Source organism: Oncorhynchus nerka, linkage group LG24 (genome assembly GCF_034236695.1).
Source record: "Oncorhynchus nerka isolate Pitt River linkage group LG24, Oner_Uvic_2.0, whole genome shotgun sequence".
NCBI classification, from domain to species: domain Eukaryota; kingdom Metazoa; phylum Chordata; class Actinopteri; order Salmoniformes; family Salmonidae; genus Oncorhynchus; species Oncorhynchus nerka.
In genome coordinates, this window is record NC_088419.1 from 16,571,464 (window position 1) to 16,715,642 (window position 144,179).

At 43.9% G+C, this 144,179-nt stretch overlaps 6 protein-coding genes across 6 annotated transcripts in view; 2 read left to right on the forward strand and 4 right to left on the reverse strand.

Moving 5' to 3' along the window:
* Positions 1-6,959: 6,959 nt before the first annotated feature.
* On the reverse strand, positions 6,960-17,763 carry slc30a1a (solute carrier family 30 member 1a). The gene is made up of 2 exons (XM_029631004.2): positions 15,636-17,763; positions 6,960-9,622 (listed from the first exon to the last, which is right to left on the reverse strand). Exons 1-2 carry the CDS (start codon positions 16,225-16,227, stop codon positions 8,715-8,717), a joined length of 1,500 nt encoding a protein of 499 aa, XP_029486864.1. The 5' UTR covers positions 16,228-17,763; the 3' UTR covers positions 6,960-8,714.
* Positions 17,764-18,539: 776 nt separating this feature from the next.
* Positions 18,540-25,013, reverse strand: nek2 (NIMA-related kinase 2). The gene is made up of 9 exons (XM_029631005.2): positions 24,626-25,013; positions 23,927-24,144; positions 22,270-22,510; positions 21,360-21,442; positions 21,135-21,261; positions 20,678-20,909; positions 20,310-20,364; positions 20,022-20,098; positions 18,540-19,570 (listed from the first exon to the last, which is right to left on the reverse strand). Exons 1-9 carry the CDS (start codon positions 24,719-24,721, stop codon positions 19,359-19,361), a joined length of 1,341 nt encoding a protein of 446 aa, XP_029486865.1. The 5' UTR covers positions 24,722-25,013; the 3' UTR covers positions 18,540-19,358.
* A 4,681-nt stretch (positions 25,014-29,694) lies between these two features.
* On the reverse strand, positions 29,695-118,117 carry lpgat1 (lysophosphatidylglycerol acyltransferase 1). The gene is made up of 8 exons (XM_029631006.2): positions 117,569-118,117; positions 115,626-115,877; positions 85,462-85,580; positions 68,186-68,281; positions 61,183-61,468; positions 46,861-46,987; positions 32,690-32,796; positions 29,695-32,516 (listed from the first exon to the last, which is right to left on the reverse strand). The coding sequence occupies exons 2-8, from the start codon at positions 115,861-115,863 to the stop codon at positions 32,365-32,367; spliced, it is 1,125 nt and encodes a 374-aa protein (XP_029486866.1). The 5' UTR covers positions 115,864-115,877; positions 117,569-118,117; the 3' UTR covers positions 29,695-32,364.
* A 1,848-nt stretch (positions 118,118-119,965) lies between these two features.
* ints7 (integrator complex subunit 7) lies at positions 119,966-126,093 on the reverse strand. Its single transcript, XM_065008475.1, is given in 13 exon segments — positions 119,966-120,306; positions 120,308-120,409; positions 120,610-120,830; positions 121,021-121,119; positions 121,165-121,393; positions 121,809-121,922; positions 123,010-123,147; positions 123,203-123,306; positions 123,520-123,617; positions 123,988-124,122; positions 124,431-124,653; positions 125,186-125,435; positions 126,086-126,093. Coding segments are annotated over 13 exon segments (1,809 nt in total). The 3' UTR covers positions 119,966-120,218.
* Positions 126,094-128,341: 2,248 nt separating this feature from the next.
* Positions 128,342-135,818, forward strand: dtl (denticleless E3 ubiquitin protein ligase homolog (Drosophila)). The gene is given in 15 exon segments (XM_029631007.2): positions 128,342-128,601; positions 129,033-129,137; positions 129,255-129,347; positions 129,616-129,677; positions 129,788-129,908; positions 130,279-130,344; positions 130,756-130,871; positions 130,975-131,048; positions 131,293-131,396; positions 131,672-131,776; positions 133,709-133,821; positions 133,959-134,048; positions 134,364-134,502; positions 134,776-135,360; positions 135,363-135,818. Coding segments are annotated over 15 exon segments (1,926 nt in total). The 5' UTR covers positions 128,342-128,549; the 3' UTR covers positions 135,464-135,818.
* Positions 135,819-137,064: 1,246 nt separating this feature from the next.
* Positions 137,065-144,179, forward strand: part of ppp2r5a (protein phosphatase 2, regulatory subunit B', alpha isoform) — a 76,538-nt gene continuing 69,423 nt past the window's right edge. Inside the window, exon 1 of the mRNA XM_029631010.2 lies at positions 137,065-138,191. Within this exon, the coding sequence (XP_029486870.1) occupies positions 138,047-138,191 (145 nt within the window). The 5' untranslated portion in view covers positions 137,065-138,046. The remainder of the gene's footprint in view (positions 138,192-144,179) is intronic.

A 144,179-nucleotide genomic window follows, 5' to 3' on the forward strand; every position in this document is an offset into this window, starting at 1 on the left:
CAAAAAAAAGTAAGATATAAGAAAAACAAATAATTAAAGAGCAGCAGTAAATAACAATAGCGGGGCTATATACAGGGGGTACCAGTACACAGTCAATGTGCGGAGGCACCGGTGTCGAGGTAATTGAGGTAATATGTACATGTAGGTAGAGTTATTAAAGTAACTATGCATAGATAATAACAGAGAGTAGCAGCAGAGTAGAAGAGGGTGGGGGGAGGGCAATGCAAGTAGACTGGTTAGCCATTTGATTATCTGTTCAGGAGTCTTATGACTTGGGGGTAGAAGCTGTTTAGAAGCCTCTTCGACCTAGATTTGGCGCTCCGGTACCGCTTGCCGTGCGATAGCAGAGAGACCAGTCTATGACTAGGGTGGCTGGAGTCTTTGACAATTATTAGGGCCTTCCTCTGACACCGCCTGGTATAGAGATCCTGGATGGCAGGAAGCTTGGCCCCGGTGATGTACTGGGCCATAAGCACTACCCTCTGTAGTGCCTTGCGGTCAGAGGCCGAGCAGTTGCCATACCAGGCAGTGATGCAACCCATCAAGATACTCTCAAGGTTGCAGCTGTAAAACCTTTTGAGGATCTGAGGACCCATGTCAAATAGGTTTTGTCATGCCCTCTTCAAGACTGTCTTGGTGTGCTTGGACCATGTTAGTTTGTTGGTGATGTGGACACCAATGAACTTGAAGCTCCAACCTGCTCCACTACAGCCCGTCAATGAGGATGGGGGTGTGCTCGGTCCTTCTTTTCCTGTAGTCCACAATTATCTCCTTTGTCTTGATCATGTTGAGGGAGAGGTTGTCTCATCGTTGCCGGTGATCAGGCCTACCACTGTTGTATCATCAGCAAACTTAATGATGGTGTTGGAGTCGTGCCTGGCCGTGCAGTCATGAGTGAACAGGGAGTACAGGAGGGGACTGAGCATGCACCCCTGAGGGGCCCCCGTGTTAAGGATCAGCATGGCGGATGTGTTGTCACCTACCCTGACCACCTGAGGGCGGCATGTCAGGAAGTCCAGGATCCAGTTGCAGAGGGCGGTGTTTAGTCCCAATGTCCTTAGCTTAGTGATGAGCTTTGAGGGCACTATGGTGTTGAACGCTGAGCTGTAGTCAATAAATAGCATTCTCACATAGGTGTTCCTTTTGTCCAGGTGTGAAAGGGCAGTGTGGAGTGCAATAGTGATTGCATCTGTTGGTGCGGTATGCAAATTGGTGTGGGTCTAGGGTTTCTGGGATGATGGTGTTGATGTGAGCCATGACCAGCCTTTCAAAGCCTTTCATGGCTACAGACGTGAGTGCTACAGGTCGGCAGTCATTTAGGCAGGTTACCATAGTGTTCTTGGGCACAGGGACTATGGTGGTCTGCTTGATACATGTTGGTATTACAGACTCAGACAGGGAGAGGTTGAGGTTCAGAGAGGTTCAGTGTTACTTGCCTCGAAGCGAGCATAGACGTTATTTAGCTCATCTGGTAGGCTCGTGTCACTGGGCAGCTCTCAGCTGTGCTTCCCTTTGTATTCTGCAATAGTTTCCAAGCCCTGCCACATCCAATGAGCATCAGAGCCGGTGTAGTACTATTCGATCTTAGTCCTGTATTGACGCTTTGGAGGGCATAGCGAGATTTCTTATAAGCTTCCGGGTTAGAGTCCCGCTCCATGAAAGCAGCAGCTCTACCTTTTAGTTCAGTGCGAATGTTGCCTGTAATCCATGGCTTCTGGTTGGGGTATGTACAGTACGTACAGTCACTGTGGGGACGACGTCCTCGAGGCACTTATTGATAAAGCCAGTGACTGAGGTGGTGTACTCTTCAATGACATCAGAAGAATCCCAGAACATATTCCAGTCTGTGCTAGCAAAACAATCCTGTGGTTTAGCATCTGCTTCATCTGACCACTTTTTTATAGACCGAGTCACTGGTGCTTCCTGCTTTCATTTTTGCTTGTAAGCAGGAATCAGGAGGATAGAATTATGGCCAGAGTTGCCAAATGGAGGGTGAGGGAGAGCTTTGAACCTGTCTCTGTGTGGAGTAAAGGTGGTCTAGAATTTGTTTTCCCTCTGGTTGCACATTTAACATGCTGATAGAAATGAGGTAAAACTGATTTTAAGTTTCCCTGTATTAAAGTCCCTGGCCACTATGAGCACCGCCTCTGGATGAGCATTTTCCTATTTGCTTATGGTGGTATACAGCTCATTGAGTGCAATTTTAGTACCAGCATCGATCTGTGGTGGTATGTAGACAGCTATGAAAAATACAGCTGAAAACTCTCTAGGTAGATGGTGTCGTCTATAGCTTATCATGAGATACTCTACCTCAGGCGAGTAAACCCTTGAGACCTCCTTAGATATTGTGCACCGGCTGTTGTTTACATTTAAGCATAGGCCCCCGTCCCGTTTCTTACCAGAGGCTGCTGTTCTATAGAGTGTATAACCCGTCAGCTGTATGTTCTTACTGTCATTGTTCAGCCACGACTCGGTGAAACATAAGATATTACAGTTTTTAATGTCCCGTTGGTATTTTAAATATGCTTTCAGTTCATCCCATTTATTTTCCAGCAACATTAGCTAGCATGACGGAAGGCAAAGGCAGATTAGCCACTTGTCGCCTGATCCTCATAAGGCACCCTGATCTTTTTCAGCAAAATCTCTGTTTCCTTCTCCAGCGAATGCTGGGGATCTGGTCGGGTATCTGTTTCATATCCCTCCCGTCCGACTCATTGAAGAAAAACTCTTTCTCTAATCTGAGGTGAGTAATTGCAGTTCTGATGTCCAAAATATATTTTCGGTCATAAGAGACGGTAGTAGCAACATTATGTACAAAACAAGTTACGAACAACGCGAAAAAACAAACAAAATAGCATGGTTGGTTAAGAGCCAATAAGACGGCAAAAATCCCCCCAGCGCCATCATCAGATACTCCAGAGTGATATGTTGCAATTTGTGTCTATGACATTTCAGATTTACATAAGATAATTTTTCAAAATAGTTTGGATGCAGTGAACTACTTTTTCATAATAACTTTAGTGAAGTAAACTATATTTTTCTTTAGGGTAGCTTTAGTGTGGCTTAAGTTCTTCCAGTGTGAAGTAATTGGTAGTTTGGTAAACTATGTTTTCAGAGTAGCTTCCCCAACACTGCCAACAGATGTTGACTCTACTTTTGATCATGCTAGTCGAAGGGCCAGAACTCAAGTCAACTGAAGAGATAACAGTACACACACAGTTATTATAACAACAACATCAACATGTCTATAAGTAGTTGATAACCGTGCATGTCTTTCACATGGGCCAATTGATCTAGAGCCATGAGATGTTAGTTTAAGGTGTTGTGCTAAATGCTTTATCTATTGATTACACAATAAAGAGGGCGAGTATTACACCTGGGTCATGTTGATGTCGTTGGCAGTTGGTTTATCAGTGAGACGTTCATTATTGCAGGTTGAACCCACTCAACTCAACTATGATCAAAGTCTGAGAAAATGCTGAGTGAGGCATGAGGCATACAGTATACTCAGCCCTGGGGGAACATTAACCCATTCCTTCCTTTACTTTTCTCCCCCTCGTTTCTTCTCTCCTTCCTTCTTTCACTCCCTTCCTTCAAAATGGTGTCTGTTCTGTGAAGCAGTAGAAGAGACCTGCCTTGAGTAAAATACAATTATTTGCATTGAATGAACTGTGTGGGTCTGTCACAAAAAAGTATAGTTTTCACACATATCGTATTTCCAGGTGCATAGAGAACATTACATGTTTTGTGGAGAATCTAAGATCTCCAGTGTTGGAGTTTATTCCATTTTATTGTAACTACCCAAAACATTTTATTTCAAAAAGTGAGACAAAACATAAAACGTGAGTGACAGAAAAAATGTCTTTCAGCAGAGAGAGTTTTGAGCTAAGAGTGTCAACTTGGTATTGTGTCACTGTTGGCCACCATGTGTTCACCACTGTTGGCCACTTCGTACCTGGGTGAGCATCATCATCATTTTACATGTAACATTACAACATTCCCTAATCTCCCAGGGATGGGACAGGTCTTTTCTCAGTAGGACTGTGTCCCAAATGACACCCTATTCCATATATAGTGCTCAACTAGGGGCCCTGTTCAAAAGTAGTGCACTACATAGGGAATAGAGTGCCATTTGGGACAGATCCTATACACAGTTGATTCATGTGATTCGACTTCGAGGAAGGGGCTGTGGGGGAGGGGTGGGGCATTGTGGTATAATCCATTTTGGCAGTTATTTTCTCTTTCTAATCCTTTGGTGTTGACCCTCCTATAGGGCTCCCGAGTGGTGCAATGGTCTAAGGCACTGTATCTCTGTGCTAGAGGCATCAATACAGACCCTGGTTCAATTCCAGGCTGTATCACAAATGGCCATGATTGGGAGTCCCATAGGGCAGCACACAATTGGCCCAGGGGTGTCTGGGCTAGGCTGTCATTGTAAATAAGAATTTGTTCTTAACTGACTAGTTCAATAAAAATATGTAGTTGAGTGGTTAGTTCCCCACTATGCTGATCTCTGTCTATATCCCCCTTGCCTAGATCATTCCCATTACAGAGTATTCTTACGAGCTTGGCAATATCACTGACATTCTCAATGGTTCTTCCTCATTCCCCTTCAAACTGGCTGAATCATCACTCCAAGTCAGACTGGCTGCAGACAATCATTTCTCCCAAATCCTGATTCACCCTGATGCAGCAGTGTCCTACACCGTGGACATTATTATTACAAATGTAGAGAGTAATTCATTACTAATAGTTTGATTTTGGTTACTTAATTTATTTATAGGAAATGATGGGTGTTTGTACTGGTAGGGCCACATTCAGGGTTGTCTGTGTGATCTGATGTGTCTTGAAAAAACTTCTGATTCAGAACCAACTTTCAATGACCTCAACTTGGTAGTTTCGGTACCCTTATTATTTTGTTTTTTCTGTGGAGAAAGCAGACGTGAAACTGGCCTGTCAGCAGTGTATTATGTAACTATTTAACTATCTCTTGCCCTTAAAGTCGCAGTGTGCCAAGCCCATTGAACTGACTGACCACTGGGTTCTGCCTCACAGGGCCTCACTGACTGACCACTGGGTTCTGCCTCACAGCCTCACTGACTGACCACTGGGTTCTGCCTCACAGGGCCTCACTGACTGACCACTGGGTTCTGCCTCAGAGCCTCACTGACTGACCACTGGGTTCTGCCTCACAGCCTCACTGACTGACCACTGGGTTCTGCCTCACAGGGCCTCACTGACTGACCACTGGGTTCTGCCTCACTGACTGACCACTGGGTTCTGCCTCACAGGGCCTCACAGTTGCACTGACTGAACAGTGGGTTCTGCCTCAGAGCCTCACTGACTGACCACTTGTTTATGCCTCACAGAGCCTCGACTGACCAGTGGGTTCTGCCTCACAGCGCCTCACTGACTGACCACTGGGTTCTGCCTCACAGAGCCTCACTGACTGACCACTGGTTTATGCCTCACAGGGTCTCACTGCAGCACTGGGTTGCTCCACCCAGCGGTCTATGGGGGAAGCATGGTAGGACTGGTCATTATGTCCGTGGAGGACCAGACCATCTGTCTCACTGGCCTTGTTCACTGGAGTCCAGCCAGGTTGTGTGATGAGTGGGTGGGGTGATGGTTGTTTGAAAAGGGGGTTTGGGGATGGTTGAGGGGGGGACACAGGGCTGAATTTAATGCTCTCTAAAAAAGGCTAGAGCAGGTGGACCAAAGCTCACAGGTTAAAAAGGTCTAGCTGAAGCTAAAATGATTCCTCCTAGCCAGCACATTTGTAAGCACAGGCTACATCATCAATGTACGCAACAAAAGCTAAACGAATAGGTAGTTAACAGAAAACTATATCTATTAAAAATCAGATCAGGGAAACATCCTCGGAAAGGTGTCTGGACAGATTAAACCAGCAAGTCATCAGCACTAGGGTTCCCGAGTGGCGCAGCTGTCTAAGGCACATCTCAGTGCTAGAGACGTCACTACAGGCCCTTGTTCAATTCCAGGCTATATCACATCCGGTCGTGATTGGGAGTCCCATAGCGCACCATTGGCCCAGCATCGTCTGGGGTAGGCCGTCCTTGTAAATAAGAATTTGTTCTTAACAGACTTGCATAGTTAAAGGAAGGAAAAAAATATATACTAAAATGTTATGTAAGCTTTCAGCGATGGTTGATGGCCAGAGGGAACATACTATTGCTAGAATTCTGTCTATAGAACATGCATCCCAATTCAAGTTAATATTCTGACAATGGCTTCTGTCAAATTGCCACCTGATCAGCTTTATTCTTTCTAGAGACTATTTCAATACATACAAAATCCCATTCTAAATGGTGTTACAGAGGAAAAAAACTTTAAACCCAGACAATAGAGACCGACCACATGCCGACCCCCACCTCCCTGAACCATTTGGCCACATTTTCCAATCACTATGGGTAGCAGCCTGGGACTCGAATGTAAATAAAGTGAAACAACAGTGAGTGCAGTGTTCAGTCTGGCCTGGTAAAAGCCAGGTAAATGTGGGCAGAGGCAGCAGGACGCTGGAATGCTGTATAGACTACTAGAGCAGTTTGGCTTTGTGGAATGCTCCCGCAGGGCTACTTACATAAGACCACCTGCCTCAGGGCTGTTCACTGGGCTACAGAGCTAGGCCAGGGGCTAATATGGCATACTGCACTGCCTGGAGATGGACGCTAATTCTCAGTCACGAATGACTTTTGTTCCCACTGTAGATTCCCTTTCAAACGTACTGTAGATTCACTTTCAATGTAGATTTATTGTGGAAAATGGCTAAGAAGCAGTATGGTTACATGTATTTTGAGGCCTTCAAGTGGCTTTAATAGTCTTACTTCTAGACCAGTCTGATGGATCGGTATCATTGCAGATATTAACTGAGTGTGACTTAAGTGTAGACCTAATGTCCAAAGAAACAGTATGTAAATACAGACACAAAACAGCTTAACAACTGTACCAAACAAGCATGTTTAATTTTCACAATGACACATTGACAGGTACTGTAATATATCAAAAACACATATCTAAAATCCAAAAAACGACAACTCAATTTGCACAGAGAGATCGAGTCTCAAAGACACCGAATAATAGTAACCAGACATTTTCAAAACAAAGGAACGTGTCAAAATGCATTTCCCAATACAATGCTTCTATACTGCATATACATTAACTTTGAGTGGATATCTGAAATGCATCCTTGAATCATCATATAAAATGATATCTTTGTGATGTTGATAATAAATGATACTGGATGAGGAATGATCAGATTTCCTTCTATTAAAAAAGGCCACTAAGATTACTGTAAAATCGGCACATGAAGCCTAACAAACTCATTCACTACAAAGAAAGGAGAAGCTTAGGCCCAAGTGACATTTCGATAAAAGTTATTCTTGCTATCTGAGAAAACGAGGAAGTAGGCTACTGTTTTGCAGCACTGTTAGCTTGTTTTGAAGCTCTGTGATTCACAGAACACTTCAGTTTGGTCATGCAACGTCGCAGCAGAAGGACTAGAAACTAAAAACCTTCAGCATGGATTTTGACTAGGTCCCTTCCTCAACATATTCATGAGGAATATTAGTATGAATTTCAACAACCCATCTGAATGTCCTCCAGCATAGATTTAAAACAATATAGTTGTTGACATTTTGTAGTACACATTTATTTCAGTGATAGACGCACAGGCTTGCAAGGCCGATTTGATGTTTGTCGAAGTGTGCCAATACAAGCTAGGCTAACCTCCAGTACTTATTCCAACTGTACTCAGTGCCATTTAAAATCAGTTTGAAATAAAGGCGAGGTGTGAATTTAATTTTTTAAACACAGCATCTGCTTTCAACTCACAACAGCCATTAAAACAGAGTCAAGGCCAGAAAAGTCATAATTAAAAGTAAAATGCACAATTTCAACAACAAAAAAAGTCTACAGCATAGATGGTTGGTCAAATATTCAAGTGGCAGAACAATTACAAAAAATGTAATCCATCATCCAAACTAAATATTATGAAAGCATTGACAGAGAGAAATAGATCATTACTAAACTTAAATACATAAATATTTTTGTTGTAATATAATCATTTTCCATTGGGCGCCCAAGGCTAATAAAATAGAGATGTTCAAAGCCTATCCAACAGAAATGTAACAACACATGAAAGGTTCAGAGATCGATTTTAAAAACCTGCGGAGTAGACAGGTGTGCGTTGCCTTGCATATGTAGTATTTTCTCTCTGTCCTTGTTGGAGTCTCCCCTTGTCCCTTCTGCCCTGCATTGAGAAGCTTTGGCACAGAGACACCATGGAGGGACAGGACCACACACACATCACAACATGGTGCTAATGAGGGTAGGCCACACATGCAGCAGGCCAGACCAGGCTGAACCCCAGCCTGGGTGAGAGGTGAAGTCACAAGTATCATCAATGTGCTGCTCTCTGTGACACTCAGAGAGTGGGTCAGGGGTGAGGGGGTCAGGGATAAGGGGGTCAGGGCTAAGGGGGTAAAGGTGGCCAGGTGTAGGTTGTGGAGGTGGGGTAGGCAGTGGGAGGGTTAGGGGCTCAGAACAGAGGGTGTCATCAAACCAGACCGCGGCGGAGCCATTTTTCAACCCATCTCCAGAAACCGAGAGCGCTGTACAAACGACAACCCGTCGGCAAGTTTAGCCCGCACTTGAAAAGAAAAAAAAACTCCTCCGACTGTCTGATCTGGTCTCTCTCACAGAGAAGACTCCACCTCTCGGGTGATGACGACCTCGGGCTCCGGATGAGGAACCACCTGGACAACTGCAGTGGCCGCCTGCTCCAGGACTGCTGCTCCCTGTGGGGTCTCGTTGATTACATCTATGGCCGAGGCCGCCAGCGCATTCCCCTCACCACTCAGGATCTTCTCCGAGCCTACCGGACCAGCACCAGCCACGCCCAGCTTGTCAGCAGCGCCACAACACAGCTTAGGTGCGCACTGTGTCCGGCAGGAGAGCTCGCAGAGGGAGGCACTTGACTCGGAGTTGATGGTAACAAACTCAGGCTGAATGGTGGTGGCGTGGATGCCCTCATCATGGAAGAAGTCCTTGATGCGCTTGGCCACGTCCATGTAGGACGTGGGGTCGTGACACTTTATGTGCGCCGTGGCGATGATGCGTGAGCCCGCCAGTTGCCAGATGTGCAGTTCGTGGATGGCCAGCACGCCGTCCAGCAAGAGCAGCCGCTCGTTGAGGCGATGCATGTCGATCTGCTTGGGCACCGTCTGCAGGAGGATCAGTGCAGACTCCTTGAGCAGTGGGTAGGTGGTGTAGAGCAGGATACCCACCATGATGATGCACAGCGTGGGGTCCAGGTACAGCACCCAGCACGGTCCCACCACGGTCCGTTGAAAGCTAGAACTGTTGCCGTCGGTGGAGTGGCTGTCGATGCATGGGTTGAAGCATGTCTCGCCGGGCGGGCACGGCCGCCATACGAAGGTGAAGATGAGGGCGTTGACCACCACGATGACAGAGCCCAGGGCGTCGCCCAGCACGTGTAGGAAGACGCCGCGCATGTTGAGCGAGGCCTCGTCGTGGCTGTAGTCCAGCTCCTCGTAGGGAGCGCTGCCGTTCATCTGCATCTCACTGTCGTTACAAACGATCTCTGAAGGAAGAAGACAGAGACGAGGGGTTAAAGTACAAGGGAGGCAAAAGCACAGCCCTGTCACAAATACATCCTTCCTTCCTTCTTAGCTACCTTGAAATAAGCATCAACCTATAAGTGATTAGATAGGTGAAAGCAGAGTGACCACTATCCCCAATGACAGGCAATTCAGATAGGTAGGAAGGATGCATTTTTACAGAGCCCACATATTTGAGGACAGAAGGAGGAATGTCAGAGAAAATGGTGGGGACTCTTCCAAGGGATGGAGAAAAGAAAATTGAGGTTTTTTTCAAAGACGAGGAATGACTAATACATAAATCGTGAATGACTCACGTGTCCAGCTGCAATTTATCAGTTGACTGGTCCAACTACTGACCCAAACAGAGCATAATGATTGATGACTGCGTCTGGGGTTTTGGAGGACATGGTTGAGGTACCGTAAGTTACGGCTGCCCCAGGTGATAAACACCATCATATGAAGCCAAGTCGTGTTAGACATGAAACCCATTTACTTTGACGTGGGAAAGAAAATAGGCCATAATACATCACCTGAGGCCGGCCTCCAGTTCTAGACATGAACTACAACCAGTGTGGTGGTGGAAGCCAGTAAATTAACCAACCAGTTCTAGACATGAACTACAACCAGTGTGGTGGTGGAAGCCAGTAAATTAACCAACCAGTTCTAGACATGAACTACAACCAGTGTGGTGGTGGAAGCCAGTAAATTAACCAACCCCAACCGACTCATCTGCTTAACACCTCGAGGATCTTCAAATTGTCTGCAGACAAGTGAGACGGCCTAGCACTACGCTACAGCTCATACAGTTACATAATGGCCAATGGCACCAGAACTAGTGCTAGACTAATAGCCTCTGGCTTGGCACACAGCGACGTAGGGGAAATTCATCGGGCTTATAATCTGGGTGTGGGTCACTGCCTTCGATGATGTATGGCTGGGTGGCAGCGACCAGTGCACGGAGAAGGGAGAGATGGGCAGAGCCTGACAGGCCTAGGGTAGGGGGCAAATGACAGTCTCCTGGTTCTACCCTTTTCTGTACCAACAGGAAGCAAGGCAAAGGGCAGCACTCAGTTCCCACATCTTAGTATCAGCAAGAAGATGGTCAAACAGTGTTTTACCTGAAACTGGAGGATCACCAAGTCTAAATCATGATATCCTGTTAATTGATAAAACAATAGAGGACATGAATCCCTGAAGGCATGTGACAGTGACTTAACACAATTATAAACAGAAAGAAAAATGGCTTATAAACACATGGGTTTTGTGAAGCCAACTTCCTGTTATGGGTGTAGCAGCACCAGTAGTGACAATAGAGATCACGTGTCTTCATAAAAAGGTCACGATTTGAATGTGTAACAGTTCAAATTCATAAAATTTACCCAATGCAATTGGAGTAACCAAATCAGGATGGTGGAACTCCCACCAGTTTGGTTTTGTAACAAGTCATGACTCGTCTGCCACCATGTAAAACACGTCATACTCATTCCACACAGGGCCAAGTGTCTGCGGGTGTTTGCTCCATCTCTTGTACCTGATTGATGAATTAAGGTCACTAATTAGTAAGGAACTCCCCTCAGCTGGTTGTATAGGTCTTACTTGAAAGGAAAAAACAAAAAGCTGCAGACACTCGGCCCTCCGTGGAATGAGTTAGACACCCCTGATGCAAGACATCTGCAGGCTGAGTGGGGGCTAGATACTTCCGATAACAAAGATCAACTCAAAACAAACTTATGTTACAGTGAGGGTGAAGGAACCATTAGGTATTTCACTGACAACCTCAGCGGTCATAATTATCCAGTTATTGCCTGATAACTGGACATAAAACATGGTTTCCTAAAGAGATGAAAATAATGAATGAGTTACAAGGTCTGTCTTGCACTCTCATTAACTCTGCTACTTCAAAATGGACACAGCCATGGACCACGTTGTTCTGTATCAAGTCACTGCTGATACCAGTCGCTGAAATGTATGAATATAACAGCCCTGTCCCGGTTCCTGTTCAAAACTTAAAAATCGACTGGCTGGATTTCATCATGACGCTGCCAATACGGCTTTGACTGGTCTGGTAAAAAGGCTCCTACAGCTTACAGGGAAACAGATGATACTGATGATACCCAAGCCAGGAGACACACATCATCCCAGTTACACCTTTGAGATTGTAGTGGATATTGATCCATCTACAATACTACAGAAGAAACCCAGCCAAGACCATGTGAGACTGGTATCATGATCAACAGGGCAGTTGTGTTGAACGTCTCTCCCCAAAGGCAGAAATATCAACAGGTTTTAAGGTCATTTCCATGTAAAAGGACCCATGAGGACCAACATGTGAAGTCCATATAAGCATGTCAAATTGGGTGTCAAATGAAAGTGAAGAGTCCATTTTTGAGAAATTACCACACATATGTACAGTACCAGTCAAAAGTTTGGACACTCTTACTCATTCAATGGTTTTTCTTTATTTGTAGTATTCTTTGCATTGTAGAATAATAGTGAAAACATCAAAACTATGAAATAACACATATGGAATCATGTAGTAAGACAAAAAAAAAGTGTTAAACAAATCTAAGTAGCCACCCTTTGCCTTGATGACAGTGTTGCACACTCTTGGCATTCTCTCAACCAGCTTCGGAGGTAGTCACCTGGAATGCATTTCAAATAACAGGTGTACCTTGGAAAGAAATTCCACATATGAACTTTTAGCTTCTTAATGCGTTTGAGCCAATCAGTTGTGTTGTGACAAGGTAGGGGTGGTATACATAAGATGGCCCTATTTGGTAAAAGACCAAGTCCATATTATGACAAGAACAGCTCAAATAAGCAAAGAGAAAACAGTCCATCATTACTTTAAGACAGGAAGGTCAGTCCGGAACATTTCAAGAACTTTTCAAGTTTAACCAAGTGCAGTTGCAAAAATTAAGCGCTATGATGAAACTGGCTCTCATGAGGACCGCCACAGGAAAGGAAGACTCAAAGTTAGCTCTGCTGCAAAAGATATTTTCATTAGCGTTAACTGCACCTAAGATTGCAGCCCAAATAAATGCTTCACAGAGTTCCAAGTAACAGACACATCAACATTAACTGTTTAGAGGAGACTGCTTGAAAATCAGGCCTTCATGGCCAAATTGCTGCAAAGAAACCACTACTAAAGGACACCAATAATAAGAGACTTGCTTGGGCCAAGAAACACGAGCAATGGACATTAGATCAGTGGAAATCGGTCTTTGGTCTGATGTGTCCAAATGTTAGATTCTTGGTTTCAACCTCTGTCTTTGTTAGACGCAGAGTAGGTGAACAGATGAGCTCCACATGTGTGGCTCCCACCGTGAAGCATGGAGGAGGTGTGATGGTGACACTGATTTATTTAGAATTCAAGGCACACTCAACCAGCATGGCTACGACAGCATTCTGCAGTGATACGCCATCCAATCTGGTTTGAGCTTAGTGGGACTATCATTTGTTTTTCAACAGGACAATGACCCAAAATACACCTCCAGGCTGTGTAAGGGCAATTTGACCAAAAAGGACAGTGATATGGAGTGCTGCATCAAATGGCCTGGCCTCCACAATCACCCAACCTCAACCCAATTGAGATGGTTTGGGATGAGTTGGACCGCAGAGTGAAGGAAAAGCAGCCAACAAGTGCTCAGCATATGTGGGAACTCCTTCAAGACCGTTGGAAAACCATTCCTCATGAAGCTGGTTGAGAGAATGCCAAGAGTGTGCAAAGTTGTCATCAAGGCAAAGGATGGCTACTTTGAAGAATCTAAAATATGTTTTGACTTGTTTAACACTCCTGGTTACTACATGATTCCATGTGTTATTGCATAGTTTGTCTTCACCATTATTCTACAATGTAGAAAATAGTAAAAATAAAGAAAAACCCTTGAATAAGTAGGTGTCCAAACTTTTGACTGGTACTGTATATACACGCACATTTTTTTTTGACAATCATTTTCCATCCTAAAAAGTATGAATAGGCTTTGATAAAAAAAGGGATTAGAAACAACAAAAACAAATGTTGAAGTAAACACCCCTGCCAACTAATAAACACATATTTAGTTTAGGATCATTTTCAGCCTTTTGTAAGTTTAAGAAACCTGAGCTCGTGCCTTGAAATTCCATTGCCAAAAACCCACATATCTTCAAGATATTTTCTAATTTCTCTCACTCATGGAGGGAGGATAATGACATTTCACAGAAGTAACAAGGTAGACCTATCAATTAGTTAAATTATGAAGTGATTAAAACTAATTTGTTACCAAATCAGTAACAGACTTCCTGAAATTGTATTGGCTACAATGGGAAATCATAGTAGTCACAAACCACAATTGGGTCGACTGTACTGTTAGGCTTTTGTTCAGATGAAATTTGGTCAGTCCGCCCTGACCTTAATTTCAACGCCCATAGACGTCTGGACTGACCTTCATTTGGTCCAAACATGGCCATCCATGATTGGTACAGTACATTCAATACATCAAAGAGTGTAGTACAGTAAAGAAAAGTAGAGTAAAGTTCAGTAGAGTACACAATAATTTACTGTACTATACTCTTTATGTGCGGAGCTTTAATGTCAACTCTTGTGAAACATAGGTGTCTATGGTTGGCTCAGATTTGGTCCGGTCCAACCAAATTGGATCTTGTTTGATGACGGAGCTCAATAAAATAATAGCCAGTGTGTAGAATAATACCCAAATATAAAAACGGAGGATATTGCATGTTTATACATTTGTGTACCCATTTATGATAAGTCACCATGATGACAATGACATTCATATAAACAATTATGCATTTCTGTGTAGTACAGTTCAGGGACACATGATAATATTCCGTTACTGCAATTCTGTTCCCGGATGTAAATCCACTTATTTATTTTTTACCTACGGTGTTATGTCATAGCTGACACCCCATTCTTTCTGCAAACAAAGTTCAATCTGAATTTGCAATATCATTACATTTTGATGACAGAATACCTCATTTTAAAATCAAAATACATTTGACAATGTTTCTACTAGATAAGATACATTACATTTGATTTGAATGGTAAATCTCTTGACTAACTGGGTAAATTAAGATGGCATACGCCTACTTACAATACAGGTGAATGCATATTCAAACTTCCATTTGGGACTTATATTAGCTTACTGATCAACAACATTTGCATAGAAGCATCACTCCAGCATGCCACACCTGTATGGAAGGACATAATATAGGCACTGCCTTTAGTTTGAGAATATAAAAGGACATATATTAAATGAAAATCGGTCCACGTAATGTCATGTTTTGGGATCAGGGATGATTATGAAACTATTATTTTTTGTCAATTTCCATGATCTGGATTTAATTTTAGACGCCAGGACGCATCTCTAAACAACTCCACATGAGCCCTATTATTGGTAAATTAACTAAACTAATATTTGCAACAGGAGTTCGATTTAGGACACTGTCAACTCATCCATTTCTCTCAATACTTCACCTATCTGTTGGAGAACGAGCTAGCACGCTGCTGATTTTCCCTGCTGGACATTCCTAGGCATTGTGCAGTACTCCTGGCTCAGGCAGTGATTGGCAGCTTGCATAGCAGCATTTTTGCGATGATCGAGAAGTACGAACAGACTACAAAAGGTTCATATCGACCCCACCGATTATCCGTAGTTCTCAAAAAAAAAAATCAATGGTTTTTGTTTTGCATATATTTAATTGAGTCTCGGGGCAATTCCATCCTTAACAAGAACACCACAGAGATAGCTTAGTTTGGACTAAAGATCGCTACATCTACGTTATTTAGTCAGCAAAATCCCAGAAGTTTCAGTTATTTTAATAAATTCCCTGTCTGTGTGAGATTATGTGAGTGTGTGCTCCGTCTGCCCCCACTCCCCAATAAAATATCTTATTTTAAATCGATGACACCACATAGCTAGCCAAGTACAGTGGTTACAGCATGTTGACAGTATAGCTAGCTACTGTAATTGACAAATGATTAACATAACTTACCATGTCTACGTCTCTCGGTGTTCACGCCATTAGGGGGGCTGTTGTGGCTTCCTACCAGGTTGTTGGTCTCCTCTCCTGATGATCCATTCGGTCTTTCTGACTTGCATAGTTTACCCCTCTTGTTTTTCTTATTTCCATGAGAATGGCCTCCTCCTCCGTGGGAGTGCCCGTGTCCACCACCTGCGTGTCCGTGGAACAAGCACAGCCCGAGGAGGTTGACCAGGAGCCCGGCGGCCCCCACACCGATAACTACATGGGGTTTCTCGATTTCATGTGGGTTGGTGAATCGCTCGACGGCCTCCAATATTATGGTAAAACAGAGAGCTGTGAGGAACACTGCGTTGACCAGAGCCCCCATCACCTCAGCCCGGATCCATCCGAAGGTGTTTTTATTTGTCGATTGTGTTTTCTGAGCGAAGCGCACGGCCACCAAAGCCACAAGCAGCGCTATGACATCCGATAGCATATGAAAGGAGTCCGAAAGCATTGCTAAAGATGCAGTGATCCGACTGACTACAACCTCCACGATAAAAAAGCCAAAAGTCAATGAAAGCATGCATATTAGCCGCACACGATTAGGTTCACAAGCCATTTCTCTCCGCTGATCACTTGTTAACGTTAACTGTTAGTTAGCTAGCTAACGATATGCACGTACGATGTTACGGTATACTAGCTGTAACGTTAGCTACAACATGCGAGCCAATCGATAGGCATATGATGCGATTCCACCACGTCTTGTAAATATTTATACGGTCGCTAACAATTCGTCATTGTCGTACGATTACCACCGACTCCAATTCCAGATACAGCTAAGACCGATGTTGGTTCCTCAAAAGCAGACAATTGGGAACATTCAAAGACAAGGGCATATTCCAGAAACGTTGACCGTAGACTCCGATTTGCAGACGGCTGAAACTTTGCACCCGAGCCGGTAAAGTTTCCACACGGAATAAGGCGACTGAGGGGCACGCCCTGGTCTTTTGCTATTGGTTGTTAGGGATAAAGTAGAATTTGGTTGGTCAATTTATACAACCATTTCACGTGGACGGAGCCCGTCGTTGCTATGTAGCCACGTTGAGTAATGCAAACATTTAGACGTTGCGGACTCCTCCAACATTCTGACTCATCATTTTTAGGATGGTGTGTAGCATCGGCACACGGCCCCTTGTCTTATTTCTGTGGTTAACAAAATGTTATCCATCCGAAATACATTAGGTTAGACTACGTTTCAAACACCCAACTGAAAAGATGACTAGTCCTACTAGACTATAGGTCTAAATAAAAATCGACGTATTATTTCGCAATCTGTTCAAACACTTTTGAGAGGTTAAATGTCCTGGCAATACTTCAATAGAATAAACAACTTTGAATGCATCTAGGACTGGGCCCTCACATTCACAGGATTCACGTTGGTGGAAGCGCTTTCCCTGCAGATTTCTCCAAAGCCACTATCGAAACATCTTTCAACCTTTCCAACATGAAGAGAAAATATAAGGATAAACGACGACATCATGTGGGAGATACTGATAACTACAACCCTTCAGATACACAATAGCCTACATACATCACCGGGCTGTACATTTAGTTTCCCATTCCATTGTTTGAAGTGAAACAAGCCAGTCAATCACCAGATAAACTCTTTACGAGGTGTGCATGGAGATCAATGCATGCAACAGAAACCTTCCATGTAGAAAAATAGATAATGTAGATATACATTCTGCGACAGTAATCACTCTGATTACATCGGGGCATTAAATGTTTACAAGAGGCCATTCACTACATGTTATGTTCCCACATAATTTACATGACCAAATTTAAATGCAAACTTATGTAAAAATGTAAATTACGTTTAGAAACATACATACCAAGAGTTGAACTTCATGCAACCAAAATAATGTACATGATGCCAATTTGAGATGAAAAACAGGAGACAATTCAAGGGTAAAGGTCAATCAGTTGACAGTTCAACAGAAAGTAATGCCATGTTCCTGTCTTGTCGGAAACTCAGAAATGTTCGACTTGCTTGCTCGTTGTAGAACAATTATACCGAGTTAACCATTTGGGAAGTATCAGAATCAAACAATAAGAAGCTCTAGGCAAATAACTTATGTTAATTTTAAATCGGAGATTCTGAATTTCCGACATTATGTGAACGCAGCATGGAACTTTGCACCCGAGCTGCTTAAGTTTCCACTTTCCACACATAACTAGAGGAAAGCCCTGGTATTTTGCTATTGGTTGTTAGAGATAAAGTACAATTTGGTTGGTCAATTTTTACAACCGTTTCACGTGGGCGGAGCCCAGCGTTGCTATGTAGCCACGTTACGTAATGCAAACGTTTCAACGTCATCGTTTGGAATGCGCTGCGAACTCATCCAAAATTCTGACTCATATTTTTAGGATAGTGTGCAGCATCTCCACACGGACCCCTTGTCTTATTTCTGTGTGGTAACAAAATAGTATAAATCCATAATACATTAGGTTAGACTGCATGTCAAGCATGATTACAAACTGAAAAGACTTGGCCTACTAGATTATCATTATAAATAAAAAAATTGTATTTTTTCACCCCCTGTTCAAACATCTTCGAGGGTTAAAATGCCTACTTAAATAAACTGAACTTTGAATGCATCTAAGGCTGGGCCATCACATTCACATGATTCACTTTGTTGGAGGTGCTTTGAAGAGAAAAGGACATCTACATCATGTGGGAGATACTAATAACTACAAACCTTTAAATGTACAGTACATCAACAGGCTGCAAGTGTTTCCCTTTACATTGTTTCAAGTGAAGCTAGTCAATCACCAGATAAACTCTTTACTTGGTGTGAATGGAGCTCAACACATGCAACAGAAACCTTTCATTTAGAAGAGATAATGTAGGTCTACATTCTGCAACAGTAATCACTGATTAAGTCTGCCTTTAATGTTCACAAGAGGATACTCACTACTTATGTTCCCACATCATTTTCATGGCCAAACCTCTATGCAAACTGCTTATGTTTAGAAAACAAAAACATGTAAATTAAGTTTAGAAACACATTTACCAAGAACTGAACTTCATCATGCAACCAAAATAAAGTACATGATGCCCCTTTGAAATGAATAGGAGACCATTCAAGGGCAAAGGTAGACTAAAGCATTAATGACAAAGGTCAATCAGTTGACAGTTATTCAGAAAGTGGACCTGTCTGAAACAGACTTTGTTGAAGTTCAACAGTGCTTGTTTTTTGCCAACCCATCCCAATATCATATTTGCAAAACATTGACATATTTCCAGAACAGAAGTGTATGCGGGAGTGTACACCTAATTATACATCTTCAGATAATGTACTAACATTGCCCTTAAAATATATTTTAATGCCACCATACAGTATGTACATAGTAGTTATAAATCACATATTCACAAATCAGAACTTGAGTGCAATTCTGTGCATCAACAACACATTTTAAATGTCAAGGTTGAAAAAACACCACTAAAAATATATCTGGCACCCAATATTTTGGCAATTTCACCATAGTATAAACCAATCACCATGATACAAATAAATTAAAAGCTACATAATTTCCCAATGGACCACTAGGTTTCAATAGCTCTGAAACTAATGTTAGTCAGGAAAACTAAAGCAGAGACCTGATACTTCTGGGTCACACCTCTGACAACCATATATTCATCCATCCACATGACACTGATAGTGAGGCCCTAAGCAGCAGACTGTGGGGCTAGCGGATGCCTAGGATCTGCCAGCTCTTGAGCTGATAGAGCCTCTCCACCTCCCCCAGGGCCTGGGCCCGCATGTTGGCTGCCTGTAGCCTCTTCTTCAGCCCCAGCTCCTGGCTCTTCACACTCTGCTTCTGATCTGGCCTCTGGTTCTCTTTGCTTTCTCCGGCAAAATGGACCTTCTTTCCAGGTGAAACGTTCTCCTCTCCCTCATCTAAGGGGCCAAGACGGCAAAGAGTTATACAATTTTATTGAACTATACAAAAAACAGCTTAGATAAAGACCCTCCTTTGTAGAATGCCTCTGGGATTTTTCAGACTACCCAGAAATGTTAAAATTCACAACTTAACTCAACAATCAAATATGCTTCCCCCTTGTATTTAATTTAAAAACATGGTTACCCCATGGCTACTGTATATTATATTGAACTTCAATTACAAAGCAAAACAAGTATCCCTCATTTACCTCCTGGTTCCCACCCCATGTTTGTTGCAGGTTTTATTGCAGTAAAAAATATATATATACATTCACAAGGTTAAAATTAATAAATACACTAAAATACAGTAAAATGCTAAAATTTCCCCAATTACAGAAGTGAACACAATGCAATGCTCAGTTCTTCTCAATGTTCAGGGGGTCCAGAGGCCTTCGCTTGACTCCCATACCCATTTCATTGGAATAGAGCAGTGGCAGGGCCTTCTGCTGTTTCACCAAGTTGTAGCTCTTCAACAAACTCTCCGCTCTAAAACCAAAAGCAAACATTGTTGGGAGTCAAAATGGATTATACCTGCTTGCAGTTTTATAGCAAGCAATGAGATTATAACACCAAAGCAGGAAGCAAAAGTAGCATTAGCACAGCTTGGAGGAGGATTAAAGCCTTAGGATTTAGTCTGACAAACAGCCGTTTGCTGCATTTCAAGTAAATTAAGTGATCCAAGAGAGCACCTTTTTACCTGGCAAGCTTCTCATTTGATAGTCTCTCGCGAACACAAAGCTCCTGCTCCCGCTCTGTAGGAGGAACACATTCACCAGATTTAAATTAAACATACCACAGGTTACAAACAAGTCAGTCTGTGTATACTCCATAGCATAGCCAGTGACATATTGACCTCCTTTACAACCAATCATTTCAACAAGACTGACCCCCAAAAACATGCACGTTCCAACACCACAGGGTCTCACTGTGACTAGGACATTATAGGGTCCAGTGTTGAATACATTGTCAATTCAGGACATTAATTGAAATGGACATTCACTTCCTGAATTGGCTGAGCTAAAACCAGAATTGAGCCCGACCCTGATAAGGGCAAATGACACTCACGCTCCAGCCTCTCCTCTCGCTCCTTCAGGGCCTTCTCCCTGTGCCGCAGCACCTGCTCCTTCAGCCTTAGCGCCGCAATAGTAGGGGTGGTTGAAGACTCTGCAGGCTTTGGTTTCTCTGGATCAGCCGACCTCCTCCGGTGTCTTGCCTGCGCCCGCCTAAGTTCATCGGCGACCAGGTCCGCCAACAGGCTGCTCTGGAGAATGGACTCAACTGAGGGCCTCAGGTAGTCCTGGCAACAAGGCACAACAGTCAAATCGACAAAGCAAACTGGCAGTTTGAGTACAAGGGAGTGAGGGATTCAAATCTCTTGACGTTGAAATTGTATATAGAGCAAAATTACATGCTTGGTGATTCAGACAAACAATCATCTCAACAGAAGTGCAGCAGTGAGGAGTTGCTCACAAGATGCCCTGAATTTCATATGGAGATCAGTGCTGTGAAACACGTTCCAAACCTTTAAATGGAGCATTCTGGACAGGAGTGTATTCAGCTCCTCTGAATACCGGTAGGGGATTCTCCTAAACTTTCCCTCTCGGATCTTCTCTGCCAGCTCTTTTTGGTTATAAGCTGTGAAAGGAGGCCTACATGGAAGAAACGCATGCGTCAGACTTTAATCTCATCTAATACATTGACTGGGGGATATTGAGTAAGAATATAGATGACAGGCAAGGTTACTCACGATAAGGCACAGAGTTCATACAACAAGCACCCCAAGGACCAGATATCTGATTTCTCATTGTAGGACATGCGATTTATTTGTTCCTGTAAAATATGAAAAAGTGTCCACACATTGAAAAACTGATTAGAGAAGCTGAGTATTTCTCTAAAATCACAATGAAAAAAATATACTTTTAAACCATAATCATAGTTTGAGTCGGTATTGAAACACAGGGGAGTACAGACCGCCAGCAAAAAAGGCCTCTATAGAAACTTTGCTTAGGAGTGCATTTCACACTACTTTTGGATTCTAAATTGGATTGTAAGGCTCGTATGAATGTCCTGCGTAATATAATGTGTGTCATTGTAGCCAATCAACTGCATAATACTTAAAAACACTTCAAATCAGTTAAAATTCCCTTTGGCTAACTTTGCCACAACCTATATCATTGACCATTAGTATTCTAGCTCAGTGGTTCCCAACCTTTCTCGGATACTATACCATCAAATACATTTTTCTCTGCCCGGAGTAACCCTGAAGTACCCCCTCATGTGAATTTTATCAGTAGGCCTCTGATCTCATGAATCTTCTCTTCAACCCCTTGTGGATAGGCCAAGTACCCCCCAGGCGTCCTAGTAACCCAGGTTGGGAAGCACTGTTCTAGTGAACTACTGCATCAAAAATAGGTATTCTAAGATCACAATCAAATGTAATCTCACCGAATGTTAAAGCAATAATCAAAACATTGGAAGAGATTGAGAACCCATCTCCCAAAGACCGCAGTAAATCTAGGCTGTTGAAAGGGCGCAGATGGCGAACGGCAGTTATCCCCCACGGTGGCCGTTGTTCACAGGGCTACTTGTTCATGACATGAATAGCGACCTGGAGTATAGGATTCACAATTATATGATTGCCTTTGCTATGGACTCACAGGAGACATGTAGTATGGGGTCCCGACGAAAGTCTTTGCGAAACTGGTGTCATGGTTCAGGATACGTGCGAGACCAAAGTCGCCAAGCTTGACATTCTGCTTGACATCCAGGAAGATATTGGCAGGCTTAAGATCTCTGTGCAGCACTGTGGCCCCACCATTGCTCCGGCGATGGCAGTCCTTCAGGGCGAGAGTGAGCTGTGCCATGACTCGCATGATGAATTCCTCCTCCAAGTAACGCCTGGACACCAGGAACACAACATAAAAGTTTCATTAGTCACATGTAAGGGATACACATGGACGATGTCTAACAAAATGCTTTCTTGCAGGTTTCTTCTCAACAATGCAACAATAAATAATAAAAATGCGAACATAAAGTAAATGGCTCAATAGAATAAACATTTTAGCATAAGTATAATACAGGAACACGCAATTTATAGTCCAAAATACACACGTGTATGGGGGGGTATAAACTGGGCAATATAATAAGTGTCTGGTAGCAGCAGTTGTGATGTGTATGTAGCATGAATGTGTGTGTGTGTGTATACAGTGCATTTGGAAAGAATTCAGACCTCGACTTCCACATTGTTATGTTACAGCCTTATTTTAAAATTAAATTGTTTTTATCCCCCCTCATCAATCTACACAATACCCCATAATGACAACGCACACAGGTTGACATTTTTGCAAATGTATAAATAAATGAAAGAATACATTTACATAAGTATTCTGACCCTTGACTCAGTCTTTGTTGAAGTACCATTGGCAGCGATTACAGCCACGAGTCTTCTTGGGTATGATGCTACAAGCTTGGCACGCCGAAATTTGGGGAGTTTCTCCCATTCTTCTCTGCAGATCCTTTCAAGCACTGTTAGGTTGGATGGAGAGCATTGCTGCACTGCTCTTTGTCGGGGTTCAAGTCCGGGCCACTCAACGACATTCAGGAGACTTGTCCCGAAGCCATTCTTGCATTGTCTTGGCTGTGTGCTTATGGTTGTTGTTCTGTTGGAAGGTGAACCTTTGACCCAGTTCGAGGCTCTGGAGCAAGTTATCAAGGATCTCTGTACTTCGCTCCGTTCATCTTTCCCTCAATCCTGACTAGCCTCCCATCCCCTGCCGCTGAAAAACATCCTCACATCATGATGCTGCCACTACCATAGGGATGGTGCCAGGTTCTCTCCAGACATGACACTTTGCATCCAGGCCAAAGGGTTCAATCTTGGTTTCATCAGACCAGAGAATCCATTGGGTGCCTTTTGGCAAACTCCAAGCAGGCTGTCATGTGCCTTTTACTGAAGAGTGACTTCTGTCTGGCCACTCAACCATAACCATCCTACAGGGTGGCAGGTAGCCTAGTGGTTAGAGCGTTGGGCCAGTAACTGAAAGGTTGCTAGGTCAAATTCCGAGCTGACAAGGTAAGAATCTGTCGTTCTGCCCCTGAACAAGGCAGTTAACCCACTGTTCCTAGGCCGTCATTGTAAATAAGAATTTGTTCTTAACCGACTTGCCTAGTTAAATAAAATAAAAAAATAAAAACTCAAAGGGTGTTGCACTGTCGCAGTTCACCACCTGGTGTCAGAGTGGGATGGCCATCAGAGAGGTGTATACATGACATGATGGACAAGGGAACCAAGGTCAGCACAAAACACACACACACCTTTCTTTGATGCATCTAGTGATGAGGCTGGAGAGGTCACCGCCTTCACAGTGCTCCATAACGATGTACAGTGTGGTGTTGGTCCGGTCAATGATACGGTCATAATATCTCACAATGTTTGGATGCTTCAGTTCACGCAGGAGATTGACTTCGGACACCAGCATCTGCTTCTCGCTCTCAGCCATTGTGCCGTAGTCCAACTCCTTCCAAACTAGAATCTATGACGAAACCCAGACAACAGAACTAAACATGTATTGATTGGCCAAAGCTTGTTGATGTTGGGAAACATTTTAAAGATAAACATACATAGTGTACTTGCTAGCTACCTGTTGGTTTTACGTCAAATCCTGGTTTAGCTAAATGTTAGCAGTGTGGTTCATATGTATAGTTAGCTATATAAACACGAGCCATATCATAAAACCACACAGTTCCTCACAGTTGTAGGCAAACATGGCAAATGCTTTAGTATTGTTGATGTGGGGAGTCCTGGTGTTGTTCCCCGCTTAATGTCCAATGAGGTAATTTCTAAAATAAAATATGTCCGGGGACACCTTTTGTCTCGTCTCAAGAGCATCCCCCAGAGGCAAACGTTACGCACTGGCTCTGGTTACCTTGACAGGTGCAATGAGAGCATGCAACGCAAACATAGCTAGCTAACGTTGGTCGAACAACGCCTTACTAAACGGCGGAAACACTTACCTTGGCATCAGATTTCCTCCGTATTTTCTGACATTTTCCGTAAGACCCTGACCCTATGGTATACAACACCTCATAATCTTCAACACGAGATGGCATTTTGTCGTAGCGAACGTTAACGTTACTAGTATAGAACTAGTTAGCTAAATGCAGAATGCAATGCAAGGTAGCTAACGCAGCTATCGAAAGCAATAACGACTATTCTGGACGTTTTCTTTCTTAAAATATCGTTAGCAAACGTAAATGCTGACTATATCTCTCCGATAACGTATTGATAAAATTGCTTGCTAACTACTCGTCAAAACAACGTGTTTTATGTTGATAACACAAGCGACGAAAAGGAAACAGGGATTCCTTGCGGTGGTTTCAAATTGGTGCCAGAATTCTTCAATGTGATTGGTCCGTCTACTACGTATAGAATACTCTGATTGGCTGTAATGAAGACACAAGCTGCTGGTTGCTAGGCATCTGAAACCCGCGAGATTTGGCGCGGTTGTTTAAAGGGGAATACATATTTTGCCGACGGGAACCGTTCTGATGATACCTCAGTGACGGAAACGTTCTATCAAAGACAGTACGATTACGTGGGAAATAGATTTGCATACCGCATTTGTCCAAATTAAAATGTAGTAATGTAATAAGTACACAGAACCCCACATGTCATGTAGGAGACGCGCTTAACCCAGAGCGATTTACAGGAGAAATTACGGGGTAAGTGCCTTGCTCAAGGGCACATCGGCAGATTTTTTCGCCTAGTCAGCTCGTGGATTCGAGTCAGTGACCTTTCAGTTAGCGACCTTTCAGTTACTGGCCCAACGCACTTAAACGCGAGGCTACCTGCCACTACGTGTGTATCTCACCACAAGGTGGCAGAAAAAGCTAACTCTACTTTTATCCTGCCCCATGAAACTGAAAACTGAAGGTGGCCACTGTCCATGCAAGTTAGAATAGAATAGCTTCGAGTGATTGTCTAGTACTTCCACACATCTATCTGATAACTTATCAAAGTACATTAGGTCCATCTATGCCAGAATATAATAAAACAAAATATAATAAAAGAGAATAGAATATCCAGTGTAAATAAAAAAACATTATTTTCGTGAACTCTACAATTCCACTCAGATTCTAGTGGATATCAAGATACAGACAGCCCAGAGCACTCTTGGGTGTTTAAAAAAATATTTTTTACATATGCCTCATTGACTTTATAATCATTTTCTGCTGCTTAGCTTGTCATTGTGAGAACATGTGGCAGCCAGGCTGAGTTCTCTGTCTGTCCCACAGTCCCAGAGCAATGATGAATATGATTATCAGTCTGCATCATAAATCACTGTGTTAGACATTGTTAGCAGTTGACCTCACATAGCAAGTGCCACATTTTTGTGATCAACTGATCTACCCTCATCACAGAGAAAGTGATACCCTACAACACAACACTGCTCATTGATTTACTGCCTCCATTGACAGGGCGGTTGTTTGGCGTTTGTTCTAAGGTTGAGTGGGCCAGCTAGGCTAGATGATAGGCACCCATGAAATCTGCAGAGCGTATTGATTACTGTGAGGTACGTTGAAACTCGAAACAGAGACCTCACACTCCATCCGGGGATATCAATAGCCCTTTACCTGGGTCATATTCATTCATGCAACACCATCGCAAAACATTTTACAACATAAAACAAAAAATTAGCATTTCTCATTGGACACGTGCAGGTATTCCTTCCGTTTCAGTCCACTTTCTTCTGTTTAGTGCCTAATGTGCATGACCCTGAACTTGTTAGTGTGAAATGATCTCGTCGTTGTCATCATATCACCAAGCATCTTCCCTGTTGTGATGCACTCTGTGAAAGACAGGGGCCCATGTAGACAGGCTAGTTTGCGACAACAATATCTAATTCCAATTATACCTGTGCACTTATTAATTGCCCCAAAAAGGTCATTGCCACTAGGGCTGTTTCCATGGCGCCCTCTCATGCACACAGGGGAGGCTATCGGGAATCAAGATCCAGCAAAACACGGTATCAATCCTCAGCAGCGGTGTCATGTAATTAACAAGGCCACCTGCAGAGTCCCTCTAGGGGCATACCGTGGTGACAGGCAACTTCGAATTACCCCCGTGTCACTCGTCTCTCTCTCCTGCCGTCACACTGCGTCGTACACACACACACGTCAGGAGGACATGGCAGGGCTCACGGTGCGATGTAAAAGTGTCTGTCTGTCAACACAAAGGTCATTTCCTACAGAGGGGCTGTTATGGTACCAGCGTCCCTCTTTCTGTAAGCAAGTCAGGAAAGTTGGGGTGCTTAATGTGGATCTGACAACCAAAACAACAATGACTGCCGGGGGCGACTAGGGCCCCTTGGGGGGCCACGCTAGATGTTACCCATCTCTCTGAGGGCCAAGAGCTAGGAGGGAGAGACAGTGGACCCCGTTTGAATGGCACACGATCACAACAGGGGTGTCAGTCAGTTTTCTTGTCTATATCCTTTCGTCTTTTTATATACCGTGTGTGTCAATGTGTATATGCTTGTGTACTGCGTATGTGTGTTTATGTATCTGCATGTGTGTGTGTACCGGACATGCCCCTATCCGAGGAGTTGGTGGGTCTTTGGTGTCACTGGGCATGGAAGGTGGCGGAGCTGGTGGCTGCAGCTGGCCTTCCCCCCGCAGATCACCCTGGCCTCCCCCGCAGATCACCCCCCCGCAGATCACCCCCCGCAGATCACCCTGGCCTTCCCCCCCGCAGATCACCCTGCCCCCACCTTTTCCAAGTTTTAGTGTTTGCTGACTCAAGGGGAGCAGCCACGAACCACAACATTTATCAACCAGACCAGAGCAGTCGAGCATGAAGACATGGTACCCTGTGGAGCTATGCTTGTGATGCATTTAGTGTACCTGTCACTGCAGGCATTCTGGGGGCGATGCTATAGCCTAGCTTACCTGCGGCTGGGCATGGTGGAGTCTGTGTGCAGTTAAGAACATACCGGTACGTGTTTGTTTCTACACTGATGTGTTCACATTGGCTCCGGGGTGAAGTTTCCCTCAAGGGACAGATCTAGGATAAGCTTCCTCTCCCCTAATCCTAACCATCAGTGGGGGAAATGCAAAACTGAACCTAGATCAGCATCTAGGGCGGGGATCGGCAACTTTGATGAGGGAGGGGGCCACAAAAAAAAACATTATTCATCACGAGGGACCACAGTGGCTCATGGTTCTGCGTACCCACATCATATATATACATATACACAAGGGTGGCCGGCTGCCAGTTGCCCATCCCTGGTCTAGCGGCAACTTCATCCTACACCTTTCACATGTGTAAAACAGAAAATTACTAGGCCTTCAGAGAAGAATATGTATGGGGTTGTTGTAAATGTAGATTATTAATATTAATTCTGTAGTCTCTGGCTTACGCTGGCCATGAAAATGCACAGCTCTGACACGTTGTGAAGAAAGGAGATCCCTGGTCTGACTTTGGTCCTCCCTCAGTCGTTTGGTATGGAGATGACGCTCTGGTGTGAATCCCAGATTAGTCGTTTTGCAGGTCAGCAGGGTCCTTATAGTCTCTCCTGTGCATCTTTAATCCCATTTTCCAGCTCACTTCCCAGTGCCTAGGCCCTGGCTACCCATTGGCTGCCTGCAGCCATGTGGCTCTCGCAGAGACCCGGCCCCCCTCCTCCTCCCTTCCCCCATCACTCCAGCTGCTATGGCGATGACAAGCCAGGCCGCCCTTGCTCTAGTTCCTCGTTTATCATCCTATACATGATGTAACATTTTACTACATCTGCCAGTCAGGCGGCTTAGTTTAACAAGTGACCACAAGGCCTCTCATTCATGACCTCGCCCCATAGTGGTTTATGCCTACCTGGCAACAAATAAATGCAACAATCTTAGTAATTCAGTCCTGTGCCAAATGATAAGCCTAGAAGGATAAAGAAAAGTCTGCAGTGACAGATACTCTGTGTAGATAGAGCAAGTGTCTGTTCAGAAAGGGTGCGAAATGTGACATTTTCAGATAGAGATGTATTTTGTAGAACAGGCACGATATTCTGTCATGCAGAATTGGACATAAAATTGTAATTAATAAAGCTGACACTATCTGCAATGTTCTATAATGTTAATACACACCAGGAAGAAACGTGGTGGCATTCACTCACTTCCTCTAATATGGGCTCTGTTCAGAATGGCACAGCATAGCAAAACGTTTTGGAATGGGAAATTAAAATCTATGAAGGAATTTAGTTGTGCTTCCTCGGTTTGAAGGGTTTTCTATCCTAAGGACGACCCGTTTCAGAGCTGAAAGAGGATCTGTAATGTAAACCGTTGGGTCCCTGTGGCCAAATGACAGATGCCACGGTTAAACAAAGAGCAGAGACCAAAAGCAAGGACAGGCTTTAGTTACCTGGAGACCGCCCTGCGGCAACGGCATCACTATCAGTGCCTATATCAATAGAAAATGAGGAAATAAGCCTGACAATAAACCTGACAGATGCAATCAGAGCACCATAAATCACTATTTATTGTGCTGGGTTTCGGTGTGGGAGACAGGGGTTTGCTTACTCATACCACTCCAAGACATAGAAAAAAATACAAATACATTGTGAAAGAGTTTGATTCACTAATGTTACGCTCTCCTGTTGTTATTTTTTAGTTCTTTCCTCACCTTGAGACATGGCTGAGCTGCAATTGTTTTTTTTTCTTCTTCAAATGAAGGAGTAGGCCTTCATTAAAAATGCCTCATGCACCGCAGTCTAAGTTCAATCAGGTCTCAATAGCTCACTAGTATATCACACATTCTATGAGAGTGACATACTGTAATTCACCCTCTCTACACATTCTCAGTATATTAGTGAGATAATGGCTCCTAATAAAATGTATATAAATATATTTAAAAATTTATTTACATAAAACTCCAACAGAAGTTAGTGTGCCATCTGAAAAGGGGTGCGTCAGACACTTCAAAAACCAACATCAAATACTGAGTATGAGGCAAAGAGAATGAGGCAGAGAGAACATGAGGCAGAGAGAATATGAGGCAGAGAGAATGAGGCAGAGGAAAAAACAGACAAGCTATCAGGATCTTTATGACCATCACTTTTATTCCAGCACAAGTTCTTTGTGTTGTAAAATGGCTGTGTAGCTAGGAAGAAAGGGAGGAGTACAAAATGGAAAATTACAGAGTTTCTACTGTCGTTTGTTAAAATTCTTAACGTTGTCATTGTTTTTCTTTCCTAAAACCATATCTAGAAAATATGATTTCCCCCTGCCTTTCTTTGGAGACAGTTAAAAAAAAAAAAAAAAAAAAAGATGAAGCTTCATTTTGTGTCACTCTCTCACATTGAAAAGCAATCTCACGGGACCGGCACAAAGATGACCGCTAAAAATGTACGAACCAGCCAGCCTTCTACCTTTCATACACAGCCTGTTACTGGACAGTATTATCCACAGTTTAAGAGGTAAGTCATGACTAAAATGCATTCCATTTGCATTCCTTAGACATCATGATTGTAGCTGTTCATCTAAAGCATAATACCTCTTAGGTGTGTTTATATAGATGTTTTGATTTTTTTTTAAAACATGGTATTATTAAAACAACTTTTGGGAGAGAATTGGTGCATAATTGCTGGGCCGTGTCTGAATTCCCCTCCAATGTGAAGAGTGATTTCTTACTGGATGGTCTAGTTTCAAATCAAAACATAATACCCTACCAATCGACAGCTTCTTGGTACCCCCCTAAGACCTAAAAGGACTGGATAGAGATCAGTAAATTGGCAATATCTTTAATAGGCTAGGTGGGAGATTTGCCATATACTGCACACATCAATCAAGTCCTTTTAACATCTCCAAGTGGGAATCATTCAGTGCCTAGGGGGGAGGGGCCTATGTCCCTGTCCCATTACTTCCACCAATCCAACCACTTCAGAGCTGTGATTATGTCAAGAAAGATAGAAAGGAAAGGATGCATTTCAGAAGTATTCCAACAGGGCCATATGTGTATCAATGAGCAGTGTGACAGTGCAGGAGATGAGAGCCTGGCCGAGCCCTCTGTATTCATGAAGCGCGAATGAATAACATCCAGGTCAGAGGTCAAGGAACAGGGAAGTGACTTGTCTCAAAAGCCGTTAGCTTTCTCTTCCTCATTTTTTTCTTGTTCTTTAAACATTTATGATATTTCAAAATTAAAAACAAATCAGAAATAGTACAGACCAAGAGAGAGATAACATCGGTTGCAGTCCCTCACAACATTGAATTTCTTCCTCAGCTTTGTTATGTACAAGAATAAACATACCCATGACGAAGGACAACAGTTCAAGTCATTTAAAATTGAAATAAAATCTGACCACTAATAGTGATTTGCTGTCGAAACTCCGTTATCGTGGAGCAGCGCAACATCAATTATATATATATAAGGGGGGGTTATGCTGTAAATTTACAGTAACGACACCTATGAGTGTGTAAGCCAAAATCTCAAATTTAGAATGCAGAGCATTAGGGTAGCCACATCTATAAAAATAATATTTTTATTATGTCATTCCCCACCCCATTACTTAGATATTTGTAAAACTACAGTATGGAGTCCAATGGGGGTAAATTCAGCTTCGTCCTCCTTTTTCAGTTTGGCTCGCCGAGACGTTCCTATGTGGACAGAGATCCACTCTGCTCTGTGTGTACGAGTGAGGACAGGGGGTGGAGAGGGTGTGAGGGGAGTTTGTTTTCAGGGTGGATCGGATCAGAGTGCTGTCCCAATGTGCCATCAGTGTTCTGTCATCAGCGTATGGGCACTGTTCCTCCTCCGCTGTGTCCTCCTCCCCCCCTTGGTTCCAGAACCAGGTACCCCCAACCACATGTTGTGGAAACAGTCCTAACCAGAGCCTGACATCGTCGCCAGTGTCCCTTTAGGCCCAGACGGAGGGCCGCTAGTGTAAACAAGAAGATTCCCCTGCAGTCAGTCAGTTCAGAATACTGTCGAAGACAGACAGAGTAAAGTCTCCATGACTTTAACATAGATAGAGAGCGACGACGACCACAACAAATGCAATGGCCGTTGTTAAGGGGAGGGGCAATTTAAAATAAACAAACATTAACAGCTACCATTCAGGAATATTTCCTGGAGTAGAAGAGGGGGGTAGTAGGGATCCTTTTAGTGCAATGAAGGCTAGAGGAGAGGGGTTGGCATGGTAGTCTCTGATGGTACATACCACAGCCCCCCCCTCTCTGTAGGGTGGGTCAACCGCAGAATCAGCAGGCCTGAAGCAAGGTCCAACTGGGGGTTGGTTCACCCGAGGGTGGGGGTGGGTACAATGGCAGACACAATGCATACTCGCACACTGTAAAACTACACCTAAAGACCAGGAAGAGAGTCCACTTGAAAACACCCCCAGTTTCAGTCCTGAGCCCCATTCTTGATTTGAGAATGAGGCTCCATTGGAGAGACCAACTAGATTGGGGCTTTATATCCAAGTAGTAAGTTTGTGTAAATGATTCATGTTCAGAAGTATGGGCTTCAGTCAATTGTGTGTGTGTGTGTCTGTCTGTCTGTCTGTGTGTGTAGGTATTCATGTATCCAGGGGGGAAAATAGCCTCCAACATGGTCATTTTTTTTCTCAGTTTCTCCCGGTTTTTGCTAAATGTACATTCATCCATCATAGGGAGGAGAGATGGCGCCGGGGCGGGCGAGCCATCGACTGATCCAGAAGCAGTGCCATTAGGGTCTGGTCCACTTTTAAACTCCATCCTCTTCAGCACACTCAGAACAAACAGCAGTAGAAGTACTGGAGGACGCTGTACCACAGGTAGCCCGAGGCAAAGGCCAGGGATTGGATGAGACAGAGCCGCACGGGGTCAAGGGTCATCGCCCGGGAGACGGCCTCCTTCTGGCCTTTCGGTGGAGGGAAGGCTCCTGTTGGGGGGGACACGGGAAGGAATACAGTCAGCGACATTGTGATCACGCCTCAATGAGGACAGTCACTTCTCTGAAATAGAGGGAGAGAGGCCAGAAAGAGAGAGCTCAGAAAGAAAGGGAGAAAGAAAGGAGGGAGAAAAAGAGGGAGAAAGAAAGCAGTGAATACCGACCTGTTTCGTAGAAGTGAGCCAGTAGATCCTCCTTCTCCACAAACCTCTGGTACAGCCAATCTGTCAGGGGCTTGGTCTCTACCGGAACCTCCTTTATGGGGTACACCCTGGGAGAGGATCAAGGGGAGAGAATGATTACATTTAATTAAATTGATTTAATATGTTCCTATATGTTTGCGTTGGCAATGTATGTGGTTACCCTTTCCATTCTGACAGAGACATAGACAGACAGAGACAGACAGACAGAGACACAGAGACACAGACAGACAGACAGACAGACCAGTATTATTAAATTTTTTCTCAACGAAGGCTGGCTGCATTGATCGGTCTCCTCACTCCCTGAGCCGAGTCTATCCCAGAGAAGAGTCTATCACAGTGTGTGTGTATGTGTAGAGAGATGTGAGAATGAGCTGCAACCCAAGTTTGTTAATGAGTTTATCAGTGTGTGTGTGCGTTCGTGTGTGTGTGTGTAAGCAGTACAAGCCTCAGCTCTTTCAGGAGACTTCATTAACAGACAGGCTAATCACGGTGACAGGGAATCCATTCCTGCCCTGCCTTGCCCCTGACTCTACAGAGACACAGACAAACAGCAGTCCCAGCAAACAGAGAAATGCTGCAGGGCTGCCTCACCTAGCTGGTCCCAGATCTTGTTTGTGTGGTCTTGCAAACTTGGCAAGTCAGCACAAACGTATCTGCGACCAGGCTAAACCTCTCCTGCCCATCGAGAGAAACCACAAACTTGGTCACTTTATCAGGGCTAAAAACTGCTGGCTGTGGTACAGTGCCGTGCCGGGTTTTCATTAGTCAGCTCCGTTGTCACAGGGCCTGTACAGAAATGGCCTGTATCACACCACGGCACTTCTGAGAGGATTGGATAGATCGAAACAATATGGTAGTAGCTCCACCCAGCTTTCTGATAGGCTTGTTGATCCGTTCAGATCCAAGTCTAGTCTCTTTTTTTAAATTACTTTTTGTGTGTGGAATTTTACTCCTTTTTCTCCCCAATTTCGTGGTATCCAATTGTTAGTAGCTACTATCTTGTCTCATCGCTACAACTCCCATACGGGCTCGGAAGAGACGAAGGTTGAAAGCCATGCGTCCTCTGAAAAACAACCCAACCAAGCCGCACTGCTTCTTAACAAATCAAATCAAATTTTATTTGTCACATACACATGGTTAGCAGATGTTAATGCGAGTGTAGCGAAATGCTTGTGCTTCTAGTTCCGACAATGCAGTGATAACCAACAAGTAATCTAACTAACAATTCCAAAACTACTGTCTTATACACAGTGTAAGGGGATAAGGAATATGTACATAAGGATATATGAATGAGTGATGGTACAGAGCAGCATACAGTAGATGGTATCGAGTACAGTATATACATATGAGATGAGTATGTAGACAAAGTAAACAAAGTGGCATAGTTAAAGTGGCTAGTGACATAAGGATGCAGTCGATGATCTAGAGTACAGTATATACGTATGCATATGAGATGAATAATGTAGGGTAAGTAACATTATATAAGGTAGCATTGTTTAAAGTGGCTAGTGATATATTTACATCATTTCCCATCAATTCCCATTATTAAAGTGGCTGGAGTTGGGTCAGTGTCAATGACAGTGTGTTGGCAGCAGCCACTCAATGTTAGTGGTGGCTGTTTAGCAGTCTGATGGCCTTGAGATAGAAGCTGTTTTTCAGTCTCTCGGTCCCAGCTTTGATGCACCTGTACTGACCTCGCCTTCTGGATGATAGCGGGGTGAACAGGCAGTGGTTCGGGTGGTTGATGTCCTTGATGATCTTTATGGCCTTCCTGTAACATCGGGTGGTGTAGGTGTCCTGGAGGGCAGGTAGTTTGCCCCCGGTGATGCGTTGTGCAGACCTCACTACCCTCTGGGGGTGATACAGCCCACCAGGATGCTCTCGATTGTGCATCTGTAGAAGTTTGTGAGTGCTTTTGGTGACAAGCCGAATTTATTCAGCCTCCTGAGGTTGAAGAGGCGCTGCTGCGCCTTCTTCACGACGCTGTCAGTGTGAGTGGACCAATTCAGTTTGTCTGTGATGTGTATGCCGAGGAACTTAAAACTTGCTACCCTCTCCACTACTGTTCCATCGATGTGGATAGGGGGGTGTTCCCTCTGCTGTTTCCTGAAGTCCACAATCATCTCCTTAGTTTTGTTGACGTTGAGTGTGAGGTTATTTTCCTGACACCACACTCCGAGGGCCCTCACCTCCTCCCTGTAGGCCGTCTCGTCGTTGTTGGTAATCAAGCCTACCACTGTTGTGTCGTCCGCAAACTTGATGATTGAGTTGGAGGCGTGCGTGGCCACGCAGTCGTGGGTGAACAGGGAGTACAGGAGAGGGCTCAGAACGCACCCTTGTGGGGCCCCCGTGTTGAGGATCAGCGGGGAGGAGATGTTGTTGCCTACCCTCATCACCTGGGGGCAGCCCGTCAGGAAGTCCAGTACCCAGTTGCACAGGGCGGGGTCGAGACCCAGGGTGCACTAACACAGCGTGCATCCAACCCGGAAGCCAGCCGCACCAATGTGTCGGAGGAAACACCATGCACCTGCACTGCGCCCGGGCCCGCCACAGGAGTCGCTGGTGTGCGATGAAACAAGGATATCCCTACCGGCCAAACCCTACCCTGGCGACGCGGACCTCCCGGTCGCGGCCGGTTATGACAGAGCCTGGGCGCGAACCCAGAGTCTCAGGTGGCACAGCTGGCGCTGCGGTACAGCGCCCTCAGCCACTGCGCCACCCGGGAGGCCCCGACTTCCCTGGACATGCTTTCAGATACAAAAGTCAGACTCTCCCACTCATCTCCCACGACATGAATCCTTGAATATACAGCTACACAGCCCATCTACCACAATACTACAGCAGCAGGTAGCCTAGCGGTGAGAGCATTGGGGCAGTAACTGAAAGGTCACTGGTTCGAATACCTGAGACGACAAGGTGAAAAATCTGTCGATGTGTCCTTGAGCAAGGCACTTAACCCTAACTATCTCCAGTGGTGCTGTACTACTATGGCTGACCCTGTAAAACAACACATTTCACTGCACCCAACTGTGTAGTTTTTGTAACATCGACTGTACGGAATTGGATTATTACATTGTGAATCAGTAACAGGGATGCTTGAAAGGATCAATGTAGCTCTGGTCTAGGTCATTAGTGCACGCCCCCCCAAATGGTAGACTGGCATGAGATCACCCTTCTCTTATCCGTTATCTGCAGGGAAGTCGTCTGTGAGTGGGTAAAAAAACAACTATACTCAACAACAATATAAACGCATCATGCAACAATGTCACAAGTTGACTGAGTTAAAGTTCAAATCAGTCAATTTAAAACAATTCATTAGGCCATAATATAGGGATTTCACATGACCGGGGAGCCAGGTCCAGCCAATCAGAATGTTTTCCCCCACAAAAGGGCTTTACAACAAACATAAATATTCCTCAGTTTCATCAGTTGTCCGGGTGGCTGGTCTCAGAAGCCGGATGTGGAGGTCCTGGGCTGGCGTGGTTACACGTGGTCTGCGGTTGTGAGGCTGGTTGGATGTACTGCCAAATTCTCATGATAAAGAAATTAAAACATTAAATTCTCTGGCAACAGTTCTGGTGGACATTCCTGCATTCAGCGCGCCAATTACACACTCCCTCAAAACTAGAGACATCTACAGCACTGTGTTGTGTGACAAAACTGCATATTTTGGAGTGGCCTTTTATTGTCCCCAGCAAAGGTGCACCTGTGTAATGATTTTTGCTGTTGTTTTAAAATGTTATTTTTTTTTTAACCTTTATTTAACTAGGCAAGTCAGTTAAGAACAAATTCTTATTTACAATGACAGCCAACCACGGCCAAACCCGGACAACGCTGGGCCATGCCGTTTAATCAGCTTCTTGATATGCCACACCTGTCAGGTGGATGGATTATCTTGGCAAAGGAGAAATGCTCACTAACAGGGATGTAAACAAAAGTGTGCAATGTTCTTTTGAGAAATACGATTTTTGTGCATTTGGTACAGTTCGGGGAACTTCTATTTCAGCTCAAGAATCATGGGACCAACACTTTACATGTTGTGTTTATATTTTTGTTCAGAATAGTTCCAGACAGCCTGACCTGAGAGAGAAACAACACTATTTATCTCTGTGTGTGCGCGCGCCACTGTGGGTTCCTTTTTAACAGAGTGGAATCCTAATCGCCATTCCATATGTTTTTGTTTATTGGGATAGGCGGATACGAAAGAGAGAAGGAAAGATAGAAGTAGACAGAGGATTAGATCCCAGGCCAACACGTATGGCATATGCACTGCAGCCTGTGATTGTAGCTGCTAGACCAGCCCCAGGCCAGAAGGATTCAGTTAGCTCTCCAATAACACCTTTACCATAGAGGCTGTATAGACTTCATACAGAGTCAACCGGGGTAGCCTGCAGGCATACTTCACCCTGCACATAAACATTTGACTGCTAACTGTGGAGCGATACATTGGTTACATGCACACAATATGATTCTTGTGGATAGTCCAATTAATATAATAGTTTGTTTGAAACCTTGACATGCTTTGCAAGGATAACTTTTTTCTCTAATAATCCTGGACACATCTGAAATCAGGCTACCTGATGGGACTTTTGATAAATGCAGAAAATAAAACATTATCACAGTGACCATATTATTTGGACATATAAAGTTGGCATGTGAAGAAAAATCATGAGATGCTTACTTTGAGTTTTTCTGAACCCGTAAGATAGAGGCTACCGGTGCTGGTAGATCTGCAGATCAAATTCACCGCTGGAAAGCCCATTAAGCTGTTTACATGTCCTAATAATTAAAACGATTGCTCAGAAAACCAGGCTTTTTAAGTAAGCAATTAAGTAATTGCTTACTTTGATTTGGACCTTATTCCGATTAAGACAAGCAGAGTAAGGTGTTTACATGAATAATGTAATACTCTGGGTACTGCCATAATCAGTTTAATATCTAATCATTAGTGTGCATGTAAACATATTGATTGCTTCCAATAGAGGTTTGGTGTCTGATGCGACTGGGTCATGTCCATTAGGGCCTAACGTAGCAAAACATTTTACAACGGAAAACAAACGTTTCTTATTGGACAAGTAAAGGTAGTACCTGCTCGTTTTGGTCTGTTTTCTTCCGTTTGTGCCTAATGAACACAGTCCTAATAGAAACCATACACTGGAATTACTCAGGAGTGTTCAGCCAGCTTCACCTGCAACTTTTTACTAGTGTCGCCATGGCGATGCTAGTCCTCCATGGAAACCAGTCCCTAAAATGTCACTTTTCATATTCATACTCCCAATAGACTAATAATCCCCACAGCCCTCATTATACACATCACCTGATTATACAGACAGGTGGAGAGAGGAGTAGAGCTGTAAAGGAGAGCTGGAGAGAGGAATAGAGCTGTAAAGGAGAGCCGGAGAGAGGAATAGAGCTGTAAAGGAGAGCTGGAGAGAGGAATAGAGCTGTAAAGGAGAGCTGGAGAGAGGAATAGAGCTGTAAAGGAGAGCTGGAGAGAGGAATAGAGCTGTAAAGGAGAGCTGGAGAGAGGAATAGAGCTGTAAAGGAGAGCTGGAGAGAGGAATAGAGCTGTAAAGGAGAGATGGAGAGAGGAATAGAGCTGTAAAGGAGAGCTGGAGAGAGGAATAGAGCTGTAAAGAAGGGCACGAGAGAGGAATAGAGCTGTAAAGAAGGGCAAGAGAGAGGAATAGAGCTGTAAAGGAGAGCCATAGAGAGGAATAGAGCTGTAAAGGAGAGCTGGAGAGAGGAATAGAGCTGTAAAGGAGGGCAAGAGAGAGGAATAGAGCTGTAAAGAAGGGCACGAGAGAGGAATAGAGCTGTAAAGAAGGGCAAGAGAGAGGATTAGAGCTGTAAAGAAGGGCACGAGAGAGGAATAGAGCTGTAAAGAAGGGCACGAGAGAGGAATAGAGCTGTAAAGGAGAGCAGGAGAGAGGAATAGAGCTGTAAAGGAGAGCTGGAGAGAGGAATAGAGCTGTAAAGGAGAGCTGGAGAGAGGAATAGAGCTGTAAAGAAGGGCAAGAGAGAGGAATAGAGCTGTAAAGGAGAGCAGGAGAGAGGAATAGAGCTGTAAAGGAGAGCTGGAGAGAGGAATAGAGCTGTAAAGGAGAGCAGGAGAGAGGAATAGAGCTGTAAAGGAGAGCAGGAGAGAGGAATAGAGCTGTAAAGGAGAGCCGGAGAGAGGAATAGAGCTGTAAAGGAGAGCTGGAGAGAGGAATAGAGCTGTAAAGGAGAGCTGGAGAGAGGAATAGAGCTGTAAAGAAGGGCAAGAGAGAGGAATAGAGCTGTAAAGAAGGGCACGAGAGAGGAATAGAGCTGTAAAGAAGGGCAAGAGAGAGGAATAGAGCTGTAAAGAAGGGCACGAGAGAGGAATAGAGCTGTAAAGAAGGGCACGAGAGAGGAATAGAGCTGTAAAGGAGAGCAGGAGAGAGGATTAGAGCTGTAAAGAAGGGCAAGAGAGAGGAATAGAGCTGTAAAGGAGAGCAGGAGAGAGGAATAGAGCTGTAAAGGAGAGCTGGAGAGAGGAATAGAGCTGTAAAGAAGGGCAAGAGAGAGGAATAGAGCTGTAAAGGAGAGCCGGAGAGAGGAATAGAGCTGTAAAGGAGAGCCATAGAGAGGAATAGAGCTGTAAAGGAGAGCTGGAGAGAGGAATAGAGCTGTAAAGGAGAGCTGGAGAGAGGAATAGAGCTGTAAAGGAGAGCTGGAGAGAGGAATAGAGCTCTAAAGGAGAGCTGGAGAGAGGAATAGAGCTGTAAAGGAGAGCAGGAGAGAGGAATAGAGCTATAAAGGAGAGCAGGAGAGAGGAATAGAGCTGTAAAGGAGAGCTGGAGAGAGGAATAGAGCTGTAAAGAAGGGCAAGAGAGAGGAATAGAGCTGTAAAGGAGAGCTGGAGAGAGGAATAGAGCTGTAAAGGAGAGCAGGAGAGAGGAATAGAGCTGTAAAGGAGAGCTGGAGAGAGGAATAGAGCTGTAAAGGAGAGCTGGAGAGAGGAATAGAGCTGTAAAGAAGGGCACGAGAGAGGAATAGAGCTGTAAAGAAGGGCAAGAGAGAGGAATAGAGCTGTAAAGGAGAGCCATAGAGAGGAATAGAGCTGTAAAGGAGAGCCAAGGAGAGGAATAGAGAGGAATAGAGCTGTAAAGGAGAGCTGGAGAGAGGAATAGAGCTGTAAAGGAGGCTGGAGAGAAGAGAGTAAAGGAATAGAATAGAGCTGTAAAGGAGAGCCTGAGAGAGGAATAGAGCTGTAAAGGAGAGCTGGAGAGAGGAATAGAGCTGTAAAGGAGAGCTGGAGAGAGGAATAGAGCTGTAAAGAAGAGAGCAAGAGAGAGGAATAGAGCTGTAGAAAGAAGGGCAAGAGAGAGGAATAGAGCTGTAAAGGAGAGCTGGAGAGAGGAATAAAGGAGAGCTGAGAGAGCTGTAAAGAAGGGCAGAGCTGGAGAGAGGAATAGAGCTGTAAAGGAGAGCCATAAAGGAGAGCTGGAGAGAGGAATAGAGCTGTAAAGGAGAGCTGGAGAGAGGAATAGAGCTGTAAAGGAGAGCTGGAGAGAGGAATAGAGCTGTAAAGAAGGGCAAGAGAGAGGAATAGAGCTGTAAAGAAGGGCAAGAGAGAGGAATAGAGCTGTAAAGGAGAGCTGGAGAGAGGAATAGAGCTGTAAAGAAGGGCACGAGAGAGGAATAGAGCTGTAAAGAAGGGCAAGAGAGAGGAATAGAGCTGTAAAGGAGAGCCATAGAGAGGAATAGAGCTGTAAAGGAGAGCTGGAGAGAGGAATAGAGCTGTAAAGGAGAGCTGGAGAGAGGAATAGAGCTGTAAAGAAGGGCAAGAGAGAGGAATAGAGCTGTAAAGGAGAGCTGGAGAGAGGAATAGAGCTGTAAAGGAGAGCAGGAGAGAGGAATAGAGCTGTAAAGAAGGACAAGAGAGAGGAATAGAGCTGTAAAGAAGGGCAAGAGAGAGGAATAGAGCTGTAAAGGAGAGCAGGAGAGAGGAATAGAGCTGTAAAGAAGGGCAAGAGAGAGGAATAGAGCTGTAAAGGAGAGCTGGAGAGAGGAATAGAGCTGTAAAGAAGGGCACGAGAGAGGAATAGAGCTGTAAAGAAGGGCAAGAGAGAGGAATAGAGCTGTAAAGGAGAGCAGGAGAGAGGAATAGAGCTGTAAAGGAGAGCTGGAGAGAGGAATAGAGCTGTAAAGGAGAGCAGGAGAGAGGAATAGAGCTGTAAAGAAGGGCACGAGAGAGGAATAGAGCTGTAAAGAAGGGCAAGAGAGAGGAATAGAGCTGTAAAGGAGAGCTGGAGAGAGGAATAGAGCTGTAAAGGAGAGCTGGAGAGAGGAATAGAGCTGTAAAGGAGAGCTGGAGAGAGGAATAGAGCTGTAAAGGAGAGCTGGAGAGAGGAATAGAGCTGTAAAGGAGAGCTGGAGAGAGGAATAGAGCTGTAAAGGAGAGCTGGAGAGAGGAATAGAGCTGACAGGGGTTTTTCAATTCAAAAAGGCACTTTAAAAAAGTGCAGAGAACAGGAACGATTCAACTTCCCCACCAAAATCCCCAAAATTGATATGGCTGCAAACTTCCTTTCAAGTGCTTGTGTGTGTGTGTGTGTAAGCGCACATGTAAGGACAAGAGGTGCCTAGCTAGCTGGTGACCAGGCAACCATGGAGGTTATGAATTAAGTTGATTGTAGTCACGGGCCCAGCAGAAAGTCCCCTAGGTGGGTTAGGAAAGAGCGTCTTGTCTCCTGCCTCTCTCATTACTGGGCCTAATGAGTCTTTAGCCTTAATCTGAGCCTGGCCCAGCAGTAGCAGAGAAAGGGGCCTCTGGGAGCCAGAGTGGGGTCTGGTGGAGGGCTGGAGGGGCCATGGTTCACACAGATCACCCGGATGTCAGCATCATAGCCCTCAGAGACCAGAGGGAGGTCCGTACCGGACTGGCTGGAGCACTGGGTCATGTTAATTCGGACCAAACTGACTGTGTTTTTGAACAAACACAATCTTGGATGCAGTGGACGGTGGAGTGGGCAGGAGAGCGAAAGAGAATGCCTCTAGAATGACAGGGCTGTACAAAGTCAACCCTTGATATAAATCATAGAGATCATTGTGATGCCGTCGGAAAAGAAGACTAATCAAAGTGAAAGTCATACGAAATGTATATGGTAAGCCATCCACCTTATGAGAAGCCGTCGGTGTGAGGAGGCTGGGGTCCCCTACACAGCTGAGCCTAGATCGGAGAGAACTAAAGCGATGCACCCTCAAACACAAACACGCGCTCACACACAAACACGTTTGTTTGTACTCTAATCAGTGTAGTAATATCAAGGGAAAAGCAGCTAAGGGAACCTGAGGAGATGAACGCTGTCAGAGGAATGGACTGAACTTGGCTGGGAGTGAGTGAGTGTGTGTGAGCGAGAGAGCATGTGTGTGTGTGTGTGCAATCTCCTTTAATGAATAGCTGTAGAGCGGCAACAGAAACAGCTTTTTTAACAGCCTTGGCTTTAGGCTTCACCCTACCTGAATGCCTTAACCAGGGAGTGATCTAGGCAGTCCTAGTGTCATATCTTAAAGTCTCCTGTTCAGCACTATCCCTTTAATTCCAGGTTGACATGAGGCTAGCGCCACTTTAATGGGTTGTGGTTCCCAAATGGCTCCCTATTCCTGATATAGTGCACTACTTTTGACCAGAGCCCTGTGGATGGGAGTGGGGGAATTCCTAACAGTGCCACACCAACTGTAGGCTTCTGACTGAGGCTATTTCGCTACCTTTTAAGTAGCTGCTTTATGTTGCGTACAGCACTATCAGTGTAATGGCTGTAAAGTAGGTTCAAAGTCCTCTCTGTCTGCACAGAAGTTAGGGCGGCTTCTCCGTACCGCAGCTAGGGCGGCTCCTCCGTACCGCAGCTAGGGCGGCCCCTCCGTACCGTGGCCCCTCCGTACCGCAGCCAGGGCGGCCCCTCCGTACCGCAGCTAGGGCGGCCCTCCGTACCGCAGCCAGGGCGGCCCCTCCGTACCGCAGCCAGGGCGGCCCCTCCACACCCGCAGCTGAGGGCGGCCCCTCCGTACAGCCGCAGCTAGGGCGGCCCCCCTCCGTAGCGGCTTCTCCGCGCCACCGCAGCTAGGCGGCTCCGCAGCTAGGGCGGCCCCTCCGTACCGCAGCTAGGGCGGCCCCTCCGTACCGCAGCTAGGGCTGCCCCTCCGTACCGCAGCTAGGGCTGCCCCTCCGTACTGCAGCTAGGGCGGCCCCTCCATACCGCAGCTAGGGCTGCCCCTCCGTACCGCAGCTAGGGCTGCCCCTCCGTACTGCAGCTAGGACGGCTCCATACTTCCGTCTGGACAGTATGTCACATGAATAGGGGTTACTATGGAGTCACAACGTCTCAATGTCCCTACTTTGCTAATTAGCAGTGATCCATTAGTGGCACTCCAGGCACCTTGTCACCTAATTTATCAGGTGATTTACTGGACAACAGCACATTTAAGTTTATTTTCAGCAAACTTAACATGTGTAAATATTTGAATGAACGTAACAAGATTCAACAACTGAGACAAACTGAACAAGTTCCACAGACATGTGACTAACATATATGGAATGATGTGTCCCTGAACAAAGGGGGGGGGTGAGAGAGTCAAAATCAAAAGTAACAGTCAGTATCTGGTGTGGCAACCAGCTGCATTAAGTACTGCAGTGCATCTTCTCCTCATGGACTGCACCATATTTGCCAGTTCTTTCCTGTAATGCACAGCGTTGAGATTGCCTGCAATGACAACAAGCTCAGTCCGATGATGCTGTGACACACCCCCCCAGACCATGACAGATCCTCTACATCCAAATCGATCCCGCTCCAGAGTACATTGCAATTTATTGCCCTGGCCACATCTGCAGTCCTCATGCCTCCTTGCAACATGCCTAAGGCACGTTCACGCAGATGAGCAGGGCCCCATGGCGTCTTTCTTTTTGTGTTTTTCAGAGTCAGTAGAAAGGCCTCTTTAGTGTCCTAATTTTTCATAACTGTGACCTTAATTGCCTACCGTCTGTAAGCTGCTAGTGTCTTAACGACCGGTCCACAGGTGCAAGTTCATCAATTGTTTATGGTTCATTGAACAAGCATGGCAAACAGTGTTTAAACCCTTAACAATGGAGATCTGTGAAGTTATTTGGATTTTTACGAATTATCTTTGAAGGACGGGGTCCTGAAAAAGTTTAGTTTGACTTAGTTTAGTTAGTCTGGGTAGCTATTTTGTTAACTATTTAGCAGTCATAGCTTGGGGGTAGAAACTTTTCATGGTCCTGTTGGTTCCAGAGTGCAGTAGTACAGAGAACAATCTATGACTAGGGTGGCTGGAGTTTATGACAATTTTTAGGGCCTTCCTTTGACACCGCCTGGTATAAAGGTCCTGGATGGCAAGGAGCACGGCCCCAGTGATGTACTGGGCCGTACGCACTACCCTCTGTAGTGCCTTGCGGTCGGATGCCAAGCAGTTGCCATACGAAGCAGTGATGCAGCCAGCTCTCAATGGTGCTGCAGTAGAACTTTGAGGATCTGAGGGCCCACACCAAATATTTTCAGCCTTCTGTGGAAAAAGAGGCATTGTCGACTGCGTTAGTGTGTTTTGACCATGACAGATCCTTAGTGATGTGGACACAGAGGAACTTGAAGCTCTCGACCTGCTCCACTACAGCCCCGTCGACGTGAAAGGGGGAGTGCTCGGCCCTCCGTTTCCTGTAGACAACAATCAGCTCCAACAAGCCACACTGCCAGGTCTCTGACCTCCTCCCTATAGGCTGTCTCATCGTCATCAGTGACCAGGCCTACCACCGTTGTGTCATCTGCAAACTTGATGGTGTTGGAGTTGTGCGCAACCACGTAGCCGTGGGTGAACAGAGAGTACAGGAGGGGACTAAGTACATAACCCTGAGGGGCCCCAGTGTTGAGGGTCACCGTGCATATGTGTTGTTGCCCACCCTTACCACATGGAGGTGTCACATCAGAAAGTCCAGGATCCAGTTGCAAAGGGAAGTGTTCAGTCCCAGGGTCCTTAGCATAGTGATGAGCTTGGAGGGCAATATGGTGTTGAACGCTGAGCTGTAGTCAAATTAAAAGCATTCTCACATAGGTTTTCCTTTTGTCCAGGTGGGAAAGGGCAGTGTGGAGTGCAATAGAAATGGCTTCATCTGTGGATTTGTTGGGGTGGTATGCGAATTGGAGTGGGTCCAGGATGTCTGTAATGATGGTTATAATGTGAGTTATGACTTTCAAAGTATTTAATGGGTACAGATGTGAGTGCCATGGGGAGATAGTCATTTAGACAGGTTACCTTGGCGTTCTTGGGCACAGGGACAATGGTGGTCTGCTTGAAACATGTTGGTATTACAGACTGGGTCAGGGAGAGATTGAAAATGTCTGATCAGTGCATACTTTGAGTATGCGTCCTGGTAATCTGAGTATGCGTCCTGGTAATCTGTCTGGCCCTGCTGCCTAGTGAATATTAACCTGTTTAAATGTCTTACATCGGCTACGGAGAGCGTGATCACAGTCATCCGGAATAGCTGGTGCTCTCACGCATGGTTCAGTATTGCTTGCCTCAAAGCGGGCATAGAAGGCATTTAGCTTGTCTGATAGGCTTGTGCCACTGGGCAGCTCGCGGCTGTGCTTCCCTTTGTAGTCTGTAATAGTTTGCAAGCCCTGCCACATCCAACGAGCGTCGGAGCCGGTATAGTACAGTGTAGTACGATCTTAGTCCTGTATTGACGCATTTCCTGTTTGATGGTTCGTTGGAGGACGTAGCGTGATTTCTTACAAGCGTCCAGGTTAGAGTCCCGCTACTTGAAAGCGGCAGCTTTAGCCTTTAGCTCAGTGCAGATGTTGCCTGTAATCCATGGCCTTTGGTTGGGATATGTATGCACTAGAGTTCCACCAATTATGTACTTTTATATATATATTTGTAATAATGACGATTACAACCATACTGAATGAACACTTATTTTAACTTAATATAATACATCAATAAAATCTATTTATTCTCAAATAAATAATGAAACATGTTCAATTTGGTTTAAATAATGCAAAAACAAAGTGTTGGAGAAGAAAGTAAAAGTGCAATATGTGCCATGTAAAAAAGCTAACGTTTAAGTTCCTTGCTCAGAACATGAGAACATATGAAAGCTGGTGGTTCCTTTTAACATGAGTCTTCAATATTCCCAGGTAAGAAGTTTTAGGTTGTAGTTATTGTAGGACTATTTCTCTCTATACCATTTGTATTTCATATACCTTTGACAATTGGATGTTCTTATAGGCACTATAGTATTGCCAGCCTAATCTTGGGAGGTGATAGGCTTGAAGTTTCAGAGAAACATAGGATATTACAGTTCTTCAGGTCTCGTTGATAGAATAGTCTCGAACGGAGCTCGTCCAGTTTGTTCTCAAGTGATTGTAAATTCGCTAATTAAACAGAGGGTGGAGGTGGATCATTTACTCTCCGCCGTATTTTCATCAGGGCACCAGCACGTCGGCCTCTATATCGCCGTCTCTTTATTATCCTAGTGTAGGGGGATTAGGGCCTGGTCAGGGGTGAGCAGTATGTCCTGTGCCGCCGTTTTATTTAAGTAGAAATATTAATCCAAATCAAGGTTAGTGATCGCTGTTCTGAATCTGTTTACGGTCGTAGGAAACGATGGAGGTAACATTATGTACAAAAGAACAGAAAATCAGCGCATAAAACTCCAAAATAGCAGAGTTGGTCAGGAGCCTGAAAAACAACTGCTATACTTCCCATCGCCAATCTTCCTCAGAATGAATCTATAATTACAAGATATGAACAAGAGCCTTAACATGTTCTTATTATATTTTCTATGATGAAGAGGGCCAGACCAAGATATGGATCTCAACCTGGCCAAGCCCTAAAGCCAACAACCTGGCCGAGCCCTAAAGCCAACAACCTGGCCGAGCCCTAAAGCCAACAACCTGGCCGAGCCCTAAAGCCAACAACCTGGCCGAGCCCTAAAGCCAACAACCTGGCCGAGCCCTAAAGCCAACAACCTGGCCGAGCCCTAAAGCCAACACAACGAAGCCCAGCCCAGCCTTGGATAGAGACTAAGAGGATGAGAGAGGTACAGAGATAAAGAGAGAGGTGTCAGTATAGTTGGGGTCAGTCATTACCTGTAGTGTACATGTGTGACCATGGGGGGTCTGTAGCCAAAGATCCACGTCTGGATGTCCATGGGCCTGGCTTTGGGGTACGCTATGGTCACATCCACCACCCACTGTAGGCCTTTGGGTTTACTACCTGCACAGACGGAGATAGAGAGAGTTAGGACATGAATGAGCATCACAGGCAGACAGTGAGGATGATATGGACAGGGGAGAGAGGTGGGAGATGAGGAGACAGGGGCAGAAGGGAAGAGAGAGAAAGAGGGATGACAGATTGGAGGGAGAGAGAGTAAGTGACTAAGGGGTGTGTCTGTGTGTATGTCTGTCTGTCAGAGTGGGTTGTGCATCCTTAGGCTGTGACAGAGGGGACGAGAGAGGCTGAGGGGGGTTGAAACCATAAGGAGAGGAACGTCTGGCCCAGACACAGGCCGTGTATGAAAACCTTACTAGCCGTCACATCCTTGATCCTCCGTCCTTGTTTCCTTAGTTCCTCTTCAAAGCTCATTGGAGGGGAGGATCCATAGTCCCTCCCTCAGATCTACTCCTCCAATGAGCTTAGAGAAATTGAGGAAGCGAGGAGACGAGGATTTGAGGATTAAGTAAGCTTTTCAGACACAGAGCCATGGCATCACAGGGCGGACAGAGCTAGCAGGCGAGGTGGGCAGTGACATGGTCCAGGTGATTATCTGAGGATAAACCTCATCGCTCAAGCCGAGCCTCTGATCTGTGACATAAGGCTGCAATGGTCTACAAATACAGATGTAGCCTGTTTGGCCTTTGTGTGTGACTGTCGGAGACTGTGTGCGTGTGTGTGCGTTGGAGACTGCGTGTGTGTGTGTGCGTTGGAGACTGCGTGTGTGTGTGCGTGTGCGTTGGAGACTGCGTGTGTGTGCGTTGGAGACTGCGTGTGTGCGTGCGTTGAGACTGCGTGTGTGTGTGGGTTGGAGACTGCGTGTGTGCTTGTGTGGGTTGAAGACTGCGCGCGCGTGTGTTGGAGACTGTGCGCGCGCGCGTTGGAGAATGTGTGCGTGTGTGTTAGATAATGTGTGTGTGCGTGTGTGTGTGTGTTGGAGAGTCTCAAAGTCAGTGAAGAGGTGACTCCGGGATGCTGGCCTTCTAGGCAGAGTTGCAAAGAAAAAGCCACATCTCAGACTGGCCAATAAAAAGTAAAGGTTAAGATGGGCAAAAGAACACAGACACTGGACAGAGGAACTCTACCTAGAAGGCCAGCATTCCGGAGATGCCTCTTCACTGTTGACGTTGAGACTGGTGTTTTGCGGGTACAATTTAATGAAGCTGCCAGTTGAGGACTTGCGAGGCGTCTTTTTCTTAAACTAGACACTATAATGTACTTGTCCTCTTGCTCAGTTGTGCACCGGGGCCTCCCAATCTTTCTATTCTGGTTAGAGTCAGTTTGCGCTGTTCTGTGAAGGGAGTAGTACACAGCGTTGTATGAGATCTTCAGTTTCTTGGCAATTTCTCGCATAGAATAGCCTTCATTTCTCAGAACAATGATAGACTGACGAGTTTCAGAAGAAAGGTCTTTGTTTCTGGCCATTTTGAGCCTGTAACTGAACCCATAAATGCTGATGCTCCAGATACTCAACTAGTCTAAAGAAGGACAGTTTTATTGCTTTTTTTAATCAGACCAACAGTTTTCAGTTGTGCTAACATCATTGCAAAAGGGTTTTCTAATGATCAATGAGCCTTTTAAAATGATAAACTTGGATTAGCTAACACAACGTTCCATTGGAACACAGGAGTGATGGTTGATGATAATGGGCCTCTGTACGCCTATGTAGATATTCCATTAAAAATCTGCCATTTCCAGCTACAATTATCATTTACAACATTAACGTCTACACTGTATTTCTGAACAATTTGATGTTTTTTGAAATGGACAAAAAAAAAATGCTTTTCTTTCAAAAACAAGGACATTTCTAAGTGACCCCAAACTTTTGAACGGTATATATATATATATATATATATATATATACACACACACACACACACACATACATACATACATACATACATACATACATACATACATACATACATATATATATATATATATACACACACTACCGTTCAAATGTGTGTACATGCGCTGGCGTGTGTTTTACAAATTTAAAGATCAAATGGAGGAAGAAGAAAACGATTGTCAATTTCCGCAGGTCTTTCAGACTAAATCACTTAACTGCACTTGGACAACTCTGCTGTCTCAAAACTTTGCTAAGATGAACACAGACAGAATGAAAGCAGAGTTCTGATGCTGTTCAACAGAACATCTATTCCTGCCTGGGCAATGTTGAACATTTTGTATCAGGCCAACAGTGTTCCAATCTCCATGAGGGTAACAGGGATCTGGTTCTCGGCATAGTGAAAGCCGAGCAGCCGAGCTTGCCGAAAGATCCGAAACAGGCGTGGTGCCAAGCTATCACTACCTCCCTGTAACGCAGTGAAAAAACAATACTGTAATGACAGCACAGCCATTCATTTGATACCACATCGCAGTAGCCTGGATGCTGTAAACAGTTAGAGGGAGCATACACAGGGTGTCCATCTCAAATGGCAACCTATTCCCTATAGAGTGCACTACATTAGACCAGAGCCCATAGGGAGTAGTACACGAATAGAGGAAGTGGGATGCACACAGGGACAAAGGTCTCCCTGACAATGAGGCTAGTCAGGCCATGCTCTTAACCAATCAGGAGGTTCCTGGGTTAATGGACACCTGTGATTAGTCACTGAGCACGGGAAAATCCCATACACAGCTTATCAAAAACCAAAAGGCATAGCAGCAAGCGAGTCATCAACTAACTGCCGAATGCGTTGTCATCCCTGTACCTTGTACAAGCGGCCATTAAGACTACAACGTTTCCCCTGCATTTCCACATCAGCCCGTTTAACAGCAGTTATCAGATTGGCAACCATGCTTCGGTTGAGTGGCTTGAATAGGCTGAACAGGCCAAGCCACCAGCGAGAAACTCAGAAGTCATTGGCTCTGGGTTTACACATTCTGTTGTTGTGCGACTGTCTTTATTTACCCCGGGTGACATAGAGGGGCCGATACACAGCGGTGGTAGAGGAGAAGCGAGGTGGCAGCGTGCTGTGTGGCTGATACACAGCCGAGGTGGTGGAGAAGGCAGCGAGCTGTGTGGCTGATACACAGCGGTGGAGGAGAAGGCAGCGAGCTGTGTGGCTGATACACAGCGGTGGAGGAGAAGGCAGCGTGCTGTGTGGCTGATACACAGCGGTGGAGGAGAAGGCAGCGAGCTGTGTGGCTGATACACAACGGAGGTGGTGGAGAAGGCAGAGAGCTGTGTGGCTGATACACAGCGGTGGTGGAGGAGAAGGCAGAGAGCTGTGTGGCTGATACACAGGGAGGTGGTGGAGGAGAAGGCAGAGAGCTGTGTGGCTGATACAACGGAGGTGGAGAAGGCAGCGGTGGTGGAGGAGAAGGCAGAGAGCTGTGTGGCTGATACACAGGGAGGTGGTGGAGGAGAAGGCAGCAAGCTGTGTGGCTGATACACAGCGGTGGTGGAGGAGAAGGCAGAGAGCTGTGTGGCTGATACACAGCTGTGTGGGGAGGTGGTGGAGAAGAGGAGAGAGCAGTGAGCTGTGTGGCTGATACACAGCGGTGGTGGAGGAGAAGGCAGCGAGCTGTGTGGCTGATACACAGCCGTGGTGGAGAAGGCAGCGAGCTGTGTGGCTGATACACAGCCGTGGTGGAGAAGGAGGAGAAGGCAGCGAGCTGTGTGGCTGATACACAGCGGTGGTGGAGGAGATGGCAGCGAGCTGTGTGGCTGATACACAGCGGAGGTGGTGGAGAAGGCAGAGAGCTGTGTGGCTGATACACAGCGGTGGTGGAGGAGAAGGCAGCGAGCTGTGTGGCTGATACACAGCGGTGGAGGAGAAGGAGATGGCAGCGAGCTGTGTGGCTGATACACAGCGGTGGAGGAGAAGGAGATGGCAGCGAGCTGTGTGGCTGATACACAGCCGAGGTGGTGGAGAAGGCAGCAAGCTGTGTGGCTGATACACAGCCGAGGTGGTGGAGAAGGCAGCAAGCTGTGTGGCTGATATACAACGGAGGTGGTGGAGAAGGCAGAGAGCTGTGTGGCTGATACACAGCGGTAGAGGAGAAGGCTGCGAGCTGTGTGGCTGATACACAGCGGAGGTGGTGGAGAAGGCAGAGAGCTGTGTGGCTGATACACAGCGGTGGAGGAGAAGGTGATGGCAGCGAGCTGTGTGGCTGATACACAGCGGTGGAGGAGAAGGAGATGGCAGAGAGCTGTGTGGCTGATACACAGCGGTGGAGGAGAAGGAGATAGCAGCGAGCTGTGTGGCTGATACACAGCGGTGGAGGAGAAGGAGATGGCAGCGAGCTGTGTGGCTGATACACAGCGGTGGAGGAGAAGGCAGCGAGCTGTGTGGCTGATATACAACGGAGGTGGTGGAGAAGGCAGAGAGCTGTGTGGCTGATACACAGCGGTGGAGGAGATGGCAGCGTGCTGTGTGGCTGATACACAGCCGAGGTGGTGGAGAAGGCAGCAAGCTGTGTGGCTGATATACAACGGAGGTGGTGGAGAAGGCAGAGAGCTGTGTGGCTGATACACAGCGGTGGTGGAGGAGAAGGCAGAGAGCTGTGTGGCTGATACACAGGGGAGGTGGTGGAGGAGAAGGCAGCGAGCTGTGTGGCTGATACACAGCGGTGGTGGAGGAGAAGGCAGAGAGCTGTGTGGCTGATACACAGGGGAGGTGGTGGAGGAGAAGGCAGAGAGCTGTGTGGCTGATACACAGGGGAGGTGGTGGAGAAGGAGGAGAAGGCAGCGAGCTGTGTGGCTGATACACAGGGGAGGTGGTGGAGAAGGCAGCGAGCTGTGTGGCTGATACACAGCGGTGGTGGAGGAGAAGGCAGCGAGCTGTGTGGCTGATACACAGCCGTGGTGGAGAAGGCAGCGAGCTGTGTGGCTGATACACAGCCGTGGTGGAGAAGGAGGAGAAGGCAGCGAGCTGTGTGGCTGATACACAGCGGTGGTGGAGGAGATGGCAGCGAGCTGTGTGGCTGATACACAGCGGAGGTGGTGGAGAAGGCAGAGAGCTGTGTGGCTGATACACAGCGGTGGTGGAGGAGAAGGCAGAGAGCTGTGTGGCTGATAGCGAGCTGTGTGGCTGACAGCCGTGGTGGAGAAGGCAGCGAGCTGTGTGGCTGATACACAGCCGTGGTGGAGAAGGCAGCGAGCTGTGTGGCTGATACACAGCCGGAGGTGGTGGAGAAGGCAGAGAGCTGTGTGGCTGATACACAGCGGTGGTGGAGGAGAAGGCAGAGAGCTGTGTGGCTGATACACAGCCGTGGTGGAGAAGGCAGCGAGCTGTGTGGCTGATACACAGCCGTGGTGGAGAAGGCAGCGAGCTGTGTGGCTGATACACAGCCGTGGTGGAGAAGGCAGCGAGCTGTGTGGCTGATACACAGCCGTGGTGGAGAAGGCAGCGAGCTGTGTGGGCGATACATTAACATCAAATCCCATTTCCTCCGAGTGGCCCAATATCTGCCTGTGTGAGTCAGCAGAGTGAGGCTCTCGGCACCATCTTCATTTCACCTATCATGAAGGTTATGGCAGTCCCCAGTCACGTGGTGTTTTTTTGTTGCTTTTTTATAATTATTTATTACAAAAAACACAAGGAAGGGGTAACATAAAAGTATTAGAACACGAAGGAGAAACAATACAGCATCAAGACACTATCAAACATGTATCAGTCTCCGCAACAGAGCCATCCTTATGTGTGAGGGTGTCTACTACTACTATCAAACATGTATCAGTCTCCGCAACAGAGCAGAGCCATCCTTATGTGTGAGGGTGTCTACTACTACTATCAAACATGTATCAGTCTCCGCAACAGAGCCATCCTTATGTGTGAGGGTGTCTACTACTACTATCAAACATGTATCAGTCTCCGCAACAGAGCCATCCTTATGTGTGAGGGTGTCTACTACTACTATCAAACATGTATCAGTCTCCGCAACAGAGCCATCCTTATGTGTGAGGGTGTCTACTACTACTATCAAACATGTATCAGTCTCTCGCAACAGAGCCATCCTTATGTGTGAGGGTGTCTACTACTACTATCAAACATGTATCAGTCTCTGCAACAGAGCCATCCTTATGTGTGAGGGTGTCTACTACTACTATCAAACATGTATCAAACATGTCAGTCTCCGCAACAGAGCCATCCTTATGTGTGAGGGTGTCTACTACTACTATCAAACATGTATCAGTCTCCGCAACAGAGCCATCCTTATGTGTGAGGGTGTCTACTACTACTATCAAACATGTATCAGTCTCCGCAACAGAGCCATCCTTATGTGTGAGGGTGTCTACTACTACTATCAAACATGTATCAGTCTCCGCAACAGAGCCATCCTTATGTGTGAGGGTGTCTACTACTACTATCAAACATGTATCAGTCTCCGCAACAGAGCCATCCTTATGTGTGAGGGTGTCTACTACTACTATCAAACATGTATCAGTCTCTGCAACAGAGCCATCCTTATGTGTGAGGGTGTCTACTACTACTATCAAACATGTATCAGTCTCCGCAACAGAGCCATCCTTATGTGTGAGGGTGTCTACTACTACTATCAAACATGTATCAGTCTCCGCAACAGAGCCATCCTTATGTGTGAGGGTGTCTACTACTACTATCAAACATGTATCAGTCTCCTTATGTGTGAGGGTGCAAACAGAGCCATCCTTATGTGTGAGGGTGTCTACTACTACTATCAAACATGTATCAGTCTCTGCAACAGAGCCATCCTTATGTGTGAGGGTGTCTACTACTACTATCAAACATGTATCAGTCTCTGCAACAGAGCCATCCTTATGTGTGAGGGTGTCTACTACTACTATCAAACATGTATCAGTCTCTGCAACAGAGCCATCCTTATGTGTGAGGGTGTCTACTACTACTATCAAACATGTATCAGTCTCTGCAACAGAGCCATCCTTATGTGTGAGGGTGTCTACTACTACTATCAAACATGTATCAGTCTCTCTGCAACAGAGCCATCCTTATGTGTGAGGGTGTCTACTACTACTATCAAACATGTATCAGTCTCTGCAACAGAGCCATCCTTATGTGTGAGGGTTCTACTACTACTATCAAACATGTATCAGTCTCCTGCAACAGAGCCATCCTTATGTGTGAGGGTGTCTACTACTACTATCAAACATGTATCAGTCTCTCAAACAACAGAGCCATCCTTATGTGTGAGGGTGTCTACTACTACTATCAAACATGTATCAGTCTTTCTGCAACAGAGCCATCCTTATGTGTGAGGGTGTCTACTACTACTATCAAACATGTATCAGTCTCTGCAACAGAGCCATCCTTATGTGTGAGGGTGTCTACTACTACTATCAAACATGTATCAGTCTTTCTGCAACAGAGCCATCCTTATGTGTGAGGGTGTCTACTACTACTATCAAACATGTATCAGTCTTTCTGCAACAGAGCCATCCTTATGTGTGAGGGTGTCTACTACTACTATCAAACATGTATCAGTCTTTCTGCAACAGAGCCATCCTTATGTGTGAGGGTGTCTACTACTACTATCAAACATGTATCAGTCTTTCTGCAACAGAGCCATCCTTATGTGTGAGGGTGTCTACTACTACTATCAAACATGTATCAGTCTTTCTGCAACAGAGCCATCCTTATGTGTGAGGGTGTCTACTACTACTATCAAACATGTATCAGTCTTTCTGCAACAGAGCCATCCTTATGTGTGAGGGTGTCTACTACTACTATCAAACATGTATCAGTCTTTCTGCAACAGAGCCATCCTTATGTGTGAGGGTGTCTACTACTACTATCAAACATGTATCAGTCTTTCTGCAACAGAGCCATCCTTATGTGTGAGGGTGTCTACTACTACTATCAAACATGTATCAGTCTTTCTGCAACAGAGCCATCCTTATGTGTGAGGGTGTCTACTACTACTATCAAACATGTATCAGTCTTTCTGCAACAGAGCCATCCTTATGTGTGAGGGTGTCTACTACTACTATCAAACATGTATCAGTCTTTCTGCAACAGAGCCATCCTTATGTGTGCCATCCTTATGTGGGTGTCTACTACTACTATCAAACATGTATCAGTCTTTCTGCAACAGAGCCATCCTTATGTGTGAGGGTGTCTACTACTACTATCAAACATGTATCAGTCTTTCTGCAACAGAGCCATCCTTATGTGTGAGGGTGTCTACTACTACTATCAAACATGTATCAGTCTTTCTGCAACAGAGCCATCCTTATGTGTGAGGGTGTCTACTACTACTATCAAACATGTATCAGTCTTTCTGCAGCAGAGCCATCCTTAGAGGGTGCCATCCATGTATGTGCAACAGAGTGAGGGTGTCTACTACTACTATCAAACATGTATCAGTCTTTCTGCAACAGAGCCATCCTTATGTGTGAGGGTGTCTACTACTACTATCAAACATGTATCAGTCTTTCTGCAACAGAGCCATCCTTATGTGTGAGGGTGTCTACTACTACTATCAAACATGTATCAGTCTTTCTGCAACAGAGCCATCCTTATGTGTGAGGGTGTCTACTACTACTATCAAACATGTATCAGTCTTTCTGCAACAGAGCCATCCTTATGTGTGAGGGTGTCTACTACTACTATCAAACATGTATCAGTCTTTCTGCAACAGAGCCATCCTTATGTGTGAGGGTGTCTACTACTACTATCAAACATGTATCAGTCTTTCTGCAACAGAGCCATCCTTATGTGTGAGGGTGTCTACTACTACTATCAAACATGTATCAGTCTCTGCAACAGAGCCATCCTTATGTGTGAGGGTGTCTACTACTACTATCAAACATGTATCAGTCTCTGCAACAGAGCCATCCTTATGTGTGAGGGTGTCTACTACTACTATCAAACATGTATCAGTCTCCTGCAACAGAGCCATCCTTATGTGTGAGGGTGTCTACTACTACTATCAAACATGTATCAGTCTCTGCAACAGAGCCATCCTTATGTGTGAGGGTGTCTACTACTACTATCAAACATGTATCAGTCTCTGCAACAGAGCCATCCTTATGTGTGAGGGTGTCTACTACTACTATCAAACATGTATCAGTCTCTGCAACAGAGCCATCCTTATGTGTGAGGGTGTCTACTACTACTATCAAACATGTATCAGTCTCTGCAACAGAGCCATCCTTATGTGTGAGGGTGTCTACTACTACTATCAAACATGTATCAGTCTCCGCAACAGAGCCATCCTTATGTGTGAGGGTGTCTACTACTACTATCAAACATGTATCAGTCTCTGCAACAGAGCCATCCTTATGTGTGAGGGTGTCTACTACTACTATCAAACATGTATCAGTCTCTGCAACAGAGCCATCCTTATGTGTGAGGGTGTCTACTACTACTATCAAACATGTATCAGTCTCCCAAACAGAGCCATCCTTATGTGTGAGGGTGTCTACTACTACTATCAAACATGTATCAGTCTCTGCAACAGAGCCATCCTTATGTGTGAGGGTGTCTACTACTACTATCAAACATGTATCAGTCTCTGCAACAGAGCCATCCTTATGTGTGAGGGTGTCTACTACTACTATCAAACATGTATCAGTCTTTCTGCAACAGAGCCATCCTTATGTGTGAGGGTGTCTACTACTACTATCAAACATGTATCAGTCTCTGCAACAGAGCCATCCTTATGTGTGAGGGTGTCTACTACTACTATCAAACATGTATCAGTCTCTGCAACAGAGCCATCCTTATGTGTGAGGGTGTCTACTACCACTATCAAACATGTATCAGTCTCTGCAACAGAGCCATCCTTATGTGTGAGGGTGTCTACTACTACTATCAAACATGTATCAGTCTCTGCAACAGAGCCATCCTTATGTGTGAGGGTGTCTACTACTACTATCAAACATGTATCAGTCTCTGCAACAGAGCCATCCTTATGTGTGAGGGTGTCTACTACACTATCAAACATGTATCAGTCTCTGCAACAGAGCCATCCTTATGTGTGAGGGTGTCTACTACTACTATCAAACATGTATCAGTCTCTGCAACAGAGCCATCCTTATGTGTGAGGGTGTCTACTACTACTATCAAACATGTATCAGTCTCTGCAACAGAGCCATCCTTATGTGTGAGGGTGTCTACTACTACTATCAAACATGTATCAGTCTCTGCAACAGAGCCATCCTTATGTGTGTGAGGGTGTCTACTACTACACTATCAAACATGTATCAGTCTCTGCAACAGAGCCATCCTTATGTGTGAGGGTGTCTACTACTACTATCAAACATGTATCAGTCTCTGCAACAGAGCCATCCTTATGTGTGAGGGTGTCTACTACTACTATCAAACATGTATCAGTCTCTGCAACAGAGCCATCCTTATGTGTGAGGGTGTCTACTACTACTATCAAACATGTATCAGTCTCTGCAACAGAGCCATCCTTATGTGTGAGGGTGTCTACTACTACTATCAAACATGTATCAGTCTCTGCAACAGAGCCATCCTTATGTGTGAGGGTGTCTACTACTACTATCAAACATGTATCAGTCTCTGCAACAGAGCCATCCTTATGTGTGAGGGTGTCTACTACTACTATCAAACATGTATCAGTCTCTGCAACAGAGCCATCCTGTCTACTACTACTATCAAACATGTGTGAGGGTGTCTACTACTACTATCAAACATGTATCAGTCTCTGCAACAGAGCCATCCTTATGTGTGAGGGTGTCTACTACTACTATCAAACATGTATCAGTCTCTGCAACAGAGCCATCCTTATGTGTGAGGGTGTCTACTACTACTATCAAACATGTATCAGTCTCAGAGCAACAGAGCCATCCTTATGTGTGAGGGTGTCTACTACTACTATCAAACATGTATCAGTCTCTGCAACAGAGCCATCCTTATGTGTGAGGGTGTCTACTACTACTATCAAACATGTATCAGTCTCTGCAACAGAGCCATCCTTATGTGTGAGGGTGTCTACTACTACTATCAAACATGTATCAGTCTTTCTGCAACAGAGCCATCCTTATGTGTGAGGGTGTCTACTACTACTATCAAACATGTATCAGTCTCCGCAACAGAGCCATCTGTGTGTGTGAGGGTGTCTACTACTACTATCAAACATGTATCAGTCTCTGCAACAGAGCCATCCTTATGTGTGAGGGTGTCTACTACTACTATCAAACATGTATCAGTCTTTCTGCATCCTTATGTGTGAGGGTGTCTACTACTATCAAACATGTATCAACAGAGCCATCCTTATGTGTGAGGGTGTCTACTACTACTATCAAACATGTATCAGTCTCCGCAACAGAGCCATCTGTGTGTGTGAGGGTGTCTACTACTACTATCAAACATGTATCAGTCTCTGCAACAGAGCCATCCTTATGTGTGAGGGTGTCTACTACTACTATCAAACATGTATCAGTCTCTGCAACAGAGCCATCCTTATGTGTGAGGGTGTCTACTACTACTATCAAACATGTATCAGTCTCTGCAACAGAGCCATCCTTATGTGTGAGGGTGTCTACTACTACTATCAAACATGTATCAGTCTCTGCAACAGAGCCATCCTTATGTGTGAGGGTGTCTACTACTACTATCAAACATGTATCAGTCTCTGCAACAGAGCCATCCTTATGTGTGAGGGTGTCTACTACTACTATCAAACATGTATCAGTCTTTCTGCAACAGAGCCATCCTTATGTGTGAGGGTGTCTACTACTACTATCAAACATGTATCAGTCTCTGCAACAGAGCCATCCTTATGTGTGAGGGTGTCTACTACTACTATCAAACATGTATCAGTCTCTGCAACAGAGCCATCCTTATGTGTGAGGGTGTCTACTACTACTATCAAACATGTATCAGTCTCTGCAACAGAGCCATCCTTATGTGTGAGGGGGCGTGTGCATGATAGTGATATAAAATATGTGTCATAGTTTCCTTTTTCATGATCACAATCTTGTGAATCCCGAACCCTCCAAGATCCCCCCACAGCTGTCCCTCAACCATTCGAGGCCCCTCCCACAGTCCCCCTCCCCCAGAAAAATTTAAAATAAAATGAATTCCATTCCCCACCCCCAAGAACCCCCCAATGCACCAACAACCAAGATAATGAACTAAAGAGAAAAAAGGAAAAGACAAGAAAACAGCAAACAATGCAAAAAAATAAAAAAAATAAAAGTAAAACAAAGGACATCAAGGACAACTGAAATCAGAACAGCAATGCCCACTTTATATGTTTGTGTGCATGTCTGGCACTATTAAATGTATGTGTGTGTTCTTATATGTGTTTAGTGAAGAGAGAACACGTGGTGTTTGTTTACAAGCACACAAAGACGAGAAACCAGAGCCTTGTGAGTCACTCACTATTGTGCAGAATACACCAGGTGATCTAATTACAGTATGGAATTCACAACAAAATGTTTCTCAGCTAGATATCATCTAACTATTAAGTTAACTGTCTAAAATGTGCTCAATGCTCTGCAGTTGTGCATTCGATTTGTTAATTTAGTAGCTAGTTAGCCATCTAGCTAAGTGGTTAGCTTCTTCCATTTAGTTAGAGTTCTCTATGGGATTTTACATGTACTTGTTAGCATCGCTAACCTTTGGATTACAGAGTATCAGTGGCGTTTAAAAACAGCCCCTTGTGTTCACTGCCGGTATTACCGAATATCCCAGTATGGCACAAGGTCAGTATGAAGGTATGACAATCTGGATACCTCGTGTTTGTGTGCGCCTGTCTGTGTATGTGTGTTTGTGCTCACGCCTGTGTGTATGGGTGTATGCAGCCTGGGTGAGGAGGGGTAAAATAAACATGTCATTTTCAGAGCATTTTCATAATTGCGGAGACATCCTCCCACACAATCAGTGTATTTAGGCCTGGTCCCCAGAAAGAGAAATTACTCTACCGATAACTGTCGCTGGAGGTCCAGGGAACCTCAGTTGCAATTTCTGGCTCCTTCATGTGTGACACTGTCTGTGTTTCGCCACCCCCATCCATCCAGCCCACGCCCTCCCATTTAAAACAGTATTCTCAGAGGGCACTACAACAGAGAAGTGATGATTTGATGCGATTATTCCGTCAACAGGCAGCAAGCTCAATACAAAACTCCCATTTGATCAAGATCTGCACCACACATTCTGTGTATAGGAAGAGTGACAATATTTACAGGAACAGTATGGTAGTTTGAAAGAATAACTGTCAATATTTATCAAAGAGGCTACCAGTGAAATAAATGAGTTTTGGGAGTTGGATGTGTAGTTTACTGACAGTGTGACAAGATTTGCCACAGGGAGGTTTTTTGAAAGAGTTATTTTACTTGAAAACTAGGCCTACTCAAAACATGTTTTTATTCATCCACTTTTTTGGATGGAATCAAAAGCTTAAGATAAATTGTTGAGTCTCATGCCAAAATCGCATGTCTGATTACTACTTCAATATCCACAATCTCCCCCCCCCCCATTTGGAAAGTATAGAACTAGGGCGTGTTATACTCTGGGAAGCACAGGTATGGTTGATAACTGACCGGGAGAGTCAAAGAGCAAGAAGAAGAGTGTGTGTGTGTGTGTGTGTGTGTGTGTAGGGAGCTTCTTTCTTGACTGTGTTAATGTGTGTCTCAACGGATGGTGATGCGTCCTGACAACATCTTTTCCAGGAATCGGTGACTATCTGGAATCAGGTAAAATACCCTTTAAACCAGGGTAGGGTCGATTTGAATGGAAGTCAATTAATTCAGGAGGTCAACTGAACTTCCAATTCAATCATTGAAAAAAAGGGCACCAATGTTCAATGACTTCTCAATAAACTGAAAATGAGAAGCTGTTTATATTAAAATTATAATCGCTTAATAATTTCAATTGACACAAACCCTGCTTCAAACACAGGAGACCTTTGCTTGGTGAGCCCTGGTGGCTGACCTGATCCTAGATGACTATAATAGGTGAACAGATGGTTCTGTCTGTACCCGTCCTCGATAGTCTGACAGGATTAGAGGGGGGGTGTCAGAGTCCTCTCAGACCTCAGGTGACTAGGAATTTGGATGCAGGGTAAGGTGAAACGGAAGAGCGCGCGCGTGTGTGTGTAGGGAGCTTCTTTCTTGACTGTGTTAACGTGTGTCTCAATGTGTGTGTGTGTCAATGTGTGTTTGTGTGTGAGAGAAGTGACAATAGTAAAAGAGTTTATGTATGTACATGGTGTGTGTGATCCATTAGCTCCCCCTCCCTGCCCTTTGTGTGTGTGTTTGTGTGTTGGTTACCAACCTGACTGGCTGGGGTGCATCGTGCTAGCCTCCTTCCCCAGGCTGCCGTTCTCCTGCTGCGGTCCTAGGGTCTTCAGAATCACCTGGGTGGCGCCTAGTCGCGGCAGCGTCACGTGCGTCAGGGGCGGTAGTGAGTTCTTCTTGGCAAACGCCTGGCTGGTTTCCCGTCGCTTGCGCAGGAAGCCGCCCTCCGGGAAGAGCACGATCCACTTCCTGTCGCGGCTGCGGTAGTACCGGTCCAGGTGGTCCTTTAGGTAGATCAGCTGCTTGTCCCGGTACGCTTTACCCTGCGGGGTAAACAAACACAGAACAGGGGTGTCATGAGGGCGCTATCAGGGCTGTCTGCACGAGGGACAAAGTTTAAATATGCAGAAAATGTAAAGGGTCCGCACACTAAATGATTTTGCAAAAAGCTTCCTCTTTAATTAGTTTTATTCTTTATTACTGTGGTAGTGTACAGTCGTGGCCAAAGGTTTTGAGAGTGACACAAATATTCATTTCCACAAAGTTCGCTGCTTTAGTGTCTAGATATTTTGGTCAGATGTTACTATGGAATACTAAAGTATAATTACAAGCATTTCATAAGTGTCAAAGGCTTTTATTGACAATTACATTAAGTTGATGCAGAGTCAATATTTGCAGTGTTGACCCTTCATTTTCAAGACCTCTGCAATCCGCCCTGGCATGCTGTCAATTAACTTCTGGGCCAGATCCTGACTGATGGCAGCCCATTCTTGCTTAATCAATGCTTGGAGTTTGTCAGAATTTGTTTGTCCATCCGCCTCTTGAGGATTGACCACAAGTTCTCAATGGGATTAAGGTCTGAGGAGTTTCCTGGCCATGGACCCAAAATATCGATGTTTTGTTCCCCAGCCACTTAGTTATCACTTTTGCCTTATGGCAAGGTGCTCCATCATGCTGGAAAAGGCATTGTTTGTCACCAAACTGTTCCTGGATGGTTTGGAGAAGTTGGTCTCAGAGGATGTGTTGGTACCATTCTTTATTCATGGCTGTGTTCTTATGCAAAATTGTGAGTGAGCCCACTCACTTGGCTGAGAAGCAACCCTACACATGAATAGTCTCTGCCTGGCCAGTTCCCCTCTCTCCACTGGGATTCTCTGCCTCTAACCCTATTACAGGGGCTGAGTCACTGGCTTACTGGTGCTCTTCCATGCCGTCCCTAGGAGGGGTGTGTCACTTGAGTGGGTTGAGTCACTGACGTGATCTTCCTGTCTGGGTTGGCGCCCCCCCTTGGGTTGTGCCGTGGCAGAGATCTTTGTGGGCTATACTCGGCCTCGTCTCAGGATGGTAAGTTGGTGGTTGAAGAAATCCCTCTAGTGGTGTGGGGCTGTGCTTTGGCAAAGTGGGTGGGGTTATATCCTGCCTGTTTGGCCCAGTCCGAGAGTATCGTCAGATGGGGCCACAGTGTCTCCCGACCCCTCCTGTCTCAGCCTCCAGTATTTATGCTGCAGTAGTTTATGTGTCGGGGGGCTAGGGTCAGTCTGTTATATCTGGAGCATTTCTCCTGTCTTATCCGGTGTCCTGTGTGAATTTAAGTACGCTCTCTCTAATTCTCTCTCAGAGGACCTGAGCCCTAGGACCATGCCTCGGGACTACCTGGCATGATGACTCCTTGCTGTCCCCAGTCCACCTGGCTGTGCTGCTGCTCCAGTTTCAACTGTTCTGCCTGCGGCTATGGAACCCTGACCTGTTCACCGGACGTGCTACCTGTCCCAGACCTGCTGTTTTCAACTCTCTAGAGACAGCAGGAGCGGTAGAGATACTCTGAATGATCGGCTATGACAACTGACATTTACTCCTGAGGTGCTGACCTGTTGCACCCTCGACAACCACTGTGATTATTATTATTTGACCCTGCTGGTCATTTATGAACATTTGAACATCTTGGCCATGTTCCATTGTAATCTCCACCCGGCACAGCCAGAAGAGGACTGGCCACCCCTCATAGCCTGGCTCCTCTCTACGTTTCTTCCTAGGTTCTGGCCTTTCTAGGGAGTTTTTCCTACCCACTGGGCTTCTACACCTGCATTGCTTGTGGTTTGGGGTTTTAGGCTGGGTTTCTGTACAGCACTCTGTGACATCAGCTGATGTAAGAAGGGCTTTATAAATACATTTGATTTGATTTGACAGAGTGATCTCCAGCCTTGTCCTCAACACTCACACCTGTGTTAACGAGAGAATCACTGACATGTCAGCTGGTCCTTTTGTGGCAGGACTGAAATGCAGTGGAAATGGATTTTGGGGATTCAGTTCATTTGCATGGCAAAGAGGGACATTGCAATTCATCTGATCACTCATAACATTCTGGAGTATATGCAAATTGCCAGCATACAAACTGAGGCAGCAAACCTTGTGAAAATTAATATTTATGTAATTCAAAACTTTTGGACAGCTGAAGCAAGCACACAATTTTTCCTTCAGGACAATTACCTTTTCTAGTTTGCATGTGTCGGCATTTGCCTTCATATTTGTATGAGAGAATGTAAGTGAGTCCAAGTAGAGCTCCCGATACAATATGCAGTAACATCATTCTAGAACCTTGGCTGCCATGTTATGTGTGTTAGGTGATTTGTGTGTGTCAGCATTCATGCTAGTGTGAGTGCCATGTGGCGCTGTCCAAGTAAAGAGCATAGTATGTAGTAATACATCATACCAGATCCATATATTTTCATAAGATGTAAATATATGACTCTGCATCACACTGTCTACTGTTGTGTTATGTATGTTGTGCAATTTGTAATTTTAATGCTTGTGTGCGTGCGATGCATGCCAGTCTGGTCAGTCCAGCCTAAGTAAAGAGCGTGGTGCCAACAGTGCAGATGTTCAGTGTGTGAGGTATTTGGAGGGAAGAATGCGAGCCACGTGACAGGAAGGCCAGAGGAGATTGGAGCTGCTGGGCCAGCATGCAACTGGCACTGTAACTGAATCAGTGCTCTCTCCCTCTCTACAGCACCAGTCCTCCTGTCCGTCTGTCTCAGTCTGTGTCCACATCTCCCCGTCGGTCTGTCTGTTCTCCCAGTCTGTTAAGATTGGAAAGTGCCAGGGACCTCATGATACGATCACAATACATAGGTGCCGTATATAGAGATTCTCACATTTCTACATGTATTGAGATTCAATAATGCGATTTAATGTTCCAAACACATTGCTCACTATATGTCTGCTGCAGAGAGACAAGAGATAACATGATATAATTAGTTTTGGTCAGTCATGGAAATAAGTGCTGTAAACATGCTGGCTTTATTTAAAAAGAATATAGAGAAGCTAAAGGTTGAAAATATCAGAGTTTTGGCGCATTTACTTTATGATTATTTTTACAACTCAATACTTGGGAGTCAAAGTATCGATACATCATCCAAAATAATATTGCGATATGTAACTATCCACCCCCCCCCCAATCCAATCGCCACTGTCCATCTGTCCCCGTTCATCTGTCTTCTCTCTCCGTCTGTCGGTTCGTCCCCCAGGCAGAACACTGCTCTCTGTTCTTTTGTCTTCCAGCTGCTCCCACACTGCAGGCTGGGTCACTCCAGGACAGGGGGCTAGACTACTGTACAGTACCATAACACTGCTCTACTGTCCACTGGGGGCCTGTCTGGCTGTTCCCTGTTAGGAGGTGGGGGCTGTAGCCGTTTCCTGCCTGGCTGTTCCCTGTTAGGAGGTGGAGGCTGTAGCCGTTTCCTGCCTGGCTGTTCCTTGTTAGGAGGTGGAGGCTGTAGCCGTTTCCTGCCTGGCTGTTCCCTGTTAGGAGGTGGAGGCTGTAGCAGTTTCCTTCCTGCTGCGCTGATATACTGCTCAGTTGGAGTGCATGGGTAATGAGTGTGTGTGTGTGGAAGGTAATAAAGTGTATGTGTGTGTGGAAGGTAATAAAGTAGGTAAAGTGTGTGTGGTAGGTAATAAAGTGTATGTGTGTGTGGTAGGTAATAAAGTGTGTGTGTGTGTGGTAGGTAATAAAGTGTATGTGTGTGTGGTAGGTAATAAAGTGTGTGTGTGTGGTAGGTAATAAAGTGTATGTGTGTGGTAGGTAATAAAGTGTATGTATGTGTGGTAGGTAATAAAGTGTATGTGTGTGTGGTAGGTAATAAAGTGTGTGTGTGTGTGGTAGGTAATAAAGTGTATGTGTGTGTGGTAGGTAATAAAGTGTGTGTGTGTGGTAGGTAATAAAGTGTATGTGTGTGTGGTAGGTAATAAAGTGTATGTGTGTGTGGTAGGTAATAAAGTGTATGTGTGTGTGGTAGGTAATAAAGTGTATGTGTGTGTGGTAGGTAATAAAGTGTGTGTGTGTGTGGTAGGTAATAAAGTGTATGTGTGTGTGGTAGGTAATAAAGTGTGTGTGGTAGGTAATTAAGTGTATGTGTGTGTGGTAGGTAATAAAGTGTGTATGTGTGGTAGGTAATAAAGTGTGTATGTGTGGTAGGTAGTAAAGTGTATGTGTGTGGTAGGTAATAAAGTGTATGTGTGTGTGGTAGGTAATAAAGTGTGTGTGTGTGGTAGGTAATAAAGTGTGTGTGTGTGTGGTAGGTAATAAAGTGTGTGTGTGTGGTAGGTAATAAAGTGTATGTGTGTGTGGTAGGTAATAAAGTGTGTGTGTGTGGTAGGTAATAAAGTGTATGTGTGTGTGGTAGGTAATAAAGTGTATGTATGTGTGGTAGGTAATAAAGTGTATGTATGTGGTAGGTAATAAAGTGTATGTGTGTGTGGTAGGTAATAAAGTGTATGTGTGTGTGGTAGGTAATAAAGTGTATGTATGTGTGGTAGGTAATAAAGTGTGTGTGTGTGGTAGGTAATAAAGTGTGTATGTGTGGTAGGTAATAAAGTGTGTGTGTGTGTGGTAGGTAATAAAGTGTATGTATGTGTGGTAGGTAATAAAGTGTATGTATGTGGTAGGTAATAAAGTGTGTGTGTGTGGTAGGTAATAAAGTGTATGTATGTGTGGTAGGTAATAAAGTGTATGTGTGTGGTAGGTAATAAAGTGTATGTGTGTGTGGTAGGTAATAAAGTGTATGTATGTGTGGTAGGTAATAAAGTGTGTGTGTGTGGTAGGTAATAAAGTGTGTATGTGTGGTAGGTAATAAAGTGTGTGTGTGTGTGGTAGGTAATAAAGTGTATGTAGTAGGTAATAAAGTGTATGTATGTGTAGGTAATAAAGTGTGTGTGTGTGTGGTAGGTAATAAAGTGTATGTATGTGTGGTAGGTAATACAGTGTATGTGTGTGGTAGGTAATAAAGTGTATGTATGTGTGGTAGGTAATAAAGTGTATGTATGTGTGGTAGGTAATAAAGTGTATGTATGTGGTAGGTAATAAAGTGTGTGTGTGTGGTAGGTAATAAAGTGTATGTATGTGGTAGGTAATAAAGTGTGTGTGTGTGGTAGGTAATAAAGTGTGTGTGTGTGGTAGGTAATAAAGTGTGTGTGTGTGTGTGGTAGGTAATAAAGTGTGTGTGTGTGTGGTAGGTAATAAAGTGTATGTATGTGGTAGGTAATAAAGTGTGTGTGTGTGTGGTAGGTAATAAAGTGTGTGTGTGTGGTAGGTAATAAAGTGTGTGTGTGTGGTAGGTAATAAAGTGTGTGTGTGTGGTAGGTAATAAAGTGTATGTATGTGTGGTAGGTAATAAAGTGTGTGTGTGTGGTAGGTAATAAAGTGTGTATGTGTGGTAGGTAATAAAGTGTATGTATGTGTGGTAGGTAATAAAGTGTGTGTGTGTGGTAGGTAATAAAGTGTGTGTGTGTGGTAGGTAATAAAGTGTGTGTGTGTGTAGGTAATAAAGTGTGTGTGTGGTAATAAAGTGTATGTATGTGTGGTAGGTAATAAAGTGTATGTATGTGTGGTAGGTAATAAAGTGTATGTATGTGTGGTAGGTAATAAAGTGTGTGTGTGGTAGGTAATAAAGTGTATGTATGTGTGGTAGGTAATAAAGTGTATGTATGTGTGGTAGGTAATAAAGTGTATGTATGTGTAGGTAATAAAGTGTGTGTGTGTGGTAGGTAATAAAGTGTAAAGGTAATAAAGTGTGTGTGTGTGGTAGGTAATAAAGTGTGTGTGTGTGGTAGGTAATAAAGTGTGGTGTGTGTGTGTGGTAGGTAATAAAGTGTGTGTATGTGTGGTAGGTAATAAAGTGTGTGTGTGTGGTAGGTAATAAATGTGTGTGTGGTAGGTAATAAAGTGTGTGTGTGGTAGGTAATAAAGTGTATGTGTGTGGTAGGTAATAAAGTGTGTGTGTGTGTAGGTAATAAAGTGTGTGTGTGTGGTAGGTAATAAATGTGTGTGTGTGTGGTAGGTAATAAAGTGTGTGTGTGTGGTAGGTAATAAAGTGTGTGTGTGTGGTAGGTAATAAAGTGTGTGTGTGTGGTAGGTAATAAAGTGTGTATGTGTGGTAGGTAATAAAGTGTATGTATGTGTGGTAGGTAATAAAGTGTATGTATGTGTGGTAGGTAATAAAGTGTGTATGTGTGGTAGGTAATAAAGTGTATGTATGTGTGGTAGGTAATAAAGTGTATGTGTGTGTGGTAGGTAATAAAGTGTATGTGTGTGTGGTAGGTAATAAAGTGTGTGTGGTAGGTAATAAAGTGTGTGTATGTGGTAGGTAATAAAGTGTGTGTGTGTGGTAGGTAATAAAGTGTGTGTGGTAGGTAATAAAGTGTGTGTATGTGGTAGGTAATAAAGTGTGTGTGGTAGGTAAAAGGACAAATACAAACATTGGTGAAAATATAAAACACATATTTAGGCATTTTCTGATTTTTTTTTAATAGATAGAGACGATGACAGTGTGGAAAGATGGATAGAGGTTGCCAGAGCGCAGAAGGCCAGATTCAAACCTATGCCGACACTGTAGGTGTGTGTGCCGGACGCTGCGGCATTAACCTTCCGCTAGATCAGCCAGACCACATAAAACGACATCTGATCACAAGAGCAGTTAGGTAGTTATCAGCTGAGCAAAAGCCAGCCAGATGGATAGAGGTCTCTGAGAGTCTGTCTGTCTCACCTGTCTGATGAAGAAGTCCCCATGGATTAGAGACACCAGGCCGAAGTTAGTGTACTTGAACACATGGTCCATCAACCACATCATCTTCCTCACCACCTAAAGGACATAATGGAACAGACTGTGGTCACACACACTCTATAGCCATAGGTCTGGACACACACACACAAACAAACACACACAAACAGTCCACGTAGCCAGAGATGCGTCTGTACGCACACACACAAAAACACAATCTATATAGTCATAGGTATGAAGACAGTCTACGTAACCCTGCTGATCAGCTTTGGCCCATTCTGCCATTTTGGTCACTAACTTCCTTCAGCACTAAGAGGATAACTGGGCTGAGGAAGCACGTGATGAGGTGGATCATGTCATCATATTGGGTGCACCACAAATTAAAACAGGCCCGCTCTCCACCTCTTCCAGAAAAACCCTAACCCTCAAAACTGCCACAATTCACCCCCTCTTCATTCCCCAAACCAAGTGCTCATCCATATGATGGCAGTGGGCTGCGTGTAAGGTTGGCAGTCGTCCTCAACAAAGAACTGTACTATCCTGGAGAGAGGACAGGACAGGAGCACCAGTCCCCTCCTCAGTCCCCCCTGGCTCTACCCACCACAGAGGGGGTGTATCAGTAAGGCAGCCCTGTGATGTTACACAGTATGACGTCTGCCTGGCCTGGCTTGGCCTGCAGAAATCACAGGCATTTCCAGGCAGCTCTATAGCATTCATCTTTAAGTTGTACTGATAGAAATGTAGTTTATTAGATGTGGGCTAGTTGTTGGCAAAAAGAACAAACCAACTGGATCACCAGGATGGAGGTTCAACCTGGGGTGAAACAACTTTGTAAAATAAAATGTTATTCATTGCATGCTTGGTAAACAACAGGTGTAGACTAACAGTGAAATGCTAACTTACGGGTCTTTCCCAACAATGCAGAGAGAAAGAAAATAGCAAAATAATAGAAAAGTAAAACATGTAATAATACATTTACGATGAGTAACGATAATGTGGCTCTATACATGGGGTACCAGTACCGAGTCGATGTGCAGGGGTATGAGATAATTGAGGAAGATATGTACAATGCATTCGGAAGTATTCAGACCCCTTCATCTTTTCCACATTGTTACATTACAGCCTTATTCTAAAATGGATTCAATACTCACCCCCCCCCCCCCCTCCCCCCCCACACCTCAAATCTGCACACAGTACCCCATAATGACAAAGCAAAAACAAGTTTATAGAAATGTTTATAAATGTATTAAACACAAAAATCACATTTACATAAGCATTCAGACCCTTTACTCAGTACTTTGTTGAAGCTCCTTTGCCAGCGATTACAGCCTAGTGTCTTCTTGTGTATGACACTGCAAGCTTGGCACGTGTATTTGGTGGAGTTTCTTGCATTCTTCTCTGCAGATCCCCTCAAGCGCTGTCAGGTTGGATGGGGAGCGTTGCTGCACAGCTATTTTCAGGTCTCTCCAGAGATGCTCGATCGGGTTCAAGTCCGGGCTCTGGCTGGGCCACTAAAGGACTTTGAGATTATTCCCGAAGCCACTCCTGCGTTGTCTTGGCTGTGTGCTTAGGGTCGTTGACCTATTGCGCTCTGGAGCAGGTTTTCATCAAGGAGCTCTCTGTATTTTGCTCCACTCATCTATCCCTCGATGCCGACTAGTCTCCCAGTCCCTTCCGCTGAAAAACATCCCCACAGCATGCTGCTGCCACCACGCGTCACCATAGGAATGGTATTGGCCAGGTGATGAGCGGTGCCTGGTTACCTCTAGGTGAGACGCTTGGCATTCAGGCCAAAGAGTTCAATCAGATCAGAGAACCTTGCTTCTCATAGTCAGATTCCTTTAGGTGCCTTTTGGCAAACTCCAAGCGAGATATCAAGTGCTTTTACTGAGGAGTGGCTTCCGTCTGGCCAGTCTACCATAAAGGACTGAATGGTGGAGTGCTGCAAAGATGGTTGTCCTTCTGAAAGGTTCTCCTATCTCGACAGAAGCTCTGTCAAAGTGACCATCGGTTTCACCTCCCTGACCCAGGCCCTTCACCGATTGCGCAGCTTAGCTGGGCGGTCAGCTCTTCCTAGAGTCTTGGTGATTCCAACTTCTTCCATTTAAGAATGATGGAGCCCACTGTGTTCTTGGGGACCTTCAATGCTGCAGAATATTTTTGGGACCCTTCCCCAGATCTGTTCCTCGACACAATCTTGGAGCTCTACGGAGAATTCCTTCGACCTCATATGCACTGTCAACTATGGGACCTTATATAGACAGGTGTGCGCCTTTCCAAATCATGTCCAATCAATTGAATTTACCACGGGTGGACTCCAATCAAGTTGTAGGAACATCTCAAGGATGATCAATGATCAATGGAAACGTACAGTATCGTTCAAAAGCTTGGGGTCACTTCAAAATTTCCTTGTTTTTGAAATAACTTTTTTTTTAAATGGTCCATTCAAATAACAAATTGATTGGAAATACAGTGTAGACATTGTTAATGTTGTAAACGACAATTGTAGCTGGAAACAGATTTTTTTATGGAATATCTACATAGGCAAACAGAGGCCCATTATCAGCAACCATCACGTTCCAATGGCACCTTGTGTTAGCTAATCCAAGTTTATCATTTTAAAAGGCTAATTTATCATTAGAAAACCCTTTTGCAATAATGTTAGCATAGCTGAAAACTGTGGTGCTGATTAAAAAAAGCAATAAAACCGGCCTTCTTTAGACTAGTTGAGTATCTGGAGCATCAGCATTTGTGGGTTCGTTTACAGGCTCAAAAAGGCCAGAAACAAAGACCTTTCTTTTGAAACTCATCAGTATATTCTTGTTCTGAGAAATGAGTGGGAGACCCCAGAATAGAAAGAGTGGGAGGCCCCAGAATAGAAAGAGTGGGAGGCCCCAGTGCACAACTGAGCAAGAAGACAAGTACATACGAGTGTCTAGTTTGAGAAACAGACGCCTCACAAGGCCTCAACTGGCAGCTTCATTAAATAGCACCCGCAAAACACCAGTCTCAACGTCATCCAATGGAGAGGCGACTCCATGATGCTGGCCTTCTCGGCAGAGTTCCTGTGTTTGTGTTCCTTTGCCCATCTTAATATTTTATTTTTATTGGCCAGTCTGAGATAAAGGTTCCCTTTATAGTGCACTACTTTTGACCTGGACCCATAGGGAATCCCATAGGGCTCTGGTCAGGGCTCTCTCTCTTTTGTTAATCACCCTGTCATCTCAGATTTAGAAATTATGCTTTACAGCCAAAGCAAGACAAGCGTTTGTGTAAGTTTATCGATAGCCTAGCATAGCATTATGTCCAGCTAGCAGCAGGAAGCTTGGTCACGAAAATCAGAAAAGCAATCAAATTAATCGTTTACCTTTGATGATCTTCGGATGTTTTCACTCACGAGACTCCCAGTTAGACAGCAAATGTTCCTTTTGTTCCATAAATATTATTTTTATACCCAAAATACCTCCGTTTGTTGGTCACGTTATGTTGAGAAATTCACCGGAAATAGAGGTCACAACAACGGCGAACAAAATTCCAAATTATATCCATAATATCGACAGAAACATGGCAAACATTTTTTTAATAATCAATCCTCAAGGTGTTTTTCAAATATCTATTCGATAATATATCAACCGGGACAATTGGCTTTTCAGTAGGAGCGAGAGGAAAAATGACTACCTCTGTCTTTTATGCAAGAATCACTCCGAGAGCCCTCAGCTGGCCACTTACGCAATGTAGTCGTTTACGCTTATTCTTCAACATAAAGGCGCGAAACAACATCAAAATGCTGTAGACACCCTAGGGATTATGTAGAAAAAGGAATCTAGTTGATATCCCTTTCAATGGCCAATAGGGGTGCATAGGAACACAACGGTTTAAAAATAAGAGGCACTTCCTGATTGGATTTTCCTCAGGGTTTCACTTGCAATATCAGTTCTGTTATACTCACAGACAATATTTTGACAGTTTTGGAAACTTTAGTGTGTTTTCTATCCTAAGCTGTCAATTATATGCATATTCTAGCATCTGGTCCTGAGAAATAGGCAGTTTACTTTGGGAACGTTATTTTTCTCAAAATAAAAATAGTGCCCCCTAGTTTGAAGAGGTTAGTGTAAGTTCCTCGTTAGAACCTTGGTAGGAGCATTGTTAAATGGTAGGAGCATTATTAAATCTCGGAGCTGTTTCCCAAAACCATCGTTATTAAAGTTGCAATGAAATGTGAGTTATAGATCTGTTACGCGTCGAAAGCAAGAAGCGGTAGATCTGTTCTATGTGCGATATTTCTATGCTTCATGTGCTTAAGCTCTGTTTTTGCATCTTTTACCCTTAGTTTTGTACACCAGCTTCAAACAGCTTAAAATACTATATTTTGGGTTATTGATGATACAATGAATCTCTACACAATGCAAACTAGTAGGATTTTAGCAACCAGGAAATGGCTGAGTGATTTCTGCACATTACACCTTTAACGTTGCTTTTGAAAACGCTCGTAATCTAAGGTCAGCTTCAGACCACTCGTAGAACTGCGAAGTGCGTCGTTAGATGCTTTTTTGCCCTCCCTCATCAACTTAATACAAAGATCTCTGCCATAACATAGAATCACATGGTTAATCCGTCTCGCAGTGACTGCGATGTCAGAACAGTGGACTACAAATACAAAAGTTGCCAATGTATTTGTAATTGATAAAAACAAGTATAAAAAGATGCTTAAAATAAAAAAACAAAATGACTGCATTAAAATAAACAGCAAGCTAGAGGCCTATTTCAATCATATTGAAATATATTTAATGTTCAATCAAATGAGCTCTATTTTGATACTTGTAGGCTAGTCTGTAATTTGTCAATGTATTTCATGATGTGTAGCCTAATGATGTGCCAAATCAGGGATAATGCATTTTTATAGGGTAAGCGTTAGAATAAGCCGCCTCAATATTAGCAGCCATATGTTGTAATATCTCTGAGCCGATCCGTCGTCAGTATTTTGAAATCAATTTAATGGCGGGGGTTCCTACTAAGCTAACATATGGAATTGTGGTCATAGCATGGAGTATTTAGATATTGTAGGACCCCTTAAGGTATTACATTTTTTGGGGTGAAACACATAATTTGGCCTTACAGCTAATAGTCCATGGAAATGTTTGCTTCAAACATGGATAAACAGATCGTACAAAAAAAATATCAAAGGTTCGTACTGTGTCTGTCCTAAATCTGAGAGATAAGAAAGATCAAGTATTTAACCCTTTATTTTAGGGACTAAACTATCTCCATATAGTGTATTCGGAAAGTATTCAGACCCCTTGACTTTTCCCACATTGTTACGTTACAGCCTTATTCTAAAAATTAAAGTTTTTTCTCCCTTCATCAATCTACACACAATACCCCATAATGACAAAGCAAAACAGGTTATATGCATTTTTTCAAAAAAAGAAGTAATATAACATTTACATAAGCATTCAGACCCTTTACTCAGTACTTTGTTGAAGCACCTTAGGCAGTGATTAGAGCCTTGAGGCTTCTTGGGTATGACTCTACAAGCAAGGCACACCTATATTGTGGGGTTTCTCAAATTCTTCTCTGCAGATCCTCTCAAGCTCTGTCAGGTTGGATGGGGAGCGTTGCTGCACTTCTATTTTCAGGTCTCTCCAGAGATGTTCGATCGGGTTCAAGTCCGGGCTCTGGCTGGGCCACGGAAGGACTTCGAGATTTTTCCCGAAGCCACTCCTGCATTGTCTTGACTGTGTGCTTAGGGTTGTTGTTCTGTTGGAAGGTGAATCTTCAACCCAGTCTGAGGTCCTGAGTGCACTGGAGCAGGTTTTCATCAAGGATCTCTGTACTTTGCTCCATTCATCTTTCCCTCTATCCTGACTAGTCTCCCAGTCCCTGCTGCTGAAAAACATCAGCAACCATGCTTCACTGTAGGGATGGTGCCAGATTTATTCCAGGCGTGACATTTGGCATTCAGGACAAATATTTCAATCTTGGTTTCATCAGACCAGAGAATCTTGTTTCTCATGGTCTGAGAGTCCTTAAGGTGCCTTTAGGCAAACTCCAAGTGGGCTGTCATGTGCCTTGTAGTGAGGAGTTGCTTCCGTCTGGCCACTCTACCATAAAGGCCTGATTGGTGGAGTGCTCCAGAAATGGTTGTCATTCTAGAAGGTTCTCCAATCTCCACAGGAACATTGCCAGAGTGACCATTGGGTTCTTGGTCACCTCCCTGACCTTTCTCCTCCGATTGCTCAGTTTGGCCAGGCGGCCAGCTCTAGGAAGAGTCTTGGTAATCCACTGTGTTCTTGGTGACTGTCAATGCTGCAGACAGTTGTTGGTTCCCTTTCCCAGATCTGTTCCTCGACACAATCCTGTCTCGGAGCTCTACGGACAATTCCTTCGACCTCATGGCTTGGTTTTTGCTCTGACATGCACTGTCAAGTGTGGGACCTTATATAGACAGGGACCTCATTTTTGTGCCTTTTCAAGTCATGTCCAATCAATTAAGATTTACCACAGGTGGACTGCAATCAAGTTGTAGAAACATGAAGGACAAGCAATCGAAACAGGATGCACTTGAGCTCAATGCAGAGTCTCATAGCAAAGGGTCTGAATAATTATGTAAATAAGGTATCTGTTTTTAACTTAGGTTGTTAGAAATGTTTTCACATTTATTCTGTGTTCGTGAGAGTCTCATCTTTTCGTAGAGGGGTTATTAAAGGAGGGGTTTGCCGGTTCGGATGCTACAGACGTTTTCGTGAGAAGACCGATTTACGGGATGTCCCATGGTCTGTCTGACAAACACCGCTCTAGCTCTGCAACCATTCACCGCAGATGGGGAAGGGCGACATTTGCGGATGCAGTGGAGTGAGACACAGCCCATGCAACAACAACAAAAAACATCTCTAGCCTATACTGACGAACTTATGGCAATTGTTTTGTTATGCTAATTAGATGTCCTTGGCGGCGCTGACATCGACTCTGGGGGTTAAGGAAATATTTGAATGGCAAAAGCTGAACCGAGAGCAAAGCTCCCTTACTTTCGATCCGATCAGTTCCAACAACGCACTTAGCGACTGTTCTCTCTGTATAGGCCTGACAAGGTGTATACAATAAGTGTACTGGACAATTTATTGGTGCCTCTGCATTATCATTATTAATGACAAGAGTTGTATTTATCAGACATTTAATTGATCATTTACAATAGGCCAATATAGCCAAGAAATGTATCAACATGAACACTCATGAGAAATAAAGGTGAGAAACAATGGTGAGACATTTGACATAAATGATTAAAGCCATAAGCCTAATATAGGCACCTGGCCGCCCTACAGTGTGCAGGACCCCATTGATTCGCACAATTTAACACTCATCTCCAATCTGAATGCTTGATTATTTTTTTTTTTTTAAATGTGACATATCATGTTAAATTAATTACTTGGGGTTTAGGAAATGCAACCAACTACAGAGATTGATGGGGAGGAGAGCGGGAGAGGAGGGGAGGCTCAGTCACACTCAAGATTGTAGCGCGAGACAAATCCAGATATGGCCTCCTAGTCAGGCCTCTCACATTGGGTATACAGGGGTCCTGGGATGGATAGCTCACACAGCTCCTCCACATACAGAGCTGGATCAAGGGTGACCTCATTGAAGAGGACATCCAGGAGCCTGTCTACGTAGCCTGTAATGTTTTTGAAAATAGAAATGTTTGTTAAATGGGTAGTGAATTTTTTTTATTTACTGTTGTAGGTTATGATGCTATCAATTTGTGATGCAGAGATCTACTCATTCCACAATGTGTTTTTGAAGTACTCAATTTGAAATATTTGGTCCTGCCCTTTTTTTGTAAAAGTTTTCAATGTTTGCATTTTGAATGTGTGTGTGAGCCTGAAATGCTCAATTGACTTGAAATGAATAACTATCCCTTACAATATGTTGGGTCTCTTCACAGCATATCCCTTCTTTTCCTTGTGAAATCTGATTATGTATCACAGCATTCCTGCTGTGGTGGTTGTCTGGGAAGCTGTGCAGTCAGTAGATGTTGAATTTTCTAAAATGTCTATCATTACAGCTTGATGATAGTGGAAAGACAAAAAGGTGATGGAAATGATTAGCCACAATCTACATCAACTGTAAAGACAAAAACAAACAATGGAATGTCAGAATAAATGTCAGAATAAATTACAAATACCACACACGCCGCAGCTCCTTTTGCAGCCAACATTCCTTCATGTCAGCTGTGTGCTGGCAGTTCTCAGAGGGCTTGAAGATGTATGTTGAAGAAATGTTGAAATGTTGGATGTTGAAGAAAAAACATTGGTGTGTTACAGAAAAATATACCATTCACAAGTCAAAACAGCCACAGTTACAGCCACAGCATCAGACTAAAACTCGGATACTTACATTATGGTCAGCGCTTGCAAGATCCATTTCAATGATGGCAAAGCATCCGTCTTCAGGATTAGCATCCTGGCAAGACCCATCAAATGTTCTCCCCAACTGATAGTGCAACTTCGCTCGACATATTCACTTCACACACGTGACATGATCATACTTTTTGGTGCAGCCTGTTATCCAAAATGAAAGTGTAGCCACCTCTGTCGGATGTGTCCATTCTTCAGATAATAGTATAACATTAAATTAAACACTATGGCATCCAGTCACAACAGTGTGCCTTTTCTGCCGTGCTAGTTGGTAGCCTGCTAGCTAAAAGTAACACAGGTGAAAAGGGGTTAGTTACCAGTATAGTTCTGCCACATTCCGCTTGAGCAATCGTACAGTTTGTAAACAAAGCTTGAGTGAAGTGAGTTTGTGTTTATACACCTTTATACCACCTACCGTTAACCAATCATTTCAATGCGCAGCTCTACGGAGCACTCCACATTGTTACAAAATTTGGGAGGCGCATGGCGTCGCTGTATGGAGCTCGATTATCCCTCTGCAAGCCTCGAGTCCACACATTTGCTTCACACGCTCCATATGGAGCCTCCGGACCACATTATTGGATCAAGCATAAATCAGCTTTTACTCGGAGGTCCTGAGCCTGCTGGTTTTGTGTTCTACCTGATAATTAATTGTCCCTGATTAGAGGGGAACAATGAAAAAAGCAGTGAAATTGGCTTCGAGGTGCAGAGTTGAGTTTGAGGGCTATAGATCGATAAGACCAGTCAAATACATTTACTGCAGCTGGTATTTCCATAAATAAAAAATGTGCTAAAAAGCATTATTTTGCTATGGGATTTATTCATCTCCTGGACAAGCCAGCGGCAATATTATTGCCAAATGTCGGCTAACGGAAACCCTGGTTGAAAATGCCCTTTTTGTTACAAGTTTTAACAGAACGATGCATAATGCACATTGAATCAAACTAATTTCTTGTAGAAGGCATTATAGAAAACTAACAGGTCTCATAAACAATCTCTTAAGCATAAGCCCACATGCTAGTGAGTAGCCAGCTAATATTTGTATTTTATGTTTTGCCAAGTGCGACCTATTTGCTAGCTAACAAGGTAGAACAGTTGAATTGTTATGAACACACCCTTCTGTCCATCTCCAACGGTTTGAACAGCATGCTAGCCTGTCCACGTGTTGAAATCAAGTGACCGACCTTATTTCTCAGAATGAGTTGCCAATTCCATATATAAAATTGTGTTTTATTCTTATTGCACATTTATAAAAATACAGCTAGTATAATAGTCTTTTTGGCTAACATGCTGTTAGCGGTACCGTGACAAACTGAGCATACATTTTCCAGAATCAATGTGAATTGATACTGCCATTTTAGTAGTGTCTGTTCTGCTCTCAATGTGAGGAGTTGAGACATAAAAATTGTATTGTTAGAAAAGTTAACTTCTCTATTACAGTAAAATAATGTCTCAATTCGTTTCAGTGTCCATATGAACAATTCTGTTGGATCAAAACTGAAATGCAAATAGAGAGCTGAAGAAATAATCTCTTCCTTACTGCTGTGAGTAGCAGTGGGAGGGGCTTGGTGTGTGTAAATATTAAGATGCACACAGTCTACAGTCATTGAACACATCGCAGAAGGATCCGACACCAAAAACACGAGAGCAAGCGGACATAAAATGCTAATAAAATGTAAAAAAATAAAATAAAATGGATTTGTGCAATACAGGCATTCTGAAGATCACACCCCCAAAAATAATTAATTTAATTAATTAAATATTGCACAGGCCCAGCCCTAAATTGAGCTATAAAATTGCATTGAAATTGCTTAGGAACTATGCACACTTTGGAGAGGTGTGGCCAATTGGAGACACCAGTTAGTCCTCTCACTCAAACTCTTGTCATTTTTTTGTCTTATGTTGCACCTACCCCACATTTTCCAGGAATAGTCTTATGTTACTGAATGTATCCAGGGTATTTTAATATTTTATCTTTAACAAATGCAGCAAAACGTACAGTAAATGTAAAATGCACATTAAATCAACGGTGTAATGTTTGGATTCAGTCTTGTATCAGGTAAACTGTTGGGTACACACCTTAGGTCTAATACATGCCCCCTTTCAATTGCTGCCATGGTTATGCATATGTTTTTCATACTTCTTTTGTAAGAAACATTTCAATTTAGCCCTATCCAGTTAGGTCAATTCCCATGAGTGTAAATGGATTAAACAGCTTAAAATTGGCAAATTTGACATTCCTAAGATAAACAAAGAAATACCACTGGATTTGAACTCCAGGCTCAGGTCTTTGGTCATTATCGCTTCTGTCCTTTTACCTTAATTATTTACTTTCACACAGTAGAACTTTGGTTAAATATGTCATTTTGGTTAAATATGCAAGTCACAAATGACGATATCTTATCTTTGTCAAACACATTCCAGGTAGTGTGTGTCACTGTGGATACTGGATAGTCAGTTAGTCCTGCTGCTACAATGGCTAATTATTAATATCATTCATCTGATACTGATAAGTAATATTATGCAATAATGTTGCGGAGCAGAATAGCCATCTCCCTTGGAGAATAGAACTGCTTCAGTGAATATTCCAACCCACACACAATCATCAGCCCACCTTGAGCAGTATATTAAGCAGGATATCACACCCAGACCAAAGCCCTGAGTTGCCCTCTGCAGCTCCCCCGTGATCAGCCCACCTTGAGCAGTATATTAAGCAGGATATCACACCCAGACCAAAGCCCTGAGTGCCCTGTGCAGCTCCCCCGTGATCAGCCCACCTTGAGCAGTATATTAAGCAGGATATCACACCCAGACCAAAGCCCTGAGTGCCCTCTGCAGCTCCCCCGTGATCAGCCCACCTTGAGCAGTATATTAAGCAGGATATCACACCCAGACCAAAGCCCAGACCAAAGCCCTGAGTGCCCTCTGCAGCTCCCCGTGATCAGCCCACCTTGAGCAGTATATTAAGCAGGATATCACACCCAGACCAAAGCCCTGAGTGCCCTCTGCAGCTCCCCCGTGATCAGCCCACCTTGAGCAGTATATTAAGCAGGATATCACACCCAGACCAAAGCCCTGAGTGCCCTCTGCAGCTCCCCCGTGATCAGCCCACCTTGAGCAGTATATTAAGCAGGATATCACACCCAGACCAAAGCCCTGAGTGCCCTGTGCAGCTCCCCCGTGATCAGCCCACCTTGAGCAGTATATTAAGCAGGATATCACACCCAGACCAAAGCCCTGAGTGCCCTCTGCAGCTCCCCCGTGATCAGCCCACCTTGAGCAGTATATTAAGCAGGATATCACACCCAGACCAAAGCCCTGAGTGCCCTCTGCAGCTCCCCTGTGATCAGCCCACCTTGAGCAGTATATTAAGCAGGATATCACACCCAGACCAAAGCCCTGAGTGCCCTGTGCAGCTCCCCCGTGATCAGCCCACAGAGAGAAGCACAAGATTGAACAGTGATGACCAACCCGGTCAATTGCCAAACATTTCTGTAAAAACCCAACGATAAAGACTTGTGTTCCTATTTGTTTTTTTGTTTTTTTTTTAAATTTCAGCTCAGGCTGTGGGCAGTAGGTGCACCCAATTCAGCTGCCCTGCATGCCAGGTAGGTGAACTGTTGCCAGTTTGAACCATTTCATCTGTCTGAAGGTCCAAACTCTGCCTTCCCGGCAGGTCCAGAGAGCAAATCAAGTGCACTATAAGGCTTACCACTGGTCTGCAGTAACGTAGCAGGCATAAAAGATTGCTACAGCAAAGTTGATACTGTCAGTGCGACACGAGTTTCCCAATCAGCTGGAAGAAGGTGTCCCTTTTTGGTCATTGTCAGTGGAGGAAAGGGAGAGCAGAGGGAGGATGAAAGGCAGACCCTCAGTCTGCTGCCCTCTCCTTCCGCTGAGACTGACCATCAGATGCCAGGCACCATCAGTCCAGTAATATAAAAATAAAAAGCTAATTATTTCAAATGTATGCTCACTCAGCTGTGCCTCAAGTAACACAACAAAGGATCTATTACCAGTGTGATCATATAGCCTACCTCACTGTTTTAGAGTTTGCCCTGTTAACACAAACATTTCCCTTTTCTGTGGCACTTGTGATTGAATCAACACAATATTAGCCACTTTCAATGCAATGAACTATGCAAGAGACTTTGCTGCAGGCAGAACACATCGGAGTAGGACTCTATTGCATTGACAAGCACTACTCAGCAAACACAATCAGAGGTGGAGTAGGCCTACATGCAAATAGACCATTGCCATACATTGATCTGTGCCATTTACTTTCAACTGGACTGGAATTACAGCGTGAGTAGATGAGCTTGTTTTGTGATCAAAGCGAGAGCTGCATGTATCCACGAATGCACCATTTGTTCATATGTTTTGCTAGTTAGTGAGTTATTAGCCCACATAGATTATTTCTAGTCAGCAATAGGGGAGTCATTGCTTCCTACAAGAGCACAAAACTTGTACATTCCTAGGCATCTTTGAAAAGCGAGTCAGGCAAAGAGCTTTTTTTGTCTTAAAGGGGCAGTGTTGTATTCTGAGACAAGCTTGAATATGCAAAGTAGTCAATAGGCAGAGGGTAGCATCATTTGTCTAATTCTCTGTAATAATATTATGGGAATAATAATGCATTTATTTTGTAAAGTGGTTTCTTGCATCAACATTTTCAGTCACCTCTCACCTATGGCTTAGCGATTAAACAAGTTAATGTCAAGCCCTACATGTTTCTACCGAAAGTCTCCTGGAATGTACGCCTACATTGAACACCACACACAGGCTGCTACTGTAGGCTGAATGATACAACAGCTATTTCCATGTTAAAATGTTAAGGGATTTATTTTCTCCATTGTTTTTGATGGTAGGCCATTTTGGTAGGCCTACATATTGATCAAATAGCCACAGTAGCCCTCTATGGCTACTGTTAAAACTGAAAATTACAAGTGGGTACAGCCTCAGTTTTCACAGTAAACAAGCGCTGGAAGTTGCACCGAATTTTCAATGTCCAGTTTTGCGCTCAGTAGACCTGACATTTTTCAGTGCAGGATTTTTAAATATTTTTTTTAAAGGGAAAGTTGGTCCCCAGACACACAATCATCCAACCACATTCCAGACATCCAAGTCAAGGGCCCCTAAGTGGGTTGAAAGAGTTCAATTCAGTACCAGTCAATTCAAGACATTTTCTATGGAGAAATAGTCCTACCTCTTACATTTAAGGACAAGTTTAACTGTCACTTTTTTTATTTTTTATTTCACCTTTATTTAACCAGGTAGGCTAGTTGAGAACAAGTTCTCATTTGCAACTGCGACCTGGCCAAGATAAAGCATAGCAGTGTGAACAGACAACACAGAGTTACACATGGAATAAACAATTAACAAGTCAATAACACAGTAGAAAAAAAAATAAAAAAATGGCAGTCTATATACAATGTGTGCAAAAGGCATGAGGAGGTAGGCGAATAATACAATTTTGCAGATTAACACTGGGGTGATAAATGATCAGATGGTCATGTACAGGTAGAGATATTGGTGTGCAAAAGAGCAGAAAAGTAAATAAATAAATAAAAAAAACAGTATAAAAACAGTATGGGAATGAGGTAGGTGAAAATGGGTGGGCTATTTACCAATAGACTATGTACAGCTGCAGCGATCGGTTAGCTGCTCGGATAGCTGATGTTTGAAGTTGGTGAGGGAGATAAAAGTCTCCAACTTCAGCGATTTTTGCAGTTCGTTCCAGTCACAGGCAGCAGAGTACTGGAACGAAAGGCGGCCAAATGAGGTGTTGGCTTTAGGGATGATCAGTGAGATACACCTGCTGGAGCGTGTGCTACGGATGGGTGTTGCCATCGTGACCAGTGAACTGAGATAAGGCGGAGCTTTACCTAGCATGGACTTGTAGATGACCTGGAGCCAGTGGGTCTGGCGACGAATATGTAGCGAGGGCCAGCCGACTAGAGCATACAAGTCGCAGTGGTGGGTGGTATAAGGTGCTTTGGTGACAAAACGGATGGCACTATGATAGACTGCATCCAGTTTGCTGAGTAGAGTGTTGGAAGCCATTTTGTAGATGACATCGCGAAATCGAGGATCGGTAGGATAGTCAGTTTTACTAGGGTAAGCTTGGCGGCGTGAGTGAAGGAGGCTTTGTTGCGGAATAGAAACCGACTCTTGATTTGATTTTCGATTGGAGATGTTTGATGTGAGTCTGGAAGGAGAGTTTGCAGTCTAGCCAGACACCTAGGTACTTATAGATGTCCACATATTCAAGGTCGGAACCATCCAGGGTGGTGATGCTAGTCGGGCATGCGGGTGCAGGCAGCGATCGGTTGAAAAGCATGCATTTGGTTTTACTCGCGTTTAAGAGCAGTTGGAGGCCACAGAAGGAGTGCTGTATGGCATTGAAGCTCGTTTGGAGGTTAGATAGCACAGTGTCCAATGACGGGCCGAAAGTATATAGAATGGTGTCGTCTGCGTAGAGGTGGATCAGGGAATCGCCCGCAGCAAGAGCAACATCATTGATATATACAGAGAAAAGAGTCGGCCCGAGAATTGAACCCTGTGGCACCCCCATAGAGACTGCCAGAGGACCGGACAGCATGCCCTCCGATTTGACACACTGAACTCTGTCTGCAAAGTAATTGGTGAACCAGGCAAGGCAGTCATCCGAGAAACCGAGGCTATTGAGTCTGCCGATAAGAATATGGTGATTGACAGAGTCGAAAGCCTTGGCGAGGTCGATGAAGACGGCTGCACAGTACTGTCTTTTATCGATGGCGGTAATGATATCGTTTAGTACCTTGAGCGTGGCTGAGGTGCACCCGTGACCGGCTCGGAAACCAGATTGCACAGCGGAGAAGGTACGGTGGGATTCGAGATGGTCAGTGATCTGTTTGTTGACTTGGCTTTCGAAGACCTTAGATAGGCAGGGCAGGATGGATATAGGTCTATAGCAGTTTGGGTCCAGGGTGTCTCCCCTTTGAAGAGGGGGATGACTGCGGCAGCTTTCAATCCTTGGGGATCTCAGACGATATGAAAGAGAGGTTGAACAGGCTGGTAATAGGGGTTGCGACAATGGCGGCAGATAGTTTCAGAAATAGAGGGTCCAGATTGTCAAGCCCAGCTGATTTTACGGGTCTAGGTTTTGCAGCTCTTTCAGAACATCTGCTATCTGGATTTGGGTAAAGGAGAACCTGGAGAGGCTTGGGCGAGGAGCTGCGGGGGGCGGAGCTGTTGGCCGAGGTTGGAGTAGCCAGGCGGAAGGCATGGCCAGCCGTTGAGAAGTGCTTATTGAAGCTTTCGATAATCGTGGATTTATCGGTGGAGACCGTGTTACCTAGCCTCAGTGCAGTGGGCAGCTGGGAGGAGGTGCTCTTGTTCTCCATGGACTTCACAGTGTCCCAGAACTTTTTGGAGTTGGAGCTACAGGATGCAAACTTCTGCCTGAAGAAGCTGGCCTTAGCTTTCCTGACTGACTGCGTGTATTGGTTCCTGACTTCCCTGAACAGTTGCATATCACGGGGGCTATTCGATGCTATTGCAGTCCGCCACAGGATGTTTTTGTGCTGGTCGAGGGCAGTCAGGTCTGGAGTGAACCAAGGGCTGTATCTGTTCTTGGTTCTGCATTTTTGAACGGAGCATGCTTATCTAAAATGGTGAGGAAGTTACTTTTAAAGAATGACCAGGCATCCTCAACTGACGGGATGAGGTCAATGTCCTTCCAGGATACCCGGGCCAGGTCGATTAGAAAGGCCTGCTCACAGAAGTGTTTTAGGGAGCGTTTGACAGTGATGAGGGGTGGTCGTTTGACTGCGGCTCCGTGGCGGATACAGGCAATGAGGCAGTGATCGCTGAGATCCTGGTTGAAGACAGCGGAGGTGTATTTGGAGGGCCAGTTGGTCAGGATGACGTCTATGAGGGTGCCCTTGTTTACAGAGTTAGGGTTGTACCTGGTGGGTTCCTTGATGATTTGAGTGAGATTGAGGGCATCTAGCTTACATTGTAGGACTGCCGGGGTGTTAAGCATATCCCAGTTTAGGTCACCTAACAGAACAAACTCTGAAGCTAGATGGGGGGCGATCAATTCACAAATGGTGTCCAGGGCACAGCTGGGAGCTGAGGGTGGCCGGTAGCAGGCGGCAACAGTAAGAGACTTATTTCTGGAGAGGGTAATTTTCAAAATTAGTAGTTCGAACTGTTTGGGTATGGACCTGGAAAGTATGACATTACTTTGCAGGCTATCTCTGCAGTAGACTGCAACTCCGCCCCCTTTGGTAGTTCTATCTTGACGGAAGATGTTATAGTTGGGTATGGAAATCTCTGAATTTTTGGTGGCCTTCCTGAGCCAGGATTCAGACACGGCAAGGACATCAGGGTTAGCAGAGTGTGCTAAAGCAGTGAGTAAAACAAACTTAGGGAGGAGGCTTCTGATGTTGACATGCATAAAACCAAGGCTTTTTCGATCACAGAAGTCAACAAATGAGGGTACCTGGGGACATGCAGGGCCTGGGTTTACCTCCACATCACCCGCGGAACAGAGAAGGAGTAGTATGAGGGTGCGGCTAAAGGCTATCAAAACTTCTAGATCTGTTAGTTTCATCCCTGAATTCACTTGAAGTGATTCGTAGTCTAGGACAGGGTTTCCCAAACTCAGTCCTGGGGCCCCGTTTAGATTTTGCCCTAGCACTACACAGCTGACTTAAATAACCAACTCATCATCAAGCTTTCATTATTTGAATCAGCTGTGTAGTGCTTGGGCAAAAGCACCCCGTGGGGGGGGGGGGCACGAGGACAGAGTTTGGGATACCCTGGTCTAGGAGGCTACATTTCAATGCCAACTATGGAGGTGTCCATTACCGTGCCCTTGTCCTGCAGGCACATCATGAGGGTGCACACGTCCCCTGTGGCTTGGTGGTTGACGATGACCATGGCTTCCTCTTCAGAAAGGGGCCTTACATCGTCGCCCCATTCCATCACTGGAGAAGACGCAACACAAATGAAGTTAGTGGACACATCACAGTGACTGCACTTCACATCACTTCAGAGGATTCATAGCTAGGCCTACATCCTATCAAACATCTAACAGCAAATCACTTCAGAGGATTCATAGCTAGGCCTACATCTCATCAAACATCTAACAGCAAATCACAACTTGTAGACCTACATTTTTTATTTTACCCCCCTTTTTCTTCCCAATTTCGTGGTATCCAATTGTTAGTAATTACTCTCACCGCTACAACTCCCGTACGGGCTCGGGAGAGACAAAGGTCGAAAGCCATGCGTCCTCCGAAACACAACCCAACCAAGCCGCACTGCTTCTTAACACAGCGCGCATCCAACCCGGAAGCCAGCCACACCAATGTGTTGGAGGAAACACTGTGCACCTGGCGACCTTGGTTAGCGTGCACTGCGCCCAGCCCGCCACAGGAGTCGCTGGTGCACGATGAGACAAGGATATCCCTACTAGCCAAACCCTCCCGAACCCGGACGACGCTAGGCCAATTGTGCGTCGTCCCACGGACCTCCCGGGCGCGGCTGGCTGTGACAGAGCCTGGGCGCGAACCCAGAGTCTCTGATGGCACAGCTAGCTCTGCGATGCAGTGCCCTAGACCACTGCGCCACCCGGGAGGCCCAGACCTACATTTTAGTACAAAATGGATCAGAGTTGTCTTTTCCCAGCTTGAGAAGATCAGTTCAAATTAGACTATGTGTCATCACATTATCCAAAAATAGCTTTTCCTTGTGAAAGGCCCAGTGTCAGAGAGTGATAAGCCCTATGTTGCGCTGAAAGAACAAAACCATAACTCGACATTGGAAAGCAACTGAACACTAAAGAGGTACTCTTGACATTTAGCAAATTCTATACCAATCTTGGAAAGAATGTTTCGCCATTAAGTCAATGCCTAAAAACACCACAACACTTTGGTTTCAAAATGGACATGGGCCAGTCTTTAGCATTGATGATCATTAAAGTAGAACTTTCTTGGACTCCATTCTACCCAGGCTGATTTACATTGGCACACTATTCAAGAGATAGCGTGCTTAATGGAGTCTAACATGGTGGGTGACAACAATAGGCCTTCCACATAATAAACAAACAAGCTTCATTTGTTATTTAACTCAATTGGACAAGGGTGAGTATTAATAACAGTAGAGCGACTCCTCTGGAGACCTGGGGGAGACTTTTAGGGTATCGCTAAAGAACTAAAGCCACAGAGTTGGACAAATCAATGAAAGATTGTGAGTGAATCCCCATGGTTCTGGGAGGCTCTTGCTGACTGAGGGCCTGTGTAATGCTAATGCTAGCGAGCCCAGGGGTGCCTAGCTAGAATGTACTGTTCTGTGGGAAGGCTAGGTTGGTGGAGCGTGCAGAGTTACATTTTCAAGGGATTACTGGCCAAATGAGTCCCAAGAAGTGGACTAGAACAGAATATGGCTTAGCTATGGCATGCAAGACCAAAAAAACATGTTAAATTATAATAAACCACTCACTGGTAGCTGGGTTAGCATTTTAGAGCAAATGTGAATAGAAAACATAAATATACACTTTTGATTGCCCACACAATGTGGAAATTTGCCTTCATGGAGTCATTGCCATCAAACAGTATAAAACACTGATGGCATAATAAACATGAAGTCTGTAAGAGTCATTGAGATCGTCCCTTTTAGTCTTCACGATGACAAGACAGAAAATGTTTGGCCAACGGTAAGATCTCTTTAGGCCGTTGCTAGGCGATATGATATCTGATCTATATGCAGCAGCCCTGAGGAAACCTTTCATCGAGTGTTCCATTCTCTCATCATAATGATGAATACCCACTGAAAACATTATTAACGGTCAAGTTAGCACAGTCCTACGATTACATGCTTGAGTTACCCTGTTGAAAAAGGGCACAAGTGATCGCTCACTCCTGAAACGAATTGTAGGAAATGGTGTTTATCAAGTGTCAAATCAATAGATTCTTGGCAGATTTCCAATTGCAATATTAACATGAAGACAACAGTTAACGGGTATAAGATACACAGACATATGGAATCCAACCCTACTACTGTTGAAATAGCATTATGTACAGCCTAGGCTAACCATAACAGTATCACCAAAAAGACAAAGAAAGGATGAGAGTTGTGAGTCCTGTACATTTGGCAGCACACTCAACAAAGTGTACAGGACCTGGTCGCAGGCTGGTTTCATGGTAGGAATAATAACAAGCAAAATAGAAGCAACTCTTTGTCACCACCATCAAATTCTACTCAGCATATGGGCTGCTTGGTAGTCGTTACACAGAAAACTAAGCTAGCCCATCGATCACAATTCATGCCAAATTCAGGCGAACATGCTTCGTCCATGCCTCATCCCATTCAGATACCATGTTGACTTGGATTGCAAAAACAATTACAGTAATCTTAAATGAACTGACTGACAGAGAAATGGGAATGATCTGACACATTGACAAGTTGAAAGTGTGGGAGTGCTTGGACGCCCATTCAAAGAAAACATGTTCGGCTTGCTACTTTGTCAAGCCTGGTGAATTTCAATGATACAAAGTGCTCGGCCGAGACAAAGGCCTCGTTCAACACGGCTTCTGTGGAGATGTTTCACTCCTCGTTGATTGTCTCAATCAAGCAGGTTTTGTTGGGGGGAATTAGCCCTTTGAGTGCCCATAACACAGCAAGGTCAGGACCCATTCCCTGAAGTGGGGCAAGTATGCATCAGAAAAGGAGCCTGATGGAAAGAGAAAGGCCCGATTAGAAGCCATTGTTATTCACCAGAGATTTGGGGCTCTCAAGTGGTAGTGATTCACAATGTCCAACAGTGCTCAATGACATTGCCAAGTTCTCCAAATGATGGAGCTAAGACAGTGTCTCTCACATGACTTTAGGCCTATCTCCACAAAAAGAAACAGAATGTAAAATTTAGGGAGCAACACATCTCAGATATCAAATGAAAAAACGTAAGTGTAAAAGTGTCACTGTGGCTTCTGTGCTGGTAGTTAGGCCTATTTACATGTCAGGCTACTGCTTGCCTTTCCGTTTGTCATTTTCATATTCAAATACACACACAACTGTTCCATTGTACATATAACTGAGCATGTGACATCACGGTGGGAAATTAACTTCTTGGTCCAACAGCCACTGTTGCAGGTAGACAAAAATAATAATATACCAGCCACTTAAATATTATTACCCTAGAAATTACAAATAACAGATGAGCATGCTTTGTAATGTTTCTAAAACAAGAAATATATTACGAGTAAGAATAAGTAATGTGGTATATAACTCAATTCAATACAAATTACATGACCGGAGTATTTTAAACAATGTATCTTAATGTAATTTAGATACAATAGATGTAAAGCAGATGAACAGTTCTACAAATGAACATCAAGAATCAGCAAAGTGTCTGCCCTGCCACAAAATGCTGATTGATACAGCTTAGGCTAGTTATAAATAAAGTTCAGGGCACTTTGCTGAAAGTTTTTACTGGGAGTACATAAATTGAAAGTTAGGAGCACAATGAATGTGTTAATGATCAGAAATAACTCAAAGTTGATGAATGAAAGACTTGGATTGTTCCACGCTAAATCAAGCACAATGTAGCCCCAAATATTTGAGTCATTAGTAGAAAAAATTGTTCTGCTACCCCTTTAAGGTGTGGGCCGTAACCAGCTACCGGGGCACTCTATGTCTGTCAGATACGACAATCTCCATGTCTCTTCAATAGCAGCAGACAATTGCAGAAAACTTATAATTAAAACTTATATTTAAAAACAGTGCGTGAACAAAACAATGTAACTGGCCAAAAAACACAGGGACTAAGTCACACTTTAGTAGCGTTTCGGGTTAAACAGACCCAACTTCTAAATGTGTTTTGGATTTAAAAAATAATAATTTAAAAAAATATATAACAGTCACAAATGCTCTGTGACCACCCGCCAATGTCGCTGGTGAAATAGACATTTTGTTCAATGCCAAAAATCTACCGGCATTTGGCGGGTGTTAATTACCCATCCATCTTCAACATCTTTTGTCAATATCAAAATCAGCCCGATATCAGCTCAATAGCAGTCAGGTTTATCTAGTCTACTTATCATGCAAACAAAAAAAATTCAATGAGTATAGGAGGGAAAAGCAACTTATTTGCCAGCCTCAATTCATTCCCACCTCAGGAAAGACATCCTAATCCCCAATAGAATAGAAATCGAGAGCAAGCAGTATGACACAATGACAGAGCCCCTTCACTCTCGGGGGCCCCAAGTCCCCCAGAAGGGTTGATGAAGGTCACGTAGCCATGCCTCCATCATTGAGCAGCAGGTAGCCTAGTGGTTAGAGCGTTGGACTAGTAACCGGAAGGTTGCTAGATCGAATCCTCGAGCTGACAATGTAAAAATATGTCCTTCTGCCCCTGAACAAGGCAGTTAACCCACTGTTCCTATGCAGTCATTGAAAATAAGAATTTGTTCTTAACTGACTTGCCTAGTTAAATAAAGGTAAATACAAATAAAGTGCTGATGTCCTCCATTGTGTGGAGTAAGAGAAATAGGTGATATTTGAGAGACAGATCTACAACATGGCTGTCATGGATCATTCATTAGGGAAATTGTCTGAGAAACAGCCCGGCAGCATGATAGTTGAGTAAAAAGGAACATTTTTATTCCGTTAACGGGGGTCACTGTCCCCGTCACACCCCCTTTCCTCTAACTCTCTCAGGGAGAGTGGTGATTTTGCAAGACACTCAACCCTCCTCTCCAGTATATTAACATGTGCGCATGCTCATCTTCTCTCAGTGAGGCTACAGAAGGCAGAAGAGGCATCATTATACAATTTCCTGTGACTCACTTCCTGTGTCAGGGTATTTAGAAGTATGCAATCAGTATCACTTAAAAATAGAAATAGCCCATGACGGAAAAAAATATTGGAAAATCAAATGACTGCTTTGACTTCAATACAAATGCTCTTTCGCTCACGCATTAAAAATAAATTAATGTAATGGCTTGATGCATTTACCCCTAAGGTGATCATTTTTCAATCGTTTGTATGAATTAACATGGGGGCTATCAGACAGAATTTGTGCAAAGTAGAGCGGGTCAATGTTCATAGTTACAGGACAGGACAATGCAGCCAATTATTGTGTTGAATAAATAGGACTAGAGACCAAAATCAGGTCAGGATCACCACGTCCTGCTACAGATTAAATACGGCCAATTGTCACCAGCCCAGCAATACCAAGGCAATTAATGTAAAATCCAAATTTCTAATGGTTTCAATTTCAACCTAATACAGGCTACTCGAGCTTGCTTGTTCACAACATTACAATTCATCTATTGGGATAAAATATTGTCTAACAGATTTGTCAAATTAATATGCAGAAATAAAAAGCAGCATGGCCAAATGACGTTGAACGGGAAGACTTTCACAATACTACGGAACAACAACGTGACCAAATAACAGGTCAACATTTCTAATCATGAGTCAGTCTCAAGGCACATAGTATATGATCTTCCAGCATTCCATTCTAGTGGGATAAAAAAAAATAATATATATATATATATATATATAAAAAGCAATAAAATCACTGCATGCCACCGTTCTGTGAGGCTGAAATCTGATCATACGCCCTCAGCTAAGATCATTTTAAGTCTTTAGAGCAAATATTATCTTGAAATCTTTTCCACTGGACCAGCCAGTCATTGGCTGCGCTGTCAGTGGAAACCTAATCCCACCCGTCTCAGCCTACAGGGGCAACCTTGTGCACTTCAGTTAAAATAACAACCAAATGTCTATATGCCAAGACAAATTAGCTAGCTAAATTGTCATAAACGTTTTATGCTTTTTGACCTGTCCCCAAATTAATATAATTAGTTCAGAGTTTTTGATATTTTAACCTGCGTGTTCTGATCGTATCTGGTGTTGGTGAACAAAATCAACTTGTGGAAGACCGCATATGGTCTGGTCAGCATGTCATTCACAAGTGATAATGTATCATTCACAAGTGATAATGTATCATTCACAAGTGATAGGCTAATATTGTCACCCATCAGACTATTCTTGATTTAATCTCGTCTTTACATATACTAAATAATATGTGTGAAATTTGTTTTGATTTAGAATGGACCATTATCATGCATCTGTCTGGAAACGGGCAGAGGGGAAAAATACATGTCATCTATGTCCTTAAATAGTTTGTCTCACGCGTTAGTTTGTCTCAGTTTGTCTCACGCGTCGTATCGCTAGCAGCATTTTAATCAAATAAAGATTGTTATACTAGCTAGCCTGTTATAAATGTGCAATAAGCATAAAACAATTACATAAGGAATTGGCAACTCATATGAACAAAATGGACAGGCTAGCATGTGGTTCAAAACAGTTGGAGACTGGGTACTAACTAGCACGTGGCCTTGTGCTTGAGACCGGTGTTCATTTTCTAGAATACCTGCTACATTATTAATGAATGTGCATTTATGCATGGTTCTGGTCACATTTGTAAAAAAAAAGTAAATTTTTATAAAAACAGACCTGAATGCCAGATCAGTGATTATAGCAAAAAAAAAAAAAAAAAGCAGGTACAACTATTTTGATATAATAATGAAATTACAAGTGAGTCAGTCGTATGGTTGTGGAAGGAATATATTCAGCCTCAGTATGATTACACAAGCTCTGAATTCATTAAATAATGGCTGACTGTTTTAAATGCAGTGGATTTGACCTTAAATTGTACAACAAAGTTTATTAAGAGAAAGCATTAAAATGATATACATATACATAAACACAGTCAAAAGTTTGGACACACCTACTCATTCATGGGTTTTCCTACATAATAATAGTGAAGACATCAACACTTTGAAATAACATATGGAATCATGTAGTTACCAAAATGTTAAATCAAAATATGTTATGAGATTCTTCAAAGTAGCCACCCTTTGCCTTGATGAAAGCTTTGCACACTCTTGACAATCTCTCAACCAGCTTCATGAGGAATGCTTCTAAGTAGATGCAGCAGTCTAAGGCACTGCATCTCAGTGCTAGAGGCATCACTACAGACACCCTGGTATGAATCCAGGCTGTATCACAACCGGACGTGATTGGGAGTCCCATAGGTGAGCGCAAAATTGGCCCAGCGCCGTCTGGATTTGGCCGGCGTAGGCCGTCATTGTAAATAAGAATTTATTCTTAACTGACTTGCCTAGTTAATTCAACCCAAACCATCTCAATTCAGTTGAGGTCGGGTGATTGTGGAGGCCAGGTCATCTGATGCAGCACTCCATCACTCTCCTTCTTGGTCAAATAGCCCTTACACAGCCTGGAGGTGTGTTGGGTTATTGTCCTGTTTAAAAACAAAATGATAGTCCCACTAAGTGCAAGCCAGATGGGATGGCGTATCGCAGCAGAATACTGTGAGACCATGCTGGTTATGTGTGCCTTGAATTCTAAATAAATCACTGAGTGTCACCAGCAAAGCACAGCCACACCATCACACCACCTCCTCCATGTTTCACGGTGGGAACCACAAGAGGAGATCTGTTCACCAACTTTGCGTCTCACAAAGACACGGCGGTTGGAAGCAAAAATCACACATTTCGACTCAGACTAAAATGACAGATTTCCACCGGTCTAATGTCCATTGCTTGTGTTTCTAGGCCCAAGCAGGTCTCTTCTTCTTGTTGGTGTCCTTTAGTAGTGGTTTCTTTGCAGCAATTTGACCATGAAGGCCTGATTCAAACAGTTTCCTCTGAAGAGTTGATGTTGAGATGTGTCTGTTGCTTGAACTCTGTGAAGCATTTATTTGGGCGGAAATATTAGGTACAGTAATTCTAATTAACTTATCCTCTGCAGCGGAGGTAACTCTGGGTCTTCCTTTCCTGTGGCGGTCCTCATGAGAGACAGTTTCATCATAGCGCTTAATTTTTGCAACTGCACTTGAATAAACTTTCAAAATTTCATATTGACTGACCAGGTCTTAAATGGACTGTCATTTCTCTTTGCTTATTTGATCTGTTCTTGCCATAGTAAGGACTTGTGTCTTTTAGCAAATAGGGCCATCTTCTGTATGCCACCCCTTTATTGTCACAACACAACTGATTGGCTCAAACACATTAAGGAAAGAAATTCCACAAATGTACTTTTAACAAGGCACACCTGTCAATTGAAATGCATTCCAGGTGACGACCTCATAAAGCTGGTTGAGAGAATGTGCAAAGCTGTAATCAAGACAAAGGTTGGCTACTTTTAAACAAATCAAAATATATTTCATATTTGAGATTCTTCACACTTCTTTGGTTACTAAATGATTCCATGTGTCATTTCATAGTTTTGATGTCTTCACTATTATTCTACAATGCAGAAAATAGTAACAAATAAGGAAAAACCCTTGAATGACCGGGCCCTTACCTGGGCACCTGTCTCGGTCTACTACGGCAGGGGCTCCCAAACTTTCTCACCCAGGCCCCCCTTCTAGCATTGGGGAACATCCCGTGCCATGTTGATTTCCGCACATTTGTATGAATTAACATGGGGGCTATCAGACAGAATTTGTGCAAAGTAGAGCGGGTCAATGTTCATAGTTACAGGACAGGACAATACAGCCAATTATTGTGTTGAATAAATAGGACTAGAGACCAAAATCAGGTCAGGATCACCACGTCCTGCTACAGATTAAATACAGCCAATTGTCACCAGCCCAGGAATGCCCATGCAGAGTTCATGTAAAATCCACGTTTCTAAACAAATGGGTTTTAATTTCAGCCTAATACAGGCTACTAGAGCTTGTTCACAACATTACAATTCATCTATTGGGACAAAAATAATGGCTGACAACAGGTCAGATTTGTCAAATGAATATGCAAAAATTAAAAGCGGCATGGCCACACTACGTTCAACGGGGAAACTTCCACGATACTACGGAACAACCAATGTGACCAAAGAACAGAAAGTCAAATTTCTGATCATGAGTCAGTCTCAAGGCACATAGTATATGATCTTCCAGCATTCTATGCTAGCGGAATCAGAAAAAGAACAAAAAGAACAAAAAAAAGAACTAAGAACACTGCCACCGTTCTGATAATACTAATATTTTTCCACTGGACCAGCCAGTCATTGGCTGCGCTGTCAGTGGCAACATAATCCCCTCCTGCCGGCCTACCGGGGTACCCCTCTCGGCCTACTGGGGCAGGGGTTCCCTAACTTTCTCACTCAGGCCATCCTTCCAGCAATGGGGAACATCCCGCGCCATGTGTATTTCTAAGACACAAGAACTGTGCATTCTACTATCACAACTTTCAAGAATAAGTTGAAAGCTGGAGGGAGTCGGAGTCACAACCCCCCCCCCCCCCAAAAGGGAGCACGCCACAGTTTGGGAACCACTGTACTAGAGCACCTGTCTCAGTCTTAGTGGAGTGAGGTGACGGGGTGCAGCTGTGCCAATATTTTTGCAGGAATCTCCTTGCGAATGATTTTGCCGAAAATTGTATCTCCGCCGGCCTGGGCAGCTTGAGCTTTTGCTATAAAAATAAATAAATAAATAAACTCTTCACGAATTTGCATGTGCCTTAGTGGAGTAGGGTGACAGGGAGTGCTTAGTGGGGTGGTGTGACAGGGAGTGCTTAGTGGGGTGGTGTGACAGGGAGTGCTTAGTGGAGTGGTGTGACAGGGAGTGCTTAGTGGGGTGGTGTGACAGGGAGTGTTTAGTGGGGTGGTGTGACAGGGAGTGCTTAGTGGGGTGGTGTGACAGGGAGTGCTTAGTGGGGTGCTGTGACAGGGAGTGTTTAGTGGGGTGGTGTGACAGGGAGTGCTTAGTGGGGTGGTGTGACAGGGAGTGCTTAGTGGGGTGCTGTGACAGGGAGTGCTTAGTGGGGTGCTGTGACAGGGAGTGCTTAGTGGGGTGGTGTGACAGGGAGTGCTTAGTGGGGTGGTGTGACAGGGAGTGCTTAGTGGGGTGGTGTGACAGGGAGTGCTTAGTGGGGTGGTGTGACAGGGAGTGCTTAGTGGGGTGGTGTGACAGGGAGTGCTTAATGGGGTGGGGTGACAGGGAGTGCTTAGTGGGGTGGTGTGACAGGGAGTGCTTAGTGGGGTGGTGTGACAGGGGTGCTTAGTGGGGTGGTGTGACAGGGAGTGCTTAGTGGGGTGGTGTGACAGGGAGTGCTTAGTGGGGTGGGGTGACAGGGAGTGCTTAGTGGGGTGGTGTGACAGGGAGTGCTTAGTGGGGTGGTGTGACAGGGAGTGCCTAGTAGAGTAGGGCGACAGGGAGTGCTTAGTGGGGTGGTGTGACAGGGAGTGCTTAGTGGGGTGGTGTGACAGGGAGTGGTTAGTGGGGTGGTGTGACAGGGAGTGCTTAGTGGGGTGGGGTGACAGGGAGTGCTTAGTGGGGTGGTGTGACAGGGAGTGCTTAGTGGGGTGGTGTGACAGGGAGTGCTTAGTGGGGTGGTGTGACAGGGAGTGCTTAGTGGGGTGGTGTGACAGGGAGTGCTTAGTGGGGTGGGGTGACAGGGAGTGCTTAGTGGGGTGGTGTGACAGGGAGTGCTTTGTGGGGTGGGGTGACAGGGAGTGCTTAGTGGGGTGGTGTGACAGGGAGTGCTTAGTGGGGTGGTGTGACAGGGAGTGCTTAGTGGGTGGGGTGACAGGGAGTGCTTAGTGGGGTGGTGTGACAGGGAGTGCTTTGTGGGGTGGGGTGACAGGGAGTGCTTAGTGGGGGGGGTGACAGGGAGTGCTTAGTGGAGTAGGGTGACAGGGAGTGCTTAGTGGGGTGGTGTGACAGGGAGTGCTTAGTGGGGTGGTGTGACAGGGAGTGCCTAGTAGAGTAGGGTGACAGGGAGTGCTTAGTGGGGTGACAGGGGGAGTGCTTAGTGGGGTGGTGTGACAGGGAGTGCTTAGTGGGGTGGTGTGACAGGAGGAGTGGTTGACAGGGAGTGCTTAGTGGGGGTGGTGGTGTGACAGGGAGTGCTTAGTGGGGTGGTGTGACAGGGAGTGCTTAGTGGGGTGGTGTGACAGGGAGTGTTTAGTGGGGTGGTGTGACAGGGAGTGCTTAGTGGGGTGGTGTGACAGGGAGTGCTTAGTGGGGTGGTGTGACAGGGAGTGGGGTGGTGTGACAGGGAGTGCTTAGTGGGGTGGTGTGACAGGGAGTGCTTAGTGGGGTGGGTGACAGGGAGGCTTAGTGGGGTGGTGTGACAGGGAGTGCTTAGTGGGGTGGTGTGACAGGGAGTGCTTAGTGGGGTGGTGTGACAGGGAGTGCTTAGTGGGGTGGTGTGACAGGGAGTGCTTAGTGTGGGGTGGGGTGACAGGGAGTGCTTAGTGGGGTGGTGTGACAGGGAGTGCTTAGTGGGGTGGTGTGACAGGGAGTGCTTAGTGGGGTGGTGTGACAGGGAGTGCTTAGTGGGGTGGTGTGACAGGGAGTGCTTAGTGGGGTGGTGTGACAGGGAGTGCTTAGTGGGGTGGGTGACAGGGAGTGCTTAGTGGGGTGGGTGTGACAGGGAGTGCTAGTGGGGTGGTGTGACAGGGAGTGCTTAGTGGGGTGGTGTGACAGGGAGTGCTTAGTGGGGTGGTGTGACAGGGAGTGCTTAGTGGGGTGGTGTGACAGGGAGTGCTTAGTGGGGTGGTGTGACAGGGAGGAGTGGGGTGGTGTGACAGGGAGTGCTTAGTGGGGTGGTGTGACAGGGAGTGCTTAGTGGGGTGGTGTGACAGGGAGTGCTTGGGGTGGTGTGGGGTGGGGTGACAGGGAGTGCTTAGTGGGGTGGTGTGACAGGGAGTGCTTAGTGGGGTGGTGTGACAGGGAGTGCTTAGTGGGGTGGGGTGACAGGGAGTGCTTAGTGGGGTGGTGTGACAGGGAGTGCTTTGTGGGGTGGGGTGACAGGGAGTGCTTAGTGGGATGGGGTGACAGGGAGTGCTTAGTGGAGTAGGGTGACAGGGAGTGCTTAGTGGGGTGGTGTGACAGGGAGTGCTTAGTGGGGTGGTGTGACAGGGAGTGCCTAGTAGAGTAGGGTGACAGGGAGTGCTTAGTGGGGTGGTGTGACAGGGAGTGCTTAGTGGGGTGGTGTGACAGGGAGTGCTTAGTGGGGTGGTGTGACAGGGAGTGCTTAGTGGGGTGGTGTGACAGGGAGTGCTTAGTGGGGTGGTGTGACAGGGAGTGCTTAGTGGGGTGGTGTGACAGGGAGTGCTTAGTGGGGTGGGGTGACAGGGAGTGCTTAGTGGGGTGGGGTGACAGGGTGTGCTTAGTGGGGTGGTGTGACAGGGAGTGCTTAGTGGGGTGGTGTGACAGGGAGTGCTTAGTGGGGTGGTGTGACAGGGAGTGCTTAGTGGGGTGGGGTGACAGGGAGTGCTTAGTGGGGTGGGGTGACAGGGAGTGCTTAGTGGGGTGGTGTGACAGGGAGTGCTTAGTGGGGTGGTGTGACAGGGAGTGCTTAGTGGGGTGGTGTGACAGGGAGTGCTTAGTGGGGTGGTGTGACAGGGAGTGCTTAGTGGGGTGGGGTGACAGGGAGTGCTTAGTGGGGTGGGGTGACAGGGTGCAGAGGAAGTCATATGACAGGTCGTATTTCCACCCTGCTTTTTTTAAGGTAAAAAGATACATGTAATTTTAAACAAGGTTACTTTTAATAGCGACTAGCATCTGTCATATAATCTGAGCCTAGAGAAAAGTTGTCTTCAGGCCTGGAGGGAAGGCAAAGTCATTCCGCTACCAAAGAGTGGTAAAGTGGCCTTTACTGGTTCTAACAGCAGGCCTATCAGCTTGGGTTAGGGTTAGCAAACTGTTGGAAAAAATTGTGTTAGACCAAATACAATACTATTTATACATAAACAAACTTACAGACTTTTAGCATGCTTATAGAGAAGGACACTTAACATGTACTGCAGTGACACAAATGACTGATGATTGGTTAAAATACATTTAGAATAATAAGATTGTGGGAGCTGTACTGTTAGATTTCAGTGCGAAAACGTGTTAAGGCTTTTCAACTTCTGCCATATTGTGGCTTCAGAGCTATCTAATAGAACTCAAAGGGTTTTCTTGAATAGAAGCTTCTTGACAAACCTGTTAAATGTGGCGTACTGCAGAGCAGCTCTCTCGGCCCTCTCCTCTTTTCTATTTTTACTATTGACCTGCCATTGGCATTAAACAAAGCATGTGTCCCAATGTATGGTGATGATTCAACCATATATGCATCAGCAACAGAGCTAATGAAGTCACTGAACCCTTTAAAGAATGCAGTCTGTTTTGGAATGGGTGGCCAGTAATAAACTGGTCCAGATCATCTAAAAATGGTAATGAATGTTGTGGCTGTTAAACAAGGTGAGACTAAACTACTTGGCGTTACCTTAGATTGTAAACTGTCTTGGTCAAAACATATAAATTCAATGGTTGTAAAGAAGGGGAGAGGTCTGTCCGTAATAAAGAGATGCACACTCCAAAAAGCAAGTACTGCATGCTCTAGTTTAGTCTCATCTTGATTATTGCCCAGTTGTGTGGTCGAGTGCTGCAAGGACAGACCTAGTTAAGTTGCAGCTGTACCAGGAAAGATCGGCACGTCTTGCTCTTTTTTTTTATAATCAAAGGGCTAATATAAATACGATGCATGCCATTCTCTCGGCTTTGAATAGAGACCGACTGCATCACTTATTTTTTTAAAAAGTGTAGAAAATTCCAAATGGTTTGCAGTCAACTTACGCAAAGCGCTGACACACACTTACCACACCAGACATGCCACCAGGGGTCTTTTCACAGTTCCCAAAACAACAAATTCAAGAAACCATACAGTATTATATAGAGCCCTTATTGCATGGAACTCCCATTTCATATTGCTCAAATGAAGAGTTTTAAAAAACAAAACTCACGACAACACATCTCCCCTATTTGACCTACATAGTTTATGTGTATGTATTGATATGTAGGCTACGTGTAACATTTTTAAATTTATGTAGTTCTGTCCCTGAGCGGTTGTCTATTAATGTTCTGTATCATGTGTTTCATGTTGTGTGGACCCGAGGAAGATCCTAATATAGAGCATTTCTCCTTCGCCAAGATAATCCATCCACCTAACAACTGTGACATATAAAGAAGCTGATTAAACAGCATGATCATTACACAGGTGCACATTGTGCTGGGGACAACAAAAGGCCACTAAAATTAGCAGTTTTGTCACAACACCATGCCACAAATGTCTCAAGTTGAGGGAGCGTGCAATTGGCATGCAAAATGCAGGAACGTCAACCAGAGCGGTTGCCAGAGAATCTAATGTTAGTTTCTCTACCATCAGCCGCCTCCGTCATTTTAGAGAATTTGGCAGTATGTCCACCGGTTTCACAACCGCAGACCACGTGAATGGCATCGTGTGGTCGAGCGGTTTGCTGATGTCAACGTTGTGAACAGAGTGCCCCATGGTGGTGGGGTTATGGTATGGGCAGGCATAAGCTATGGACAACGAACACAATTGGATTTGATCTATGGCAGTTTGGATGCAGAGACACCGTGACGAGATCCTGAGGGCCACTGCCGCAAGCAACTCATGTTTCAACATAATGCATGTCGCATGGATCTGTCCACAATTTCTGGAAGATTTTTAAAAATCTGTTCGTCAGTGGCCAGCATACTCAGACATGTTACCCATTGAGTATGTTTGGGATTCTCTGGATCAAAGTGCACAACAGAGTGTTCCAGGTCCAGCCAATATTCAGCAACTTCGCACAGCCATTTAAGAGTTGGAACACTCCACAGGCCTCAATCAACAGCCTGATCAGCTCTATGCAAAGGAGATGACGTTCTGTTGGCATGAGGGAAATGGTGGTCACAACAAAAACGGACTGGTTTTCTGATCCACGACCTTAACTATGATAAGCAACAGATGCATATCTGTATTGCCAGTCATGGGAAATCCATAGATTAGGGCCTAATTTATATATTTAACATTGACTGATTTCCTTACATGAACTGTAAGGCAGTAAAATGTTAGAAATATTGTGTTTATATTTTAATTCAGTATAATTGTTTTGTTTACTCAGGTGCACTTGATCGGATTAGGTTTTGGTTAAAGAACTGAACATTAAGAATCAAAAATATGCAAAAGTAGAGAAAATTAGAGAGGGGCAAATATGTTCCGTATTTCAAGTTTAGCAGTGCATTCAGAAAGTGCTTGACATTTTCCGGATTGACTGACCTTCATGTCTTAAAGTAATGGTCTGTCATTTCTCTCATTTCTCTTATCCACATTGTTATGTTACAGCCTTATTCTAAAATGCATGACTTTCAACCTTCGTCTCTCCCGAGCAGGACAACTAAGTCTCTGCATGTCCTTGAGTGGCCCAGCCAGAGGCCGGACTTGAACCTATCAAACATCTCCAGAGACCTGAAAATAGCTGTGTATGGGGAGCGTCACTGCAATCTGACAGAGTTTGAGAGGATCTTCAGAAAAGATAAGAATTGGATGAATTCCCCAAATAGATGTGTGCCAAGATCATGGCTGTAATCACTGAGTAAATTGTCTGAATACATATGTTTTTTTTATAATATATATGAGAGGCCATGTAAAAAAAAACATATGTATGTTGATGTTTGGAGATGTTTGATAGGTTCAAGTCCGGCCTCTGGCTGGGCCACTCAAGGACATGCAGAGACTTGGTTGTCCTGCTCGGGAGAGACGAAGGTTGAAAGTCATGCGTCCTCCGATACACAACCCAACCTAGCCGCACTGCTTCTTAACACAGCGCGCATCCAACCCGGAAGCCAGCCGCACCAATGTGTCGGAGGAAACACAGTGCACCTGGCAAACTTGGTTAGCGCGCACTGCGCCCAGCCTGCCACAGGAGTCACTGGTGCGCGATGAGACAAGGACATCCCTACCGACCAAGCCCTCCCTAACCCCTAGGCCAATTGTGTGTCGCCCCATGGACCTCCCGGTCGTGGCCGGTTACGACAGAGCCTGGGCGCGAACCCAGAGACTCTGAGGCACAGCTGGCGCTGCAGTACAGCGCCCTTAACCACTGCGCCACCCGGGAGGCCCCGATATGCTCACTCAACTATGGGACCTTATAGACCGGTGTGTGCCTTTCCAAATCATGACCAATCAATTGAATTTAACACAGGTGGACTCGAATCAAGTTGTAGAAACATCAAGGATGATAAATGGAAACAGGATGCACTCAATTGAGTCAAATAGCCTAGGGTCTGAATACTTAGGTAAATAAGGTGTTTATCTTAAATACATTTGCAAAAATGCTGTGACATTGTGTAGATTGATGAGGATTTTTTAAAATTGAAATTCATTGCACTGTATTTGCTAGCTTTTTTATTATTTTTATTTTACTAGGCAAGTCAGTTAAGAACAAATTCTTATTTTCAATGACGGCCTAGGAACAGTGGGTTAACTGCCTGTTCGGGGGCAGAACGACAGATTTTGTACCTTGTCAGCTCGGGGATTTGAACTTGCAACCTTTCGGTTACTAGTCCAATGCTCTAACCACTAGGCTACCCTGCCACTAGGCTAACAGTTGAATTGTTATAAACACAGCCTTCTGTCCATCTCCAACTGTTTGAACTGCATGCTAGCCTGTCCATTAATGAAAATAGCAAGTTGAAACCTCTTTTCAGAAAAGAAGTGATCTCATCTTTGACAGAGAAAACCTGCCCTAGAGCTATCATACATAGCTACTGGATCTCCACCCAGTCAGTGCTGAGCAAATAAACCCTCCTCTTGCCTCATCTCTCCCATTAATGGAGTTTCTGTTTTTAAACAGGGTTAGCTGATTGAGTGAGGGAGGAGAAGAGCATAAACTGTGGTTTTGGAGTTTATTCGGTTTCCTAGGAACGCCGAGACTCCCATGTAGATAAAAAACAAACCCTCCTTCACAGTGAGTCAGGAAGTCTTTACTCCCAAAATGCAACTCCCAATCTGCTCCAAACTCTTGCAGATCCAATGCTTGAAACCAACCCATTTAGACTTTTATTGGAGAAAATGGAATATCAGCTTTCACTGAGAATGCAGATGACTTAGCCTCATAATTAAGTCCAACATTTAAGCAAAGACCTAGATACAATGTCATTGTAATGAATCATTTTATGTGGCATAATTCATCTTTAACTGTTGGGCTTTAAAAGATGACACAATCTGAAAGATTTCCTGCTTTTCAAATGGTTTCTGAAGCTAGGTTTCCAGCCAATTGGCAGATTTGCCATTCTAATACTCTATAACCCGCATAAAGAAAATATGCACATTTTCCCACCAGTGTTGTTTCCACAGATAAAAATCACTGCTTGATGACAATGCACAGTGCACTCTTTCATTTTAAGTTTTCAAGTACCCCAAAAATAACGCTTTGCACACTCTTGGCATTCCCTCAACAAGCTTATTGAAAAATGCTCCAACAATCTTGGAGTTCCCACATATGCTGCGCACTTGTTGGCTGCTTTTCCATCAATCTGCGGTACAACTTAGCACAAACAATATCAATTGGGTTGAGGTCAGGTGATTGTGGAGGCCAGGTCATCTGATGCAGCACTCCATCACTCTCCTTATTGGTCAAATAGCCCTTACACAGCCTGGAGGTGTGTTTTGGGTCACTATCCTGTTGAAAAACAAATGACAGTGGGACTAAGTGCAAACCAGGTGGGATGGCATATCGCTGCAGAATGCTGTGGTAGCCATGCTGGTTAAGTGTGCCTTGAATTCTAAATAAATCACAGACAGTGTCACCAGCAAAGCACCGCACACACATCACACCTCCTCCATGCTTCACGGTGGGAACCACACATGCAGAGATCATCTGTTCACCTACTCTGCGTCTCACAAAGACACAGTGGTTGGAACCAAAAATCACACATTTGGACTCGTCAGACCAAACGACAGATTTCCACCAGTCTAATGTCCATTGCTCGTGTTTCTTGGCCCAAGCAAGTCCGTTGTTTTTATTGGTGTCGTTTAGTAGTGGTTTCTTTGCAGCAATTTGACCATGAAGGCCTGATTCACACAGTCTCCCCTGAACAGTTGATGTTGAGATGTGTCTGTTACTTGAACTCTGTGAAGAATTTATTTGGCCTACAATCTGAGGTGCAGTTAACTCTAATGAACTTATCCTCTGCAGCAGAGGTAACTCCGGGTCTTCCTTTCCTGTGGCGGTCCTCATGAGAGCCAGTTTCATCATAGAGCTTGATGGTTTTTGCGACTGCACTTTCAAAGTGCTTGACATTTTCCGGATTGACTGACCTTCATGTCTTAAAGTAATGGTCTGTCATTTCTCTTAGCCCTATTTTGTAAAAGACCCAAGTCCTTACTATGGCAGGAACAGATCAAATAAGCTATCTTCTGTATGCCACCCCTTTGTCGCAACACAACTGATTGGCGCAAACGCATTAAGGAAAGAAATTCCACAAATGTACTTAACAAGGCACACCTGTTAATTGAAATGCATTACAGGTGGCTACCTCATGAAGCTGGTTGAGAGAATGCCAAGTGTGCGCAAAGGTGTAATCAAGACAAAGGGTGGCTACTTTGAAGAATCTCAAATATAATTATATTTTTTTGGTTACTACATGATTCCATGTGTTATTTCATAGTTTTGACGTCTTCACTATTCTACAATGTAGAAAATAGTGAAAATATAAAAAGCCTGGAATGAGTAGGTGTCTGAACTTTTGACTGGTACTGTAACGTACATAAGTATTCAGAACCTTTGCTATGAGACTAGAAATTGAGCTCAGGTGCATCCTGTTTCTACGATCATCCTTGAGATGTATCTACAACTTGGAGTCCACGTGTAGTAAATTCAATTGATCAGACATGATTTGAAAAATACATACCTGTCTATATAAGTTCCCACAGTTGACAGTACATGTCAGAGCAAAAACCAAGCCATAAGGACAAAGGAATTGTCCCATAGAGCTTCGAGACAGGATTGTGTAGCGGCACAGATCTGGGGAAGGGTACCAAAACATTTCCGCAGAATTGAAGTCCGAGAACACAGTGGCCTCTATCAATCTTAAATGGAAGAAGTTTGGAACCACCAAGACTCTTCCTAGAACTGGCTGCCCGCCAAACTGAGCAATCGGGGGAGAAGGGCCTTGGTCAGGGAGGAAAACCAAGAACCTAATGGTCACTAACAGAGCTCCAGAGTTCCTCTGTGTAGATTAACCTTCCAGAAGTACAACCATCTCTGCAGCACTCCACCAATCAGGCCTTTATGGTAGAGTGGCCAGACGGATGCCACTCCTCAGTAAAAAAGGCACACGACAGCCCACTTGGAGTTTGCCAAAAGGCACCTAAAGGACTCTCCGACCATGGGAAACTAGATTCCCTGTTCTGATGAAACCAAGATTGAACTCTTTGGCCTGAAGGCCAAGCGTCACGTCTGGAGGAAACCTGGCACCATCTCTACAGTGAAGCATGGTGGTGGCAGCATCATGCTGTGGGGATGTTCTTCAGCGGTAGGGACTGGGAGACTAGTAAGGATGGAGAGAAAGATGAACAGAGAAAAGTACAGAGGTCCTTGATGAAAACCTGCTCCAGAGCGCTCAGGACCTCAGACTGGGGCGAAGGTTCACCTTCCAACAGGACAACGACCCAAAGCACACAGCAAAGACAATGCAGGAGTGGCTTCGGGAGAAGTCTCTAAATGTCCTTGAGTAGCCCAGCCAGAGCCCAGACTTGAACCCGATCAAACATATCTGGAGAGACCAGAAAATAGCTGTGCAGCGTTGCTCCCCATCCAACCTGACAGAGCTTCAGAGGATCTGCAGAGAAGAAAATGGGAGAAATGCAACAAAACCAGTTGTGCCAAGCTTGTAGCGCCATACCCAATAAGACTTGAAGCTGTAGTCATCGCAGCCAACGGTGCTTCAACAAAGTACTGAGTAAAGGGTCTGAATACTTGTGTAAATGTGATAACATTTTTAAATAAATTAGCACAAAAAAAATCTAAAGAACTGTTTTTGCTTTGTCATTATGTGGTATTGTGTGTAGATTGATGAGGAAAACAAACAATTTATTCAATTTTAGAATAAGGGTGTAACGTAAGAATTTGGTGGGTGTTTATATTTATCCTGTCTCACACGTACAAGTGTGTATTATACGCATGTGAAACAAATCATTTTTTATTTTATTTTGCATATCCCAACTCCCCCAACGAAACACCCTCGAACGGTGGGACCATGACCAGGGTCAGCCATGATCAGTCGCTAGCCTGGAGCAATTACGGTTAAATGACTTGCTCAAGGACAGATATATATAGATAGATATAGATAGATAGATATATATTTTACATTGTCAGTTTGGATGTCGGTTTGGATATTCTAACAGTCAACATTTTGGTTACTGGCTCAACGCTATAACTGCTAGGCAACCTGCCACATTTCCGCAGCCCTCAGTGGCAGTGCTGTTGGGCTGAAATACAAACTCAGTATTGTGGTTTTCAGTGTCAGCATTGAAGCTTTCTCAACAGTCTAAGAATGCCGACCATAATGGAGAGAAGAGGGAGGAGGATGACAAGTTGGATGGCTGATGGGAATACCACCCGTGTGATATATACAGTGCCGTCAGGAAGTATTTATACAGACCTATTTCACAATCAGAATTTAAAATTTATTCAATTGTTTTCTCCCCCCCACCCAGCTACACACAATACCCCATAATGACAACGTTATTGTGGAACATTTGACTATTATTTTTTTTTAAATTCTTCAAGCTCTGTCAAATTGATTGTTGATCATTGCTAGACAACCATTTTCAGGTCTGGCCATGGATTCAAGTAGATTTAAGTCCAAACTGTAGCTCGGCCACTCAGGAACATTCCGACTTCTTGGTAAGCAACTCCAGTGTAGATTTGGCATTTTGTTTTAAGTTATAGTCCTGCTTTAAGGTGAATTCATCTCCCAGTGTCTGGGATTTTGCCTGTGCTTAGCTCCAATTGGTTTCATTTTTATCCTTTAAAACTCCCTGGTCCTTAACGATTACAAGCACACCCATAACATGATGCAGCCACCACTATACTTGAAAATATGGAGAGTGGTCCTCAGTAATGAGTTGTATCGATTTGCCACAAACATAACACTTCATATTCTGGACAAAAAGTTAAATTACGTACGTTTTTTGCAGTATTACTTTAGTGAGTAATACTGTATCTTTGCAGTGACTGGATGTATTGAGACACCATCCAAAGTATAATTAATTACTTCACCATGCTCAAAGGGATATTCAATGTCTGCTTTTTATTTTTACCTCTAGGTGCCCTTCTTTGCAAAGCATTGGAAGAACTCCCTGGTCTTAGTGGTTGAACCTGTGTTTGAAATTCACTGCTCGATTGAGGGACCTTACAGATAAAGTTGTGTGTGGGGAAAAACACCTTGAGGATTGATTATAAAAAACGTTTGCCATGTTTCTGTCGATATTATGGATCGAATTTGGAATATTTTTCGGCGTTGTCGTGACCGCAGTTTCCGGTAGATTTCTCAATCAAACATGAAGTACAAACGAAGGTATTTCGGCTATAATAATAATCTTTATGGAACAAAATGAACATTTGCTGTCTAGCTGGGAGTCTTGTGAGTGAAAACATCCAAAGCTCATCAAAGGTAAACGATTTAATTGGATTGCTTTTCTGATTTGTGACCAAGTTGCCTGCTGCTAGCTAGGAATAATGCTATACTAGGCTATCGATAAACTTACACAAATGCTTGTCTTGCTTTGGCTGTAAAGCATAATTTCAAAATCTGAGATGACAGGGTAATTAACAAAAGGCTAAGCTGTGTTTCAATCTATTTCACTTGTGATTTCATGAATATGAATATTTCTAGTAATATTTTTTGTCCGTTGCGTTATGCTAATTAGTGTCAGTTGATGACAATTCTCCCGGATCCGGGAGAGGGAGTTCCAAGTTAACTCAAGACATTTCATTGGTTATTTTTAAATTAGTAAAAATAAATTCCACTGACATTACAGTGACAAACTCAATTTAATCCATTTAAAATTTCAGCCTGTAAGACCATTTTTAAAAAGTCAAGGGGTGTGAATACTTTGAAGGCACTGTAGGCTATTGAACATTTTTTGTGGTTGGGAGAGTGGTAAAAATATACAGGTCCAGATCTTAGACACACTGCACCACAACGTATAATTTCAAAATTATATATAAAATTGCTACCGCCCTCACTTTTCTCCCAAACACAGTACTTTCCCAAAATTCTCCTTTAACTAGGCGTAGATAAGTGACAGTAATTATGTTGACAAGGACTTGAGTGGCTGCAGCAATGAGTCACGCAAGATACTACGACTCATGGCAGCTTTAGCAGTCATTTACCTGTTCCTTAAAGTAACAGACCTGTAAGTAACTACTGACCTTGTGTAAACATTTGTCATATGTGGAGGATGGGGCATGAAGAAGTCAGGAAAACCCCCGTTGTGCATAGGCAGTCCGGTCATAGACTCCAACAAGGACAAGGTACTATCCCAGCAGTTCAGCAAGCTCTTAGCTTACCTGCCTTGGTACAGGGGTAACCTCATCTGCAATATGCTCATCAAGGTCCCATTACACAAGTTGCAAAAACAAGCCCAGGTGTTCTAGAAGCAGACGCCTATGTATTATTTATCAGCAGGCCATGTTCATTACTTTGTAAAGATTTTGCTCTCAGAGAGCAACGTGGCTCCGAGACACCCAATTGAAAGGAGGGAACGAGTAGAGGTCGACCGATTATGATTGCAACACGATACGATTATTGGAGGACAAAAAAAGCCGATACTGATTAAATCGGCCAATTTTTAAAATATATTTGTAATAATGACAATTACAGCAATACTGAATGAACACTTTTTTAAACTTAATATAATACATCAACAAAATCAATTTAGCCTCAAATAAATAATGAAACATGTTCAATTTGTTTTAAATAATGCAAGAAGAAAGTAAAAGTGCAATATGTACCATGTAAGAAAGCTAACTTTTAAGTTCCTTGCTCAGAACATGAGAACATTTGAAAGCTGGTGGTTCCTTTTAACACGAGTCTTCAATATTCCCAGGTAAGAAGTTTTAGGTTGTAGTTATTATCGGAATATTTCTCTCTATACCATTTGTATTTCATTAACCTTTGACTATTGGATGTTCTTATAGGCACTTTAGTATTGCCAGTGTAACAGTATAGCTTCCGTACCTCTCCTCGCCCCTACCTGGGCTCGAACCAGGAACACAACGACAACAGCCACCCTCGAAGCAGCGTTACCCATGCAGAGCAAGGGGAATAACTACTCCAAGTCTCAGAGCGAGTGACGTTTGAAACGCTATTAGAGCGCACCCCGCTAACTAGCTAGCCATTTCACATCGGTTACACCAGCCTAATCTCGGGGGTTGATAGGCTTGAAGTCATAAACAGCAGAGCTGCTGGCAAAACGCACAAAAGTGCTGTTTGAATGAATGCGTACGAGCCTGCTGGTGCCTACCATCGCTCAGTCAGACTGCTCTATCAAATCATAGACTTAATTATAACATAACACACAGAAATGCGAGCCGTAGGTCATTAATATGGTCGAATCCGGAAACTATCATCTCGAAAACAAGACGTTTATTCTTTCAGTGAAATAAGGAACCGTTACGTATTTTATCTAACGGGTGGCATCCATAAGTCTAAATATTCCTGTTACAATGCACAACCTACAATGTTATGTCAATTCCGTAAAATTCTGGCAAATTAGTTTGCAATGAGCCAGGCGGCCCAAACTGTTGAATATACCGACTCTGCGTGCAATGAACACAAGAGAAGTGACAATTGCGCCTGGTTAATATTGCCTGCTAACCTGGATTTCATTTTCGCTAAATATGCAGGTTTAAAAATATATACTTCTGTGTATTGATTTTAAGAAAAGCATTGGTGTTTATGGTTAGGTACACGTTGTAGCAACGACAGTACTTTTTCGCGAATGCGCACTGCATCGATTATATGCAACGCAGGACACGCTAGATAAACTAGTAATATCATCAACCATGTGTAGTTCCAACTAGTGATTATGATTGATTAAGTTTAATTCTAGCTAGCAACTTACTGTGGCTTCTTACTGCATTCGCGTAACAGGCGTGCTCCTCATGAGGCAGGTGGTTAGAGCGTTGGACTAGTTAACCGCAAGGTTGCAAGATTGAATCCCTGAGCTGACAAGGTAAAAATCTGTCGTTCTGCCCCTAAACAAGGCAGTTAACCTTTGGGGGCAGTATTTTTGTTTTTGGCTAAAGAAACGTACCCATTTGAAACAGCCTATTTCTCAGCCCCAGGAACTAGAATATGCATATAATTGTCAGATTAGGATAGAAAACACTAAAGTTTCCAAAACTGTAAAAATATTGTCTGCGAGTATAACAGAACTGATATTGCAGGCGAAAGCCTGAGGAAAATCCAATCAGGAAGTGCCTCTTATTTTGAAACCTCTTTGTTCCTATGCATGCCTATCCTCCATTTAAAAGGGATATCAACCAGATTCCTTTTTCTATGGCTTCCCTAAGTTGTCAGTCTTGACATTTTCAGGCTTTTATTTTGAAAAATGAGCGTAAGTGGATAGGTGGGGGCTCCGAGTGAGTTTTGCACAACTGAGTAAAGCAGCCATTGTTTCTCCCGCTGTTATTGAAAAACCTACACACTCGGTTGATATATTATCGGATATATATTTTAAAAACAACATGAGGATTGATTATAAAAAAACGTTTGACATGTTTGTGGACTTTATGGATATTATTTGGAATATATGTCTGCGTTGTTGTGACCGCTCTTTCTTGTGGATTTCTGACATAACGCGACAAACAAACAAACGGAGGTATTTTGGGTAAAAAAATATATCTTTATGGAACAAAAGGAACATTTGTGTAACTGGGAGTCTCGTGAGTGAAAACATCCGAAGATCAAAGGTAAACGATTCATTTGATTGCTTTTCTGATTTGTGACCTAGCCCACCGTTCCTAGGCCATCATTGAAAATAAGAATGTGTTAACTGACTTGCCTAGTTAAATAAAGATTAAATAAAAGGTGTAACATAAAAAATACAAATTATATATATTTTTTAATCGGCGTCCAAAATTACCGATTTTTATGAAAACTTGAAATGGGCCCTAATTAAATCGGCCATTCCGATTAATCGGTCGACCTCTAGTAAAGAGTGCCGAGAGGAAAAACACACCTACAGTGCCATCAGAAAGTATTCAGCCCCTTTGATTCCCCCCCCCCCACATTGTTACGTTACAGCCTTATTCTAAAATGTATTAAATTGTTTTGTTCATCAATCTACACACAAAAATAATGAAGCAAAAACAGGTTTGGAAATGTTTGCACATAATAAAAAAAACTGACACATCACATAAGTATTCAGACCTCAGTACTTTGTTGAAGCACCTTTGGCAGCGATTACAGCCTCGAGTCTTCATGGGTATGACGCTACAAGCTTGGCACACCTGTATTTGGGGAGTTTCTCCCATTCTTATCTACAGATCCTCTAAAGCTCTGTCAGGTTGGATGGAGAGCGCGCTGCACACCTATTTTCAGGTCTCTCCAAAGATGTTTGATCGGGTTCAAGTTCAGGCTCTGGTTGGGCCACTCAAGGACATTGAGACATGTCCCGAAGCCAACCATGCGTTGTCTTTGCTGTATGCTGAGAGTAGTTGTCCTGTTGGAAGGAGAATCTTGGCCCCAGTCTGAGGTCCTGAGCTCTCTGGAGCAGGTTTTCGTCAAGGATCTCTGTACTTTCCTCCGTTCATCTTTCCCTCAATCCTGACTCAAAAACATCCCCCACAGCATGATGCTGCCACCACTCTTGACCGTAGGGATGGTGCCAGGTTTCTGCCAGACATTATGCTTGGCATTCAGGCCAAATAGTTCAATCTTGGTTTCATCAGACCAAAGAATCTTGATTCTCATGGTCGAAGTCCTTTAGGTACCTTTTGGCAAACTCCAAGCGGGCGGTCATGTGCCCTTTACTGAGGAGTGGCTTCCGTCTGGCCACTCTACCATAAAGGCCTGATTGGTGGAGTGCATCCAGAGATGGAGCAACCCTTCTGGAAGGTTCTCCCATCTCCACAGAGGAACTCTGGAGCTCTGCCAGAGTGACCATTGTTATTATGGGGTTTTGTGCGTAGATTGATGAGGAAAACAAAAATGTAATCCATTTTTTTTATACAAGGCTGTAACATTAAAAAAAGTAGTCTGAATACTTTCTGAATGCACTATATAGCAAAGTTATTACACACGCTGTACTATACAGACTTCCATACTATTTGAGCATGTGATAAGACAGGAAGCAGCAATGTAGTCTGCAACAAAAATTGTGTGTATAATAATTGCCTTCATAAAAGTATGCATACCCCTTGACTTATTCCACATTTTGTTGCATTACAGCCCAAACTCAATGGATTAAATTGCCTCTTCTTCCACACACACTATCCCATAATGACAAAGTGAAAACATGCCTAGAAATGTTTGCAATTTTATTGAAACCGAAATATAGAAGTCTCTACTACATAAGTATTCACACACCTTTGCTATGACACTCCAACTTGAGCTCAGAGGCATCCAATTTCCTTTGATCATCCTTAAGATGTCACTACAACCTGATTCAAGTCCACCTGTGGCCAATTCAATTGTTCAGAAAAACACACCTGTCTATATAAAAAGGTCCCACAGTTGACGGTGCATGTCAGAGCAGAAACTACACAAAGGTTCTGTCCGTAGATCTGAGATAGAATTGTGAAGAAGGCATATAGCTGGGGGAAGGACATAAAACTATTTCTAGCGTTGAAAGTTTAAGAGCACAGTAGTCTCCATCATTGGGAAATTGAAAAAAATATGGAACAAACTGAGCAACCGGTCAAGAAGGACCTTGGTCAGGGAGGTGACCAAGCACCCAATGACCACTGACAGAACTACAGCGTTCCTTGGCTGAGATGGGAAAAAGGTCTCCACAGCAATACACCAATTTGGTCTTCATGGGAGAGTGGCCAGATGGAAGCCCCTCCTGAGATAAAGGCACATGACAGCACACTTGGAGTTTACAAAAAGGCAAGTGAAAGACAGAGCATAAGGGAAAAGATTATGTGGTGTGAGAAAAATTGTACTATTTTTGCCTGAATGCAAAAGCATTATGTATGGAGAAACACAGGCACAGCTCGTCATGGTGGCAGCATCATACTATGGGGATGCTTTTCAGCTGTAGGGACTGGACGACAGGTAATGATAGAGAGAACAATTAATGGAGCCAAATAAGGGCAAATCCTTAATGAGAACCTGATTCAGAGTACAAACCTCAGACTGGAACGAAGATTTACGTTCCAACAGGACAATGACCCCAAGCATACAGCCTAAGCAACACTGATATGGGTTTAGAACAAGAATGTTAAAGTCCTTGAGTGGCCCAGCCAAAGCCCAGACTAGAATCCCATTGAAAATCAGTAGAAAGATTTGAGGACTGCTGTTCACTGCCACTCCACTTTTAACTTAACAGAGCTTGAGAAAATCTCCACAAGGAGGAATGGGAGAAAATCCAGATGTGCAAAGCTGATACAGACATACCCAAGATGACTCAAAGCTGTCACTGCAGCAAGAAGTGCTTCTACAAAATATTGACTCAGGGGTGTGAATACTTATGTAAACTCAGCAATAAAATAAACGTCCCTTTTTCAGGACCCTGTCTTTCAAAGATAATTCGTAAAAAATCCAAATAACTTCACAGATCTGCATTGTAAAGGGTTTAACTTCACTAGGGTAGGGGGCACTATTTTCACCTCCGGGTAAACTGCCTGCTACTCAGGCCCAGAAGCTAGGATATGCATATAATTGGTAGATTTGGATAGGAAACACTAAAGTTTCCAAAACTGTTGAAATAATGCCTGAGTATAACAGACTGATTTGGCAGGCAAAAACCTGAGAAAAAATCCATCCAGGAAGTGGGATTTTTTAAATGTTTGTATGTTTTTTTATAATGTTTGCCATTACAGTATTCATTGACTTAGGAATCAAATTGTACTTCCTATTGCTTCCACTAGATGTCAGCCTTCAGAAATTGTTTCAGGCTTGTATTCTGAAAAATAAGGGAGTAAGACCACTCTGAATGAGTGGACCCTACAGTGTCCCAGAGATTATTAATGCGCACGACCGAGAGCGCGCCTTTGTTTACCTTTTATATTGACTACGTTATTGTCCGGTTGAAATATCGATAATGTAGGATAAAAACAACCTGAGGATTGATTATAAACGTAATTTGACATGTTTCTACGAAACACAGTGAGGTTAAACACGGTTTCCCATGCTTGTTCAATGAACCATAAACAATGAATGAACACGCACCTGTGGAACAGTCGTTAAGACACTAACAGCTTACAGACGGTAGGCAATTAAGGTCACAGTTATGAAAAATTAGGACACTAAAAAGAGGCCTTTCTACTGACTCTGAAAAACACCAAAAGAAAGATGCCCAGGGTCCCTGCTCATCTGCGTGAACGTGCTTTAGGCATGCTGCAAGGAGGCATGAGGACTGCAGATGTGACCAGGGCAATAAATTGCAGTGTCCGTTCTGTGAGACGCTTAAGACAGCGCTACAGGGAGACAGGACGGACAGCTGATCAACCTCGCAGTGGCAGACCACGTGTAACACCTGCACAGGATAGGTACATCTGAACATTACACCTGCATGCGGGACAGGATGGCAACAACTTCCCGAGTTACAACAGGAACGCACAATCCCTTCATCAGTGCTCAGACTGTCCGTAATAGGCTGAGAGAGGCTGGACTGAGGGCTTGTAGGCCTGTTGTAAGGCAGGTCCTCACCAGACATCACCCGCAACATCGCCTATGGGCACAAACCCACAGTTGATGGATCAGACAGGACTGGCAAAAAGTGCTTGTCACTGACAGGTTGCGTTTTTGTCTCACCAGGGGTGTCTGATTCGCGTTTATCGTCGAAGGAATGAGCGTTACACCGAGGCCTGTACTCTGGAGCGGGATCGATTTGGAGGTGGAGGGTCCGTCATGGTCTGGGTCAATGTGTCACAACATCATTGGACTGAGATTGTGGTCATTACAGGCAATCTCAATGCTGTGCGTTACAGGGAAGACATCCCCCTCCCTCATGTAGTACCCTTCCTGCAGGCTCATCCTGACATGACCTTCCTGCATGACAACACCACCAGCCATACTGCTCGTGATTTCCTGCAAGACAGGAATGTCAGTGTTCTGCCTTGGCCAGCGAAGAGCCCGGATCTCAATCCCATTGAGCACGTCTGGGACCTGTTGGATCGGAGGGTGAGGGCTATAGGGCCATTCCCCCCAGAAATGTCCAGGAACTTGCAGGGGCCTTGGTGGAAGAGTGGGGTAACATCTCACAGCAAGAACTGGCAAATATGGTGCAGTCCATGAGGAGATGCACTGCATTATTTAATGCAGCTGGTGGCCACACCAGATACGGAATGTTACTTTTGATTTTGACCTCCCCTTTGTTCAGGGACACATTATTTTATTTCTGTTAGTCACAGGTCTGTGGAACTTGTTCAGTTTATGTCTCAGTTGTTGAATCTTGTTATGTTCATACAAATATTTACACATGTTAAGTTTGCTGAAAATAAATGCAATTGACAGTGAGGACGTTTCTTTTTTTGCTTTGTTTAAATGAGATCTTTATTTCCTTTTCAGGGCATTGGCAAAAATGTTTAAAAAAAACATGTTTTCACTTTGTCATTAATGGGTAGTGCGTGTCCATTTTGAATTCAGTGGAATAAGTCAAAGGGTATGAATACTTTCTGAAGTCACTGTAGGTTAAACATTTACAAGTAGGTGTACATGACAAATACAACATGAACTTCCTAGTTCCTACAGACAGTAGATATTAGTCTTGCACTTGAGATACAACCATCCTGAAAGGGGATCAGGTAATCATTGAAAAAGGTTGTTGCCTTCAATAACTTGATTACAATGATCCCACAACACCAGTCTGAACCATGTAGGCTAATGACCAATAGTGCGTGTCCACCATACCCCTTGCATTCATAGCTATCCCCAGTTTCAAACAACTCTGAGCCAAGGAAAAGCATGTTGTGTGGCAGCTTACCTGTATAGCCTGCAACCCAGCCCCACAGTGACACCATTGCCAACATCCATTTGAACATTATTCCTTCAATGTGCCAGAAATAGTGACTGTCCATTATTCTCAGAGGTTGAAGAAGAATGCAGTAGAGGCAATACGAAGGGATTGCTACACAGTTATTGATGAACACAAAGATGAAACGAAGGAAGGCGTTCAAGAGTACCCAGCCCAGTTTGCGGGCGCCTTCTAGAAGCTGTGCCATACTGATACACACTCCTGTAGGAAGAGGGAGAAAAACAGTAAGCTAGCTAGTAAATACATTTCAGACTGGTGCATTTCTAATGTGTGTAAAAACTTGACATTGACAAGTAAACATGGCTAGCTAAGACTATCACACTGTAAGCTAGCTAATAAATGTAGTTGGCTACAAATATTGTTTGGTCGTTCTAAATTGGAGAGCACACAAGCTAGGTACAAGTAACATTTAGACACCTGAAAAGGGAAGCAGTCTTTCTAGAGGCTAGGCTCATAATCACATTTTAAACAGGTGTAGACCTTACAGTGAATGCAGTAAAGAAAAATAAATAAGTGCTAAGGAAGTATTCACTAAAATAAACTGATTAAAAAAAATTAAATTAAAAAAATATATATATATATAGAAAGATAAATGATTAAAGATCAACAATAAAATAACATCAGCGAGGCTGTATAGGGGAGGGGGGGGGGGGGTCAATGCAAATAGTCCAGGTAGTTAATTGATTAGATGTTCAGTAGTCTTATGGCTTGAAGCTGTTTTAGAAGCCTCTTGGAACTAGACTCGGCACTCCGGTACTGCTTGCCGTGTGGTAGCAGAGAGGACAGTCTATGACTGGGGTGGCTGGAGACTGACCATTTTTAGGGCCTTCCTTTGACACCGCCTGGTATAGAGGTCCTGTATGGCAGGAAGCTTGGCCCCAGTGATGTATTGAGCCGTACGCACTATCCTCTGAATTCATGTACCAGCAATCGGTTTTATAGCTACACATGATTAAACGTTACATAGTTAATATCATTGAGCAGGACTCACCGTACGCACTATCCTCTGAATTCATGTACCAGCAATCGGTTTTATAGCTACACATGATTAAACGTTACATAGTTAATATCATTGAGCAGGACTCACCGTACGCACTATCCTCTGAATTCATGTACCAGCAATCGGTTTTATAGCTACACATGATTAAACGTTACATAGTTAATATCATTGAGCAGGACTCACCGTACGCACTATCCTCTGAATTCATGTACCAGCAATCGGTTTTATAGCTACACATGATTCTACGTTACATAGTTAATATCGTTGAGCAGGACTCAGGGCGGATACCGCCGGGTTCAAATCACATCACTAGTCCAAATCTTGGGAGACCAGCCAAAAGTGTTCTTTGCATTGAATGAATGAACCTACAACACCGTTTTCTGCGTCCAGTGGTTTCCGTAACTAGCTAGTTAGCTATTGAGATATAAATACTATTATTAATAATAATAACAATAAAGTAATTAGTAATTACATTAACGATAGCTAACTTTGTGTTGGAATCTTTACCCAGGAAAGAAAGTCAACCAGTTCGTTAGCTAATTTTTGCCCAGGTGCTCTGACTGAAGCAAGCGGCAAACTTATCCACAAAAACTAGTTAGCCAGCTAGTAACGTTAGACCAGTAGTTTATGTAACTAACTAGTTATAGGTACAGCGGTTGTTAGAAAGCTGCATGGATAACCGTGTTTCGGCTAATGTTACCTGGCTAGCTAACTAATAAACCAACGCCGCCGTGACTCACAACATGCTATGTCATTTCAATTGGTTTTAAGTACATTTTGTACAAATTCCGTGCCAATCAGGTCTTACTAGTTAACATTAGCTAGTAAATCAAATCACGGTCAGAGGTTTGTCAGCTAGTTAGCTAAACATCCATGTTCTTATCATACTCACCCAATCTTACTATCACTCCGTCCAAATGCCGGACGATAAAACCAGCCAGCTAACGTTAGAGATAGCTGGCTTAAAATGGATGAATACCAAGTCACATGTATTTAGTTAACATGTTAGATCCTTCAACGTTGAGTAATACATCATCCTGTCTATGTGTCGTTTAGACTCCGGTCACGGATAGCTCGCCGCTATCCATGTATTGTAACGTCTTCTTTAGCGTTGCTGGGTTGTTCTCAATCAATGGCACTCGAATAATTCCATCGATGCAACATCAGTTAGGTAACTAACGTTAGTTGATCGCAAGCAGGATAGCCAGGCATCAGCTCCAGCTACATCCCTTGCGTCTCTTTTAATGCAAATGCAACAATCCCTTGATGAAAGAGCCATATAACACGCCTTTATTGTTTTAATGCAAAGGCGGCCGCGTTTCAGTTCGTACATCGGGTGATGTTGAATAGATTCTGCCGTCTGCTCCTCTAGCTTGTAAAATCCGTTCGATTATATCTAGCTATTCTGCAGCGGCCACCAGAGGAGAATCTCTGTCGTTCTTCTTCTTCGGGAATTATGTTGGCGGATCGCATCCAATTTAAACTGCATCCCCCTGCCACCTACTGTACTGGAGTGTGAGGCTATTCACGGTCAAAATACATTGATTTGTGTTAAGGTACAATACAATTTGAGAAAGGGAAAAATTCCATTGGCAACTATTAGCCCTTTAAAATTAAACAATATTTATATTACAAAGAAACACCCCATTCCACAATTTATCTCCTCTAATCCTTCTCCAGACGTAAGGTCTGGGAGGACAGAACACTACCAATCAACACCCTCTGCAACTGTACTGCCGTAAAACCTCGCAATCCCAAGTATTTGCCGCTGCCACCATAACCTCTATTTTCTGTGACTTTTGATCCATTTCTGCCGTGCAATTGACAACCATAGCTATGAATGCCAAGAAACCTACCTTACTGAAGCACATATTCTTCCCATCACTCTCTGCCTACTCACAGGAATCATCTCAGGATCCCTCACCCTGTAACCATCTACCTCCCTCTTCATTGCTTCAGCATACAACACTTTCTGTTACTCTGACAACAACCTCAACCTGCCTTTCTCTCACCGGACACCTCTGATCTCCAGCCCCATGGGCACTCCCACAACTTTCTCCACCGAAACTACATATTCCTTCGTCTCATGTCCTCCTGCATACTTCTCATATCTAGGACTCTCCCTCCTACATACTGCTGCGAGAATCTGTGTTATGGGATTATCTCCCTGCCCTCTGACTTTATCCTCCAATGGGTTTTGAGAAGGAGGCGAGGGGAGAGAGGACATGAGGAGTATGCAACTGAGATCTTCCCTATGGTGACGATGCTGACCAAAAACTTGGATTTGAGCAAGTGCCGACTGTCACCACCGACCACCAAATGATTTTGAGCCAGAGATGATGAACAGTAATTTGTTTTACAAATAAATAGCATCAGTGACTACATCAGTCCATCACTGAAGCTATTGTGGAATAAAATGAACTGTACCTAACTGAAAAAAACATACATTTCTGAAGGACATGTAACAATAACAGAAGGGGCTGCATACAAGTCAAATTGATCAAGAGACTGTCGTCCATCCATACTTGTTCCAAATATCATTATTACCGTTCAATGATTTTGTTTTGCCACCATCGAACATTATTCTACAATAGTCACTGACCGCCCCCTGCTGGTCTTGTGAAGAACAGCGCCGAGTAAAGGGATGGAAGGTGGAAATGGTTTAGAATACTTTCACTGGCAGTCAAGGGCACCTTATGCTAAGGCGGCCCTGCCCATGGAGAATTGAATTGAATTTAATGGCTAAATGCTTCATTCTCTTCACTAAACTACAGATGGAGTAAGTAGCTTTGCTGAACATTTATATTTCCACTTTTACAAGTCCTTTATTGAAAGCTAATAAAGGCACAAAGATATATTAAGTGATGTAGAATATTAATATTGTGATCTTGCAGACATTGTTTTAGCTTCAATCTAACTTCATTAAATAAGCACCATTCACCACAAATACGCCTGATTAGCCTGTTCTCTGGGCAGCCGAACGAGCAGAGCAGAGACTCTGCGTTATGTAGAGAATCTCGCACATGCGCAGAAGCTTTGGCTCTAGCTGTTGGGAAAAGGGTTCCAGACAACTCGGATCCGCAGCCAATCCGTATAATATAATGGGCATTTGTCCTACTTCCCCCACGTGACAACAATTAAACTACACTCGCACAAAGACGGAGCTTCAGTAAAATGTGGTCTTTAACAATTGGAAAATGTATAGAATATTAGTAAACAGTCACCTGAAATTCTGCCAGACAAGCAACCTCCTGGCTGGGGGGGGGCTGAACTATAACGTTCCATAGCTTTGTCTCCCTTCCTCCATTCTGTGACCACTAACCTAAAATAAATGGATAAGTGAAAGCAACCATGAGTAGGTGAATGCTCACCAAACCGTTGCCTCTGTTTCTTCAGTCCAGTCATTTCAGAGAAGGAAAGGGAAGGAAACAAACCGAGACCTTCGGACAAGGCAATGGGTTAGAGGGGTTTTATGAGGGTATCACTGGAAGCGGACATGTACACTACTCCTCTGGGGTGGTCGGGGCCGGCTTGGGCCTAGCCTACTGTGCCTGCTGCTGTTGGTGGTGGTGGCAGAGCTGCTGGGAGTAAAGGTCCTCCAGGGACTTGACCGACACAGTGATTTTGGGCCGTCTTCCACTCCATGCAGATCTCGTCCACCACTGAGGCCTCCATGTTGACCGTGTGGCTGCCCAGGATGGAAAAGATGAGCAGGAACTGGAAATTAAATATGCTGTCGGTTACATACGTTGGCATTGTTGTATTAATGAAGCTGAACCATTGGGAGTTGTACTATTTTTTCTTTAAATTAAGATGAAAGTTCTAAAACCATAGTAGCTAGAGACATTGTAACAGTATAGGAGTACAGCCTCAACAACTTATAACATCAGCCCATTACGGTATACTGTATATAACCATTGCAATAATCATTACTAGGGCAGGGGGTGGGATAGCTGCAGAGTCACCTAGTATTCCAGCCCACCAGTCTTGGTCTGGAGAGCGGAGCTGACGTTGAGGCAGACAGACTGAATCTTGCCGAACAATCCGGGGGTAGAGCCATGCTGCACCACGCCCTCCACCTTCAGAGGCAGCTGTTGGTTGTTCTGCACCGGGATTGGCTCGGTTGGGGTCCGAGGAGATGGGGAGAGAGCAAGCTGGAAAAGCAAAAAATTTACAATAAGTCTGGATCAATTTCAATAAATAATTTAGATGCAAAATACCACTTCTAAAAGGTAATTCCATATATGATATACATTTTACAGTGTACCAAATACCAATGCATCAAACGGCCCCTAAAGCAAGAACTGAGCTACAGTAGTGTATACCCAAAAGTATTTCCATTGCTTTAGTTAGTTCCCTTAAAATACTGGTTGACTGGAGGTTCTGGAAGAAGTACCTCTGGAAGGACAGTGCAACATTAAGCAGAGATATGACCGTGTCACATCAAATGACTGCACACTGACTATAAGCAGGTGGCCAGTCACTGACAGTCAGGGAGGTGATGCCCTTCTGGTAAGAGCGCAGGGCCTCGGCGATGGCCGCCATAGCTACACTGGAGTCTCTGTCCTCCAGGCCGCTAAGACACAGCACGGCCTGGGAGAACTCCTTTAGACCGTTGAGCCAGAAGTAGAAATGCTCCGAGGACACATGCGTCTGCAGACTCTGGTACAGCTTGCTGGAGAACTCATGGCAACCCGACAGAGAACAGAGAGGGCCAGACAGGTCAGAACAGACACATCAGGACAGTAAGGGTGGAAATACTGCTACACTGATATCTAAGGCATCAGCATCAGTGACTAATGACTAAGGCTTGAATACTAACTTGAGATCTGCGCATTGTAACTTGAGTTTTCACGGAAGTCTGCCAATGACATCAATGCATAATTTATGCAAGTGTCAAGTTAAGCATGCACATTTAGGATTCCACCCTAAATGAGGGCAACAAAGATCTTATCTATAAATACAGTATAGGTCTAGTCTTTCCTCTTTACTTTACTTACTTCACCGAGAGAGGACTACAAGAGCCTCCTTAACATCACTATATTAGGTTAATTTGACAGGGACAATAATTAACATTCCTGTAAATGTCCAGATTGAATGAGTCTTGACTTCCCACAGACTAGAAACTCACCATGCGCGAGGTCTGCCAACCGATGGCCATGTTCTCCAGCTGCTGCTTGATCACCGTCTTCACCTCCGCCGACAGGGACGACTGGCTAGCCACAAACACCACAGTCGCCAGGGAATGGTGACACATGCCAGATGTCAGTATCTAGTAGGTGATGATTGGAGAACAGCTTTGGAAACAACTTGAATAGACTTCACACACAGAATTTATCAGAGACCATTATGACATATGAGAACAAATCAGTGCTCACTCCTTAGCTTCCTATTAACCCTTTACACTCGTGGGAATTTGCCTAAAATTAATGGTTTCAATTTCAATACACTTTTATGACTCAAAGAAGAGTCTTCAACTATAAGGTGCTTTTTTGAGCTCTCCTAGCTGTGTCGTTGAGGAAAGAGAGCAAGCTTGTAGTTGTTTTGAACACAACCCTGCATCCCTGCCATCACACAATTACTGTTGTTGTTTACGAATCCAAAAACGGTCCATTATAAAATCGCAATCTAGGTCAGGTAGGCATTATTTGAAAGCTTTTTATATTGCAAACATAACTAGCTAAGTTCTAAAATACAATATTACAGTGTTAGGCTTTAAAAATGCAATTCAGGGAAACAGACCGGAATTTCGGTGCGCATAGAAAGGAGTCATAAGTACGTTCATGTGTGTGTGCCGCCACTAATTTTCTTCACAGTAGACAAACATAGGCTCATTCTATTGAGAACAACCCAGGGTATGACAGTATGTCATCTTGTAACTGTACATCAAATATAGGCTCATTCTATTCAGAACAACCCAGGGTATGACAGTATGTCATCTTGTAACTGTACATCAAATATAGGCTCATTCTATTGAGAACAACCCAGAGTATGACAGTATGTCATCTTGTAACCCTCCATCAACATAGTGATCATAAACGTTGACACTGTATATTACATGACTTTTATAATATGGAAATGTGAAGTGCAAATTTGGACTCACGGGTGTTTGGCTTGCTTGTATGACATCAAAGCAGTATTTATTATAATCCTCAATATCTCATCTATTAAAATATATCAAGTCGTCTTAATTTACAACATTTCCCTCACTCAGACAACAAAACGTGCAGAAGTTGCCCAATTAGCATTTTTTTCTAATTAAATTTCAATACTACACTTTTACTTGTCCCCTTAGGGCAATAACAGTTAGTATTAGTGCTTTGTGTATCTCTCAGCAGGAGCACCTGCAGCTTGTCAGTGAAAGAGTGAATGGCCACCCGGTAGAAGTCCACCAGATCCCCCAGCATGCCCTATCCCAGCACGGGCAGCTGGGTGGCGATGGCCGCCCGGGTGTGGCATATCAGCACATTTACATTTACATTTAAGTCATTTAGCAGACACTCTTATCCAGAGCGACTTCACGTTTGAGGGGTCGCAGGCCGAGTGCAGCTGGCACAGCAGGAACGCCACAGTCGATTGGCTGAGGTGGGGGCGACTCTTCAGCAGCTGGACCAATGAGGTGAGAGCCATCTGGGGAGTGAGAGAGGGAGAGAGTAAAAAGTACACAATTACAACAAATGTGTTATAACTGTTTATTATAGATTTTATTGTAAACTATTGATAAACTAATAGCTAATCAACTACAGTTTACATGGCACTTTACACGACTACCAAGGAGGCCAAGCATCTTTTCCCCTCACTGTACAAGTACTGTATAGACACTTGGACCAGGGTGCTATTCACCTTGAGCGTGGCCTGAGTTCTGGGGCGGTCGCCCTGACTGCAGAGCACCAGCAGAGACTCCACCCCCATCACGGTGTCCTGCTCCAGATGCATCATGTCTGGGGAGGGAAATCAGGACAATACCGTTAATATAGATACCACTTTCATCCCTAAATAACACAGGCCAGGCAGAAACAACCATTACAAAAAAAAACATTTTCTTGGCAAAGAACAAAACACTGCAGTTAATTAAATGGATGAGTGTTACTTTATTACGGACAAGCCCTAATACTGTACTGGTACCTGTGAAGGTCTGTGAAGACCTTGGAGTGCACCAAACCCATTTTAACATGAATTAGTCCACTGATGGAAGTTTTTCTTATGTAGAACCTATTTTGGATGGCTGTGAAGTGTGAAGACCTGTGATGGTCAGGTAGCTAATTAAAGATGAGTGAGAGGACATCTCCTCCTACTACCCTATACACACACCTTTCTCTGGATAGGAAATGGCGATGTTGGCGGGCACAGTGACTCCATGGGCAGAGAAGGCCAGGTTGCTGTGGTAACAGCATTCCTGCGCTAGCTTAACAAGGTCAATGAGCCGAGGAGGGGTGAAAGCATCACCTGAGGAACAGAAAGAAGGAATGTTTTGGAAAGTTTTGAACCCAACTTAAGTAATTGACTGAATGTCACAAAGCCCCAAAACAGCAGGGCTGGTAATCACAAAGAGTCTTCGAGTAGGTGTGCTGGTAAATGATCAGTTTTGTTAGGTAATAACTCCTACTCTGTGAAGCTTTTTGAATACGTTGTTGAATATGTAGTAAATAGTTTTAAAAAAATTATTTACGTGAAAGTCAGTTTCAGAATAGCTACAGTATGTAAGCAAGGTAATGCATTTCAAGGAAAATAAATTAACACAGTATTATGAAAACATGGATTATCCTCATAATAACCAATGAAAGATAATTCACCACTCGCTGTTGGATTATGGAGTCGGGAATTTGCAGGTATGTGTGGGACACAAGACCCCACCTGAGTGTTTTCTCTGTTCCAGAGATAGGTGGCCTTTTTAGCCAGGAGTTTCAAGTCCTGGATGGCCAGTCTCTTGACTGTATTCCTAGGGTCCTCCTTCATGTACTGGAGAAACAGCTGTAACTTCAGATAGACAGAGAGAACAGACTATACATTAAACATTATTCAAAGCCTCCTACTGATCTCACAGAAACTTAATCTAAGGAAAGGAGTTTAGATTTTCTAGCCTGGGTGGGTGCCACAGCATGTTCTCCACTTTTGCTAAGCTATGCTGTCTTGGGACTTCAAGTGCATATAATAAACAGGTCAGTTGTCACTCAAATTCTGTACTTGGACATCTGTTTGTCTGTTTCGAATTAGATGTACTCTGTCTGCTGCGGTGATAGGTGTCATGCCAAATAGCATCCAGCTGCCAAAAACTGTCTGTGTTGCGTACCAATGAGTTTCTAATATCCATTATTGTCCAGGGGAGAGACTATGAGGACTTTTCTTACCAGTATCTCATTGACAAGCCGACTAGCCAAAATCTGAAACGGAGCCTGACCTCAATGCTAATCTTCACCAAACCCTAAACCTAATTTTAACCAATTTGAAAATGTTATATCTGTTTACACGTCAGCCACGCCCCTTAGTTTCCCTCCGTTGCTACAGCTACCCATTTGGGGATGTCGATGAGCGAGGAGGTGGCCAGCTAGGTGAAGGTGTGCAGGGTGACAATGACCATGGGTGTGTAGGGGTAGGAAGTGACCAGCTGCTGATGCAGCTCCCGGCTTCTGGAGGCCAGGCTGCTGGAGGCCAGGCTGCTGGAGGCCAGGCTGCTAGAGGCCAGGCTGGCAATGTGGTGCATGTGCTGCAGAATAGGGTTTAGCGTCAGTTTCAGGTCCACCGGGGACCTGAAACCAGAGCTGTGGAGGAACAAGAGCATAGTGAAACATAGCAATGGCCAACGGGAGATCACAAGGGGTCATGTTCAGTTGGCATGAAATGGAAGAAAACGCTCAGAAACCAGGAGGTACTATCTGAACTTGTCCAATGGAACGTTTCAACAGGGCTGTTTCAAACCTTTGTAAATAACAAGGTTGCCAACAAACAACGCATACAAAGTTGTATAGCGGCAGAAGAATATATCGGGTAGGGAGGGAGTAGGCTATTTAATTACGTTTTTTACTGACCACGTTTATTCTAAAAATGTCTGTCCTCACTCTGGTAGCCTATGGACAAACATTACAAATTAGCTACGTGGTGAGTTGATGCCTATTCGGCAGCTATTGAATTGATCATGCTACTTTGTATGCATTGTTTGTTGGCAACCTTGTTATTTACAAAGTTTTTGGAACAGATTTCTGTTGGAACATTCCACAAAATATACCCACCCAGTCAAGAGGTCTGAATACTTTCCGAGGGCACTGAATGCAATATTTCAGAATCAATTGTGAGACTAATGATGACCATCTTGCAAATCTGAAACACAGCTACTGTGTGGAATGTGGACTAAACCACCATCATAATAATCAAGCTCTAATGGAAAGACAAAGAGAGCAGCATGCCATGATACCTGAGCATGATTGCTCTGGTCACAGGGTCGTTGCTGTGGACCGAGGTAAAGTCAAATTCAGGTTGGATAGTCGACGGATATTTGTCTGTAGTTTTCCATACGTCCACCAACAGCAGTTACGGACCGTCAACATAGTGACAAATGTAATTTTTCAAATTTCAATAGCTCTTTAAGCATTACTCCTAAAACGTTGAAAACTGGTTGTAGCTAACCCGATGGCATAGACACACACATTGCACACACTTATTTTGTCGGTTTACATCTCACACCATTTTAAATGATTTATTTACATTTCTGAAATTCAATAGCGTCTTGTTCATGTGACCCATACACCTCAAACATGGTTCATAGTGTACACTCTGTGGGCCAACACATTGCACACCCTTTTGTTTGTCCATTTGCATCGCATGAGATTTTATGAGAATTTTTAAAAGATTCAAATTTCAATAGCTCCTTAGTCTTATGACCTACAACCCTCAAACTACTTTCAGAAAATCCACTGAGTAGCCTTATATGTAGCACAACCTTTTGTTTGTCCATTTTAATCTCACACATTTTAACATTCATTTTTAATGTTTCGAATTTCAATAGCTTGTGTGACCTACCTACAACCCTCAAACTATTGTCAGAATATCCCCTGACAAGCCTTATATATTGCACACCCTTTTGTTTGTCCATTTTAATCTCACGCAATTTTACAAACTTTTTTTCAAACTTTCTAATTTCAATAGCTCCTTGGTCATGTGACCTACTGACCCCAAACAAGGTTCAGAACGTCCACTTCTATGTTGCACACCCTTTTGTTTGTCCATTTTCATCTCACAAGATTTTACAATAATTGCCTGCTCTGCTCCCCTGAAGGACAGTGTCACTCACACACCTATTCACTTGGGCCTTCTCCCTGGGGCCTTCCTGTACTCCAGGCAGGCCCCATTGACCTGGTGACCTCTGACTCCAGGCCTCTACTTCCAGACCGACTGCTCTATCCCTGGGCCTGAGAGCGTATACTCCCTGGAACTACAGACCTCCAGACCTACTCTCCCTACCCGGTCAACACCCCTCTTACTGGGCATCACCCATCACCAAGTCTCAGCCATCTCTATAACCTTGCCCACCAGCGGAACCGGGGCATCCACACTTAAGCACCCCTCCCCAGACTGGGAGTGTCTGAATGTAGCTAGCTAGTTTTAGTTTGTTTATCACTGTGACGAATAGCAAACAAGCTAGCTTGTCATTTTAATTGTAGTAGCTAGCTTAGTAAACCAGTTGCTTGATGACTGGTTAACTGTACACACCTTTGTCCAACTCCATGAAAGCTGAATTTGTATCAAATTATTGTTCCCCATAACCAGCCTCTGACAAGAATGGACGTGCAGTTAAAAGCAACATTGCTTATATTTGAGATTTCACGTGAAATAACTTTATATTCTCTTCAACGGTATCAATTTAGCATGTTTTTAAAATATTGTTGTTATTAATATCTTTATCAACACATAAAGCACATGAGGGAACACAAGCATACATAGATTACAAACAATAGACAATCGAGCTAGGGGCGGGGCTGGGGGCGGGGCTAGGGGCGGGGCTAGGGGGTACAATATCACATTACAATTACACAAGGACCTTAAGGGACATGCATATGCTTACAATTCTAACAGCTTTTTTGTTAGTAGAGCATTTAACCTTAAAATACAGTTCAATTTCTTTTTGTAGGGTACGAAAATGTGGTTTTCTGTTTGTAAATTTACATTTGTGTATATGAAATTTGGCCAAAAGAATAATGAAATGAATTACATAAAAATTATTCCGCTTATTTCTATTGTATGTAAAGAATCCAAACAGTACATCTCTCCACAATAGTGTAAAATCTTCATAAATGTGTTCAATTATAAACCTACTGATGTCTTGCCACAGTTTTCTTACATGCATACAATGCCAAAAAAGATGCACAACTGTTTCTGGGTGGTCATTACAAAGGAGCAATTTGAGTTGATGTTTTCCTTAAACTTCTTCATATAGTGGTTGGCAGGATAATATTTATGAATGATTTTAAAGGAAACTTCCTTAATTTTGTTAACAAGTAGGCATGTGTGTGGCAACATCCAAACTTTTTTCCAACAGATATTATCAATAAATCCATTCCAATAAGGCATGACATAAGGTATAGATACAACATCCTGCTGATCAATTTAGCATGTTTCATTCCGCACAAAGGTAGAAAGTGACGTAGTACAGGAAGTGTCAGCTTTCCAACCAATCAGCGAGTGTGATGTAGGTTTCGCGGGGGATTCGTGTTATATTTATGTTACTTAACAACAACAAAATATATATATATATATATATATATATATATGTGTGTATGTTACTTCAGTTCGCGCGAATGGGGAGCCACGATCTGATGACCACCACACAGAAATCCATCTAAAAAAAATCGAAATATTAGAAAAATCGTCTAGCTTCAGAAATGCTTTTTCGCTCCATTGTCGACAGAGGAGTCCGTAGACGGAGGTGCAATGGTAACAATGTCAACTTATAGTGATCCAGACAGTATTCCGTCTGGTTTGACTCTTATTAACGTTAACTAGCTATAACTTTAGTTAGCCTAAGTAAGCTAGCCGTCCACTTCAGCGTTGTTGGCTACTAGGCTGGCCATTGTGTGTCGACTATAGCTAGATCAATCTACTCAGTCGATTGTTGACTCGTTCATTTAAAAAAAACAATAATATCCTGATCATGTTACTATCTTATTTATATTCGATGCCATATTTTAATTTAATAGATGTGTCTTGTTAATTGTTGTTGTGGGAAGTACTGGTAGCTAGCTCTATAACTAATGACTAACGTGCATAAGCCAAGGACCTACTCAGGCCGGACGGGGTTTAGGGTGGCTCTCCATACAGTATTACACTGCATGTTCCTGAGTGGCTATTTGTTTCATTCCCAACAGACCTCAACCCAAAATACAATTTGTCCTCTCTGCTGGACTGCTACCAGTGTACCCGTCATGATGAACACATCACATACGTGAATCCGGGGGTCGCCTTCGCTACAGGTAATACAATCAATATTGTACTCAGTCTTTGAGGGGCGACAACCATTAATCACTGTCCTGATTTCGTTATTTATTTGATTTATTTATTTGTACTGCTTATTTTCCTGTCGATTTCAGCCCCGGGGCTGCAGGGCGTCCTTGCAGTGACCAGTGAGGAGGGAGTCCTGAGGCTGTACAACACAGAGAACCGACAGAGTCCACTGCTGAAAGGTATGTTATGCCTGAGTGACAGAATCACAACACCAACAGAGTAACTCTAGTACCTTGTTTATTCGGCTCAGACAACAGATTGTATGATCATGATGCTCCCTTATGATGCAGACCTCCTAGGGAGGTTGTGAGGCACACCACTAGTTGTGTGACTAGCCAATAGTTGTCGCAGCTGTCTGAATCACCAGTCTAGCTTGTTTTGTTGTTGGACCATGAAATATCATCAGAGGCCAATTGAGGTACAAACTTAATGTATTCTATTCCACAGAATGGTTGGCACATGATAATGCAATCTGTGACCTTGCTTGGGTGCCAGGGGAGGCTAGCTTGGTGAGTATACGTTTTTCCTGGTTGTTTCACACAGTGATCAGACTAGTATTTTTTTTTATAGACATTTTGTAGGACACATGATAAAATAATGTTTGTATTTTCACCATCAGGTGACTGCGTCAGGTGATCAGATGGCCAAGCTGTGGGATGTGACATCAGGGGAGCTCCTTGGTAGCTTCAAGGGGCACCAGTGCAGCCTCAAGTCTGTTGCATTCACACAGCAGGAGAAAGGTACATTTCTAATCAATTCAATATAACTTTATTGCCCCAGAGTGGCAGCGCATGATACATTGTAGACATTCTTCCTGAATGCAGAGACACTGCTTGCTCCATCGAGTGTATGGTCTTTCAGACTGTACATGTGTACAGCCATGCCACAAATATTTGTTATTTGATTAGTCGTAGGCATCATCACTGACCAGCTTCACAGCTCAGCTACTGAAAACAAAGCTCTTCTTAAACGACTGCTGCAGAGTTTCTGTTTTACCCCAGGAGACCCCATGCTTTTTAGGCCAAATACACACTTAGTTTTTTGTGTCCGGACACTTCTTCATGAGTAACCATGGTAACCGTCCACTCTGGCTTCTCTCTTCTCCCACAGCTGTGTTCTGTACTGGGGGCCGAGATGGGAATATTATGGTCTGGGACACAAGGTGCAGCAAAAAAGGTAAGGCCAGATATAAAAGTGATTCTGATATTCTTTAGTGTAAACAATGTTTGAGTTTTTCAGTGAGTAATCTTGAAACCCGGAACTAAAATCTTGGGTTATTGCATCAGATGCTTGATTAAGTTCCGCTGGGACACGTGTTAGAAAATATACTATAATGTGGAGCGATAGCAGGCCGGTAGCTCCACTCCCCTCTCTCTGCAAGTTGGCCAAATGTCCCCTTTCCGAAATTCGAAAAGAGGCGTACACCTGTCCAAATGATCAGTTACAAAAGAAATAATCAAAAAATCAAAGTACCTTGTTAGTCATCGCTTCCTACAGTTTGTTGGCAGACGCTACTATACCAGTTATGTTATGTAGTCTGTCCAAAAGAGATTATTCGGTGAGTAATGGAGTTTGTTTTTCCCTCAGATGGCTTCTACAGGCAGGTAAAGCAGATCAGTGGAGCTCACAATAAGATGGACAGAAACACACTCTCTAAGACAAAGAAGAAACGCCCCGGCACACGCGGCATGGACCCCTCTGTGGTGAGTGGTAATACCCTAATACCCTTAACTGACTCGGTGTCAGCTTTGTTTTTAATGTTGAATAGGGGACTGGGATAACTGATCGTCTCCATCTCTCTTGTAGGACTCCCAGCAGAGTGTCACGGTGGTTCTGTTCCAGGATGAACACACACTCATCTCCTCAGGTGCTGTTGATGGGTAAGAATAATCTAATAACACAGGACCATATTCATTGAGACACACCGTAACATAATGTTTTACAACGGGAAACTAAAGCAAGCATTTTGTATTAGACAAATTCAAATACCACCCTGTTTCCTTGTTTCCTTGCTTTTTTTGCAAACTGAACATGACCAGATGACTGTCGTACGGATGTATGTGACGCCTGCATCACGCAGAATGATTCTGACATGAATTGTGACGTATTTATCCTCCTAAACAGGATAATCAAGATGTGGGACCTCCGGAAAAATTACACAGCGTACCATCATGACCCCATCCCACTCCAGGCGTACCCGTACCCAGGGACTAGCACACGGAAGCTAGGTGGGTTTTCTCAAACATGGCTATGGCCTAATTTTAAATCTTCAAAATTGCATCTTCCCTATGTTGAATTAGGCTAATAATTTGTCAGATCTCACTGGATTGGTAAAAGCTCTTTGGTGTCTGGAACTCCTACTTTCACCTAGCCAACAGTATCAGATCAGTGATTACTTCAAGGAATGAAGGAAACATTTTACAAGTATTCAAATAGGGCCTAGGTTGAGACAATTTTTGGTGTTTCCCAGTGTAGAACCTAGACTATGTTGTTTCTGTGACAGGTTACTCAGGGCTGGTGTTGGACTCCACTGGCTCCAACCTGTTCTCCAACTGCACTGACAACAACATCTACATGTTCAATGTCAGCGGGCTGAAAACCACTCCAGGTAAACAAATGCTCCATAAAAAGCTCATTCTATGTCATTCTGTTTCTATGGCTACATCCATCAGAAGCATGTCTGCATTCAGCCCATGACTTTGTTTTATAGCAAGTTAGTTACCACCCATTCACATTCAGGCCATTGTTTCAATCTGCCAGTACCACTTTTTACCACCAGATGGGGCTGCACACTACTTCTGTTCAGTTGAGGCTATTTGATGTATGGGAAGCTGTCTGTCAGTTTGGCAAAAAGGCCATACTTTGGGAAGATTAATTTTCTTAAATAGCTAGTTGTACAGCATGGGGTTGCCGACCTTTTCAAAATGTTGTGTGTAATTCCCCTTTTATTCCAGATGTGGCTGTTTTAATTGCACATTTAGCAAGTGAGGAATGTGCTGTCTAATGTGCTGGTCTAGCGATGGTTCTGTACTGCTCATTTCATGGCAAAGTTAGAAAAGAATAGATAATGATATACCTTTGCCAGGTAAGCCTACTTTTCAGTTAACATTTTAATTGAGAAGATTTTGGGGATAGTATTTCTGTCAACCCACAAGATGGTTGTCACATCCACTGGCTGGCTACGCATGGAGTGCAAGACAAATGAGCGCACCACATAGACAGACAGGGACAATACTACTGGAAATGAATTATTGTGTTTGGCTTTTTAAACCAATATTGACAAAGTAAGTGTGGGATAATGTCAATGTTGCGTTGATTAGATATTAGCTGGGAGCTAATGGTGTCTGATATTTGTGAGATTTATTTATGACAGTTTGTGATGGAACACCTGAAAATTGCATGTACTTTCAGAATTGTTTGCTGACCATCGACCTGTTGGAGACCCCTGTTGTACAGCATGACCCCTGTTGTACAGCATGACCCCTGTTGTACAGCATGACCCCTGTTGTACAGCATGACCACTGTTGTACAGCATGACCCCTGTTGTACAGCATGACCCCTGTTGTACAGCATGACCACTGTTGTACAGCATGACCCCTGTTGTACAGCATGACCACTGTTGTACAGCATGACCCCTGTTGTACAGCATGACCACTGTTGTACAGCATGACCACTGTTGTACAGCATGACCCCTGTTGTACAGCATGACCACTGTTGTACAGCATGACCCCTGTTGTACAGCATGACCCCTGTTGTACAGCATGACCACTGTTGTACAGCATGACCCCTGTTGTACAGCATGACCCCTGTTGTACAGCATGACCCCTGTTGTACAGCCACATAATGAATTTGGCTACTGTCATTCATGTGCCTGACACGTATCATAATAAATCGTCTTTACAATAGCCCAGAGGTTATTGAATGGCTGAGTGGGTACCTCCGTGTACAAGAGACTGTCTGACTGAAAGATGAGAAATAACTCTGTGTTGTTAATGAGTCATCAAAGTCTGGGTTGTGTTCATTGGGACATGCAACAGAAAACAATTCAGGTTGCAATGGAAAGAGAAAATTAGCTGTTCTTATTGGACAAGTCCAGGTAGTCCCTCCCTGTTTTACTCAATTCCCCGTTGGTGCTTAATGAACTGATCGTTTATTTGTATGTATTGATATTTAGTTCTGTCCTTGATGTTCTTGTCTATTAATGTTCTGTATTATTTCATGTTTTGTGCGGACCCCAGCTGCTGCTTTTGCAACAGCTAATAAGGAATCCTAATAAATACCAAATACGGCCCTGGTATGGTTTGCAACCACTATTCCTTAGGAATTAGCCAAGAATGTGGCCCAGGGGGCTTTGACCTACCATGTGACCAGTCTCTTGACCAATCAAGAAGTAATATATGGAGAGCCTCTTCAGGATCCTATTTGTTGACCACTTTGTGTATTCACACTGTGTACTCTGAACAACTGAAATGTTGTTCTGGTGGTTTCAATGTCTAGTTCTGTGCAGGTTATTCCTGATGTTCATGTCTTTCTATTGCAGTGGCAGTCTTCGGTGGTCACCTCAACTCCTCGTTTTACGTGAAGTCCACTGTTAGCCCCGACAACCAGTTCCTGGCTAGTGGCTCAAGTGACCATCATGCGTACATCTGGAAGGTGAGCTGCCTGATTTGACCAATCCAGTGAAAACCTTTGAAAGGCAGATTGATAGACGATGGCTGACAAATCAACATGCTTTGACTATTCTATCCATGCATTTATTAGTGTCTTACCAACTTATATTCCGATTTCAGATCTCCGACCCAAAACACCCTCCCATGATGCTTCAGGGCCACAGCCAGCAAGTGACCTCCGTAGCATGGTGCCCCACAGATTTCACAAAGGTGAGATCTAAGATTTTGTCAATTTTTCAGATTAGTTTGAGAACACTCATCCTACAGCAGCCAGGAAAGATACCCTTTAAGCTGCCTTTATATCCGTTCTGTGTCCCTGGAGAAAATGTTTTGTTTGATCTGCTCATTCTAAATATTATTATTTTGCCATAAAACAGAATTGTGGTAGTTGAAGTGGTCTGGAGGTGGAGGTGGAGGTGCAGGTGCAGGTTGGTAACCTGGGTAGACCAGACTAAAAGCTGTGTTAACCAGGCTAGGAGAAGTGCAGGTTGGGGCCCTGTGTAATCTCATGTTCTGTCTTGGCAGATTGCTTCCTGCTCTGATGACAACACCATACGGATCTGGCGTCTGGACCGGGGTACAGATGGAGCAAAGTCTTCTGTCGGAGAGGCCAATCTGGTGGGCTGGGCATGTCCTAAACCTGCCACCACCATGCCCAGTCCAAGTGAGTACCACTACTGCTGCTATCTATCAGTAGAGAGGGGGTCCATTAAATGTTTTACATTCCAGTCCATTAAAGAATTGGATAGTACATGGTTCATCATTAGTAAAATGTCAGTATCTAAAATTCCATATCCATTGCGGTGGTTACATCCTCAAATGCTTTTACTGGTCTGTATAGCCTGTATATTTCCAAGCATAACAAATATGACTATCTCCAATGATTCTTGAACAAGCTGAACTCTTGATTGAAACTAAAACTCTGTTTCTCTCTCAGTGCCTTTGAACCAGGCGGAGTGCACCCCAGCCAAGAGTCCCTGGCCAAGGCATCTGGGGGCCCTGGCCTCCCCCCAGCCTGCTGCCTGTGCCCCCAGAGGAGCAGACCTGCCTCTCGCCTCATGCACCACCGCCGCCTCCCCCCTTCAGGCCCAGGGCTCCAGGGCCACCCTCATACGTCAGAAAACGCCCTCCATCAGCAACTGGTTTGCCCGGACTCCCGGGGAACAGATCACCCCTCCTCTCCGCAAGGTGCTTAGCCCCTGTCCCATCCCTACCCTTTCCTCGGAGAGGACGGCCAAGCGCCGGCTGGAGAATGGTGACAGTAGGGCGGCAGGGGGCTGTGAAGGTTCAGGGGAGTGTGACTGCATCACAGGGCTCTACCCTGCAGCCAAGAGGAGCCGGGGACTAGCAGGAGTGTGCTGCCCTAGCCAGGAGCCACCTCATGCGGCCACAGAGAGGAGCGAGGCCTGGGGAAAAGCAGACCTCCAAGTGGAAGACCAGAGGCCTGTCCCAGCCACACAGGCTGACAAGGAGAAGAGCTCTCCAAAAGGGGCAGACTGGTTGTCAGCAATGAGCCAGAAGCTGGGAAAGGTGTGGGAAAACCCAGCAGCACTCCCAGAAGCACCAGTGCCCCCAAGAGACAAGATGGCAGGATACCGACCTCACCAGTATACACAAGATCCTAAAATTACAAGTTGACCAGAAATGTATGAAGTCTATTGATGTTCTTAACAGGATTTGCGCCATCTCTTGGACGTGTTTTTCATAATGTGATAACACATGGTGTTCAAAATGTAGAAAAAACATTGATGTCTCTTACTGCATAACCAGGAACCTGTTATCATTTACCTTTCTGCTGTTCCCTCCTTCTCCCAGGCAATGTCCTCTCCCTCCTGGGCAATGCGCTCACTGAAATCCATTAAGAAAATATCTTCCTAGTTCAAGCGAAGGACTTGGGAGTGATCAGCTTGGAATGAAATGGTTTTCTCCGTGCTGATTCAGAGACAAATATTATATTTGTAATAAAATATATATTTCCTATATTTGTATTTTAATTTGGATCACTGTTCAACATAGATAAATCTTTTTAAAGATATGAGGGTTGATTCTTAACCTTAATATACCCAATATTGCACCCATTTGAGAATCCTTACAATGAGTTGTCCACTCAACATAGAAGACAAACTTACAAGAGATTCCTGTTCTCACGTTTTTATTTTGTACATTAACTTTTGTATACAATGATCCGCTTCCCCTCCACCAATCCTAACCTTAACCATTAAATGTGTCTAGGGGCAACTTCACCCTAAGTTTGAATTCCAAGTTTGAATTCCAGTCTTGGTTCCCCATTCTGAATAATTAGCTGTGTCACTACCATATCACACTATAAGTCATGAGTATTCACAAAGGCCACGAGACTAAAATGACCATTAGTAAAGTCTGTCAGATTTCCCTACAAAATATTTAGATGATAATGCAGCAAGCAAGTCCCTAGACATGACAATACTTATAAAAGTACATTAGAACCAAACTTTGGGTGAGTTAGTAGTGTTGTTAGTACTACATTATAACAGTTCACAGCCCATGCAATGCTGTTCAAAGGTTTCTGACACTGGTCTCCAACCTGTTTTTCCAGTATACTTTCCACTTCTGTTGTTGTAACTTGACATGTGTTTGCACTGTGTTAATCCTGTCTTCACATAGACACATTTTTACTGAAAGGAGACTAAGAATGCATGATAGTTTGTAGTCCTGTCAACCTGCAACATTATTTTGTGTCTGTCTGAAACATGGAAATCTGGTGTCTGAGCTAGTGCCTCCATCATGAGAACATTTTCTTCTGCTCTCTGCATGTGATCACATGTGTAAAGGTTAGCATGCTACTAGTGCTGGGGGCTTACATTCAGAGGATCACATGATTGTGGGGTCAAACAATCTTTTTAACCTCACACCACACTGTTGGATCTCTGCTGCAAATATAGGAGACATTAATTGGATGTTAATGTATCCTCTGATGGATAAATATATCAAAAGAAGCACTCGCCTGAAATGGCAATGTTGACATTTTTTGTTTATATGGACACAGTATCCTGCCTATTTATAAACGTTTCCAGTTGCCAATTTACTATGATTTGTTTTCTGTGCATATTGTCACATGGTTTAGAGCCCGGTCTTCAATTGGTTTAAAAAAAAGGCATGAGCATGCCTGTTTCAACATTTTGGTTGGACACTGCAGTTGTCTGTCAAAGACGTAAACTTTTGTCACAAAATGCAACCCGACAACGATGTACTCATAAAGCTGTTAATGGTTGCACTGAGTTTGCAGTGTGGCTGCTTTTTACATGGAATTGTGTAATCTAATAAATCGAAAAAGTTATTATTGACGTCCGAGCACAAGTAAAAAGTGATTATCGGTGTGTTCAGTGCAACTCGATATTTCCGACTAAATGGACACGGGAAAGTACTGAACATGACTCCATTGGCGCCGTGGTTCTTCCGATATACGAACGTTGCTGAGTAGTTCGAGGTTGCCAGACTTCATTCGTCCAGACTGTTTTTCATTTTGACAAAGCCAACTGCTGCTAGAAGACACGGAATACAATATTTATTTTTCTTGTGGAAATAGTATGAATTTCATCATGACAGTTCGCTTTAAATTGTAAATGTTCATATTATCTAGGTAACGGTACGTTTTAACGAAGCAGCTAGCCAGATAGCTAACGTTAGCCAAGCAGCCAGCTGGCTAGCATTAGCATTTGTTTGTCATTTAAAAAGCTAGCACTGACAGCTAGTCTTATGCTAGTTAGCATAGGTGTTCTCTCTGAAGTAGCTAACATTAGCCGGTTAGCTATACAAATGACAATTATAGCAACAGGTTGCTATATTGCAGAAATTACAATTTAAATATACCCAGCAATTTAGTTAAGCAGTGTTTCTGCTGTCAGTCTATTAGCTAACGTTTACCTAGATACGTTTTCTCAAATCTGTCATGAGTTGGCTGGCTTGTTGATACGCGTAGCGTTAGCTAACGCTAACTAGTCTTCTAAACAGCTCGCTGGACTCAACAAGCGGGACGAAAATGCGGGCTTTACATGGAAACTGATTAACTAGCAAGCTTCTTTTTCAAAGTTTGCTGCCTACGCCATTTCAAGTTGCAGAAGATTTTGATGCTTCTGAACTGGGAGACATAGACCACTTGTGGGAAACCCTAAATCTATCGTTGGTGCACATGTCCAAAAATACTTTTACGTTACAGTTGATGCTTCAAAATGTCGGCTATCTCTGCGTCTGAGAAAGTGGACGGGTTCACGCGAAAATCAATGAGGAAGGCCCAGAAACAGAAGAAATCTCAAGGGTCGTCCCAGTTCCGAACTCAAACTTTTACCGAGCTTTCACCCTTGCCGCAGCTCAAAGGTAAGAAAATAAAAAATGCTGCCTGAAATAGTCTCAAGTGAAAGGGTGGCGGTGTTGACACTTCCCGTTTACTCTAGCAAACGTTATCAATACCTGACGTAGTCGGACATTAACTATTTTCTACCAGTCTGTACAGAGATAAAAATGTGTTGGTCAATGAAACGCGGAAGCTTTGGGTAGCTAATGACAGTTGCATTTTCAGCCTCTGTTCTTTGGCACCCAGCTGTGATGTATGCTCACAGGGAGGACTGAAGTGCAATCCTGGCAAAGTAGGCTACATCGAGAGATTGATCTAATTGCTCATACTTTTGTGTATATTGTGCACTGCCTACGTTTTAGCTGGTGTGAAATCCCCGTCACTGCCTGTCAATTTCTCCACTCAGAAATAGCACCGTTGTTATTTATGCATGGTAATTGCTCTTTTGACAGCTATATATTTTGTACAGTCCTACTAGTCACGACGCATCTGGATAGTTGTTGGTTATTTTCCTGTACAAGACATATGGGCCAAGGCCAGACACATGCATTAATTTATATTTTGAATCCATGAAAACTACAGAGCCCTCAACATCGGCCTACTACATTAACTTTATATTGTTTGTTTTGGTAAGGAGAAGCCTGCATATGAATTAAATGTTGCTTTCTGAGAATTTCATCCTAGCTGGAGAGTGATATTTTGTACACCTTGGCAGCCAGTAGAACTGTAATGTAGCCTATCTGATCTATACTGAACAAAAATATAAAAGCAACATGTAAAACCAACGTGTAAAGTGTTGGTCCGTACAGCTATTGAAGCAGACTGAGACAACATTCCACAGGCAACTCTGTGAAGGAGCTGTCAATACTGGCCGGTTTTCTGATCCACACCCCTAGCTTTTTTTAAGATGTCTGACCAACAGATACATATCTGTATTCTCAGTCCTGTTAAATCCAAGATTAAGGCCAAATGAATTTATTTCAATTGACTGATTTCCTTTATATGAACAAAAATATGTTGTGTTTATTTATGTTCAGTGTAGCTTCTGTCCTGGGCCTTGAATGTAGTGGCAGATTGCTAAGTTACAGGTAGCCTTTGTTTTACTCAGAGGTTCTTCAATATGGAGTCTTAACATAGAACAGTGACATTGAAGAATGTTCACCTTACCTCATATCGTGCAACATTGCAAGTTAGTTTCACTGGAGGGAATGGGAATTGTATGCTGCCAGTGCATTGTTACTGTTAAATCTGAGTCTGTTGCTATGCCCTGCCATATGCCCTGCAATTTTTGTTTTGTAGGACATTTCAAGATGGATACTATAACAGTTGCCTCAAAATGAACATTTCCAAGGTCAAATTCCTCAATCCAAACCGTTGTCACACAGTGAAACCTATAGATAGGGATTACATTGCTTCATGCTCAGCAGTATTATTGGGATGGAGAGAGCGGTTCAGAATCCAAAACCGCTTGGCACTTAAGTGCATACCTCTTTTTATTCTTCATTCAGCAATTATGCCAAATTCATTCCTGGCCACACATACTGTATCTCAATGACATGTGTGAATTGAGCACCAGTGTTGAACTTCTCTTAGTCAATCCACACTTTGCATGATCAAGAGCTTGGTTATTATCTGATGAACTCCTAGTGTGTGTGTGAGTGAGAGAGAGAGAGAGCGCGAGACAGTCCGCTATATCTGGGGCCCTGGATGGGGCAGTGAAGATGGGACTGAAAGCCTCACACTGTAGCCTAAATGAGGTGATTGTGGTGTGCGTTTTTAAAAAGCAGGGTAGCCACCCAAGTATCAGGATCCAGCCTGGGTAGTAATTGTTCATTCAACCATCATGAATTATTCCTGATGGGAGAATTGACTAGATAATCCAAACCAGGTCATTTGTACAGTTCATTAAAGGAAGTTGTTCCCCAAATGCAGCTACAAGGCATCTGTGTTACAATAACAATTTGTTCTTTAATGTTTATGCAGAGTAATTTATTGAGCCCCAATAGAGAATTATGTGTCGCTGAAGCCTTTCTGGGAGAGAAATGTCAATGTATTCAGGAATATGAAAGAATGTATCTCCTTTCACCTTTAAGAGTCCATATTGGAAACTCAAGAGTCACAATATCCTCACGTCTACTGCATGGTATGAGGGAAGACTGCTGAAACTTAATTTGCTAAAGCAAAACCTCTTACTGACTTCAGCAGTCAAGTTCAGACAAGTTAGCCTGCCAACATGTTGAAATGACGAGGGGGAAAAGTGCAGACACTGAACCTTGGGCCTACATGGCATTGACTAGGCTAATGCTGCTTATGGATTGAGGGAATGTTTGACTTGTTTATTTGTGACTTTTCACCTTTTGTTTGGTTAGAAACTTAATGTGCCATTATACACTACTCTGAATAAAGTCATTGATGGATATTACAGATTTTATTTTACCCTTTATTTAACTAGGCAAGTCAGTTAAGAACAAATTCTTATTTTCAATGACGGCCTAGGAACAGTGGGTTAACTGCCTGTTCAGGGGCAGAACGACAGATATGTACCTTGTCAGCTCGGGGGTTTGAACTTGCAACCCTCCGGTTACTAGTCCAACGCTCTAACCACTAGGCTACCCTGCCGCCCCGTGTGTCACAAGCGGCCCCACACCAGCAGGACCAGAAGGACTGGTGCCGAGGAGAGAGCCTAGGGGGCATCGGGCTTCCCTCGGTGGGGTGGTTTCCCACCTGCGCCCCCCCCCCATGACCTGCAGCAGCAGGCTTCCTCTCCTGATCTTTAAACTCAGAGAGGGTGGGGGGTGGGTATGGAGCACAGATTCTTTCTCCTCTGTTTGAATGTAAATGGACTACTAATGCCGATATAGAAATAAAGTTGATCAGTAAAGTTCTCAATTAGTCTATTTTATTAGTGTTTAGTAGCTAGTACTAACATGGTTAACTAGCTAGTATGTGGTTTCATGGCCCTTTCGATTCTGCGAGATAGTTGTAGTCGACCATAACCTCCTAGGCTACTCTTGTCTGAATGGGTGGCATTTTATTAATGATGTCACCGACTGGTTCAGCTCTGGGCGATAATGCTGGAGTGACTCGGACCCCTTTTTAATGGAGGATTGTGTAGGGGAGGGGGTTGGTATGTGGGTGGAGTGTTTTGTCGGGGGCAGTATTCCAGGCCAGTGACGTGTTACTGCTTGTATGCATTGAGAACCTTTTGAGACTCAGAAAACTCCCGACATGAACTCTGAGGGAGTACAGGAAGAACAAAGTGGGAGATAATCAGATGTGCACCATGTTGCATAAGGACAAAGAGGTGGGGTTTGGGCATTGGGGCAGTGCAAGTACAAAGAAATGTGTGACTTGTTTTCAGCATTTCTGACAGAATGACCTGCAGAATGAATAGCGCTGCAAGAATGCATGTCTATTTGAGTGACGTGACAGTAATTAGGCACAGTGGTTGGGGGTGATGAGAGGAGCTAACTGGACTTCTTGGTGAGGTTATGATCGCCATGACAGGGATGCTCGTGTGTCGTCAGACAGGATTCTGATTCACCCCACCAGCTCTCTCGCTCTCCCTCTCTCCTTCCCTATTTCTCTGGAGCAGAGACCTCATCCTACCGCTCTTGTTTTGGTTAACCTAATCTGTCTTTTCTTCTGATCCCCATCTGTATGCCAGTGAGAGTAATCGGAGAGGTAGCTTAATGTTGTCTTGAGTGAAATGGGTTGCACAGTGGACGAGTTACTCACCTTTTCTGTCGTGTGGCTAGGCTCTGGTGTTGATTTGAGCGCTGATTGTTATGGCAAATTAATTTGGGACAACTTATTTGTGGTTAGCGCCGTGTGTGGTTGTTTGACTCTGCTCAGGTGTGGGCCCCACACAGAGGTTTACGCCTCGCTCATTTGATTCATGACTGGTTTCATCAGTGGTTCCCAGGAATGCTTCCTGCCTACTCCCCAGAGGGTCACTCTGGTTCCCCCTGTTGTTCCCAATCAGCTACAGGTCGATTTGCTATGTCATTCACGTTTAAGTGTTCCCTGGGTATTAAGATGGATAGGTGAAGGCCTGAACTGTTTTGATTTCTGTTAAATCCATATCCCTGACAGGGAGCGATGTGGTTGAGTACCTCCGGTTTGATATAATTGGCTTAGCTGTGTCTGCACAACACTGATAGGGGAACAACAGCTTTGGTTTCATATTTAATGCCTCCATCCTCACATCACCTCTTTGTGTAAAAGTCATTTTACACAAATAATTAACAATTTTATTAATGTTGTGAAAAAGTGTTTTCCTCTGGTATAGTCCTCAATAAGCCCACACAACATGGGCATATTTACCAAAAAATAAACAGCTTGGCATTGCTCATATTTCTTGACGCATTCTAATAGGCTACCCGTCATAACTTAATGGCATTATTACAGTTTAACCCACAATCTATGCATCATGACAATAGCCTAAATGTGAGTTTTCTCAGCTTCAAGTTCCTTGGTATCCACATCAACAAACTGTCATTGCCCATGCACACCATGACAGTCGCGAAGCGGGCACGACAAAACCTATTCCCCCTCAGGAGACTGAAAATATTTGGCATGGGTCCTCAGATCCTCAAAAGGTTCTACAGCTGCACCATCAAGAGCATCCTGACTGGTTGCATCACTGCTTGGTATGGCAACTGCTTGGCCTTCGACCGCAAGGCACTACAGAGGGTAGTGCGAACGGCCCAGTACATCACTGGGGTCAAGCTTCCTGCCATACAGGACCTCTATACCATGCGGTGTCAAAGGAAGGTCCTAAAAATGCTCAAGGACTCCAGCAGCCTTAGTTATAGACTGTTCTCTGCTACTGCATGGCAAGCGGTACCGGAGCACCAAATCTAGGTCTAAGATCTACCCCCAAGCCATAAGACTCCTGAACATCTAGTTAAATAACTACCTGGACTACTCGCATTGCCCTTCCCCTCTCCACACCACTGCCACACTGTTGTCATTTATGCATAGTCATTTTAATTAACTTGACCAAAATGTACATACTCCCTCAACCAACCGGTGCCCCTGCACATTGACTCTGTACCATATATAACATTTTTTTACTGCTGCTTATCTCTATTTTTCGGTTAGGGGCTCGTAAGAAGCATTTCACTGTAATACCATTTCACTGTAATACCTGTATTCGGGACATGTGACTAATATAACATTTTATTTGATTCATGCTATGTTTGCGCTCCTTCCCAATATAAAGTAATTGGTCAGTTTGGGTAAGTACCTGTGTGCAGGAATGAGAGGGGCTGTGGAACCTGTTGTACAGAAGCTAAATGGCTTTACTACACAATGTTTGGCCAGCTATAATGCATGAATCACAGTATAGCACGCTGGGGAAGTACTGCAGCTGTAGATATTCTGATCTTTCATCCTGCAGTAGAGATTCTGGAGTGTTTATAGCCCCATGTTGTGTGATAAGACACTGAAATGATGACTCACTGGGAGACCTGCATTGTTGCCATGGCAGCCAGAAGCCCTGCAATGTATTTCTCAAAGCATGCTAGACCATTTTTTTATTTATTTTTTATTTTTCTTGAAGATAGCCGGCTTCATTTAAAGTCAGACTTCAGCGGCGTTCTAAAGCTGGATTCTGATCAAACCCTTGCCATTCTGGAGCAATTAAAACACTGATAAGTTAGGTCGATGGCTAAGTCTGTGTCCTGCTTTGTTAAATACACAAAGTTGCCATTGACATCTCCTGACTAATAGATTGATAGGCTTTGTCATATGACTCACTTGTTTCCACTGTGTGTGCTAAAACAGGGTTTCCCAAACTCTGTCCTGGGACCTCTCCTGTGTGCATGTTTTTTTCCCCCCCTAACACTATACAGTTTATTCAGATAATGAAAGCTTGATGATGAGTTGGTTATTTGAATCAGCTGTGTAGTGCTAGGGCAAAAACCAAAACTTTGTTTACATATCAAGAGGTTTCGGCGCGCTGTTTTGATTTGGCTCAATGGATGAGTTGGTCTCTTTTTATTCAT

Bases quoted from the DNA above. Each gene is read 5' to 3' on its own strand.
- lpgat1 (XM_029631006.2), bottom strand. From the start codon at position 115,863: ATGGCACAGCTTCTAGAAGGCGCCCGCAAACTGGGCTGGGTACTCTTG. The intron at 68,282-85,461 runs GTAATGGACACC...TATGTCCTTTAG, and splicing joins GCCTGCAGGACAAGGGCACG to GTGGTGAGGAAGATGATGTG. The intron at 32,517-32,689 runs GTCGGTATTCAC...CCCCCCCAACAG, and splicing joins GGCTCACTTCTACGAAACAG to GAGCCTTCCCTCCACCGAAA.
- nek2 (XM_029631005.2), bottom strand. From the start codon at position 24,721: ATGCCATCTCGTGTTGAAGATTATGAGGTGTTGTATACCATAGGGTCA. The intron at 24,145-24,625 runs GTAAGTGTTTCC...GTTTCGTCATAG, and splicing joins GGAGGAAATCTGATGCCAAG to ATTCTAGTTTGGAAGGAGTT. The intron at 20,365-20,677 runs GTGAGTGTCATT...TTCCTCCTACAG, and splicing joins GCGAGAGGAGAGGCTGGAGC to AGCGGGAGCAGGAGCTTTGT.
- slc30a1a (XM_029631004.2), bottom strand. From the start codon at position 16,227: ATGGCTTGTGAACCTAATCGTGTGCGGCTAATATGCATGCTTTCATTG. The intron at 9,623-15,635 runs GTAAGTTATGTT...TTCTTCCTTCAG, and splicing joins CACCGAGAGACGTAGACATG to AGATCGTTTGTAACGACAGT.